Source organism: Mytilus trossulus, chromosome 3 (genome assembly GCF_036588685.1).
Source record: "Mytilus trossulus isolate FHL-02 chromosome 3, PNRI_Mtr1.1.1.hap1, whole genome shotgun sequence".
In the NCBI taxonomy this organism is placed as follows: domain Eukaryota; kingdom Metazoa; phylum Mollusca; class Bivalvia; order Mytilida; family Mytilidae; genus Mytilus; species Mytilus trossulus.
Window position 1 is genome coordinate 93,441,675 of NC_086375.1, and position 115,087 is coordinate 93,556,761.

Here is a 115,087-nt window from a genome sequence, read left to right on the forward strand (position 1 = left end):
ATTCATAGGATCTTGATCAGACTTTTGATAAATTTTAATCGGGAATGGTCCTGTCGAGGACGGTAGTAAAAATCGTGAATGTGTGACCCCAGCTTTAGGAAAAATACAATGTCGTCTTGTGTATTATCTTATCGCTATTATTTATTTTCTTCAGAGGAAATGGGTGGTTTCTTTTTCATTTCATTAATTAAAAGAGAAAAAAATATAGATCGATGTGCGGAATAATTATTAAACTGTAATTCTAATATGACGTGCTTCTTTCGCTTTGTAAACAACACTGTGATAAAATTCTCGATATATCTATACTTAGCGCAGACTCCGTGGTGTACATAATAATGGCTGTTACAATATACTTCCAACGTAAATCCACATGTATTGAAACCTATTTGCAAACCCTTTGTCGATTTAATTGTTTTAAAAATTGCAATTCAGAAAAGACAAAATCATTTTTATTCTTATTCGGATGCATAATAAAAAGAAGTCATGCATAAGAGCTCGGAGAAACCAACAAAATAAAAATAAAATAAAATTCCGCGAAAGTCTATTAATGTTTTTGGCGCATTTAAGTCATTTCAAAACATGACGTCATACAAATGAAAACTCTAGAGTTTAACGTTTTCTGTTACGTTAACTATTGACATGTCGTTTACTATTGTATAAAAATTGATTATCAAGGTAGGTTATGTTTGATTTTCTATTCTATTGCATTATTCGCATATGTACTGATTTCAGCAAGTCAACATGGCGGCTCATTGGTTACGAAATGTCAACTTTGGATTTGACGATAGCTCACGGGAAAAACATATAAATCAACATGACAATTGTTGGTTTTGAGAATGAAACATATTTTTTTTTCAGCGGTTGTTCACGAAATAATCCGTGCAAGCTATGGATCTATTAAAATGATGAGCTTTATCTAACAGGGAGTAAAAAAGAACAGCCATACACACAGATTTACCCACCCTCGCTTCAGTTTTTTTAATGATGGTATTTGTCCTATTAGAATCGAAATAATTCATGGAAGCCATAGATTATTGGAAATTTACACATGGCCTGGGCCGTGATATTCGTTGATTTTATCCCTCGCTAACGCTCAGGATAAAATTCGAATATCACGGCCCAGGCCATGTGTAAATTTCCAATAATCTATGGCTTCCATGAATTATTTCTTAAATATAAATCCTTTTTGGAACATGTATTTCACTGTTATATTTCTTTTATAATCATTATTCTCGAGTGAAATAGATGAATGTAAAACGGACTCTTTTGTGACTTTGGATACGTCAAACTATCTAACACAATATTTTACTTTATAATATTTCATCAGGTTAGCTGGTACATTGATATTGTTGTATTGTACCATTGTTCTATAGTTTTGTACATCCATCGTCGAGTCTATTGAGATCATTCTCTCTGGTTACGTCTTCGTGGTCACGTGGAGGAGGTGAACAACAATAAAGAGGATCATTAACAAATGTTGGAGAGAACGGAATATATCGGGTCCATCGCCATGACCTTATTTTTGACATACCAAATGGAAGGTCGTACGTTCTTAAAGAGTAGCTGTCCTTGTCCTCTAGATGTTCGGATGTTAATTCCCGCCATAACACTATTCCACGTTCTTCAACAGTACCTAGTTTTCAAATAATAAAAATAAAAATGTATATCATAATTTATTCCGTCAGGAGTATTTCTATTCAAATCTGTCAAAAGCACTTTGAAATTTGCACCTTTTCTCCACAAAGATACAACTATAAAAAATAAAAGCTTTAATTGGATATTAAAACTCATAAATTAAGGTGTCCTTTTTTATATAACGGTACGTTGTAGTGCAATGTTGTTTAGATTTTTTGTTTGTTTGCAGTCATGTCTTGGACGATTCAAGAAAAGTATTGGTCATGTGTGATGATAAGAAAGAAAAAAGAAAAAAAAAGTTGAATGCAAGCTCTCATTTCTGTGTTTTTGCGTAAATGAAAGATAGTATATCCTTTGCATTGTTTCATATACATTTTCAATATATATAAACCAAGTTTGTTTTTATCTCTAATAATTGATTAACTGCTTGGTTTTTTTTTATCCGAAATAAAAAGTTACATACCTGGCATAACATTGTCCAATATTAATGCTGTGAAACAAGCCATAAACATATTGTTTCCTAGAAGAGCTAACAATACCTGCATCGCATTTTCGTTGCCTGAAACAAATCAACTTCAATATCAAAGGACAGTTTTTAATAATTATGTCATACAACAGTTGTGGTAACTATAACTAATCAAAACAGCAAACAATAATAGAAGCAAAATAACGATAGCGAATGTGTCTAAAATTGGGCATAGGACGTTTGTGCTTTTTTACCTATAACACGATAGGACATTTGCGCTTCAAATACTAGGGACATTTGCGCTTTTAATTTTGATTCACCTGTAATTAGTTGACCGGACATTTGCGCTTTTTCCTTATATTCGTCTACCTTCAAATGAATTTAACTTTAAACATGTATTTATCAATTCATCATAGTAAGACAAATGGTCTAGAATCCTTCCATGTCCTCAATAATGAACAGTTCTACTCAACTCATCCAATTTATTTTTTTAACATATATTTGAAGAGTATCATTTAACAGTCGGTGTATTACATTAAGATTCGTTCTTATGATGAACAGGCATCCCAGTAAAGAATTGAGAGAGAGAAACTTTATTATTTATTTGAAATGTAGGCTCAATACCAGTCAAAACAGGGGCTAAATTTGTTCTCTCTTAGGATATCGGATATCAAACGAAAACTGACCTGTGATGACTAAACGTGATGTAATGTCTTTAAAATATTTACTTTTAGCTCTATATAATCTTTAAATATATGTCAAAGTGCTATGACATCAATTTGCTATGAAATATGCTATGAAGTGATTTTGATGCTTATAACTATAAAGGAAAATATGACGTCGTTTGTTTTCTCTTATTTTTTATTGTAAATTCACATTGCGATAAGACGTGTCACGGTACTTGTCTATCCAAAATTCATGTATTTGGTTTTGATGTTATATTTGTTATTCTCGTGGGATTTTGTCTGATGCACGGTCCATTTATGTGTGTGTTACATTTTAGTGTTATGTCGTTGTTCTCCTCTTATATTTAATGCGTTTCTCTCGGTTTTAGTTTGTTAACCCGATTTCGTTTTTTGTCGAGTTTTGAACAGCGGTATACTACTATTGCCTTTATTTAACTCTGCCCGGTTCCCAAGTCCGATAAAAGAGGATGAATAGTCATAAAAACCAAATGTTGCAAAAGCGCAAATGTCTTATGTAAAAAGCGCATATGTTTTATGATTTGAAGCGGAAGTATCCAAATAAAAAAGCGCAAATGTCCTATGAAAAAGCGCAAACGTCCCGTGCCGATAAAATTACAATATTCTGAATATTTCTTCTGTTATTTAATATTTCATAACCTTGACAAAATTATGTTTAATTCTTACCTTCTGCAAAGATTTGTTCATTCTGCTGGGTCCATGGAGGCAATGTTAATCCCATGAACAAAGACAGGCCGAACACAATCATGTTTCTTGGTGAATTCAGGTCTACATACTGAAGATTTGATGCCCCTACAGCAGCTAATACTCCTGATTGATACACGAAATTAAATGGTTATAGAAAAGAAAATACAAGAGGTATGGTTGCTTTTGGGATAACTTTCACCAAAGACATACACGTTTGATGATGTTAATAACTTTAGAAGGGCAGTGTACTGCTCACAGAAATTAGCATAATTTTCGCATTTAACAATGAGTGTAATGTTCAACTTCAACAATGAACATAATGGGTGCTTTCAATTACCCCCTTCAGTAATTAGTATTGTTTTCGTCCTCAATAAAGATTTGTTCATTCTGCTGGGTCCATGGAGGCAATGTTAATCCCATGAACAAAGACAGGCCGAACACAATCATGTTTCTTGGTGAATTCAGGTCTACATACTGAAGATTTGATGCCCTTACAGCTGCTAACACTCCTGATTGATACACGAAATCAAATGGTTATAGAAAAGAAAATACAAGAGGTATGGTTGCCTTTGGGATAACTTTCACCAAAGACATACACGTTTGATGATGTTAATAACTTTAGAAGGGCAGTGTACTGCTCACAGAAATTAGCATTATTTTCGCATTTAACAATGAGTGTAATGTTCAACTTCAACAATGAACATAATGGGTGCTTTCAATTACCCCCTTCAGTAATTAGTATTGTTTTCGTCCTCAATAATGATTAAAATATCTATATTGAATTTCAAATGCTTAAACGAAAAGTGAAACAAAAAGAACAATGGAATAATTGTCTATACTCAAATGTTCTTTAAAGACATTGTATACTTTTTTTAAAGTTAGGTTATATGTAGCTGCGGTATCGTAGCTCTTTAGGTCCTTTTGAAATTTTTTGACTATTTGCGGACCATAGAGCTACGGATTTTTCCTATTTCAAAACGTTCGGAATTGCGACCCAGGTTCAGGTCGCACTTATTTCCCTAAAATTTATTCTTTATAATCCATGCAAAGCTTGTCAATATATCTAGTTCGTTTCGTTAGATATTTTTCTAGGATATGACGTACCTATTTATGTTTGAATATTCATTTCCTTAACACTATTATCTAATTATTGCCATTTGTATACATTCTCCGCCTATTTTGTTCGGCCATATTGAATCTCGTGGTGACGTCACGAAAATCAAGAAAAGATAACTCAAATATCCTCGATCTCCTATGTTGGAGGTGAGGAACGCCTTCGAAAAACAAGAACAGATAACTCTTATAGAAAAACACGTGTTGGTTTGTTTACTTTTTACTAAGCGAGAATCGAGTGTTTAAAAGACTTTAAAACATTTATTCATACTTAATATTTTAATTCAATGAAAGAATTATTATTTCCGTTAGTATCTAACCTTAATTAAACATACTTTCATTCAAAAAGTCATGAAAATAAAATAAAAGACAACGTAAACAAACTAACACGTGCTTTCCTATAAGAGTTATCTTTTCTTGATTTTCGTGACGTCACCACGAGATTCAATATGGCCGAACAAAATAGGCGGAGAATGTATACAAATGGCAATAATTAGATAATAGTGTTAAGGAAATGAATATTCAAACATAAATAGGTACGTCATATCCTAGAAAAATATCTAACGAAACGAACTAGATATATTGACAAGCTTTGCATGGATTATAAAGAATAAATTTTAGGGAAATAAGTGCGACCTGAACCTGGGTCGCAATTCCGAACGTTTTGAAATAGGAAAAATCCGTAGCTCTATGGTCCGCAAATAGTCAAAAAATTTCAAAAGGACCTAAAGAGCTACGATACCGCAGCTAGGTTATATGTAAATAGTTGAAGTACGATTTGAATAAGTGGTGGAAAGAAATACGATTGTTGAATTTATGGTTCAAATAGTAGTACATAAAACAGAAATTACATACATAGGGTCATTAGAATAGCCCTATCTAACACGTGTTAGCCCGTTGAAATTCCTTTTAACATGCACAATATTGAAGCTCAATATAATATAAGATGTGATAAATATGCATTATAATTAATAGAAATTAATAAGAATTAAAAATGTTTCGTTTTTCGTGTTTTGCATTATATATGCTTTCAATATATATAGATGCGCGAACTCAATAGCAATCTTCTTTTTTTTCGGACTTAAACATTTTTTTATATATGATTTCATGAAACTGACTACTTACCAAAAAGTACAATAAATGAGGCACCGATGATTGGATCAGGAACAGTAACAACAAACGCACTAAACTTGTTAAAACAACCAAATATTATCATCAGTATACCCGCTACAAGTACCACACGTCTGCTGCCAACCTGTGCATAAAGTAATTTACCTCAACTGCAATTAAATATTGTATATCATTTCATCGACAGTATGAATACAAAACATTCCTATTATAACATTAATGGTACCAATTTTCCTGCACCAAATGCGCATTTCGACAATACATGTCTCTTCGGTGATGCTCGTGGTCAAAATATTTGAAATCTAAAGCTTCTATAAAGGGTGAAGAGCTTTAATTCAAAAAGTCCAAAAACTATAGCCAAATCCGCGAAAGGAATCAGGGCTTTGCTTGAGTCAGATACATTCCTTAATTCATAATAATTTCTAACATTTTGTAACAGCAAATTTTATTAACACACAAAACACATATTTTCATGCAAGTGCCGAAGAACTTGCTACTGGACTGGTGATACCTTCGGGTACTAACAGTCAACCAGCAGAGGCATCGACCAAGTGGTAGTTGTGGCATTACCGGTACCAATTTTCCTGTACCAGATGCGCATTTCGACAATACATGTCTCTTCACTGATGCTCGTGGCCAAAATATTTGAAATCCAAAGCTTATATAAAAGGTGAAGAGCTATAATCCGAAAGGTCCAAAAAGTAAAATCACAAAAATACTGAACTTAGGGGAGAATAAATTCGGAAAGTCCATAATCACATGGCAAAATCAAATAACAAAACACATCAAAAACGAATGGACAAGCAAACCCGTGAAAATACTTTTTTTGAAAAACTTTCAATTTAAGATTGTTCATAGGATTCTACCATGTAATTCATTTTTATTGAAATGTAAATTAAAAGAAACTGAACTTTGTACTTTTTGTTTTTTCTCAAGTATTATATATATATACAAATGTAGATGTAAAAGCATATCCCCCACAAAATATGGTGGGGTAGAATATTTAGAGTATTTGATTAATATAGAAAAATACTCTTTACGTTTCTTAACCCCTGTATAAAAAAGTAAGAACGGATCAGAAATGGCATTTGTTAGAAGCAGCTTTTATTTAATTTATTTGATTAATTATCAAAAGCATTTGTAATATTTATATTTATATCTTATTATATCCGTATGACAGAGGGAAAAAGAAAGAAAGGGAGACAGAAAGAAACATGAAGACGTACAATAGAGAGCGAACTAAGAGCCATGGAATGACATGGGGAGAAGCCAAAAGAAAGGCAAAAGACAGGCAACAGTGGAGGGTGTTGGTAGTGGCCTCGTGTGCAAGTACGCACGAAATGGATTAAGTAAGTAAGTATGACTTAATTGATCGATCAAGTATTACTTTATTTTTTATAATGTGTATCAATTCTGTAGTATGTTATTTCACATCTTTCATCATCAAAAATAAAATAATTACAAATAAAAACGTGAAAGGAATCAGAGCTTTGCATGAGGGAGATATATTCCTTAATTTATAATAAATTCTAACATTTTGTAACAGCAAAATTTAATAACCAAAAAAAAAACGTGTTTTCATGCCAGCTATAAAATGGTTTACCTGTAAAACGGGAGTTATAAGGTGATATTTATAGAACAATAAAGTCCTTCTTTCTCGTATATTTACCTCAACTCTACTACACTAGAGCACACTTTTTGGTGTTGCTTATTTTTCAGTTTCTCTATATTTTTGAAGACTTTTAATTGTTTTACAGAGGTTTTTTGCCTCTTTTTTATGTTTTACTGTTTCTCAATATAAACCAGTAATGATCGGTAAATCTCGGAGCAAAGACGACAATATCAATATTTAGAAGTTGTCGTCTAAGAATACAGACTCTAAGATATGCTTACTGTTTGGTGTAATAATGGGATGTACGTCACATTAAACCTTCAAAAAGGGAACACAATTAGTAATCATATCTCACTGTTAGTTTTATTTAAAAGAAATATTCTCTAACTTATTTTTATTAAGACAAATAACAACCTGATTGTTTTAGCGTTTTTCACAATGTCGTTTGTTTAATGCAGAATTTCACTCATTACTAAAAGGAATGAAAATATCTATTCTATAGTGTTTAACATTATAAAATAATGTTGACTATTGTAACCCTATTGTTGACGTTTAAACAAATAATGTCTGTTTGTTTTGTTCAAATATCGTTGTCAATATAATTTAATAAGTTTGATACGACTGCCATACAAGTGTGAGGTTTAACTAGCTATAAAATCAGGTTTAATCCACCGTTTAAAACATGTACCAAGTTAGTAATATGACAGGTGTTATCCATTCGTTTGATATGTTTGAGCTTTTTATATTGCCATTATATTAGGAACTTTTCTTTTTGAATTTTCCTCGGTGTTCAGTTTTTTTGTGATTTTACTTTTTACTGACTAAGCATAAAAAAATATATACACGGTTCAGATATTTTGCAATAACAATCTGCTCATATTTACAATGACGAAAAACAGCAGGGTTTACTTCAGCATAAATATACAGAATTCCTCTATGTTGCCTAATGTAAATAGCTGTTTGACAACAAAAACAAAACCACATCGTATGGGGGAATGATATATCTCACCCAAGGTAATTTTATACTCGTATATATTATTACACTTCAAATGATCTATTATACCTTTGTCAAACTGATGACACCAATATTCTGACTACATGATGTTACACCAAATCCTAGACCAACAGCTGCTGATAAAATACCATCTATTCCTTCTACTAGTATTCCTGGAAAAGACATAGAATGTGTCAGACGTCAAATTTATTGAAGTATTCGATGCTGTTTAATGTTATGTCACTATATGTATTATTGACTGTTCAGTTAGCAATACACTCATTAAATTTCCTCTCCTTCGATATTAGACATTGCAAACCTCCAGTCTTTTTATTGGATACATATGTTCAAAATATTATAAGGCAAGGTGTGTAGCGGAGTTGAGTTTTAAAATCTTTCAGGAGATACGACACTCCAGAGCCTGCATTTCCTATTGTGATTTATTGATAGAGGATTGCTGCTTACAAGGAAGCTATTAAAAAGAAGAATCACAAAAATACTGAACTAAGGGGAAAATCAATTCGGAAAGTCCATAATCAAATGGCAAAATCAAACAACAAAACGCATCAAAAACGAATGGAAATATTAAACAAATTAAACAATTAAACAAATTGTTCTAATGTTAAATTTATTTCCTTGAAAAAAAATTTAAGGACACCTTAACGAGTTGATTGATCGTTACACAACATATGTTTCACAGATAATGATGGGTTTGTTTCCAGGAGAGATGAAAAATAGCAAAGCGTCATTATTACTCATTAGTCGAAAATAAACTGAAAGAGACAAAGACAAACAAATAACAATACACAAAACTCAACACAACACAATACAACACGTAAAACTAAAGACTAAGCAACACGAATCGTTCGAATAATTAAGGGTTACGGAGTTTTTCCCGAAGGAAAATCACCCCAATTGTGGATATTTACAACGATATTGAAAGATACTTGAGAGATACGACTTCAAAATAGCCATGATAATCATGATAACCTAAACTTTCCAATAGTCAACTTCCAATTTCAATAGTAACATAGCCTTTGTCTAATTGTATGACGTTTTCATATCTCAACAGATACGTTGCACTCGTGTATGTTCATGCTATACAGTTGTAATTGCAAATAAACTCACAAAACTTTACATCTGTGCGTGGCAAATTAAATGGGGGAGTAGGAGAAGCATTTTGGTAAATAAACCTACATAATGTTATCACTGTTTAAAGCAGGTGGTGATGGAACTATGATCGGTATTCTGGCAAATAATGCTACTGACTTTAAACTCTATCTATGGCACATGGAGGTTTTGTACCAGTTCAGCTTTAACTACAAATAAAACTACCTACTCTTACCTCTATTTATGGCAGAGGGAGGCGGTGGAACAGCTCCAGCTATTCTGGCACACGTGTAATAATCACCAATAGACTCGATTACAGAAGTTATTACACCTGCTATAAATGCTACAAACAAACCAGAGTTAAATGTTGGCTTGCCATATCGACCTGAAAAATAAATTACATCTAATTGAATTATGAAATCAGATTAAAAGAGAGTCGAAAGATACCAAACGTATATTAAAACTTCTTAGTCAAAAGAAACTAATATTACTGGCATGTGAAATCTACCTGAAAAAGAAATCTGATATAACTGAATTCCGACCTCTAAATAAATACCTAAAACTTTATCATAATTTACTAAATTCTGATATCAAGTTAAATGCTCGCATTTCAATTCAGCTTACACAAGAAAAAAACAAACGCCGTCTTTAAGATAATGATAATATTGATGTATAGTTAAAAATTCGTGTACTGATTATCGTATAAATCAAATTTTGGAGACTAGTTAAGAATGGACTCGTTGGTTTCCAGGTACCATGCTCGCCGAGTTCATCAAGCACGCAGTATTAAGGTGTAAGCACAGATTTTGGTCGGCTTGAAATTAAAATAGGGTGTCTGTAATATGCCTTTCATTGAACTATTACCTCTTCAGCTAGCATGTAAGAAATAGGGCCCTGTTTTTCAGTCTAGCTCATCATAGAAGGGTAATTTCATTCTCATCAAAATGTCATTGCACCTAAAAATCGTACAGTCGATTATTTAATAGACAGATGCTCTTTAATTTTATACATCCAAAGACATAACCATATACAAATTTATGGGTTCTCAAGTCTATTCAACTTTATTTTGTTTGTCTTTCTGTAAATGTTTGATCTGAGCGTCACTGATAAAACGCGCGTTCCAAACTATGAGCCTGATGGTTTTGAAAACAAAATGCATGTTAATTTGATCATAATCTTACCAGGATAGGGAAATGAGAACCAGGAAGCTGCTTTCAATTCTTCATCCCGAAGATCAGTCCGAGCTTGGTACCCATAACTCTTCTTGTCGCTTGGGAATGCTCCAGTTGTTGTTAAAATGTAACATAGCAGCCACATTAAACATACGGAAATAATCACCTTATATTATAAAGAAAACATATAATCACTTGTTGTGGCGTTGATACATTGGTGTGACGAAGGTAAAGACTTCTATTTTACTGGTGTACTGTCCTAAATTATTTTACGTATACGTTTTTATTCTGTGGTTAACATGTCGATATGTAATATTATATAACTTATTTATGTATTTCTTTGTTTTTAATATTCTTGCTTTTTATTTGTACTGTATTCCTGTCATGTAATGTTCTCATTTTAGTGGTCTATTTAACATTTCCATCAGGAACGATATTTGGCTAGCACCAAAATAAGGTGCAACCCACAATTCTTTCTTTAAATGTCCAGTACCAAGCCAAGAATAATTTTTTTATAGCAGTCGTTATTTAATAGTTTGTTTGTATGTATGTTGCATTGTCCTTTAGTGTTTCTGTTGTTTCGTTTTTTGAACAGCTGTATACTTCTGTCTTTATTTATGTAACACTAAAACAATAAAAATTAACCCCGACAAAAAATCACTTTCTACAACGGAAACCGCGTTACAGTTGGAGCTGCTTGACTTTTCAAAACATCCAACTTCTCCTCAAGTTTATATTTCATATTCATATTTTGAGTTTTTTCAAAGTTTATTTGTTTACAAATGAAACGGTGTTTGTAATTGTGTCCACAACTTTCGTTTTTGTAGCTTTTTTCAACTGTTTCATAAACTTTTAATATCATAGTATTTTCTGTGACAGTGAGGTTTTCATACACCACATCTTTGGTCCATATGTAAAACTTGTATACATCAAGAAAGAATTAAAAAAACACTTTGTTATGAAACAGTTCAATTACATAGTGCTTTCAATACAAAACTAAGGGTAAGATTTTCATTGACACAACAAAGTTCTATTGAAATGTAAAATACTATATAAAAGTAGTATATTTACTCACAGAAAACATTTTATGGAACACTATTTGGGTTTTCCGTTTATCGTGTCTTACAACCCCTTTTTCCTGTCCGGTTAATTTTCCAGTGCAGGGGACATCGATTTCTAATGTAGGTATACATTCTGACAACAATATAATAAGACCAATGGTACTACAAATAGGAAGTGTTAAAATATATTTAATGCATGTAAAGATTCATAAATATTATGCTACACATATGTGACCAGCCACGACATATCCAGGCTTATGGAGGTAAAACGTCATTGTGAGAAAATCGCCGTTAACTATATGTGACTAGCCATTTCCAGGCTTAGTTGGGTAAATTGTGTAAAATTTGATTTTTGTATATTTATCTAAAATTTTCCGAAACAAAACTCTCTGTCATGTTATTATGACATATTTGTTGTAATAGCAATGAAACGAGTCATTTCGAATACCGGTATGAAAATGAGACTGTTCTATGGCGACTTTTATTTATTGAAGCCACTAATTTATAAAACACAAAATTATTGTATTTATCGGCTTTTAGTGATGTTGAATAGCGTATTTGAATAAAATTTCAAAGACTTAAATTTACTGCAATGCAAACAATTCTTAGCTCTATTTTAGAACATGTAATTTAAACTTGTTGAAATGAAGTTAGTTTGAAATTTGTCAAAGTAAGCTTTAAGAATTCCTTTTTTTTTTAATTTTAGATTTATTATGCATGTCTCTATACATAGTGAGCGACGCGTAACAGTTTATAAGTAGGTGTTCTCATATATTAATTTGATACGGTGCATTTATTATGGATATATTTCAGACTTCATTTATGAAAGAAACACTTTAGAGCAGAGCAGTATTTGTTTGTTTGTAGCTCTATTTTCACTGGTATTAAAGAGATAATAGTAACTGCAATTACGATTATCCCAATATGGCGACGGCAGATATAGGTAAAATCTTTACAGTCAATTTACTTAAATGTAGCATGTTTTTGTTAATAGTTACTCAGCTGCAAGGTTTTTCTATACCATTACATCATATTTGAATCGTAGCCGTGCACTGGAATCGTCTAAGCGCTTTGAAAATTGCCGTTGAAAAATTCGGGATGATAATCGTAACTCTATTGTATTTTACTTGTTACTTGTCCAAGCCACTTTTTAAAAAAAAATGTTTTTGATATTTACAAGTAATTTTTGTGCAGTCAGTACATGGAATTAGATTTAACATTTTTTAAGCAAAGAAACATACTTTTTTTAGAGGGACTAATAAGCTATGGATTCCTGGCATTTCCCTAGACGCCCTATTCAACATTCATGCTCAGTGTTTGCAAGAGATATAAACATAAGGGTCTTACAAAAGAAATGATGTTTTAATAACGGCATTTTAATTGTTGACAAAAAAGAGCACATCAAATGGACCAGAGTGATATCGTATTTTTGTTAACGTCCACGTCGAAACGGTTCAAATCTCCTTCAGTATCTGGTTTTAAAATTATGAAAAAAAATCAGTGTACAGCTTAATACGTGTTTTGATGAATATAATCATTCTTGTTACTATTGCAATATGGAGATTGTGGGGAAAAACATGAAAATATGTCCACTACAAAACGGTCACCTACGAACAAGTAGGTGGAGATTTTTATTTTTTTCAATTCTATTCGTGCAAAACAAAGAGCAAGGGTAAGTTTCATGTAATTTTCAGTATGTTATCAACATAGTATAGGGTTGATGTCAACTACGAAACTGTTTGTCCACTACGATCCAAACGGGTTTGTCCACTCGACACTCATGAAAATGTCTACTGCGTAACATAAGTTGTATGTTCATATGTGAAGTACTGTCTAATATTTATCGATAAAAAATGATTCTCACATTCAGAAAAAAATGAGATCTTTCTAGTTAAAGTAAAACAACATAGAATGTCTATAGGAGACATTAAAATGCAATAAGATGTGCGTTTAAAAGCAGTTTCGTAGTGGACAAATGTCCCCTGCATGCGAAACAGTACATACATTATGAAAATGATATAATTTTAACGAGTATTTAAGATTGCACTTTTTTTTTTACAAACAGGTCTACAATAGAGGTATTCAAAATAACTCTAGAAATAAAAAATTTCGACAAGTTGATTTTTTCATTTTTTAAGTCTGAAATTCACACTTTTATTGAAAAATGCCCTTATAACAGACAACAATATGCATTACCTTTTAATGTATACATGTTGAAGGCCGTACATTGACCTATAATGGTTAACTTTTTTTGAAATTGTTATTTGGATGGAGAGTTGTCTCATTGACACTCGCACCGCATCTTCCTATATCTATGTACCTGTTCAATATATTGACAATGAAGCAGCTGTCGGGTCAGGTATTGTGGTAAGTAGATATTCTAAGTGTTTTCAAAGTTTCAATGTTATGTGCGCGTTTAAGGTGATTTTTGGGGGAGAAAATGGAGGGGGATTAGCAATATCCAATAAATGTATCCCAAAAGTGCAAAACTGTTGTTCTTAATTTCTCGTCAAACTGTCTCTGGCGAATACTAAACGTCTTTCCTACTTCATTATGGCATAACGGGTATGGACTAGAGTTGAACCAGCAGTCGCTTCCCAGGGGAAGAAATATCACACATAGCCACCTGCATTAAATGATTTAAAACAATAATTACTATGTTTTTATTCAGGATAAATCAATGTTCTTTAACAGTCTTAGGGCCAGCTGAAGGACGCCTTCGGTTGCGGGAATTTCTCGCGACATTGAAGACCTGTTGGTGACCTTCTGTGGTTGTTTTTTCTATGGTCGGGTTGTTGTCTCTGTGATATATTCCCCATTTCCATTCTCAATTTTATTAATCACAAATCTGATGTAGGGTGACACATGCGTTTCCCCTGACAAGTATTGCCATATATCATAACTTCCTTTAAAATTGCCTCTTAGCTCATTCCCATATTTTGTGACATTCCTAGTTCTTGGAAGTTTTGTGTATTTTAACATAGTTCGTGTTTTTCCCATATCCAAATTTCTTGAGGCTTGTTCACCCTCCAAATTTATGTAGCTGTTTTCATTAGAACCATTAATAATATATGCACAAAAAGATTTGTCATAAGAAGTTGAAACGTGATTAATTCATCACCATAATTTCATCATGTGCTATCAGATATACGTTTTTAGTGTCAATATCAATAAAACACTATCCAGTTACGATTATCTTCTCATTTTTTAATACCATAATTACGATTATCTTTTGTTCCGAGTTACGATTATCATCCCGAATTTTTCAACGGCAATTTTCAAAGCGCTGAGACAATTCCAGTGCACCGTTACGATTCTAATATGATGTAATGGTATAGAAAAACCTTGCAGCTGAGTAACTAGTGACAAAAACATGCTTTATTTGAGTAAAATGACTGTTAAGATTTTACCTATATCTGCCGTCGCCATATTGGGATAATCGTAATTGCAGTTACTATTATCTCTTTAATACCAGTGATTTTAGAACATTTAATTTAAACTTGTTGAAATGAAGTTAGTTTAATATTTATCAAAGTAAGCTTTAAGAATTCCTTTTTTTAATTTAGATTTATTATGCATGTCTCTATACATAGTAAGCGACGCGTAACAGTTTATAAGTAGGTGTTCTCTTATATGCATTTGATACGGTGCATTTATTATGGATATATTTCAGACTTCATTTATGAAAGGAAATCTATAAAGCAGAAATTTGATTTTTTTTGTATCAATTTAAAATGTAGATTCAAATATTTTTCACTTCACACGATAAAGTAAAACTTCTTCAAAACTTATATATGATGTATAGTTCGGCGTCCGCAAAAAAGAAGCCAACGAAAGTGTTTATCTTTTCTTCACACATACGTATTTCATTGAATCTCGATATTTATCATGTTTATAATTTTTCTAACAATGACGTTCTACCTCCATAAGCCTGCAAATGTCATGGCGGGTCACATATTATGCAAAAAGTATTTAATAATCTATATAGTGTTTTCAAATAAAGCACAACAACCTTTCTTCATAGTTTATAGCGGCTACATTAAAATGGATAAATTACAAGTATGAAACCAAGAAATGACTCTATTCAATTATTATCTTTCTCGTTCGTTGTGAACGAGTTAGACATTTTACATACATATAACGCAATGTTTTGTAACACAATTGTTGTCAAAGTTTGTCATTCTACATTAGAAAATGCCTGTACCAAGTCAGAAATATGACAGTTGTTATCCATTCGTTTGATGTGTTTGGACTTTTGATTTTGCCTTTTGGTTTTTGATTTTCCTTTTTGAATTTTCCTCGGAGTTCAGTATTTTTGTGTTTTTACTTTTTTTTTAGAGGCGATTCCAACCTATACTGATATTCAATGTTTTTGCTTTACAGCAAAATATAACCAGCAGCATTATTTCTAGGTTTTTTTTATGTCAAGCGTGACTCTAAATGTATGTAAATGTCACGAATAATAATGGTTACATTCGATTTATTGAAGTATATTACTTAAGACTTAAGAATTCTTAATTAATCAAAGCAAACAATCATTAAGGGAAAAGGTTTTACTGTTTGAACTTGAAATTAGGAAATCAGGATCTTTACTGAGTTTGCATCAAACTGCGATTCTTAACAATATTGGAACAAGACTCCTATTTAGGAAGCGCAATTGCTGCCGAAAGAAATATTTATGATTTCAATATATATTCGGATGCCATTATCACATACTATTTTTGATATTCGAATTTGATTTCAAGTCTTAAGTTATATTCAAATAACCACATACCACACACATATACACATGTACTATATGCATTGTTTACTTACCCAAAAGCGATTCCCCAATGAGTACCAGCAAGTTCATATCCAGTCTTTACAACACCGAGTCCCATCATCATTATAGTTGGTGCAACTGTAAGAGGTCCAATGAATCTCAACAACAAAGTCAATATACCAGTGGCTCCCAAAAATATCTCAAATACACTGGCTACCATTATCGATCCCGTTATCTTCATTTAAAAAAAATTGTAATTGGTAAAAAGTAACCTTCAGTGAAGAAAGTAAAAAATACTTGAACAATATTCAGTAAATTGGTTTGATTTAAAAAAAAAAAAAAAAAAAAAAAAAAAAAAAAAGCAAAGACGCCTGAAAATGCAAAGTTATTTGATTGTTCTGGTTCATGATCACCACTGATTGTTCTGGTTCATGATCACCACTGATTGTTCTGGTTCATGATCACCACTGATTGTTTTGGTTCATGATCACCACTGATATGATCACCACTGATTGTTCTGGTTCATGATCACCACTGATTGTTTTGGTTCATGATCACCACTGATTGTTCTGGTTCATGATCACCACTGATTGTTCTGGTTCATGATCACCACTGATTGTTTTGGTTCATGATCACCACTGATTGTTTTGGTTCATGATCACCACTGATTGTTCTGGTTCATGATCACCACTGATTGTTCTGGTTCATGATCACCACTGATTGTTCTGGTTCATGATCACCACTGATTGTTTTGGTTCATGATCACCACTGAATAGATAAATACCTTTAAGTAGACTCTGTATTTCTTTACGCGGTCGAGATTGTATACAAACATTCTTTATCATGCAATTGTTAATTTGATATTCTGTTCTTGCTGAACTCTACCCAATAAGTTTTCTAATGTTGAACCGACTTTGCTCTTTTGATTGAAAGCATTTAGAATCAACATAATTTTCTGAGAAATCATTTAATTGGCGATATTTCAAAAGAGCTATATTAGCCAATTCTTCGATATGCTTCTCTGTTAGAAAGGAAATGGTGCTACTTGTTTTCTGTTAACATGAAGGTAACTTAAATTTCAGCTGCACTTGTTTATTTCATTGTTTCTAAGCATTTTCTAGATTACGATACAGGATCATGTAAGGTGATTTATTTGTATGTAAACACTTCTTATATTGACAAAGAAAGATATTAATTGTTGATACAAACCATGTTTAAACGTGTTTTCCAATAGGGTTCTTCACCATCGTGGTCTGTTATATTACCTGTCAATAAATGATAGCTATCAATTTGCCGTTCTCTTTTAAAAAAAATAGTATTGCGTACAAATGTTTATTTGATGGATATATTATTAATCTTTACCTTTTGAATCTAGTTTTAAGAGCATGTGAGTGTCGAGGTGATTTTTATTCGAAAAGTATCAAATCCGAACTGATATGTGTTTTGAATCACCAAGCTTGCATGTTTAACCCCGAAGCATTTTTGCGCCTGTCCCAAGTCAGGAGCCTCTGGTCTTTGTTAGTCTTGTGTTATTCTAATTTTAGTTTCTTGTGTACAATTTGGAAATTAGTATGGCGTTCATTATCACTGAACTAGTATATATTTGTTTAGGGGCCAGCTGATTACCTAATGTTGTATTCATCGTCGGATTTATCATTGTGGTGTTAAATTCTGGACATTTCCACTTCTCAAAGTCTGTCAGGGCCAACATAGGAACTATGTAAGCAAACGCTGGACATTGGACTATTGGTAGTCTGAAATACACATGCCTTATTAATTGTTATCACTATATACTATATACTAATCCAATGTTATACAGCATACAACATTTGCAAAAGGAAACAAGGGCAAGTGCCGTTTATGTGTATATCATGCAATAGACAGGGAACAATATCCTTATTCAAGTGATAACAGTTATATAACCAAAGTGACTAAATTTTATATTTTACAAAACACAAAGCAAACCTGATATTAAGAGGATTCAAAAGACAGGGAACAATACCATTAGTCAATTGTTAGCAGTTGTTTTCCCCAATCTCTTAAGTTATCCGAGTTGAATAGCATCCTAACTGTATTCAACAACATAAAGACGTTAATTTTCATTGGCTTGGAAAGAGATAAATTTCTGACTAGGATTATTTTTACAAGTCCATATAGTGTATTAAGTCTTTAGATCTTTTCAAAATGATATAATCTGATGAGTAAGCCCCATTCCCGGTCACATGACTATTGTCTGGTAGATTTCCTGCTTGCTGTTAGTTTCATTACTGTAACTTATGAAAGAAGTTACTTTTCAAGAAGTAACTTATGAAAGAAGTTACCAGGGTATCACCAGCCCAGTAGTCAGCACTTTTGTGCTAACATGAATTATCATTGATATGGTTATATTTATCAATTAACTGTTTACAAAATTTAGAATTTTTAAAATACTACGGCTTTTTACCTCAGGCAATGATTACCTTAGCTGGATTTGGCAATACTTTTACGAAATTTGGTCCTCAATGCTCTTCAACTTTGTACTTTATTTGGCATTTTTAACTTTTTGGGATTTGAGCGTCACTGATGAGTCTTGTGTAGACGAAACGCGCGTCGTCTGACGTATATACAAAAGTTAGTCCCGGTATCTATGATGAGTTTATTTTCAACTACGGTGAAAATAATGATTAAGGCATTTTGTTATTGTGTGATGCATATAGATATAATTGTTTACCTTACTCCTATAAACGTCTGTATAACGGTGCATATCCCACAGGCAAACAACATATTACCTAGCATCATTGATGTGACCTCTACGTCACCTTTGGCACATATTATAGTTGCCACAAGAACAGGGGTTGCAAGGTTGGAACTCAATAACATCAGGTAATGCTGAAATCAGATTAAAATTGAACAAATGAAATCAAAGTATCTGGTTCATGAATTAACGCCGCACCAATGGGCAATTTCTGTAATGAATAACATCGAAATTAGGAAAACAATCCGTATATAAATACCATATCATTTTGTAACTTGAGGAAAAAGGTTAATTGCATCTTATTTTATTCATTTGTTTAAGATTCTTTTCATTTCAATCAAGAAGATATATGAATTAATGACACAGAATGCTAGAACAATTGTAGTAAGTCCACGTTAGATAATCACTAATACATGTAAAGCTTGTGGTACTATTGTCCACAATACATATAAAGGTTTGGGTACTTTAGTCCACAATTCCTGTAATAGTTTGGGTACTATAATCCACAATATCTGTAATATAGTTTGGGAACTACATATATAAAAAAAAGAAGAGGTCCACATCACCGATACAACTCAAAGTACTGTAGTGATCCGCGGTGAGGACTTTATATTATCTGTAAAGCTATAAGTACTTAACATGCTTAAGTTATCCGCGGTGGGGAGTCCAATTTACATGTAAAACCAGAAGTACTGTAGTAATCCACGGAGGCGAGTCCATTTTATACGTAATGCTGGAAGTACTGTAGTGATTCACAGTGGAGAGTGTACAGTGTACATTTCCTGAAGAGCTAGTAGTATGGTAGTTATCCACGGTGGGAAGAACACACAACATGAAGAGCTAGTAGTATGTGGGAGTCATCATTACCTGAAAAGCTAGTAGTATTTTAGTTATCCACGGTAAACAAGTAGTCAGCATTACCTGTACAGCTACTAGTATAGTAGTTGTCCACGGACAGGTGTCAACACTACCTGTACAGTTGGTAGTATTTAGATATACTAGTACACGGTAAGGAGTCAACATTACCTGTACAACTAGTAGTATAGTAGTTGTCCACGAAAAGGAGTCAAAATTACCTGTACAGCTAGCAGTATAGTAGTTATCCACGGTGGGTTATCATCCACCTTATATTGTAAACCACGCAATACTCCAGATGTTTTCATCTAAAAAAAAACAAATCATGAAAAGCAAAAACAATATGTTAAAATGTAAATGTAGTATCCAACTTAAATTCTATTTCCGAAATTATAACATGAGCCTTTGGCAACAGACGATTCAAATTAACTTTATTGTTTCATTTGAATCTTTAATTTTCATTGGATAACCACAATACGAGGCACTCCAATATCATATAAATTTCTGTGTGTGATATAACAGCGTTGAATGCTTTTGCTGTTCATGACCTTGTTTGAAGAATGTAAAAAAACAACCTTGAAGATTGTCATAATTTTTGATTTTTTTAAATACTAACGCTTTTCTACCTCAGACATAGATAACCTTGGCTGTATTTGGCAAAACTTTTTGGAATTTTGGTCCTCAATGCCCTTCAACTTTGTACTTTATTTGGTCTTTTAAACTTTTTTGGATTCGAGCGTCACTGATGAGTCTTTTGTAGACGAAACGCGCGTCTGGCGTATATACTAAATTTAGTCATGGTATCTATGATGAGTTTATATACAAATGTTATTATAAGAGTTGAATGTTTATTTCATAATTGCACACGGTTTTAAAATTATAAATCGAAGCATCCAATTCTTAAATGCGATAATATCTATTCTATAATTCTTATTTTTCTACTAATATTTAAAATGAAATTCGGATACTTGTCGAAATATATTAACTGAATTAACACCAAGTAAAGAGCAAATTGAAACTACATAGTTAATTAGTTTTTAGTCTATTTATTTCATACTTTTCCATTTATATACTGTTTTAAAAATTGAGAGCCGAGTGTTGAATCTCAAATCCTTTATTTTGTCCTAATCACTCGACCAATGTTATGTGACTGTCTCTTTAATGATGTGTTGTTCCATTTGCCTTTGGCTTAGCAATGTTTTATTCTATTTTATTCAATAATACTACTTTTTCTGTTTAGTCTGTTTTTCATGATATACATTTGACGTGAAACTGTACTTATGTATCCCGTCATACTTTGAACCACACCATTATTTTATTTATTATTATTACTTTTACTGTTAAGTCTGGTTTTTGGTATATCTACTTTACGTGAGTCTGTATTTATGTATGCCGACATACGACAAAATTATTTTTTATGTCTACCTGTGCGAATTTCAAACGCGCTATTTTACACCAGTAATGATAACCTTCTATCATTTATGGGTAGACTTTACATAGATAAATTCAGCCGTATTTGACGTGAAACTGTTCTTATGTATCCCGTCATACTTTGAACCACACCATTATTTTATTTATTATTATTACTTTTACTGTTAAGTCTGTTTTTGTTATATCAACTTTACGTAAGTCTTCATTTATGTATGCCGTCATACGACAAAATTATTTTTATGTCTACCTGTGCGAATTTCAAACGCGCATTTTTAAACCAGTAATGAAACCTTCTATCATTATGGGTAGACTTTACATAGATAAATTCAGCCGTATAAGAAAAGCAAAATGAGAATGTTAAATTAATGTATGCCTTTTTGTGCTTCTTTGTTACATTTGTTGTTTATGTAGAGATATTAAGATGATAACACAATATTGACTGTTGTACCCCTATTTTTGACATTTTTACTCTTTGAGTATGTTTGTTTTGTTCATGCATCGTTGACAATTTAATGGAATTTGATGCGACTGTCATATAAGTGAGAGGTTTAGCTAGCTATAAAACCAGGTTCAATCCACTATTTTCTACATTAGAAAATGCCTGTACCAAGTCAGGAATATGACAGTTGTTACCCATTCGTTTGATGTGTTTGGACTTTTGATTTTGCCTTTTGATTTTTGATTTTCCTTTTTGAATTTTCCTCGGAGTTCGGTATTTTTGTGTTTTTACTTTTTACTATATCGTTTTTTTTCAAACTTGTGACGAAAGATATAATTTTACTACATAAAAAAAATTAGTAAGAATTTTATAGGGCAAAACGAAATTTTATCAAATTTATCAAATACTACACTTAGAAAATAACATTGTCTAAAAAATGGTTAATAACAAAAATGAATTTTAATTATGCAATTTACAAGGCAAAACACCATTATGGGCAGTTGAAAGTAAAATTATCAGATATGTTACATTTACCGTTGTATTATCAAAAATCTAAACATTTCATGGATGATAAAACACGGACATTTTTGTCCGACAAAATGTGTATTTGATCAAAACAAATGCATTTGAGCATTTTATACAGACCTCAATTGATGCAATAGTATCTTATAGTCAATAGTTGCTCTGTAACTATACATCCCGTCATTGTGTTATTGTACTATGGCAAATTTATGCCATTTTGTGCTTCCTTGTAAAATAATATTATTTTTTTTAGAGATCAAAAATACAAAACAATGTTCACTGCTGTATATTTAACATTTCTACCTATTATGTCTGTTTGTTTTGTCCACGCATTGTTGTCAATATAATTGAATTTGATGCGACTGGCATACAAGTGTGAGGTTAAGCTATCTATAAAACCAATTTCAATCCACAATTTACTACAGAAAAAAATGTCTGTACCAAGTCAGTAATATGAGTTGTTATCATTTCGTTTAATGGGTTTGAGATTTCGATTTTGTCATTTGATAAAGGACTTTCGTTTTCCTCGGAGTTCGGAGTTTTTTACAGAGCATATTACACCAGTTTACCATTTAAAACAATCCATTTTTTGAATTATTTCTTTTGTATATTTTATCATAACAATATATTTCTTGTTCATTTACATTTGTCTTTTATCCTGCTATGTGTTTTTTTATTGAAATCAGGTTGAAGATTTTTACCTTAAATTGAAAAGAGTGACAACGAACTGTTATAAACAAACATACGATATTAACCAAAAACAGCTATCATATTATCACAACCGTTCTCAAAGCAACATTTTGGAGAACTTATTTAAAATTATAAAATGCTAACTTCCAGTGGAGGCTTATGGTTATGTCCTTCTCAAACACAGCACAATTCATAGTTTAATGTTACGCTTATACCGTGGATTTAAATTTGATTTAATGTAATTTAGTATCCTCGGGGGATGTATCTTATGACAATTAAGATAAAGCTCATTTCACTTAACTAAGCCATGTATACATATATAAAGCTGACATTGATATCTATTTTTCTAACGCACAAACTTTAAAGTGAAATTATTCTATTTTAAATTTGTATAAGGAAAACTCTTACAACGATTTGTAAATATCTTTTGAAATATTTAAAGAAGCAACAACATACGTCCTATTGTTACAACATGCATATACATGAGTCAAAAGACAACTTTATTGTCAAATCAAACGGTAAATCAAACGGTAAAAACATGATTTTTTAAGAAATTTATATCATGATATTGTTTAATGAAAGTTAGTGGTAAGACTTTAAAGTACAAACTATATAGTCAACAGATACGACAAGTGGGCAATGAAAGAGAAGAAAGAAAATTTTGTTCAGAAAGTTATTTATATATATGTATTGTTTTTCTGTTAGAATTTTCAATGATTTACTCAATTAAATAAAGACGGGGAAGAAGTATTTCTTCGATAGTTTTTTTAGAAATAAAAAAAAGATAATAACCTTAACGTAACATATAATGCCATTAAGCATCTTTTTGAATCTTACACAAATGTTTACATTCGTGTTGAAGTTTAAGATATCACGTTTGAAAGGTAAATGTACTTAAAAACAAAAGTCATGTTTATCATTTCGATCATGGAATAAAATAAAATCTTACATCAAAACTAATATTTTAACATTATTCACGTTTCCTTCCAACGTCCTTTATTTTAACAAGTAAAATTAAATAAAAGTTACCTTGTTATCTTGTTTTGTCCGACAGCGGTTCAAATAAAGTTGAATACACTATACGAACAACGTGTGTCGTTACAAACTCGGTAAAAAGATCTAACTGTATTCGTTAATGTAGACGATCGCTGTTTCTATTATTAGAAAATAAGCAGCTATCAAGTACATGCATGTGTCCATTGGAGCATTAAAAACTGAAAATAAGTAAGAAAAAAATAAGTAGCAATTTTTATTTTTATTTTCAAGCTTGATAAAAAAATGCAAGAAGATGAATTAAAAAAAAATCGTGCGAAAACAGATAGATAAACAAACGAGAATATATACATGTCATTGATATTCCTTAAATAAAGGCAACCGTAGTAAACCGTTCTTCGAAAATCATGAATCGATTGAGAAAAATAAAATCCGGGTTGCAAACTAAAACTGGGTGAAACACATCAAATATAAGAGGGAAACAACGAAACAACAGAAATAATAAAGTGCAAGCTAAAACAAACGATTTTGCAACTCACACAGAAACGAACTATAAGATAACAATTGACAAACGCACCAGCCACATACAATTCCAAATATCATATTAAAGCTAACAACTGATTACATATATTCAATAGTTACTTGTTGAAAGTGACAAGAACAAAGTCGGCTTTAATAACCGACAAATAAATATATATACACAATCACATACAAAGTACTGCTATTACAGTATGATTGAAGGGCATAAAACATTTATTTCTGCACAGAGTGAACATACTAGTAGTTCAAAAGTCATAAAATCGATTGAGAGAAAACAGATCAGGGTTGCAAACCAAAACCAAGGGAAACAAATCAATTATAAGAAGAAACCCAAGGATCATCAGAAACGTACTATTTGATAACAACAGTCATATTCCTGACTTAGTACAGGACATTTTGAGAAAACATTGGTAGGTTAAACCTTCCGCTTTATGCTAATGTGAAAAATATTGTTAAAATGACAGCACTAGCCCATAGAAATACACACAAAAACATTCATCCCAGAGAAATGTACAAACAAATAATATAAAAGTCGACATAACATGCAAACCCCAGAACAAGAACAAACAGTATCCATCAACGACAAATACCACAGAATATCAAAAAGAGTGATGCGCTAACGTAACTAACATGCAATCTCGAATAGTATACAATTACTTTAACAAAAACTTGTCCATACTGTTTTCATGACAATGATATTATTTTAGAAAGGCAATTTTATAATTATTTGGACTGACGATTACAAACGATTAGACATAAAATATTATCGAACAGAAACCAAAAAATAAATAAATGAATGTTGTATGTACAAAATACCGAGACACAACGTATAGTAATGCAAATTCAAGCTCGGTATAACAGTATTATTCTGGAATATGACAACGATGGTATTGAAGAGCAATTTCAAATTTATATGAACAACAAACGATAAGACATAACACGTGATTATTCAACCAAAACAACATCAGAAACATCAAAAATAAATACATGAATGTTGGATGTACAAAATGCCGATTATGTTAAAGTTAAGCCAAAATAAAATAAAAAGGAGGAATGTTTGAGGCATTTAAATATGCATTTAAATATTTCATACACAAACAGAATACCCAACAGAAGTTTAATTTTTAATAATTCGTCGGTAACATCAGACATCCATGTAGAAAATAATGCTCCTTTAAACTGTGAATGGTCGAAGTTTAGATATGATCCCTATGGCCAGAGTATTACAGTAAACCTGAATATCGTCTAGAACAGAGATGTCAAACAATTTTTGAAAGAAAGGACCAAAATATCGTACTCCATTTAAGATAGATTGGAGGCAGTGTCGTCAGGTCACCAAAATGTGCTCTTTAAACGTTTTGAAAAAAATAATGTTACACTACATTAATTGGATATTGGATGTGTACTAATTGATAATTTAGTCAAGATGCATGAATTTTTTTATTTATTTCTGTACTTAGTGTCTTTTTGTTGTTTGGGTGTACAAGTACCCGGTCACGACTAATTGTATTTGTAGTATCTTAATTTTTATCCATCTGATCTTCTTTTTATCGTTTGCCTTTACACAAGAATACCAGTCTTCTCAGCAAATCTGGTAGTTTTCTGTAGGGCATCCACTGAACCATATAGCTTCTATTTAAGTGGTGTTTCTAAGTGCCATATCTGATCTCTCAATGCCTGATGGATCTTGCATGACTGTAAGAGGTGTGCCGACCTTACCCTGCTCTGCTTCTCCACAAGGACACATTGGGACAACTTTCATGACTTTGTGAAGATATTGGTTGGGTATGTTGTGTCCTGCCCCCAGTGTAAAGATGGTGGTGTATGATATTCAGATCTGTTGGCTGGTGGTAACTATCTTGTTTCTGTGGAGTGTTGAACAGAGATTTGATGATGTCTTCATCTTTGTGTAGCAGACTGGATTTTCTTCCTGTTGTTGTTCAGCACTAACATTTATATATATTATATATAATAATGCTGTACCCATATTTTGACTATTATATTTATTATGTCTGTTTAGTTCACGCATCAATGTAAATAGAACGGCATTTGATGAGACTGTTATCAAAGTGAGCGGGTTATCGCTATAAACCCAGGTTTAATCCACCATTTTCTACATTTTAAAATGCCTGTAACAATAGTTATCAAAGGTACCAGGATTATAATTTACTGAGTACTCCAGACGCGCGTTTTGTCTACATAAGACACATCAGTGACGCTCATGTCAAAATTTTCATAAAGCCAAACAAGTACAAAGTTGAAGAGCATTGAGGATCCAAAATTCCATAAAGTTGTGCCAAATACGGCTAAGATAATCTTTACCTGGGATAAGAAAATCCTTATTTTTTTCGAAAAATTCAAAGTTTTGTTAACTTGTTGAAATTTATAAAAATTGCCACATTATTGATATTCATGTCAACACCGAAGTGTTGACTACTGGGCTGGTGATACCCTCGGAGATGAAACGTCCACCAGCAGTGGTATCGACCCGTAGCAAGTCAGGAATATGATCGTTCTTGTCCATTCGTTTTTGATGTGTTTTGTTATTTGATTTTGCCATGTGATTATGGACTTTCCGATTAGATTTTCCTGAGTATTTTTTTCAGCATTTTTGTGATTTTACTTTTTGCTAATTTATCGGCATGTTCATTACATCCATCTGATGAGTTAGGCAATTTTCAACTGATTTTTTATTTTTCGTTCTTATGTTGTACTGTTACACCACTGTCCCTGGTTAGAGTGGTTGGGATCCCGCTAACATGTTTGACACGCCATATTCTGTATGTATGTGACTGTCCCAAGTCAGTAGCTTGTAATTCAGTGGTTGTCGTTCGTTTATGTGTTACATATTTGCTTTGCGTTCATTTTTTATACATAGATAAGGCTGTTAGTTTTCTCGTTTGAATTGTTTAACATTGCCATTTCGGGACCTTTTATAGCTAACTATGCGGTATGGGTTTTTTTCATTGATTTATGTGTGTAAATCACATTAATTTCACTGTCAAATAAAGGTATTATATATTGAAATTAGCTTGTAACTCAATATATAAACCAACAACATCAAAGAGGAAGTCTTGATTAATCCTCAGTCAGTTATGTTTTGCTTTTGAATTTGAACTTTAAATGAAAAAGTGGATATTCCTTAAATTTATTAGATACCTATAACCGTCACAAATGATATTGGATATGTTCCTTACGTCGCAACTACAATCCCCTTCCCTTTTATGAATGTGACCTACCGAATTAGACTATAAACCGGATTTGTTATAACATAAGCAACACAGTGGGTGCCACATTTGAAGCAGGATCTGCTTACCTTTCAGAGCACCTGAGATCACCCTTAGTTTTTGATGGGGTTGGTGTTGATTATTTTTCAGTATTCTATGTTGTCATGTGTTCTATGGTTTGTCTTCTTTCATTTTTAGCCAGGCGTTGTCAGTTTATTTTCAATTTACAAGTTTGACTCCCTTTGGTAGCTTTCGTCTCTCTTCTATATTTAATTGGTTATCAAAGGTACCAGGATTATATATTTAAAAGTGTCATTACAAACAACGTTATACTGTTGGGTGTTACGAGTGCTAAACAAATACTTTGATTCAATGAAAAAGTTATCTAAAAATGACATCTTCTAGACTCTTGATACCTTAATTGATATTTGTTAAGCTTGGAAATGTGTTTTTCAAAAGCAATCGGCATTCCCATGGTAACCAAATATGCTCCTTTTCAAGAAGCTAGCATAATCCTTGAACTTCATGTTTTGCTATCATTTCACCACTATTTCGCACAAATTTCAGTCTATCTCTATAGTTACTTTGACCTTGACCACTGAAATGCTGACCTCAATAACAAAATGGATCTTCCTCCCATGTGATTCTATATATATGTCAAGTTGTAATTGATGCAAGGTATTTGATCATTTCAACATGAGGAACAGACATATTGTAGTGACCTATAGTTGTTAATGTCTGTGTCATTTTGGTCTCGTGTAGACAGTTGTCTCATTGGCAATCAAACCACATCTTCTTTTCTATACTATCGAATCACCTGGTTTTGGTGGGGTTTGTTTTGCTCAGTCTTCTGTTTTCCACTGGCTAATGGTCAGTATGTTAATTTTCATTGGAATGGTTGGAGTGAATGGTAAGAAAGACTACAACAAGACATAAATGGTCAGTACGTTTATTATCATCAGAAATGGTGTGAAAGACACTGTAATAATCTAATGTAACAATTGAAGAAATTTATCTTCCTTAATGTAACAACTTAGTTTGTGCATACATTAAATGGTTACAAATAGTGTTCTGATAGGTTGTCCAATTAACCATCAGTAATACTTTAACAATTCATGCCCTCATAGACATATAAGTTGACTTAAACGTCAATTGTACATAATGTGTACAGGTTATTTATAATAACCAAACATTTCATTTAACAATATATGTTAAAACATAACAAGTGCATTAAATGCATTTACATGCTACAAAAAGATTAAACAAATATTCTGACTAAAATATGTCAATCTTTGGAAAGAGGTTATAACCTCTTTATCTAGGTTTTGATTAATCAACAACCAATTCAACTAATGGTTTCACTAGTTTATCATTGCACATTATTGTATAAAATGTTTCATAAAACTGTAACAATTAGTAAATGTTTTACGACATAATTACACACAGGATAAAGGTTTACAAAACTGTTATCCAAAAATATTTATTGTTCACAACAAAAAACCTTTGCTTGTTTTATGAATTCAAAAATACTTATAATGACTCCATGCTTTAACTATTTTAGGTAGCATAGGATTCAAAAGTAGACAGAAACACAAATATTTGCATAAAACACAATTCTTCAAAAATCATTTAAGTTTATTCAGTTTGGTTTAGCAATAGCACCTCTTATAATCTCTATATCCATTTTTCTGTGGATCAAAATTTATATCTGTCTACTAGTCTTACTAAATAGTAATCATAAATCCTTTTAATCACAAACAAATGTGTATTATGCTCAATCCTACAAACAAACAACATAAAATGAGGTAGGAATTACTGTAGTGGTGCTCCATAAATAGGAGTAAATATAACCACATACAATATAATCACTGTTGAGAACAAATTACTCATCAGATTAATTATAATATTGGCTTAAGACTTTTGTCTAAAATCAAAACCAATTATTGACTTCAACATCAGAAGTACAATTATCTGAGACTATAAAACTCAGATCTAATAAATGACCATTCTCTATGTTGACAATGGCACATCTACATGTAATACATATGTTACAATGTACACATATTATCAACATGTAATACATACTTAGTATGTTTCATTTATTACAATGTACAGACACACTTTAGATAGGGAATGACGACCAAAAATCATTGGAAGTTACAACATGAATAAGTTTTTACAAAATGGTTAAGTTATTTCACAAAAATTGAAGTCAAGTTAAGGAGACAAGTTTTGCTTTTTAAACAACTTTGTCAGATTATTCAATAAAAGTCATTTATTGCCAAATCATCACTGAAGACCATTTAAATAGGAGTAGTGCCATCTTATCCTGTCTAAAGCGAACATCATTCAATATTACCCTGCCTATAGCAAACACCAATCAATCAAGGTTATCTAACAGACAACTATTTCTGAAACACCTGATTCAGTATTATGAAAATGTTAAAGCAAACAACAACCCTTTATAATTAGCTATTAACATTATCTACATTAAATCACTGCAATAAACAAAGACAGATAGGTGTTACAAATACTTAAGTAAGCGATCAAAAACCATGATGTAGAGACTGACAACAAAGATCTAAGGGAAGTAAGCCATGTAAAACCATGATCTTTAGGCCAGCATGAATTAAAGGGAAGTAAGCCATGTAAAATCATGATGTACAAGCTGACAACAAACACTAAGTAAACCTTGACAAGTTACCATTAAACTATCTAACATGTAGGCTTTACAAAAATCATTGAAGAGGATATTCAATGGCTAATTTTGGTATCTAATTGAAGCTCTAGGACATTAAAAAGAACTTTGCTTCCATGAAATAAGTACTCATATCATATGCAGACAATATTTCCCAATCTGTGGAATATATACTGTTTTCTTATTAACAACAAAAGATTTCACTTGTATTGTAGTATTGTAGCTATGTTTATCTTCGTATTTTCGAAATAAAAAGTAAAATACTGCTCATACTTGCTTTCCTAATAAATTCTGACAAACATAGAATTTGGCATATTTGGTCTGAATAAATATTCTTACATTTGTCTGAAAAGCTTAGAAAGTTTTCTATTTTGCTATCTAATCCATTATACCCTTTAAAAAACTGTTACCATCACTACCAAACAAAAACAATTAATAAGGAAAAATCATCAAATCAAATTATCTTAACTGCACAAAATATGGATTATGCTCAAGCAAAACCTATATGCTATTGTCTGCTCAAAAAAAAGAAGGTATGATTGACATTCAGATTGGCCATACTATTTAAATCATTTGCTAAACTTATATATACTTCAACAAAACATGACAGTTTTGGTTTCCTTTTCACAAGTTATAAAACATCATTACCACAGTAACTAAACTGTATACGTACCTTAGGATGTGTTAATTATCTTATAAAGCATAAACAAATAAAATGATTATTTGAAACAAAAGCTTTTCAGTGAAAACCAAGCATACATATATTTATAAATATTTTCATTTATCTGAAATATATACTACCAAAACCATAATATTTCACTTTTAAGAAAATTGTAGGTTACTTAACATGTTTATAACTTGGATGTATTGGTGTAACCCACCATCCGTATTTTTCTTAATAATATACTCTTAATAATGCAATATGACTTTAAAATGGTTGTTAAATAAAAGTGAATACAATTTCCTATATATGCCATTGGGATAAATATCTACATTATAAGTGATAAAACATTATAGTATGTACATAATTAAAAGGGATAACATATGTTTTCATTTACATATTATCATTGTTTTCTAACAAACAGAAACTGCATGTCAAAAATAAATCATCAAATATCATCAAAAACATGAAAATTTATCAAATGTTAGATTTTTGAGACAAAATTCTTACACAAACATTCTTCTATGTATTACAAAGGTTTTCCTTCTCAAAATCCAAAATTAAATGTACCAATAAATACAAATTTTGTGTTGCCATGAATTATTGTGAAGTCAAAAACAAAATATTACGCCTCAATTTGAAGGCATCTCCTTGACTGTGTTTTATGATTGTGTTGTTTTATGGTGGTATTATGTCCATGACTGTTGTTCTATAATGTTATATCTGGATTGTTGGTGGTATTAGCTACTGAGAGCTTGATGTAATGTTTGTTGCTGTTCTGCTGACAGAAGAGGGATACAGGCCTGGAATACTGCAGGATTTTGCTGCAAAAATAATATTGTACTATTAATGAAAGAACAATTATTTTACTGTTAACACAAATATTTGTCATGCCTTTTGTAATTTTGTATATGCAAATATATCAACAAACCACAACTGAAGGTAAATGGATAAACAATCTCCATGGAAATGAGATGTGCTAATGCTAAGTAATACATTTGCATTCCAAATACCATTGACTTCCTCAAAACTTAAACATAAACTTGTATACTGTGTAAAAATTTTAAAGACGATGAAGGTAAGTGGAAGGGAGCGATCCTGATCCCGAAATCCTTGGCTTAAAAACAAGAAATCCTGAGGTCCAAAATTTAAAGAATTTTTGAAAGAATTCAAAAAAAGAATTCACGGATCCAAAAAGGTTTAATCCTGAAATCCCAAGCTTAAAAAAGTCCTGCCACCCTCAATGAACCCTGATCAACGGATGAGGCTATATAATCTCCATGGAAATGAGACTTCCAAATTCCAATAACAAATGTCAATAAAACATACCCAGTACAAAGGGCAGCACCCCAAAATGACCATGGCAATTATAGAATTTCTCTTACTTTTTTACACTACAAATATGTATTTGACCCTCACGTATATTTGAGATTAAAGTGCCTTCTCTGGATTAAGTGTATGAAGTCCTTACCAATATTTGAACTTGTGATAATTCAGTTTTTGAAATATTGTTAATTCAATTTATTGCGAGGTTTTTATTTAAGCGAAGACAGGTTGAGTATCGCAATGATTAGAACTAGCATTGTGATATCTTATGTATTTATATGTATACAGCCTTTATTTAAATCACAATAATTTATCTTTTATTTTCGTTCATTCTTCATCATTGGCAATAATAAATGCACACATTAAATTCTGAATTAGCAGCATATTTTTTTTTTGCTATTTTGTTATTATCTGTTAACAAAACTCACCTCGACTTGTCTGACTATATTAAGCATTCTTGTGTAAACATTGGACTCTGATGACACTGCCTCCTTTGTAAATGCTTCAGCCACAATACATACAATCTGTGGCAGGTTTACGTGGTTCTCTCCCAGTATCAATGGATGATTACTAAAATTATCATTTAACAGTCATATGGGAAGTTTTTTATACACAAATCTCAGCTGTTCACTGAAGTTTTTAAATTGACTATTTTACAAGATTTTTTTATAACTATGGACTCCCTCATTAGAAAACTTCCTGACTACCTGTGCTGAATGGAGCATTAGAATATTTATCAGATTATAGAGTTTATCAAAACCACTTAAAGAAGTATATATTAGTCTGACCTATCATTACATAGCACCCTATATTCTTAATCTGTATTATAAATCTAATAATAATAATAATAATAATAAATTCTTTATTTAAAGAGGGTAAACACAGTTAGTTACAATCACTAATCTTCCCTGAGGCCCTCATATACATGTATGTAATACAAGTAAAAACAAAATGATAATAATAAGAGAAAAAAGCAAACATACAACATATAAAGACATAATAGTTCAATGTACATGTACCATGATTAAATATTCTTAATATTCTTAATCTGTATTATAAATCTAATATTTCTATTCTATATTATAAATCTAATATTTCTATTTTGTATTATAAATCTAATATTTCTATTTTGTATTATAAATCTAATATTTCTATTCTGTATTATAAATCTAATATTTCTATTTTGTATTATAAATCTAATATTTCTATTTTGTATTATAAATCTAATATTTCTATTCTGTATTATAAATCTAATATTTCTATTTTGTATTATAAATCTAATATTTCTATTCTGTATTATAAATCTAATATTTCTATTTTGTATTATAAATCTAATATTTCTATTCTGTATTATAAATCTAATATTTCTATTCAATATCATATATCTTATTTTTGAACATTTCTATTCTATACTTTACAACTATTCAAACTTACATTTCAATAAGGTCACATAGATAGTTGTATACTGGTTCTGCCTCATCTTCATCCTCCCAGACAGGTAACCAGGAGAGCCACATGGGTAAGACATCATTTACATTAATCTGACTATTGTTATGTTGACAAATCTTAGCGATGGCCGAGATGGCATTTTCTGTTGGGTTGGCATTCTCAGGGGACCGTGATTCAGGGTCCTGGATCATCTTTACTAACAGTGGCAAGGCCTCTACAAATAAAATATGAAAATAAAAATAACAAGAAAGTGTCTACTGTACACTTGCAATATCATTTTCTATGTTTACTGGACCGTGAAATTGGAATAAATTCTCTAATTTGGCATTAAAATTAGAATGATTTTATCAAAGCGAACATGTATACCAAGTTTCAAGTTGATTGGACTTCAACTTCATCAAAAACAACCTTGACCAAAAACTTTAACCTGAAGTGTAACAGACGGACGAACGAACAGACATAAAAATATATGCCTGGTTAAGGTTACATCATTGAAACAGATTAAGTAGGTATGTTGGTTTTTCTATTTAATTTAAATAATCATTTTATTTTTTGCAACATGATTTGAGTTGTCCATTGGCAAAGTTTACTTGCATTTATAATTATTTCAATATTGGTTGGCAAAAAATTCTAGTAAAGTGATTGTTTCACCACACAAGTTACAAGTTTCTTAAAACAAATGTCATATTCAAGATGAACATTTAGAAGTATAAGTTGATTTATTTTAATGGCAACTCTCAACTTCACTTTTGACATGTGTTCAGTTAATTTTTCACTTTAAATTTGCTTTAAACCAGCAACCTTTCACTTTTCAATAGATTAAGCATTTTTCCTTTTGAAAGAGATGAATTCAAATCACAGCCTGTAAAAACAGTGTTTACCAATTGGTATTGTAGAGGGTAAAACCTTCTCATCAGGTATATTCAAATAAAAATTGCCAAATAAAGATTTAGACATAATGGATATATGTATTTTACCTGCACATGTTGCAGCATACACTTCTCCTCCAAACTTGGCCATTACACCAATACCATACGCTGAGGCCTGTCTCAGTTCTGGCTGTTTGTCACAGAGAAAACTCATCATCTGGGCAAGGAAGTACTGGGTATACTTTACAGAGTGCTGTCAAAATATAATAAAATACTACAATAATGTTTTACTAGATTTAAAGACGAGTAAAATTGAAAAAGTAAAGATATCAAGAAATGGTTAGAATATAATGAAAAATTTCTTCTTGTACTGTAAATTCAGAAATTATTATGTGCATTTATTATTGCGATTTTGTCAATTTCAACTTAAATGCGATTTTAAATTTTACGATTTTGGGAAAAGTCATGCTTTATTCAGTTAAAATATTACAAAATGAGAGTTTTAATTATTGCGTTTACAATTCTGTCACATTATTCGCAATAATAAAAACCTCACAATAATTTCTGAATATACAGTAATTGTATTTATAGTAAGTATATCAAACCACTGGAACTTTAGGAACCTGATGAGCAGTGGTTCATCTGTAGATGTGGTTCAAAAGATTTATTCATTTTTTATGTAGTTTAGACTGTTGGTTTTTCTGTCACTCGTCATTTTAGGCCCTTTATAGATTGCTGATTTCTGAGCCAAGGCGGTTTACTTTCATCTATAATGGGTTTTTTTACAAATTGTAAATTGGTTGTCTCTCTGGCACTCATACCACATCTTATATCTACTTACTAGCACTCATACCATCTATATAGGATGCTGATTAATGATGGCAGTTTAATGTCTACTGGTGAATAAAATGCATACTCAGCACAAAACATGTTGATACCATATTAATTTCACTCTAATTTGTAATAATCTGACTTGACAATCATACCACATCTTCAATTTTTATAGACTGCCTCCATAAAGGAAAGCAAGCTACAAAGAGACCTCAAGATGTTGCATCAAGGCACACAAAAAAAATTCAACCATAAAATTGGTCTGTATTTTCAGTATTTAATTGGACTATATGCTTTTTCATGGAATGAAAAAAGAAGCCTGCATTACTTAATATAGAAATTTTAAAAGCGGCATCTTTTACTTATATAAAATTTTCAATTGGTCCTAAAACTAATATAACTTACTGGTCCACAATGTTCTATCACATCATCCCATATACATAGTCCCCATTGTTTATCTGACCACACTTGATCTGGACCCTGAAATAATAATAAATATCTCATCATTTAATTTACACAGACTTTATTGTTTATCTTACAAAAGCTGATCTGTTCAAGACACTGAAATAATAATAATTATCTTTATTAAGAGTAATTTCTGGCAATGTGATATTGATTCACTCATTGAGTCTTTGCATCAGAAATAAAAACATTATAAAACCCATAACAGAAGGGAATGTGCTTGATTTGCATTTGACATAGACATAATCTTTTATTCAGTTTAATTGAGGTCTTGAGCTTGCAGATCAGTAACTGCCAGTAGTTCTTTGTTAATCTATATATTATTGCATTTTGTTTAGTTTCCTGTGTTTCCTACTCTGACTTCTTTTAAACTGAGTTTCTGTGTGTTTTTTGCTGTGTATTTATTTTTCTACATAAGTTAGAGGTATAGGAGAGGGCTGAGTATATAGTTATCAAATGTACCAGAATTATAATTTAGTACACCAGACATAAGTTTCGTCTACATAAGACTCATCACGGACGCTGAAGATTAAAAAAGTTGAGATCTCACAAAACATGTATAACTCTGCCACATTTTTAAACCTGTCTTAAATCAGGAGCTTTTGGCCTTTGTTAATTTTGTATGAGTTTGTATTTTAGTTCATTTTATGTTTTGGAGTTTAGCATGGACTCTATTATCACTGAAATAGTACACATTTTTGTTAAGAGGCAAGCCAAAGCACGCCTTCAGATTTTTTCACTGTTAAAGACCCGGTGGCCTTCAGTTTTTTTTTGCTCTGTGGTTGGGTTGTTTGTTTTTTTACGCATTCCCCATTTTCATTCTCTATTTTATCATGTCATATATGCAGATATCAGTAATGAATTGAAATCTAACATTTCTAATATATACTTACAATTAACTTTACAAAGAATGGTAGGAGTTGTTCAAACAGAGGCAGGAATTCCTCATGATGAGTACCAAATATAGAATGTAATATGTCTGATACTTTACTCAGTATGTACGTGTCGGCATCATCCTGGAAAAAAATAAAGTACAGATAAATAATTCTACATTTAAAGAATTCAATGGTTAACATATCTCTGCATCAAAAGTAAAATACAACTAAGTGCTAGTACAAAATATTTTTTTTTCAGACATACATGTACAATATATTAATAACAACGGAGAACCCATTAAGCTTAATAAAACAAGAGGAAATTTTACTAATTTTTATAAGACTAAATATCTTACATTATTATAATTTGCGACCTTGTAGTCTTTTATCATAATTAAATATACTGTAGTATACACACATTGGTATCCACATTAAGTCAACTTTTATAAAGAAAGTCACAGGCATCCTTTATGAATACAAATTGTATTAAAACATGAATTTGTAAAATTATGGAAAAATAAAACATCATTCATTCATTCTTTTTAATGATCGAGTATGGACTAAAAATGTCATTTGTGAACTATATACAAATTAAGGACACATCTACAAAATAATCACTTTAATCAGTTTCTTAAATCAAAAAACGTGAAAAAAAATGTCAAAATAAGTACAATTTGGGTACCCATACATCATGCAAAACTCACAAACTTTATTAATAAAACTGCATGCTGAGGCCTACATTAAAATATTGAGTATTTGATCTCCTTGACTGAACCATGAAAAATTGTCTACACTCATAACATTTCGTACACATTTAAAATGAGATATTTGAATTTTGAAGTAAATGAGCATGCAAGAACTGTCTTGTACAAAATAAACATTGTCCAAAAATTAAAGATTGTCCAAATTAAAATCGACAACATTTGACACATTCAGGTGGAAATGCATAGAATCAATTTCAATGAGTATGAATACATTTACAGTCGAATTCAATGAGTATGAAGCTAAAGGTAATATCTTTGGTTAGCTTGCTTGCTAGCTGAACCATGAAGTCATTGTTAGGTAAGGTATACAACCCTCCTTTCAAAGTAGCCTAGTCCTACAGACAGATAGATCGGTTATCTGCTGGACTAGTCTACTTTTAAAGGAAGGTAGTTTACCTAACATAACCATGACTTCACAGTTCAGCTAGCAAGCAAGCTAACCAAAGATATTACCTTTAGCTTCATACTCATTGAATTCGGCTGTAAATGTATACAGATTATTGTCATATTTATTTGCTGTGTTTACATACAAAAATACAAATACTTCTGATTGTGAAATTAGACTTGACACCTCACAGTGATCAGGGATAGAACACTGATCCTTACTCTAAACACTCAGTTGATGATAATTACCTCCTCTAATAAGTCTTCCTCTAAATCCTCATCGTAATCCTCGTCTTTCCTCTTTTCTGAAAACATAAATCACTCGATTAAAGATGGATGATTATCATAAACACTCTTTCTATTGACATTTATAATTGTAGAATTTATTTACTAAGCAATTTTTCTGAATGATTCTTAACCAATTGCTGAAACAAACTATTGATCAACATCAACTACGCCTATTTCAAACTCTCACCCAGCACTGGTTTTAAAGATAAATATAACAATACTCACCATGTCTTTCTTCCTGCTTTTTGAAATGGGTCTGCAGTTGTTTTTCAAGCAAAGACATAACCAAGTTCATATTCTCTTGGGATAAACACCCTTTTCCCAACTTTTCTATGCACTGAAAAAAAGAAAAATTTACAATTAGTAAACATCCAATCTTTGGGTATAAATGAAACCACATGTGTTTTCTACACTAGCTATGTGTACAAGAAATGAAAATACTTTATTTGACTTGAAACTGAAATTCACTATTTGTTAAAGTAAAAAAAAAAGAAGAATGCCTGAGAAATTGTTTTCAAGATTAAGAAAGAAACAAAACTTAATTCTTTTAGATTATTGTTGGTCATCTCAATGAGATTGATTTTCTTGCATGAGCCAGTATGGCGAAAGTGAGAAAAAGCAGAGTTGAAATGACCAATGATAATCTGTTTATCGCTATTCTACCTATGACAATGTTGTTAACTTCATTGACAATGGCACAAGCTTCCTTAGTTTCTAGCTATAACTTTTCATATCTCTCAACTGAACTGAGAAGTACCGATTATCAGGTTATTTGCATGTAGATATCGTAAAATATCAGCTGCGAGACATAATATGAAGATTTTTGTCGAGTGAGCGTAGCGAACGAGATCAAAAAGCCTTCATATAATGCCAAGCAGCTGATATTTTACAATATCAATATGCAGATAATCTGATAATCGATTTAATGGGCTATATTTGCGTGTTTCGGAAGTGTTTTCTTTGTTCCGACAGCACACAAAAGATGACTTGATAAGTTCGGGTCAAAGTTATTAACGTCGGTTCAAACATTATGACGTCGCTGATATGTCCGGGTCAAAGTTATTAAGGCCGGGTCAACGTATTTGACGTCACAAAGACATGATACGGAATAATATTAAGAGCTGAACAGAGTGATATAGATGGAGGGACGACCGATAAGTACTGATTATCAGGTTGTCTGCATATTGATATTGTAAAATATCAGCTGCAAGTCACAATATGAAGGTTTTTATTGAGTGAGCGCAGCGTATGAGATCAAAACGCCTTCATATTGTGTTGAGCAGCTGATATTTACAATCTCAATATGCAGAAAACACAATGATCTATTTATAAGGTTGTATTTGCATCTTTTGGAAGTGTTTTCACCAGCAAACCTGAAGATGACTTGATAAATTCGGGTCAAACTTATCAAGGTCAATTTCAAACATTATGACATTGATGATAAGTCTGGGTCAACATGTTTGACGTCACATAGCCGTGATATGCAATTTTATAATAAGCTGAGCAGAGTGATATAGACAGTGGTACGACTAAAATGAAATTATCAGTCAGGAAGATCAAAGAAAATTTTGTACAAATTGTGATACAATCTCTTATCTGGCAAATTCTCACCTTGGATAAAGCATACAAGTGTTCCGGTAGAACTGATTGTTCAGGTTCAATCTCTATTGCCTTTAACAGACATGGACAGATATAGTTCCACATCTCTGCTACATACTGTTCTCCACGAATCTTAGCACAGTCTATTAAGAACGGTAGACTTTCTGAGGCTGCTATTCTAATGTCTTTTTCAAGGTTAAAGAAAATGTAAAGGTCACATTACAGCTAAAACACTGATATATATATATATATATATACATAATAGACACATAATATTAACTTCAAAACAAATAAGTAAAAAAAAAAGAATGTTTTAAACTATTGATGCTAGGCTTAAGAATTGAAAAGACTGAAATTTTTTAACATGTCAGTGTTGGGATATCTTGTGTATGATTTCTGACCATGATACTAGCCCTACAACATCGGTCAACACTGTATGGAATAATACTGGCCCAACGACATTGGTCAATCACAATGGCCATGTTAAAACCATGCCAACCTTGAATATTAGAGAAATGGTCAGATACTATCTAGCAACATAAATGATTTCATCATTAATCAAAATGTTAGGTATACATCACTCCATTTTCTTCATTCACTATGTCAAGACAATCTCTTATCTATTTCTTACATTTACTTACAACTGATAATACTGATCAAACAACATTGGTCAACACTTGAAGATGTATCATGTATCATTTCTAAAAATGGTTAACACTGTTAAGGATATGCCAGTATTTCTATTAGACCTATCTTATATTATTTCTGACAATGATTATTGCCCACAAACATAAGTCAACACTGTATAAAGGATACCATCTTCAAAGTAAAACTTTAACAAAGGAACCATTGTCCTGACCACTTCCTCAGCGTACTCAGCAAATCCTTCCTTTAATTCTCTTGCGTAACACACTAACATCTGACATGCTGTAGTCTTCTCTTCTAAACCAGCTGTTCTAATACCAAAACTTTGCTGTAAAACAATGGACAATATTTAAGATCCTGACAATTGTCAAACACACTTACGATTATAAAAATCAGAAGATTTGGATTGATTGCCAATGAGACAGCTCCCAACCAGAGACCAAATAACATAGCTCAGATTAGCTTTTTTAATTCTGTTCATTTGATTTTATTTCTAGCAATTTTATTTATTTCATGATAACTGATTATTGTGCATAGGAAATTTTCAAAAATGTACTCCTAATGAATTATTTTTATCCAGCAAGAAAAAGAGAGTAAAATTTCTTTACCCTTCCTGAATCTTTCTTATTTAATTTATACACAATGTTTATATCAGTATGTTGCAGATGAAATATAAACCATACCTGTTCTCCCACATTGACAAACTCCCAGTCTGTATCACCTTGCATGTCTTTTATTTCATCACCTGAAAAACAAGTCATAATTCTTCATCAGAACACTGTGTCTGCTGCTGTAAGTGTACACATTTAATGAAAACTGTCAATAAGTTCATTTCTCAAAATTTCATGTAATTTTTAAAAAGATTTATATTGATGCTTGAAAAACTAAGACTGTATCTTAATTTTAACAACGGGAAAAAATACTGCTAAAAAATTTAAATCAGTCCCTTTATCAGAAAAATACAAGAGCAGAAAAAAAGAGGAAGCTGATGCATTCACTTGCATTTAACTTAATAAAGGGACATAACTCAAGAATGGTAAAAGTGACACAACTCTAATACGAACTTGATCTGTGTAGTGTGGTATTTAACATTATGTATTAGTTTCATAAAATTTGAACCCTCAAGGGTGACTGGGGAATAGAAATATGGTCACTTGGTCTTCTCCCGACCGGCAGTAAAACACTTGCCCAAGTGGGGCGTCCGTTTGGCTTTGTGGGATGTATCAAGTTCGCAGTCAAGTCCTGTCAAAATGGAGACGTTATATCTGATGCCTCGTGTAAAGAGAGTGCCACAGTCTTTGCACTATAAGAACCCTTGCAACAACTCTTTGAGGGGTCTGTAGGTAGCCTGTAGCAAGGCAAAATTTCTGTCCCTATCCAATATACCCTCATTTTCCAGTGGCAATCCAAATTTTCCTGACCATCATTCCAGATGGACTCTCTTGTGACTAGACCTACCTATTGTATTTATTGTTCTGGTCCTGAATATGCATGAAATATTTGCCACTGGAAGTTAAGCAACAAACAATCAAAGACAAAGACAAGATAAGTGATATAACTTCGTTATTGAGAGAATTTTTGTTACACAAAGATAATAAAGGGCTGCGCTTTAGAGCATGATACGTCCGTTGCTCTTTTACCTCGTCTTTAATGAATTAATATGATCAACTAGAAATAGTGTGAGCCCTGTCAAATACACCCCCCCCCCCCAAATAATAAAAATGCACCAAAAAATTGGCACTATTAAGGCTACCTCAAATCTAACTAAGTTAATCCCCCCTTTTTTAAGCATAAAAATTCATAACATGGAAATGTAAAATCTGAAATTTATAAAAATTGAAAGGGAGCTTACATCAATAGATATAAACAATTCACCAAAGTTTCATGGACATTGGTGAAAGCCTTTTTGAGTTATTGTCCGAAGTGTGAAAAATCCCCCTATTTTTATGAATAAAGCCCCATAAATCCAAAACTTAAAATCTGAAATTTATAAAATATGAAAGGGAGCTTACATCAATAGATATAAACAATTCACCAAAGTTTCATGGACATTGGTGAAGCCTGTTTGAGTTATTGTCCGAAGTGTTGAAAATCCCCCCTTTTTTATGAATAAAGCTCCATAAATCCAAAACTTAATCTGAAATTAAAAAACTAGAGGCTCTTAAGAGCCTGTGTCGCTCACCTTGGTTTATGTGAATATTAAACAAAGGAAGCAGATGGATTCATGACAAAATTGTGTTTTGGTGATGGTGATGTGTTTGTAAATCTTACTGTAATAAACTGTCTTGCTGCTTACAATTATCTCTATCTATAATGAACTTGGCCCAGTAGTTTCAGTGGAAAATGTTAATAAAAATTTACCAATTTTATGAAAAGTGTTAAAAATTGACTATAAAGGACAATTACTCCTTAGGGGGTCAATTGACCATTTTGGTTATGTTGACTTATTTGTCAATCCTACTTTGCTGAACATTATTGATGTTTACAGTTTATCTCTATCTATAATAATATTCCAGATAATAACAAAACAGCAAAATTTCCTTACAATTACCAATTCAGGGGCAGCAACCCAACAAAGGGTTGTCCGATTCGTCTGAAAATATCAGGGCAGATAGATCTTGACCTGATAAACAATTAAACCCCTGTCAGATTTGCTCTAAATGTTTTGGTTTTTGAGTTATAAGCCAAAAACTGCATTTTACCCCTATGTTCTATTTTTAGCCATGGCGGCCATCTTGGTTGGTTGACCGATTCACGCCACACATTTTTTAAACTAGATACCCCAATAATGATTGTGGCCAAGTTTGGATTAATTTGGCCCAAAAGTTTCAGAGAAGATTTTTGTAAAAGATAACTTAGATTTATGAAAAATGGTAAAAAATTGACTATAAAGGGCAATAACTCCTAAAGGGGTCAACTGACCATTTCGGTCATGTTGACTTATTTGTTAATCTTACTTTGATGAACATTATTGCTGTTTACAGTTTATCTCTATCTATAATAATATTCAAGATAATAACCAAAAACAGCAAAATTTCCTTAAAATTACCAATTCAGGGGCAGCAACCCAACAAAGGGTTGTCTGATTCGTCTGAAAATTTCAGGGCAGATAGATCTTGACCTGATAAACAATTAAACCCCCATGTCAGATTTGCTCTAAATGCTTTGGTTTTTGAGTTATAAGCCAAAAACTGCATTTTACCCCTATGTTCTATTTTTAGCCGTGGCGGCCATCTTGGTTTGTTGACCGGGTCACGCCACACATTTTTTAAACTAGATACTCCAAGTATGATTGTGGCCAAGTTTGGTTTAATTTGGCCCAGTAGTTTCAGAGTAGAAGATTTTTCTAAAAGCTAACGACGACGGACTACGATGACGACGGACGACGACGCCAAACGCCAAGTGATGGGAAAAGCTCACTTGGCCCTTTGGGCCAGGTGAGCTAAAAAGGAAAGGGAGCTTACGTCAATAGATATAAACAATTCACTTTAGTTTCATGGAAATTGGTGAAAGTGTTTTCGAGTTATTGTTCGAAATGTGGACGACGGACGGACGGACAGATGGACGGACAACAGTATACCATAATACATCCCGTCTAAAAGATGGGCGTAAAAAAAGACGGGCTTATAAAAATACTAAGTCTGTGACTACCTAGTTATCTTTACTTACTGTCAAGCAGTGCAACCTCTGGCTTGAGGGAGGCTGCTTTTAAAACAGGTGGCATTACTAATGGCAAGTACTGCTGGAATTCTTTACCTAGAATCTTACACATTCTAGCCCAGGCTGATATCATGTAGGAAATCTGAAATGAGAGTGATTCTTAACTAGTTAGTCATTTAACTTAATCTTTTGACCATAAACTCAATTTACTTCCATTGGAAGTCTACTTCTATTACCAGTCAACAAATAAAGGTATAATGGTGAAGATAAAGGTCAGATACTATCTAGCAAAGGTCATTTTCATCAGATATCAAAGTTTGCAGTTATCCATCATTCCAATGTCTTCACCTTACCAATACCTGCCATTCATGCAGACAAAGTATATCAACTTCACCAAGAGTACAATGCATTGTAAAACATATGTACCTGTTGAGTTAATCAGATATTATATTGCTCCAAAGCTTAGGACTTGCTGGGGATTTGGGTGATCAGTACTCAGACTATATAGATAGCAAGGAAATTAACGGCTGGTATCTGTCTCAAAATTGTTAAAAGATCCATTTTCAAATAGAAAAATCATACATCATTTGATTCTTTGTTTATTAACTCCAAGAATGTGTAACTCTTTTTCAAAGTGACCCTTAAATCAATAGGCACATTCTGCTCCTTATAAGTGACCAAAGTCAACTAAGATGGCAGTCTGATATAAACTGATCCATGGATCAGTGGTCATCTGGAAACCAAGGTGACTGATGGGTCAGTGGTCATCTGATAACCAAGGTAACTAATGGGTCAATGGTCATCTGATAACCAAGGTAACTGATGGGTCAGTGGTCATCTGGAAATCAAAGTAACTAATGGGTCAGTGGTCATCTGGAAACCAAGGTAACTAATGGGTCAGTCGTCATCTGGAAACCAAGGTAACTAATGGGTCAGTGGGCATCTGGAAATCAAGGTGACTAATGGGTCAGTCGTCATCTGGAAACCAAGGTAACTAATGGGTCAGTGGTCATCTGGAAACCAAGGTAACTAATGGGTCAATGGTCATCTGGAAACCAAGGTAACTAATGGGTCAGTGGTCATCTGGAAACCAAGGTAACTAATGGGTCAATGGTCATCTGGAAACCAAGGTAACTAATGGGTCAGTGGTCATCTGGAAACCAAGGTAACTAATGGGTCAGTGGTCATCTGATAACCAAGGTAACTAATGGGTCAGTGGTCATCTGAAAACTAAGGTAACTAATGGGTCAGTGGTCATCTGGAAACCAAGGTAACTAATGGGTCAATGGTCATCTGGAAACCAAGGTAACTAATGGGTCAGTGGTCATCTGGAAACCAAGGTAACTAATGGGTCAGTGGGCATCTGGAAATCAAGGTGACTAATGGGTCAGTGGTCATCTGGAAACCAAGGTAACTAATGGGTCAGTGGTCATCTGGAAACCAAGGTAACTAATGGGTCAGTGGTCATCTGATAACCAAGGTAACTAATGGGTCAATGGTCATCTGGAAACCAAGGTAACTAATGGGTCAGTGGTCATCTGGAAATCAAAGTAACTAATGGGTCAGTGGTCATCTGATAACCAAGGTAACTAATGGAATCTGGAAACCAAGGTAACTAATGGGTCAGTGGTCATCTGGAAATCAAAGTAACTAATGGGTCAGTGGTCATCTGGAAACCAAGGTAACTAATGGGTCAGTGGTCATCTGGAAACCAAGGAAACTAATGGGTCAGTGGTCATCTGATAACCAAGGTAACTGATGGGTCAGTGGTCATCTGGAAACCAAGGTAACTAATGGGTCAGTGGTCATCTGGAAACCAAGGAAACTAATGGGTCAATGGTCATCTGGAAACCAAGGTAACTAATGGGTCAGTGGTCATCTGGAAATCAAAGTAACTAATGGGTCAGTGGTCATCTGATAACCAAGGTAACTAATGGAATCTGGAAACCAAGGTAACTAATGGGTCAGTGGTCATCTGGAAATCAAAGTAACTAATGGGTCAGTGGTCATCTGGAAACCAAGGAAACTAATGGGTCAGTGGTCATCTGATAACCAAGGTAACTAATTGGTCAGTGGTCATCTGGAAATCAAGGTAACTAATGGGTCAGTGGTCATCTGATAACCAAGGTAACTAATTGGTCAGTGGTCATCTGGAAATCAAGGTAACTAATGGGTCAGTGGTCATCTGAAAACCAAGGTAACTAATGGAATCTGGAAACCAAGGTAACTAATGGAATCTGGAAACCAAGGTAACTAATGGGTCAGTAGTTATCTGGAAACCAAGGTGACTAATGGGTCAGTGGTCATCTGGAAATCAAAGTAACTAATGGGTCAGTGGTCATCTGGAAACCAAGGTAACTAATGGGTCAGTGGTCATCTGATAACCAAGGTAACTAATTGGTCAGTGGTCATCTGGAAATCAAGGTAACTAATGGGTCAGTGGTCATCTGATAACCAAGGTAACTAATTGGTCAGTGGTCATCTGGAAATCAAGGTAACTAATGGGTCAGTGGTCATCTGATAACCAAGGTAACTAATTGGTCAGTGGTCATCTGGAAATCAAAGTAACTAATGGGTCAGTGGTCATCTGGAAATCAAGGTAACTAATGGGTCAGTGGTCATCTGAAAACTAAGGTAACTAATTGGTCAGTGGTCATCTGGAAATCAAGGTAACTAATGGGTCAGTGGTCATCTGATAACCAAGGTAATTAATTGGTCAGTGGTCATCTGGAAATCAAGGTAACTAATGGTTCAGTGGTCATCTGATAACCAAGGTAACTAATTGGTCAGTGGTCATCTGGAAATCAAAGTAACTAATGGGTCAGTGGTCATCTGGAAATCAAGGTAACTAATGGGTCAGTGGTCATCTGAAAACTAAGGTAACTAATGGGTCAGTGGTCATCTGATAACCAAGGTAACTAATGGGTCAGTGGTCATCTGGAAATTAAGGTGACTAATGGGTCAGTGGTCATCTGGAAACCAAGGTAACTAATGGGTCAGTGGTCATCTGATAACCAAGGTAACTAATGGGTCAGTGGTCATCTGGAAATTAAGGTGACTAATGGGTCAGTAGTCATCTGATAACCAAGGTAACTAATGGGTCAGTGGTCATCTGGAAATTAAGGTGACTAATGGGTCAGTGGGCATCTGGAAACCAAGGTAACTAATGGGTCAGTGGTCATCTGGAAATCAAGGTGACTAATGGGTCAGTGGTCATCTGATAACCAAGGTAACTAATGGGTCAGTGGTCATCTGGAAATTAAGGTGACTAATGGGTCAGTGGTCATCTGGAAACCAAGGTAACTAATGGGTCAATGGTCATCTGGAAACCAAGGTAACTAATGGGTCAGTGGTCATCTGAAAACCAAGGTAACTAATGGGTCAGTGGTCATCTGATAACCAAGGTAACTAATGGGTCAGTGGTCATCTGATAACCAAGGTAACTAATGGGTCAGTGGTCATCTGGAAATTAAGGTGACTAATGGGTCAGTGGTCATCTGATAACCAAGGTAACTAATGGGTCAGTGGTCATCTGGAAATTAAGGTGACTAATGGGTCAGTGGTCATCTGATAACCAAGGTAACTAATGGGTCAGTGGTCATCTGGAAATTAAGGTGACTAATTAGTCAGTGGTTTCTGATTATTCAGATGTGACATGTGAAGGCAACAAACCCCAATGGCCAAATGTTATAACCATAGAAACCTTAAATAATCAGAGAAATGGTCAGATACTATCTAGCAACATAAATGATTTCATTAGTAATCAAAATGATTGGTATACATCACTCCATTCCCTGCCATTAACTATATCCAGACAATCACTTTATCTATTTCCTAAATGTAAATTAACATGTAACTGACAAAAAGTTAAATTTACTGCTGTACTCATATTTTTTACATTTTAACCTACTATGATGTGTTTGTTTTGTTATCACACTGTTGTCAATATAATGGAATTTTATATGACTGTCATACAAGTGTGAGGTTAAGCTAGTTTTAAGACTTCTCAAGGAAATGTTTGTACCAAGTCTGGATATGACCATCGTTTTTCATGTGATTGAAGTGTATGAGCTTTTGATTTTGCTACTTGATAAGGAACTTTTCAATTTCCCTCTGAGCTGGGTATTTTGCTATGTGATAAGGGACTTTCAAATTTCCCCTGAGTAGGGTATTTTGCTATTTGATAAGGAACTTTCCAATTTCCCTCTGAGTTGGGTATTTTGCTATTTGATAAGGGACTTTCCAATTTCCCTACGAGTACGGTATTTTGCTATGTGATAAGGGACTTTGCAATTTCCCTCTGAGTTGGGTATTTTTATTATCTAACTTTTTGAATACCTGTGGATCATCGTCCTCCATTTCACTCAAATCTGTTTGTGTCTTCAATAACATCTGCATCACGTCACTACAGTCCTGTAAAAACTGGAAAAAAGAAATATAAATGTAAACATAATTACATGCTATAATTACATCACTAGTCCTGTAAAATATAGAAAATAAATGTAAACATGATTAAGTCCTTTACTAAGTCCAGTCAAAAGCAGAAATAATGATATAATGGTGCAGACAGAGGTCAGATACTATCTAGCAAAGGTCATTTTCATCGGATATCAAAGTTTGCAGTTATCCATCATTCCAATGTCTTCACCTTGTCATCATTCATAACTTGCCAGCCAAAGGGGATGCCTTGTATATATGAGACAAGTAAAACAGACCAAAACACAAAATCTTGACCTTACCCCTGAACCATGAAATAAGGTAAAGGTTAGCTATATATATAGATACAACACCTGTTAGTTCAACAAATATACACCTTACAATCACATCAATGCAGCCATACACCAAATAAAGTATACATATTGCCTACAGTAACTGAGATATGGACTTGACCATGGAAATATAACCTTGTTCACTGATCAATGAAATGAGGTCGAGGTCAAGTAAAAAATGTTGGATGGGAATGAGGAGCTTTCAAGACAAGTACATAATAAAACTATAAAACATGATTAAGTCCAATAATTGAATCACTGTAGTCCAGTCAAAAATAATGATATAATGGTGCAGACAAAGATCAGATACTATCTAGCAAAGGTCATTTTCATCAGATATCAAGGTTTGCAGTTATACATCATTCCAACGTCTTCACCTTGTCATCATTCATAACTTGCCAGACAGGGATAGAACTTAAGACTTTGGCAACATTTGGTAAACAGCTTAAATTTTGTAGCCCATATATATAGTCCTATACAAGAAAACCAATAATTTGAGTAGCCCACACCAAATTTAAGGGGCCATTGGCCTGTGGGCCCCTGCTAATTTCATACCCTGCCAGGGGATGCCTTGTATGAGACAAGTAAAACAGACCAAAACACAAAATCTTGTCCTTACCCTTGAACCATCAAATAAGGTCACGGTTAGATTACACCTGCTAGTTCGACATATACACCATACAATCATGCCATACACCAAATATAGTATACATATTGCTTACAATAACTGAGATATGGACTTGACCATGGAAATATATCCTTGTTCAATGAGGTCAGGGTCAAATGAAAGCTGTCTGACAGGCATGAGGAGCTAGATAAGCACATAATAAAACATAGTTGTCCCATTACTCATAATAATAGAGAAATTAAGATTTCTCAATCTTCTACATTCTGAAACATTTAAGATTTTAATACGTTTGTTATTGCTGTCTGATCACTACCCCTTTGTCAACCTTTCTGCGACAGAAGTCACAGGATTGAAATTTTTTTTTATTATATACTATATTAACAGCACTGTAGGCCATTTAAAACAGAGAAATAATGATATAATGGTGAAGATAAAGGTCAGATACTATCTAGCAAAGGTCATTTTCAACAGATATCAAAGTTTGCAGTTATACATCATTCCAATGTCTTCACCTAAACATCTTTTATAACTTGTCAGGGAATGCCTTGTACATGACAAACTTTCTTGTAGAAAAATCATGCAAAGTTACTTGTCTTAACTCCAAAAGATTATAAATTATTTGTGACTAACCCACAAAAGTAGATAACTATAGACCATATGCAGATATATTAGCTGGTCCCTAAATGTATGTTCTATGCTCTTTTCTGAAGGTTTTTCTGGGTTTCTTCCTGACAGACCTACCATGTCATGTAACATGTAACTGCATGTACAATGTTGAACATACCTTTTCTTTGCCTACAGCTAATCCTATGAGACTAATACATTCTATGGTTTTCCCTCGTAAAAGTCTCATTTCTTTAGTTACAGCATTCTGCATGATATATTTGAGACATGGCATGAATCTGTCGTAATACTGTGTAAATTTCTCCTCGACCGTATCAGCTACAGATGCTAGGGCTGTTACCACTTGTTCTAACACTAACTTGACACCTCTCTCTAATAACTATGAAAGAAACATTACAAATATTACCACTTGTTCTAACACTAACTTGACACCTCTCTCTAATAACTATGAAAGAAACATTACAAATATTACCACTTGTTCTAACACTAACTTGACACCTCTCTCTAATAACTATGAAAGAAACATTAACAAACATAATGATGAACAAATGTCAATCTACTCAACAGATAACAAAATGGATGAAATCAATGTGTTCTTTTGTGGTGTTCAGGTTCTTCTTTTGTTCAAATATCCACAGCAAAAAGCTTTAAGGTTAAAAATTTAGCAGCTGGTTTTTGCCTGCAGTCTGATATTGTTCTTTGTTTATTATAATCAATTATTTTCTTATCCTGATGTAGGGATTCAGGTGATGGCACTAGCAAATCACAACATTCAGTGGATGCTTGAAATAACTGCTCAAAGTATACAAAACATTTATAGTGATCAACAAAGTTCTTTATCAATAAATAATGTCTTCATCATTAAAGCTCAAAAATTTCCACAAGTCTGGATGATTTGTGAATACTGGAAAATAAGGCCTAAAATAAAATATTTTTTGTTTCCCCAATCCCTACCGACCCTGCAAAAATGGTCCTACTCAAAAAATTCTATTGTCAAAACTAAGTCAAATATTGTTTTATTCATTTCCGATTTTCAGGCTTGCCGGATAATCCAATAATATTCAGGCTTTTTGGAAAAATAAAATTATTTACCTACCCACACCTGCTTGACAGGGTCGGGATTGGGAAAACAAACAATATATTAATCTAGGCCTAACAAGTAAAGACAATGGTCAGATACTATCTACCTAAGGTCATTTTCATTATATATCAAAGGACAATTGTTACATACATCATTCCAATGTCTTTACTGTTATGTAGAATTGTGCATATTTACAAATTGTATTAGGCAAGCACATGTGTCTTGAATGCTAGGGTGGTATATTGAATTTTTCTGCTGTATATAAATGAAATGTAAGTAAGTCATAACGTTTACCAGTTCAATTTGAAATTAGTTTACACATAAACAAGAACATGTGTACAAAGGACACACTGCCCCACTCACACAATCATATTACAATGGTCATTGCATATATAAATCAGCTAGTTATGACACATTAAACATGTGAACCAAAATTTGATGGGAAATTACTGTAACTTCTAAGTTAACCAAGGAATGCACTGGTTTCACACTTAGTCACATTTCAATGACCAGTTAACTGAAAAATCAGGGTTTGAATTGTTAGCCACATGTGGAGCAGGATCTGCTTACCCTTCTAGAGCACAATAGTTTTTGGTGAGGTTTGTGCTGCTTATTCTTTAGTTTTCTATGTTATGTCATGTGTACTGTTGTTTGTCTGTTTGTCTTTTTCATATTTAGCCATGGTGTAGCCAGTTTATTATTGATTTGTGAGTTTAACTGTCCCTCTGATATCTTTTGTCCCTCTTTTTTCAGGCATATAATTTCAAGAGTTCACATGATAATGAACATGTGTACTTAGTGGCAAGTTGATGTAACCACACCTTAATATGGTAAACTGTCTTAATCAAAACCTTAAGCCTGATATGGGACAGACAGAATTAGACAACAGAAAACATATAATGACCCTCAACTGATTTAACAATGGGAACAAAATATCTCTTTTAAATTAAAGATCAGACATCAAATAGCAATAGTGCAGACAAAGATCAGATACTATCTAGCAAAGGTCATTTTCATCAGATATCAAAGTTTGCAGTTATACATCATTCCAATGTCTTGACTTCTATGTTGACTAAGTCTCATTTACAATTCCAAGACTTGTGGAATAGATCTGGAAAATCTTATGTTCTCCCCCTCCTCCCCCCCCCCTTTCCCCCAAGTCCAACAGTGATTTTCACTACAAATCAGATAAGTATGGTACAATAATACTTTTACAATTTCCTATGTTAAGACAACTTTTCACTAAAAGCATGTACAATGATACTTTTTACAATTTCCAATGTTGTGACAATTTTTCATTCTGTTTAATTTGACCCTGAGGCCTTGTCATTCTTACCTCTTTAAATTTACTGCTAAGAACTTGTTCCATTTTATCTAAAATGACATCTAAATATTGAGAGAGTACTATTTTTGGACATTCCTCAGCAAAGTTGACCAGTGCTGCCGCTCCATGTGACTGTACTCTGGGATTAGCATTGTCATCCATAATCTGTAATAATTCTGGAACAACCTGAAATATAGGAAAACTTGGTTAAATTCTAGTTCAACTCATCTAAGGTGAAGTCCACTACTTGTAATAATTCTGGAACAACCTGAAATATAGGAAAACTTAGCTAAATTATAGTCAAACTCATTTAGAGTGAAGTCAACTTCTTGTAATAATTCTGGAAAACCTCATTTAAAGAGAAATTAATTACTTGTAATAATTCAAGTCCTAAAATACATGTTCGATTTGTGAAAATTCATCTATAATTTGGAATGCACATGTTTAAAATAATTCTGATACATTGAAAAGGATCTGTACACGAATTGTTACAATACTGATATATCTTGAAATACTTACTGTGGATTCATATATTTTAATGGGTGCCAATTTTCATGGAATTTTCAAATAATGGTGAAGGTTAAGTACAATTAAAACGTTTCAACTTGCTGCAATTGTTTGTACCTAAGTCAGGAATCTGATGTTCAGTAGTCGTCATTTGTTGATGTCGTTTATTAATGTTTCTCGTTTCTCCTTTTTTATATAGATTAGATCGTTGGTTTTCCCATTTGAATTGTTTTCCACAAGTAACTTTTGGGGCCCTTTATAGCTTGCTATTCGGTGTGAGCCAAGACTCCTACAAGACCGTACTTTGACCTATAAGTTTACTTTTATAAATTGTGACTTGAGGATGGAGAGTTGTCTCATTAGCACCAATACAACATCTTATATCTATTAGAAATAATTTGTAAGTGTCTCCCTACAAGGTTGAAACAAATATAATTGTAGAGTTTTGAATGAATATCTTACCCTGTTATGATATTTCTTTTGAAATAAAGGACCAAAATCTCTACACAGCTGACCAATAGCATTACATCCAGCATATCTCACTCGTGGGTGCTGCAAGAAAAAAAGTAACTTTTTCAATTTGCCAGAACTAAATATCATTGTAGCTTTAGTGTACTTCTCCACTTTTTCCTATATTTAATTGTCCTAAGACTCCACCATAAGTGCAGACCAGAATCAAGCATTTTCATGCAGTAATCCTGGATGTTGTCTTTTAATAGTTAAAAAATTACTCTTGTTCAAAATTTCAGTTATTACCTTTTTTACAGAGATAAAAAAAAACAATTGCTTTTAAAAACCGAATCATTTTTTTTGACATGTACAAATGCTTAAGAAATGTATAAGACACATATAACTTACTGGGTCTTTAAGGAATGGTAAAATTGCATCCAGTATATTATTAAGCATTCCTTCCATCTGCTGATGACAACCTTCAGCACAGGCAGAAATAGCCATCAACGCAGCATGTCTATATCTCCAGTCACCTGTTAAAGTAAAGTAAATCTATCAGTCTCAAATCACATGTCAAAATTAACAAATCAAAGAGCTGAAAGCTCTGAAGAAAAATGACGCCACTGTCTCTAATATTGGGATAGTTTTTATGCAAGTCTTGATTTTCACATACCGTAATTAGTTTAACAATGCAACATGTATCGTAAGCATATAATTGATATTCGTATATGTGTGTGTGTGTGAAGTGAAGGTGACAACTGGCTAGTTTTTTAAGACAAATGAATAGGTCAAGACTAGCTGAATTGTACAAATAAATACCGTAGAAAGGCTTGTATATTTCTCACTGGTACATAGTCTGAATCTGAGTCCGTTCGCTTCCATTCACGTTTGCGCCCACTCATTTTCACCCCTTTCACTTTCACACCCTACATGTTCGCATCCAATCTTAATTGGTTTTGTGTTTAATAACTATGTAAGCAAGTGTTTTCTTATAAGTATAATTGTTGTCATTGTCTCAAAATAAAATGAGACAGCAATTTTTTTTTTGGTGTTGAATAAATCTTAATTATGTTTTGGATAAGGTATTGCTAAAAATAATAATAATCCTTTCTAAATAAAGTGGTATTTTGTCAACGTTTTATTTTGTGTTGAATAACTCTTAATCATGTTTTGGTTAGTGTATTGCTATAACTTGTTTCATTGACTTGTTTCAAAATGAAGTGAGATTCTGACTATGTTTGTTTCTGCGTGTTGAATAAATTTTATCATGTTTTGGTTATATTAGTGGATTGCTATATTTTGGTTTCTATGTTTTATTGTTTCGTTGTTTCAGATCAATGGGACCAAGCTGTTAAAAGCAATCATCTTTTGTGTTTTTTCCTTTAAAATCTTCAATGTTTTACTCATACCAAGCTATAAATACAGTCAGTATTTACACCAAAGCAATTTAAAACAACAACCATAATTTTCCAATTATTCAACTTGAATTTGAATTAAAATTGGGCGTGAATGAGTAGAGTGTGAATGTGCCAACGTGTAGGGTGCGAAAATGTATTGGGCACAAACAGACCTGATGCCACACAGTCTGAACCCCCTTCTCCCACAAAATATTAAGTAAATAATCTTTTTGTTACTGCTATCAAAGGTCTAATGAAACTCAGATAGTTTCAAACATTTGTCAAAGAATTCTAGTCAAACTGGCACCTAGTTAAATTGGCACCTGAACGTCGTAGGAAGGCGTCCCAGAAAAATAATAAAATAGCCTTGCCAGACATTATAATTATTTGGACTAAAACATGAGATATTGTGTATTTTTCTGCATTATTTTAACCAGTTGAGCATTTTACAGGATTGTTGGTTTAATGCTGTTTAAACTTTACTGAAAAACAAACACCTTAAATTTGCTAATTATTTGGCATGAAAGTTTGATTTATTGAAAGGGACTCATAGTTTTCCATTTTATTTTAATAATTGACTTGTTTTTACAATTACACAAATTGTTTAATTGTTAAAACAACAGCTTTGGTAAGGGCTTCGTTGTTTACCTTTATACACTACATATTCACTTTCGTTTCGTGGTTTACCAAAATACACAACAACATATTCACTATGTACTTGGTAACAGTAATTAATTAATTGAATAGAAAATATTATATCAAATATTATTGGATGCCGAATTGACGTCGAATAGGTGCCGATTTGACTAGATGCCAATTTAACCAGGTGCCGACTTGACTTGTACGTTTCAATTCCTCTGCGATCGTTTGCGGTATTTTCTTGAGAAAACCTATTTTCCATCATCAAAGAGAAGAAGAAACTGCTTTAAAATGATTCTGGAACGCTTCATGATTGTTAAAATAAGTTTAATTCACTCAAAAACAATTTTAAAACTTGCGATTAAACAGGAAGTTTCCAAAGCACGTGTAAAAGAAGAAATTAACCGGTGAGAGTGGAAATCCGTATATGACAGATATCCCTATAGTACGACTTTGAAAGTAAAACAGTTCAATCCTTTTGTAAAACAATCTTTAATATACCTATCACATTAATGTTTGAATGGTCTTAAGCTTATTCAAACCATATAAGTTGGTATGAAACACCAAAACAGAATGAACAATAACCGATTACGTTTTGTAGTTTACAAATTCTAAAACTGGTTCCCGTCAAACTACAACACTTTGTTCGAGTGTAGTGGAATACAAGCAAAAACCAGTGCAAACTGGGTCCTGGCTGGTTTAATACTACACAATGATGCATAATGATAACACAAGCAGATTCCAGTTTGTTTGGAAAATAGGAAATACGAAACCAAGCGCGGTAGGCAGAGCAATGTAATGAAGTTCAGGTCGGCAGTTATGGAACAATGACTGCGTCATTTTCCAAAAACAATGTGTTTCTAGTCACATGTCAAAATAAAGTTAATAAACATATGTGGTATGTTTGCCAGGATATGTGGTAATAACTATTCTGTTACATATGTGGTGTGTTTTCCAAAATATGTGGTTGCCTAGTTTTCCTATTGTGAACTTACCATTCTGTAAAATCTGTGGTATGTTTGCTAGGATATGTGGCAGCCTAGTTATCCTATTGTGAACTTACCATTTTGTAACATCTGTGGTATGTTTGCTAGGATATGTGGAAGCATAGTTTTCCCACCTAAGGCACAAGCCAGTCTATCTAGGGCACTTTCAGCTGCTATACTATTGCTACAAACAAAAAACATTTTACTAAGAGGATGGAGACCAACAATTACCACAAAGTAGTAGTACAAATTTATCTATTCAAACTTAAACCTTAAAAATAAGAACAAATACCATTTTAACAACATCTTGACCAACTCAGTATGCAATCCACTTCCCCATAGTCACACAATATTTCAAACTGAACAAAAAAGTTCATATTTTTTAAATAAGTGGCTATATTTTACAATGAAACAAGTTTATTAATCTTTAAAAAAAATCATTCCTGTTATTCAAGTCTTCAAAAATGTACTGCTAATGAATTCACCTACAGCAGTTTCATAAACTGTTACCTTAGCCATGACATCTTCCATTAGAAACTCTATATTTACATATATATTGCATATTCATTGCCCTCTAAACATTTGAGTCCGACCATTCTGAAATACAACTCTATAGTTACAAATATATTACCCTCTTACCTTTCAGTATCTTCTTCTTCTGGTTCATCTTGAATGGACCAGTCTTCTTCTTCCTCTAGATCTACCATCAGTGCTAGAACTTGTGGTACTGTAATAAAATACTGTGGTAAGTTTTGGGGTTCATCAATAGTTTATTCTAAATTGCTTATATTTTACACAATACTTGAGTGAATAGAACAAGACTCTCAAATAGATGATAAAACAGAGGTTATACTCTACAAAATAACTTTTTAAATTGTTTCTCAAAAAATATTCTAAGATGACTGGTATATGTACTTTTTATATGTCCCCTTTACCTCAAGAACTCCACTGGCAGGAGAAAAATGTACTTTCCAGACATCCTTATTTCCATCAGTGTAAAGCTTTAAAGTTCTCAAATGTAAATAAAGTCCTTTACTGCATACATAAAGGTATACAGACAATAAAGTAAGCAACAACACTTGAAAAAATTCTTCACAAAAACTCAATGTTTGTCAAGTGTTGTGGGCCAAATTATTTGGCTTTACTTTATACCTGTCAGTGTCATACTTGTTGAATCTAGACATATATATATATTTACAACTGCCAGATTCGGTTTCATGTGATTTTCTGATTTTTTATATTTAAAGAAAAATTAAAGTGCTTTTTTGTTTGTTTGTAAGGATGAATTAAAGAATAATCACAATCTAGAAATTCATTTCTTTTTTTCTAATGTCCTGATCGAGGACCATCATTTACCTAGAAGAGGCATGTACTTCCCAAACTTTCTAACCATGGCAGGAGCTGTTTCAGATAAAGTTACAATAGCCTCCATTCCTAACTGTCTCATACTGTCAGACAAATTGGCATCAGAAATAACCTGGTGAAATATCAATATACTTGTTAAAAATAATAATTTCTTGATACAACTCAATGAAACAGTCCCAGGTTAGTGGTATGGCTATGCACCAACTATCATGTTTAACCCAGCCATATTCTATCTCGAGACTGTTGCTTAGTGACAGTGGTTATAGCTTTTTGCACACAGTATTTCATATTTGTTTTTAGTTAATTGCTTTGAACATAAATTAGGCCATTAGTGTTTTTGTTTGAAGTAAGTTACATTTGCAGTTTGATGCCTTTATAGCTTGCTGTTGGTTTAGAGTTTTACTCATTTTTTAAAGTTGCACAGTTGCTTACATCTTCGTCATTTAGTCTCTTGACAATGAATCCTACCAAAATCTGTTTATTTCTATATAGATATTAATTTGAACATGCTAGTTGGATTTTTTACTGCTTTCAGTCTAGTACATGCATCTCCTATTATTCAGATACAGCAACATGCAGGACTAAATGTCTTAAAGTAACAATAACATCTAGAAATGATTTTATATCAGCTGGTTAAGAACTTTTGTACATCGTATTTTAATGGTTTTTTTCATTTGGTGTCGATTGTAGAGAGTTTCTAATACATCTATAAATAATACTTCTTACTTGTTCTATTCTACCTTGTTTTTGTTCTTTACCATGTGGGCTATAGAGTACAGAGGTTTTCAGTTTTGGATTTGTGTCACATGTTGCTGTCTTATTCATGTAATTAGCATATATCATATTGATAGTGCTGCATCTTTATGTTGATTTGCAGTCTTCAAAACAACAGTGTAGGTCATTGTTTGTATTTTAGTGATTCATGAAAATTAAAGGTCACTATTAAGATATATTTAATTACCTTCAGACAAAATGGTATTATATTATCCATTTGAGGTCTGAGGAATTTTGGAACATTCTCTGCCAATTCTATCAAACATTTCATCAAACTGTCATCATCAGCTGCCAAACTTTCATTCATACCCTGAAATTATCATAAATTCATGGAAATGATGATTCTTGTACAAACACCACAATTGTCTCAAATCAGTTGTGAAGGGGTTCATTGCAGGGCACTTTGATTTTGTTCTTGTTCAGAAATATCTGATCCACAACTTCAGATGAAAGTCTGTTTCTAGGTTTTGTTACAACAAGTCCTGCACATCACAAAAATTATTTTCTACCACAACACATAGCAGTCTCAGGATTAACTTATTAATTTCGTGAATAGATATCAATTAGAATATCGAAGGGGGTATGTCTAATGGAATTATTGGAGCTAAAATGTGAGGAGAAATATTTTCAGATTTTTATAAAAGGGTAGCAAATATTTCAGTACTCAAATTGTACTCAGCCTTCCAGGCAAGTACTCGAGTACTCCTTGCAATCCCTACTTTTAAAGTGATGAAATAAGTGATTATTTATATCATTAGCTACAAGGAAGTCCATGGTTATCAACTGACCTGTATCATTGGAGGCAGTAGATCTTTAAAGTGATGTAATAGATGATTATTTTTATCGTTAGCTACAAGGAAGGCTGTTGAGGCTTTGATGGCTTCAAACCAAACTTGTGGGTTATCCCTGTCGGCTAAACATCGAGTTAACATCTGTTTAATAACATCCATATAGTGGCTCTGCTGTTTACCGAATATTCCAGGAACATTTCTGTGATATATATATTACATTTAATGGAAATAAACATCTTCTATATAAATGTTCTCTACATAACTAAAAGCTTGCTACATTACAATTTGTCATTTAAACATTTAACAAGAAAGGTAAATGTATGAAAATGAATTGCAACATGCTTGTTTGAAAATAGTGACCGGCTTTTTTTTCAACATTTGTTATATCAGTAGATCATATTGTAAAATGGATTATAAATGATTTTATACACGTTATTACTTTTGCGATATTACAAAAAACTTCATACAAGAAGCACAAGAAGAAAACTTTTCTCAAGTTTCAAGGCCAAAATAGGGGCGTATTTAAGACAGATTTTTATGTTGTTTTTAACTTACTTGAAAATATGAAGAGCACTTTCCCGTAAACCTGAATCTGGAGAACTTGCACTTTCAAACATAAACTTCAGGACTTCTGGCCAGTTCATGTTTTCTTCTTCATCTGTAAGAGAGATAAAATGATTAAATAACTAATGACTCAAAACCAATCTGTATTGCTCCCCTTCCTCTCATGCAACGGGTGAAGCCTGACTGATGATAGGACAATGTTTGAATAGCAGCTGGTCAATCAGATTATATTTTTTTTTAAAGAATGAGATTTAATAATCAAAATACCTTCTTTTTTTAGTTGTAGTGACAGACATAATTTAGACATTTTTACATATTTTTTTTACTCTTAAACATAATAATCACTTAACAAAAGCTGTCCCTTACTTATTATTCAGACCAGTTGCACTAAAATTAGACCATGATTGAAAGAGGACATCAGTTAATAAATGCATCATTAAATAATATCTAAAGGAAATGGTTCCTGCAATTCTTGACCACAATAGCCGATTTCTATTGAGCCAACCTGATCACAAATTTTAGAGCCAAGTAGGATTTGACGTATCAAAATCAAAGCCGTCTCTGTGTTTCTTTGTTACAGCTTGACCTTGACAGCTTCAAGAAAACCTTTCCAGTAGAAACTTACCAATCATATTTCTAGCCAACTCGGCTGTTGCATCACACACCTTTCGTCTGACAGGGGGAGTTAACTCTTCTGTTATAGCAGACATTAATTTTTCTTTCACAGCTGCCTGGAGCTCTGGTGACAATTTTGGCCATACTTCTTCAAATTCATTTGTAAATAATCTTCTTAATAAAACAGATGACAGTGTTCTTATCTGTAAAAGAATTGATAATTATATATACACAAAAAGGGCAAAGTCAAACCAGGTTTTATTTATCTCGCATGCTTGTTAATTATGCACGTCAGTCTGTCTGTTGAGGAAAACTTGTAAATGTGTCTCATATATTAAGGAGACCTTGTGTTAACATGTCAATGTGTCTCCTGAACTAACATTGGTAATTTGGAACAACAACTAGATATGTTACTACAGACTGGACTAACATTGGTAACATTAATAGGGTTTAGTATCTTGTCTTATGTACTAACCTCTATAGATATGTTACTATTGGACATAGACTGGACTAACATTGGTAATTTTGTAGGGCCCGGTATCTTGTCATATAATCCCTGCAAAACAATAAAACAAATTTAAATTTATACAATGTCTCGAATAATAATCAATCTACACTGTTAGTCAATGAGGTGCTATTTGTGTTGTTCAGATTTTTTTCTTCTAGCAACTTGTATAGAAGTTTCTACAAATGAAATTAACTATCCTAATGGACCTGTTATATCAGACCGCTTATTATTATTATTATTACACTTAGGTCATCATCTTAGGTTCTACCCATGTTCCTTTCAAATCTGTGTCACCATAGCCATTTATTACAGTACATTTATATACTAGTACTACACTATATGTTGTGTGTACTATCTATTTACTACGTTCATTCATACATTCTTACATTCATTCATTCATTGACAGACAGACTTTATTCTATACTACTCTGCATATTATGCTTACAACCCCGCCACTTTTTCTAGCACTAATGCGAGTTTCACACACTTTAGCACACACGCTACATAGGGACATCTTACTTTATTCCCTATTTTCAGGTAAGCACATTTTCTTTTAGGCCTTATCATGCATGTACTTATATCCAATTAATAGTTCAATTTATAAGGAAACTTCAAGTTAACATTTGAAATAAATCTATAATACTAAAATTACGAGGTCCAATTTGTCAGCCGTCATCACGTGAAAACGACGAATCAAAGAATTCAACTTTATATACAACTTATATAGTACAAAGGTGTAGATTAAAAATTACACCACTCCAGGCCCTTTTGTTTTCCACGTAATTAAAATTGCCAATAATTAAGAAGTTCCGGGTCGAGTCCGATACCGATACCAATAGTATAATCACCTGTTACTTATTACCTTATCTGTACGTTCCGCATCTGACAGGGGCACAACCAAACAGTGTATGCAGGATTAATATGCTATATACACGGGTCATAATCACAGGGTTGACACTACTAAATTGTCAAATTGTTACCTATTGCAGTATTTTAATCAGTAAGATTTTCTAAGGTAAGGCTTAAATTAAAATATTGATTGTTTGCCCTTTACCGACCGACCCTATGAATTTGTTGCGCCTGAAAATCTTTTATTTGTATTTACCAGCAAGATTTTATTTTATTTTATTTGTTCGTTCCTACCAAAAATCTTATATTTGTATTTCCCGCTCAAAACTATTATTTATACCTGACATGAATCAAAAGTGACAAAACCCTGTAAAGTGGAGAATATCTGGCAGTAAAATCGCCAAGTTGTCCATACAGATCATTTATAAATGCGATGTAAAATACGTGACAATTGTCAGAGTTTTAAGTCTTTGAAAACAAAATAGTACTGTGCATATGAATTAGCTTCACATTCTACGTGATATTTTTTTTTAAAACTATAAATAGTCCCAGAAAACTTATTTTTTAAAAACAAAACGGACACAAATGGCATTATGCAGAGTTTGTATCTATAAAATTAAATATTATACCTACCTGCCTACCCATGACAAATAATATACCGAGCCAAGTTATTTTTTTGGGGAAAAAAATAAAATATTTTACCTACCTACCTACCCTGTTTCAAAACATAGGGTCGGAAAAGGGCAAACAAACAATATTTTAATTTAGGCCTAACAATACGAATACTAAAAATCTGGACTAAAAATAAGGCCTATAGGTACAGTTTTCAATTTGTTAGCGGGCATGAGTGACATAAAACAGCGAATCAAATAATTCACCTTAATTTATAACTATTTATAGGACAATGTTGTTGATAATAAAAAATACTCCATTCCAGGACCTTTTGTTCTCCAAATAATTAGTATTTATCATAGACTAATAATTGATAAGTTTCAGTTCGACGGGTTCAAACAGAAAGATTTGAAAGCAGAGAAAACTGTGTATCTTATAATCGGCATGATTTTATCAGATGACAATACTAATACTAAAGTAAGGCTTGCGCATAGTTATATACTTTAATTCAGCGATGTCACGGGTGTGTTCTAGTGTTTATTATAATTATCTACTTTCAGTGTGAATAAATGGTTTTGCTACATCGTTATTCGTCACAATATTCAACGCCCTAATGATTAGACCAAGTGGCCATATTACCCTGTGACATCTGTAATACATCGTTTCAACACATAACATTACAAAACATTTAAATAAAGAATCATAAATGATAACTAAGTTGAAGTCCTCTAGACTCTAACCTTTACGAAAACTCATACAACCTATATAGCTATTTCAAGCCAATAAAAGGGGAATGACAACTAAGACTCTAGTCCATAAATGCATACCTGCCAACTTTTGAAAATGCCCATGGGGGTTTTAGCGCGCGACAACAATTTCAAAGGTTAAAATTCTTTGCGACGACTATTTTGTGCGTGCTGTTTTGTAGTCTAAAAAAAGTGTCATATTTGCATGATTTGTAAGATGAGCTTACATCCCTTTTTCTTAAGTTTATTTGCATGATTCTAGTTATTATATCAGCAGAAAATATGAACATGTAGCTGTAAGACCAGGAATTATTTTCATGTGTAAGGATACTTAATAGTTGTTGACTATTCCAATTTAAAATTATACACAAGGAAGGAACTTTATCAGGTTGGGAACAACACATAGGGATCCCCCCTAAATGTTAGGACAGTAAAAAACACTTTTTTTTAAGTACAATTGAGCACACATTCATATTATTTGAAGAAACTTTTCCCAAAGAACTATACATCTTATGATCTCTCTGGTATTATATGGTCAACACATGTCCAAGAATTTTGTTATGTTCTTGGCTTTATATCTTCTTTATTATTCAAAATAATAGGACTCTTCATTTAGAAAAGCTGTCATACCTGCCAACTTTCACGATTTAGGCGTGTACTACACGATTTTGACCCTTTGTCACGATTGCACGATCGTGTTCCTGAAAAACCCTCTAAAACACGATTTGGTGAAAATCTACCCGAAAAATATTGTTGTTCCCGATTTTGAACTGTGTACAATGGAGGAAAATCGTGTTCAGCCAATCAAATTGTGTGTTTCTCATGATCAAATTAATCAGCCAATCAAAAACGTTTTCTCTCAAGATTGTTTTAACACGCTAGATATTGAACTTGTGTTGTATTTCCTCTGTTGCTCAGAATTGTAAAAACGTGAACATGGCAAATGATTTTTCAATTGCAAGGAGGTTCTTACTTAGAATAAGAATAAAAGCATGGCTGATTGACAAAGACAATGATGCAGTACTACCACGAATATAATAAATAGTAGTTTATTTACTAATTTAATGACATAACATGAACACTTGGTGTAACATAATTTTATTTATGTATAAGTATTCAATCATTTAAAGTATAATGTACTATTCATTATTTTTCACTTGGACCCCCAACCCCACCCACATCACCATGAGGAATCCCTTAAATGAGGGACTACCCTTAGTCAAGGGGCCACTCTTGTAAAAATAAAATAGAAAAATGTAAATTTATTAACTTGAAAATGGGAAATTCTGACATTATATTTGGAACAGCTTTTCTAAATGAAATGAATGAGAGGGAACAACAATATTTTTCGTGTAGATTTTCACCAAATTGTGTTTTAAAGGGTTTTTCAGGAACACGATCGTGCAATCGTGACAAAGGGTCAAAATCGTGTAGTACACGCCTAAATCGTGAAAGTTGGCAGGTATGAAAATGTTGCAGGATAGTCAACCAGTTGACGGTGGCCGCTTACTGGTAGAAGATGAAGGATGCATTATTTATGCATTTTTTATAGAGATCAATATAGCCCATATGACATTCCTATCCTCATATATAATTTGAATATACGTTACTTCTCATTATTTTACTTGTATTATGGAAATTATTGATGCTGCAATGTTTATGCACTTTACTCTTTAGTTTAGGGCCCATAATTGGAAATAAAAAAATATTTTCTTCGTGTAACACTTATCGTAAATATACCAAATGATGAGATAAGGTAACCATGACGTTTATGACTTGTCTTCGCATCATTTTATCTTATAAGTTATACTTTAAAATAATTTAGCGCCAAATGTTAATCATAAGTTAAATCTGTGTACCACGTGTGGATGTGGGCATATCGTATCTAAACGATTAATGGGGTATAATAAATAAGACATCAAGAATAAGGCAGTAACAAAGCACTTTAAAATATCTGATCTACCTCATTCTGTGTTCTTGAATCGTTATCATCACTCATTAAACCCTGCAAAAGGGCTTCGAAACGTGCTTGTTCGTCAGCCATGTTTGGTGTCAGACAGTAAATTTCACCTTTAACCTTCGCATCCCGCCATAATTATCTCCCTTGGCAAAAGGAGCCGTTATTTTATGATTCTTTTATCAAATGGCCTTATTATATTAATTCTAACTATCTGCAATTTTTGGCCAATTCCAACGAAATGAATTGTTAAAGGTGACAAAAAAAAGATTAGCCCTTTGTTCCTTTTTTTTTTTTTGACAACACCAAATGTCACATCAATTTCCTGCTTGGGGTCTTCATGACGAATAACGTTTGAATATTCTTGGCAAATCTTGCCAAATGGTGTTAACGGTAATTTTTGTTGAAAATAACTTAACAACATGAGTTTTTAGATTTTAATGAAACATCTCAAGAAGAACCTCGTTTGATTGTTTGATTGTTGACTTTTAATCATCACTGACATTTTAACTTTCAACTGTAAAGTATTTTTTGTTTTAAGTCTCATATTGCCGAAACGACTTTTATAGATAGATGATCATAGATACTTTATTCAAAAGAAAAAAATTAAATACAAGTTTACAGAGAAATAAACAATATAAATAAATACAGATATGCAATAGTTAAGGTAAAGAAATACAGTACATTCTAACATGACGTCCTTCAAACGCTTTGAGTACACACCCGTGGTAAAATATGAATATATTTCATGGGCTGTTCCCATTGTACCCCCACGTCATATGTTTTTTAATGAATGAGCGACTCGACGTCATAGAACAATGACGTCAGAATATAAGCAATTTACGGGAAAATACACGCTTGTGAAACGGAAAATCATCACAACAAGGAAACGTTAACAAATGATGCTAAAATGAGTTATATTAGCCGTTTTTGTATACATATGAGACATATAAGTACAATAATAATTAGATTAATCTAAAATTATCTAAATATGTTATTATAAATAGTTAAAGCATCATCATTTATTCAGTTTGCTCCGTTATTTTACGTCAATTTAATAGTGCGTTTATATATTGGAACGGCAAATAATGCCATCACCTAGAGCGCTTCGATCCAAAATAATTGCCGTATTTGTCCTATTAGAATCGAAATAATTCATGGGGGCTTGAATATATCTAGATTTTACCACGGGTTGTCCCTTTATGCCGATATTTTACCCCTCGCTATCGCTCAGGGTAAAATATTTGTCATAAAGGGCCAACCCGTGGTAAAATCACGATATATTCAAGCCCCCATGAATTATTTCTTAAATAATCTAAAATGAAGTACAAAATTATGATGGTTTAGTATGGTGTTCAATATCACTGAACTATATATGGGCCAGCTGAAGGACGCCTCCGGTTGCGGGAATTTCTCGCTACATTGAAGACCTGTTGGTGACCCTCTGCTGTTGTTTTTTTTTATATGGTCGGGTTGTTGTCTCTTTGGCACATTCCCAATTTCCAGTCTCAATTTTATTAGTAAGATCTAGCAAGGATTTGTATAGTAAGAAGGATTTTACTATACAAACCCTTGGATCTAGTAACATGTATAATGAAATTTAAGGTTAAACTCATTAGAAGGGGACAAAAAAACAGTACCGATGCTTATGCGATTACATTTACATGAGGGGGGGGAGCTTACTTTTTTATTTATACATATAATGATTGGGTTTTTTTTAATATTAAACGTTAAACAGTGATCAAATTGACACTATATTTAAACTTTGTGAAAATTTAGTTTGTAGAAACAATTTTCGTTTGTTCTTCAAATGCGAACAGCAAAACAATGAATGAAATTCTTCGCCTATATCACCAGAACTATATAAGCAACGAACATGTGCTTTCGTGTCTGGCAATGTTTTATAATCTCCCCTTGTCTATACGTAACACATGGTAGCCTGCTCTCAATTTCCATCTCCCCTTGTCTATACGTAACGCATGGTAGCCTGCTCTGAATTTCAATCTCCCCTTGTCTATACGTATAACGCATGGTAGCCTGCTCTGAATTTCAATCTCCCCTTGTCTATACGTAACGCATGGTAGCCTGCTCTGACAATCTCCCCTTGTCTATACGTAACGCATGGTAGCCTGCTCTGAATTTCAATCTCCCCTTGTCTATACGTAACGCATGGTAGCCTGCTCTGAATTTCAATCTCCCCTTGTCTATACGTAACGCATGGTAGCCTGCTCTCAATTTCAATCTCCCGTTGTCTATACGTAACGCATGGTAGCCTGCTTTGAATTTCCATCTCCCGTTGTCTATACGTAACGCATGGTAGCCTGCTCTGAATTTCCATAAGGTAAACACATTTTTGTTATCAAGAATATTCAGGTAGTTCTCAATGTCCAATGTTTCCATAAGGTAAACACAATTTTGTTATCAAGAATATGCAGGTAGTTCTCAATGTCCAATGTTTCCATAAGGTAAACACATTTTTGTTATCAAGAATATTCAGGTAGTTCTCAATGTCCAATTTTTCCATAAGGTAAACACATTTTTGTTATCAAGAATATTCAGGTAGTTCTCAATTTCCAATGTTTTTTTTTTTTTTACCAGTCTATAGTTTATATATGCATTTTAGTGAGTTTTGTATTATATAGACGAGTACCATGTCTGTCTGTATTGATCAATTAGCCTCATGTTGAACTCTGATTAAGCCACTTTGGGAAATGTTCATTGTGTAGGTGACAAATATTGCAATTATAAAACAAGTACAATGCAATTAAATGTCATATATACATTTTTTTCAAAATCAATAAGCAATTATACGAGGGGTCAGAATAATAGTTGATCCACACAGTCGCATGCATGAATTTAAGTGATAAAAGTATGAAGAAGAAAACATAGTGGTATAAATATATATATAATATAACTGGATGATGATGTATAGGAGTTGAAACAGCACAGCACACCACCAGAAAGTGTCCCAGTATGTCACGACAGAATTGAAATAGTAACCGATAACAACAGCACAACACTCCACCAGAAAGTGTCCCATTATGTACAGAATTGAGATAGTAACCGATAACAACAAAACTGGATGATGATGTATATAGGAATTGAAACAGCACAGCACTCTATCAGAAAAATCCCCATTATGTACAGAATTGAGAGATTGTTTCGTAGCAGATAACAACAAAACTGGATGATGATGTTAATAAAATGCACATATCACTTCTTCAGAGAGTGTCACATACTATGATAGGCACACGCAGAATGCTGTCCGGATAAGTCTGTTTGTGAGTGTTTATCCCATTAAAACTTTAACAATTGGTGTAATAGTACAACAAGAATAAACTATTTTGGGTCCTTTTATTGCCGACTATACGATATGGATTTTACAATTGCTTAAACGGGCACTGTCTACGAGATATATAAAACTTTTTTAGTTCAATCATTTATGAAAGAGAAATTGTGAAATAATAATTCGCTTTTATCGATCAGTATGGTTCAATATCGTCAAATTTAGCTAATAACCATCGATACTGAATTATTCACTTGCAATGAATAATTTAGCCTTTTAAATCCACATTCATGTGATATCCCATTTAACGAAATTAGAAAAAAAAATAGTTTTGATTATTCACTATACTCAGCGTTAAACCAGACATGAGCATGGCGCTATTTATCAACTAGCTGATGTGTTTTTTTCTGTATCTAAAGAAGAAAAATAGAAGAAAAGAACTCCTTAGCTATAGATGGCTACACATGGATTATGCGTGATCATTTATTAAGAGGAAAATAATGTCAACTGATTGAAAGCAAAACCATGGTGAATCATTTACATGATTGAATGATTCTATCCACAAAATATCATTCTTATACAAGTAAAAATAGTGATTTTAAACCTAAAATATGAAATTAATCAGACCTACCAAAATCCAATTGCACGAGTTCGCGATCTATTAATATCTCACGGTATTTATGTATGTATCGCAGTATCGATATCAATAATTAATCAGATGGCGACTAGACTAAAATACATTGTGTTCAGGTATCGTTGTACTCGTAACGTTCTAGCGAAGATAGATCGAAAAAAAATTGTCCTTGTTTAAATATAGACGATTATCTGTACGTGACACAAACTAATCAGTATAAACAGGATGCACTGTTACAGCACATTTCAGTCAGTATGTAGCTAATGGTAATATCTTTGGTTAGCTTGCTTGTTAGCTGAACCGTGAAGTCATTGTTAGGTAAGGTAAACTTCCTTCCTTTAAAGTAGCTTAGTCCTACACAGAGAAAGATTTTTTTATCTGTTGGACTAGTCTACTATTAAAGGAGGGAAGTTTACCTTACCTAACAATGACTTCACGGTTCAGCTAACAAGCAAGCTAACCAAAGATATTACCATTAGCTACATACTGACTGAAATGTGCTGTAAAATATTTATAGTATCAATAACAGTCATACATTTTGATATACCTCATTGTTTACCATTCATACTCTTAACAATGCTGAAGAATACAATAAATCATTTTTGATAAGTGAGAATGATTTTAAGAGATTTTAAAGCGATTTAACAACTTAAAACATTAAACTTTCGCGTAACTCTCTTAAAGAACATAATTGCATTAAGGGCATGCGATACAGTTTCGTTTCCACGATTCTTTATTTAACGAAAATTTGCATATAAGCAATGGGCACTGTGATTAGTGAATAAAATTATTTGTATTTGTTTAAATATGATTTCATTGCAGCCAAATACATACATATTAGTATTCGTGTCTCTGTAGCAACAAATGGATGCTTAATATTATTTTGTTTCTTGTCATAAATTTTAATTTCCACTTTGAGTTTATGACTAATAAATGTTTAAACGTTTTTTAAATGGGTTCTCAACTTTTAATAATAATATGCTTTATTTTAAAAACACTCAGTCACATTGACATGTGAAACAAGAGGTAAATTACAAAATACAATCACATACAATTAAAGAAAGAAATAAAACAACTTAGAAATGAAATACATGTATATAGAAAATTGCTTTACTTTATATAATAATATTTTAGTATCATAATATTTTAGTTAACTTTGAAATGAATAGAGATACGTTTTTAAGTACGTTAATATTGGTCAATGACAGTAGTCCTTTCATTTTTGCTTCACTCGGATATTTCACATAGTACTCTGGAATATGCTGATTTCTGATATTTTTTACTAATAAAGAATTACATTCAAATAAATAATGGTATTCATTGCCAATTGCAGTTAAACACAAATTACATGTCCTCTCTTCTTTTGGAATTTTAAACCATCTTCCCAACTCTGCTGGAATTTTTAAACTGCAGCATCTTAATTTTGAAATATATTTACGTTCGAATGGTGTTAATTTTAAAAGATAGTTTTCTAGTCCAAGGGTTGTTTTAAAAAGTCCATAAAATTCTCCTCTGGATGAGTTGTCAATTTGACTATGCCACTGTTGAATGAATGAATCTTTTAGTTTTTCTTTCAGTACGCTTTTTAGTTTATTTATATCTAATGGTGATTGCTGAGTCCAAACATAGCTTAGTCCGGCATCGTCTAGGATCGATTTAATATAATCCTTCCATTTGAAAGTGTGATCATCTTTTAAGTTGAAGATAATTTGATAAAGTATACTGCTCAGTTTATTTTCATTGGTGAGAAGTTTGTTCCAAAAACACACCATTCTACATTTTATTACGGTATCTATTGGTGTACGACCAAGTTCTCCATATGTCATAAAATTTGGTGTCGACGATCTAATTTTCAACACATTTTCAACAACTAAAATTTGTAATTCTCATATGCTTAAAGAGAATTTTTTGACAATTTTTGAATTAAGAAGGAAAATTATATTGTATTCTAGATACTAAATTTTTCAATGTACAGAGAAAATGTTACGGCCATGTTCAATATTCGGAATATTTCTACTAAATTGCATTTGTTTAAGTATCAACATATGCTCACTTTACCTAAAGTCATACTGATTCATTTCTTTCTATGAATAGTAGATGCTAGATAATGGATTTTATTGGGTCTTAAAGATTATGGATGCTCTCTCGATTATATTAATTAACAATTATAGATGTGAAATTGTTTTCTATAAAAAGTCCTTCTTATTTCTGTACATAGCATATTTCAAAAAAGTGTCTGCGAATAATGAAGAAAAAGATTAAAATTGCATCTCCACCTTTGATAGATGCTGTTGTAATTCTTTTAATTTCATATTTTATACTTCAACGTTTGGATTCTGGCTTCCAATTATTTATAGATTCTAGCATCCCAACATATCCGAAAACTGACATCCCAACATATCTGGATGCTGGCATCCCAAAATATCCGGATGCTGGCATCCCAATATATCCGGATGCAGACATCCCAAAATATCCGGATGCTGGCATCCCAATATATCCGCATGCTGGCATCCCAACTATATTTGGATGCTGGCAACCCAAAATATCTGGAAGCTAGCATCCCAATATAACGGGATGCCAGCATCTCAATATAACGGGATGCCAGCATCCCAATAAACGGGATGTCATCATCTCAATAAAACGGGATGCCAGCATTTTGATATATATAGGAAATCCAGCACCCCAAAAAAATAAAAAAAAAAATATTTAAAAAAAATATATGCAAAACTAGCATTATTATTTTAACAACAGCATCTACATCAAATTGTAATGCTGGAAGCATATAAAATCAAACAGACAGCATATATACTATATAAAGATACTACCTTATACAAAATATGAAAGCGATTAAAAATTGAGAAATACTTTGACAAATTATTCAAAATTTAGCATATTTTCATTGACATATGCTATTTCCTAGTTATTTCACGGAATGTATGAAAAATACTATACATGAGAATTTGAAATTTTAGTTGAATACGCATTTATATATCTCAACTACTGTTAGCTGTTTTCTTATTCAAATTCTAGTATATCAGTAATTCATGATTTGATTCGTTTATGTTGTCAGTGCAAATTTTCATAGAACGTTGCAAAAGGTAAATATTAAATTTATCTTTTGACAAAGAACGGTAAAATAACATGTTATTTTTTTTTGTCGTTTTTCTGCCGGTAAAATAACCATGTCTACAGAAATGAACTATTTTGCCTGCTTGAATTGAGATATCGGCAAAATAGCCGATGCCAAAAATAAATGATTGCTCCCTTATAAAAATGAAACGGACTATAACGAAGATCGGCATTAAGGGGTAGACAACTCTAATGTTTTAATTGGAAACAGAAGAGGTAATAGTGATATGAGTGGTGTTTGTGGTTTATGATTAATTACACTAATTTTAGATGGAAAATACAGATGAAAATCACTGGAAATACTGTCCTCATTTAACTGTATCTTTGACACAGTAGACCTTTATTGTTTAAAAATGGATTATAGTTAGGATCTGAAATTACTTTCAACTTTTAGAGTAAGAGACAAATTCTTAAATTATGGCGTCTGCAAAAGTTGCCAAAGTGAAACGTTCTACTGCACCGAAAGAGCCACAAGAGCAGAAATGCAAGGATTACGATGTGTTGACAACCTTAGGTAAGATTTAATTATGTTTCCTTGTTTTACACCGGTAATGCCGGTAGATATAGTTTAGCTTGAACCTGAATAATGTACTATTAATCATGATACTATAGTCATGATAGTACAGGTCGTTTCATTGATATTTAATTAAGATTAAATTAAATTAAATGCTTGTTATTTTCAGGAGGCTAGGGTATAGTATTGGTAGTCTTGTTATTTTTAGGAGGTTAGGGTATACAATCTATGGTTCTTGTTATTATCAGTCCTAGGCAGAGGCGGATTTCGGGGGGGGGGGGGGGGGCCCCGGGTCCCCCCTTTTTGGGAAAAAAATTGGTTGCTTATATAGGGAATCACTGGAGCGGGCCCCCTCTTACATTTTTTGTCTTAGGTCAGTAAGTGGGCCCCCACTTATGAAAATTCCTGGATCCGCCACTGCTAGGTAAGGATATAGTATCTGTGTTGCTTGTTATTAACAGTCCTAGGTAAGGATATACATGTAGTATCTATGGTGCTTGTTATCATTAGGAGGTTAGGATATAGTATCTTTGGTGCTTATTATTATTAGGAGGTTGGATATAGTATCTTTGGCGCTTGTTATCATTAAGAGGTTAGGATATAGTATCGGTGGTGCTTGTTATTATCAGGAGGTAAAGATGTATAGTATCTGTGGTGCTTGTTAATATAAAAAGGTTCGAATATAGATTTGGTGGTGCTTGTTATTATCAGGAGGTAAGGATATATGAATAATGTAGTATCGGTGGTGCTAGTTATTATTAGGTGGTCAGGATATAGTATCAGTCTTGCTTGTTATTATCAGGAGGTTAGGATATAGTATCTGTGGTGCTTGTTATTATTAGGAGGTTGGATATAGTATCTTTGGTGCTTGTTATCATTAAGAGGTTAGGATATAGTATCAGTGGTGCTTGTTATTATAAGGTGGTCAGGATATAGTATTGGTGCCAGGTGCTTGTTATTACCAGGAGGTTAGGATATAGTATCAGTGGTGCTTGTTATTATTAGGTGGTCAGGATATAGTATTGGTGGTGCTTGTTATTATAAGGTGGTCAGGATATAGTATTGGTGGTGCTTGTTATTATCAGGAGGTTAGGATATAGTATTGGTGGAGCTTGTTATTATCAGGAGGTTAGGATATAGTATTGGTGGAGCTTGTTATTATTAGGAGGTTAGGATATAGTATCGGTGGTGCTTGTTATTATCAGGAGGTTAGGATATAGTATTGGTGGAGCTTGTTATTATCAGGAGGTCTATGGTGCTTGTTATTATCAGGAGGTTAGGATATAGTATTGGTGGAGCTTGTTATTATCAGGAGGTTAGGATATAGTATTGGTGGAGCTTGTTATTATCAGGAGGTTAGGATATAGTATTGGTGGAGCTTGTTATTATCAGGAGGTTAGGATATAGTATTGGTGGAGCTTGTTATTATCAGGAGGTTAGGATATAGTATAGGTGGTGCTTGTTATTATCAGGAGGTTAGGATATAGTATTGGTGGAGCTTGTTATTATCAGGAGGTTAGGATATAGTATTGGTGGAGCTTGTTATTATCAGGAGGTCTATGGTGCTTGTTATTATCAGGAGGTTAGGATATAGTATTGGTGGAGCTTGTTATTATCAGGAGGTTAGGATATAGTATTGGTGGAGCTTGTTATTATCAGGAGGTTAGGATATAGTATAGGTGGAGCTTGTTATTATCAGGAGGTTAGGATATAGTATTGGTGGAGCTTGTTATTATCAGGAGGTTAGGATATAGTATTGGTGGTGCTTGTTATTATCAGGAGGTTAGGATATAGTATCAGAGGTGCTTGTTATTATTAGGAGGTCAGGATATAGTATCAGTCTTGCTTGTTATTATCAGGAGGTTAGGATATAGTATTGGTGGAGCTTGTTATTATCAGGAGGTTAGGATATAGTATCGGTGGTGCTTGTTATTATCAGGAGGTTAGGATATAGTATTGGTGGTTCTTGTTATTATCAGGAGGTTAGGATATAGTATTGGTGGAGCTTGTTATTATCAGGAGGTTAGGATATAGTATTGGTGGAGCTTGTTATTATCAGGAGGTTAGGATATAGTATTGGTGGAGCTTGTTATTATCAGGAGGTTAGGATATAGTATTGGTGGAGCTTGTTATTATCAGGAGGTTAGGATATAGTATTGGTGGTGCTTGTTATTATCAGGAGGTTAGGATATAGTATCAGAGGTGCTTGTTATTATTAGGAGGTCAGGATATAGTATCAGTCTTGCTTGTTATTATCAGGAGGTTAGGATATAGTATTGGTGGAGCTTGTTATTATCAGGAGGTTAGGATATAGTATCGGTGGTGCTTGTTATTATCAGGAGGTTAGGATATAGTATTGGTGGTTCTTGTTATTATCAGGAGGTTAGGATATAGTATTGGTGGAGCTTGTTATTATCAGGAGGTTAGGATATAGTATTGGTGGAGCTTGTTATTATCAGGAGGTTAGGATATAGTATTGGTGGAGCTTGTTATTATCAGGAGGTTAGGATATAGTATTGGTGGAGCTTGTTATTATCAGGAGGTTAGGATATAGTATTGGTGGAGCTTGTTATTATCAGGAGGTTAGGATATAGTATTGGTGGAGCTTGTTATTATCAGGAGGTTAGGATATAGTATTGGTGGAGCTTGTTATTATCAGGAGGTTAGGATATAGTATAGGTGGTGCTTGTTATTATCAGGAGGTTAGGATATAGTACTGGTGGTGCTGATTATTATCATGAGGTTGGGATATAGTATTGGTGGAGCTTGTTATTATTAGGAGGTTAGGATATAGTATTGGTGGAGCTTGTTATCATTAGGAGGTTAGGATATAGTATTGACGGTGCTGATTATTATCATGAGGTTGGGATATAGTATTGGTGGTGCTTGTTATTATCAGGAGGTTAGGATATAGTATCGGTGGAGCTTGTTATTATTAGGAGGTTAGGATATAGTACTGGTGGTGCTGATTATTATCATGAGGTTGGGATATAGTATTGGTGGAGCTTGTTATTATTAGGAGGTTAGGATATAGTATTGGTGGAGCTTGTTATTACCAGGTGGTTAGGATATAGTATTGGTGGAGCTTGTTATTATCAGGAGGTTAGGATATAGTATTGGTGGAGCTTGTTATTATTAGGAGGTTAGGATATAGTATTGGTGGAGCTTGTTATTACCAGGAGGTTAGGATATAGTATTGGTGGAGCTTGTTATTATCAGGAGGTTAGGATATAGTATTGGTGGTGCTGATTATAATATTATCATGAGGTTGGGATATAGTATCGGTGGTGCTTGTTATTATCAGGAGGTTAGGATATAGTATTGGTGGAGCTTGTTATTATCAGGAGGTTAGGATATAGTATTGGTGGAGCTTGTTATTATCAGGAGGTCTATGGTGCTTGTTATTATCAGGAGGTTAGGATATAGTATCGGTGGTGCTTGTTATTATCAGGAGGTTAGGATATAGTATCGGTGGTGCTTGTTATTATCAGGAGGTTAGGATATAGTATTGGTGGTGCTTGTTATTATCAGGAGGTTAGGATATAGTATCGGTGGTGCTTGTTATTATCAGGAGGTTAGGATATAGTATCGGTGGTGCTTGTTATTATCAGGAGGTTAGGATATAGTATCGGTGGTGGTTGTTATTATTAGGAGGTTAGGATATAGTATTGGTGGCGCTTGTTATTATTAGGATATGAGGTTGTAGAGTATCAGTGGTGCTTGTTATTTTCAGGAGGTAAGGTTATAGTATGGGTGGTGCTTGTTATTATGAGGAAGTGGGGATAAAGTATTATTAGGGGGCAGATTTGTGAAAGTAGACTGAGTTGTTGGAAATTTGGAAGGATTTTTATTTTAAACAGAAAATCAAAAAAACAAATGACTGTGAAATTTGTTGTATTGATACTATGGTAACCTTTTTAGTAATAAGAAAAAAACAATCATGAAAATGCCACAAAATGTAGCATTAGTATATACATGTAAATTAATGCTACTTGTATAGACAGACACAATTTTATATACATGTACATTAATGCTACTTGTATAGACAGACACAATTTTATATACATGTACATTAATGCTACTTGTATAGACAGACACAATTTTATATACATGTACATTAATGCTATTTGTATAGACAGACACAATTTTATATATGCCTATAATATAAGGAACAACTTTAAGTTTTACTTTTATATCTCTTTAATAGCTATGTCAATATATTATAATAATGTTTGCTATTTAAAGTGTTTCAAGTATTGTCATGATTCAGTGCTTGTATTGTTTTATTGTTATTTTTGTTTTATGTTAGTTTAACAGTTCATTAGAGCTGATACTAATTATGTAATTTGTATATATATATTTTAATTTTTCTTACTGTAAAATTAAGTATGAAATTTGTTGACTGACTTGACCTCAACTACATTTAGCATGTTTACAATATAGATAATTTTGTACAAGGTTGATTTGTACATGCATGTACTTTGAAATTAAGTTCATGTATTTGCAAACAATTATTCTTAGTGAGACATTGTCAGTGATTGTATCCTTCTAAAGTTCACTTACATGTACATGTAACTAAAATGACATACTAAGATGCTTTCTTTTTCAAAACCAATGATCATATAAGTTAAGTATATACATAATATTAAATAATAATTGTACTTTCATGTTTTAAAACCCAAACATTTATGGTTTTATAAAAGTAAGCACCTGTTTACCTTGTACATGTAGCATTAGTTTATTTACAACAGACTTCAATTAACTCAACTAGTAAATTTCTCTGTGGGAATTTCTCGCTGCATTGTAGACCTGTTGGTGACCTTCTGCTGTTGTCTGTTCTATGTCTGTTCTATGGTTGGGTTGTTGTCTCTTTGACACATTCCCAATTTCCATTCTCAATTTCATTATGATGAAATTATTACCCCTATTATACATGTTATATGCATGACCAATTGCAATACATATAAAACCAGATAATTTATCTTTAAAACAGATTCGTTAATTTGGTTAACCATTTTTTTTTTTAATTTTCACTATATACATGATATATGTACAATGCACATAAGTATTCATTGTAATATTTCTATATATATTTCTGATAATACAACACATTCAATATACATGTATAAGGAAATCAATTACATCAATAGGGACTGATTTATTTCATCTCAAAACATATTAAAAGGTGAAAAGTAAACTCAACTTGAAAGTTGATCATTCATTTAATATGAAATAGAAAGAGTTTTATTGATATTTGACAAGGACGTATTTACTAATGTTAGAACTAGTTGCTTTGAACTAATTGTCTGAGGGGCTTGTAAAGGATTTGTAAAGAGAAGGAAATAGTACAAATACATACAAAGAATTTAAAGTTTGACTTTTTAAGTACAGGAGATTTTAGCATGGTTATGGTACGGTACTCATTTACAATAAAATATTATTCTAATTCTGTTGAGTAATTGGCATGTGGTCAAGACACAGTACAATATTCATAGCCAGACTGTCCCTGTATGTGGTCAAGACACAGTACAATATTCATAGCCAGACTGTCCCTGTATGTGGTCAAGACACAGTACAATATTCACAGCCAGACTGTCCCTGTATGTGGTCAAGACACAGTACAATATTCATAGCCAGACTGTCCCTGTATGTGGTCAAGACACAGTACAATATTCATAGCCAGACTGTCCCTGTATGTGTTCAAGACACAGTACAATATTCATAGCCAGACTGTCCCTGCATGTGGTCAAGACACAGTACAATATTCATAGCCAGACTGTCCCTGCATGTGGTCAAGACACAGTACAATATTCATAGCCAGACTGTCCCTGCATGTGGTCAAGACAGTACAATATTCATAGCCAGACTGTCCCTGCATGTGGTCAAGACACAGTACAATATTCATAGCCAGACTGTCCCTGTATGTGTTCAAGACACAGTACAATATTCATAGCCAGACTGTCCCTGCATGTGGTCAAGACACAGTACAATATTCATAGCCAGACTGTCCCTGCATGTGGTCAAGACACAGTACAATATTCATAGCCAGACTGTCCCTGCATGTGGTCAAGACACAGTACAATATTCATAGCCAGATTGTCCCTGCATGTGGTCAAGAAACAGTACAATATTCATAGCCAGACTGTCCCTGCATGTGGTCAAGACACAGTACAATATTCACAGCCAGACTGTCCCTGCATGTGGTCATGACACAGTACAATATTCATAGCCAAACTGTCCCTGCATGTGTCCAAGACACAGTACAATATTCATAGCCAGACTGTCCCTGTATGTGGTCAAGACACAGTACAATATTCATAGCCAGACTGTCCCTGCATGTGGTCAAGACACAGTACAATATTCATAGCCAGACTGTCCCTGCATGTGGTCAAGACACAGTACAATATTCATAGCCAGACTGTCCCTGTATGTGGTCAAGACACAGTACAATATTCATAGCCAGACTGTCCCTGTATGTGGTCAAGACACAGTACAATATTCACAGCCAGACTGTCCCTGTATGTGGTCAAGACACAGTACAATATTCATAGCCAGACTGTCCCTGCATGTGGTCAAGACACAGTACAATATTCACAGCCAGATTGTCCCTGTATGTGGTCAAGACAGTACAATATTCATAGCCAGACTGTCCCTGCATGTGGTCAAGACACAGTACAATATTCATAGCCAGACTGTCCCTGCATGTGGTCAAGACACAGTACAATATTCATAGCCAGACTGTCCCTGCATGTGGTCAAGACACAGTACAATATTCACAGCCAGACTGTCCCTGCATGTGGTCAAGACACAGTACAATATTCATAGCCAAACTGTCCCTGCATGTGGTCAAGACACAGTACAATATTCATAACCAGACTGTCCCTGTATGTGGTCAAGACACAGTACAATATTCATAGCCAGACTGTCCCTGCATGTGGTCAAGACACAGTACAATATTCATAGCCAGATTGTCCCTGCATGTGGTCAAGACACAGTACAATATTCATAGCCAGACTGTCCCTGCATGTGGTCAAGACAGTACAATATTCACAGCCAGATTGTCCCTGTATGTGGTCAAGACACAGTACAATATTCACAGCCAGACTGTCCCTGCATGTGGTCAAGACACAGTACAATATTCATAGCCAGATTGTCCCTGCATGTGGTCAAGACACAGTACAATATTCATAGCCAGACTGTCCCTGCATGTGGTCAAGACACAGTACAATATTCATAGTCAGACTGTCCCTGCATGTGGTCAAGACACAGTACAATATTCATAGCCAGACTGTCCCTGCATGTGGTCAAGACACAGTACAATATTCATAGCCAGACTGTCCCTGCATGTGGTCAAGACACAGTACAATATTCACAGCCAGATTGTCCCTGCATGTGGTCAAGACACAGTACAATATTCATAGCCAGACTGTCCCTGTATGTGGTCAAGACACAGTACAATATTCATAGCCAGACTGTCCCTGTATGTGGTCAAGACACAGTACAATATTCATAGCCAGACTGTCCCTGTATGTGGTCAAGACACAGTACAATATTCACAGCCAGACTGTCCCTGTATGTGGTCAAGACACAGTACAATATTCATAACCAGACTGCCCCTACATGTGGTCAAGACACAGTACAATATTCATAGCCAAACTGTCCCTGCATGTGGTCAAGACACAGTACAATATTCATAGCCAGACTGTCCCTGCATGTGGTCAAGACACAGTACAATATTCATAGCCAGATTGTCCCTGCATGTGGTCAAGACACAGTACAATATTCATAGCCAGACTGTCCCTGCATGTGGTCAAGACACAGTACAATATTCATAGCCAGACTGTCCCTGCATGTGGTCAAGACACAGTACAATATTCATAGCCAGACTGTCCCTGCATGTGGTCAAGACACAGTACAATATTCATAGCCAGACTGTCCCTGCATGTGGTCAAGACACAGTACAATATTCATAGCCAGATTGTCCCTGCATGTGGTCAAGACACAGTACAATATTCATAGCCAGACTGTCCCTGCATGTGGTCAAGACACAGTACAATATTCATAGCCAGACTGTCCCTGCATGTGGTCAAGACACAGTACAATATTCATAGCCAGACTGTCCCTGCATGTGGTCAAGACACAGTACAATATTCATAGCCAGACTGTCCCTGCATGTGGTCAAGACACAGTACAATATTCATAGCCAGACTGTCCCTGCATGTGGTCAAGACACAGTACAATATTCATAGCCAGACTGTCCCTGCATGTGGTCAAGACACAGTACAATATTCATAGCCAGACTGTCCCTGCATGTGGTCAAGACACAGTACAATATTCATAGCCAGACTGTCCCTGCATGTGGTCAAGACACAGTACAATATTCATAGCCAGACTGTCCCTGCATGTGGTCAAGACACAGTACAATATTCATAGCCAGACTGTCCCTGCATGTGTTCAAGACACAGTACAATATTCATAGCCAGACTGTCCCTGCATGTGGTCAAGACACAGTACAATATTCATAGCCAGACTGTCCCTGCATGTGGTCAAGACACAGTACAATATTCATAGCCAAACTGTCCCTGCATGTGGTCAAGACACAGTACAATATTCATAGCCAGACTGTCCCTGCATGTGGTCAAGACACAGTACAATATTCATAGCCAGACTGTCCCTGCATGTGGTCAAGACACAGTACAATATTCATAGCCAGACTGTCCCTGTATGTGGTCAAGACACAGTACAATATTCATAACCAGACTGTCCCTGTATGTGGTCAAGACACAGTACAATATTCATAGCCAGACTGTCCCTGTATGTGGTCAAGACACAGTACAATATTCACAGCCAGACTGTCCCTGTATGTGGTCAAGACACAGTACAATATTCATAGCCAGACTGTCCCTGCATGTGGTCAAGACACAGTACAATATTCATAGCCAGACTGTCCCTGCATGTGGTCAAGACACAGTACAATATTCATAGCCAGACTGTCCCTGCATGTGGTCAAGACACAGTACAATATTCATAGCCAGACTGTCCCTGCATGTGGTCAAGACACAGTACAATATTCATAGCCAGACTGTCCCTGCATGTGGTCAAGACACAGTACAATATTCATAACCAGACTGTCCCTGTATGTGGTCAAGACACAGTACAATATTCATAGCCAGACTGTCCCTGCATGTGGTCAAGACACAGTACAATATTCATAGCCAGACTGTCCCTGCATGTGGTCAAGACACAGTACAATATTCATAGCCAAACTGTCCCTGCATGTGGTCAAGACACAGTACAATATTCATAGCCAGACTGTCCCTGCATGTGGTCAAGACAGTACAATATTCATAGCCAGACTGTCCCTGCATGTGGTCAAGACACAGTACAATATTCATAGCCAGACTGTCCCTGCATGTGGTCAAGACACAGTACAATATTCATAGCCAGACTGTCCCTGCATGTGGTCAAGACACAGTACAATATTCATAGCCAGACTGTCCCTGCATGTGGTCAAGACACAGTACAATATTCATAGCCAGACTGTCCCTGCATGTGGTCAAGACACAGTACAATATTCATAGCCAGACTGTCCCTGCATGTGGTCAAGACACAGTACAATATTCATAGCCAGACTGTCCCTGCATGTGGTCAAGACACAGTACAATATTCATAACCAGACTGTCCCTGTATGTGGTCAAGACACAGTACAATATTCATAGCCAGACTGTCCCTGCATGTGGTCAAGACACAGTACAATATTCATAGCCAGACTGTCCCTGCATGTGGTCAAGACACAGTACAATATTCATAGCCAGACTGTCCCTGCATGTGGTCAAGACAGTACAATATTCATAGCCAGACTGTCCCTGCATGTGGTCAAGACACAGTACAATATTCATAGCCAGACTGTCCCTGCATGTGGTCAAGACACAGTACAATATTCATAGCCAGACTGTCCCTGCATGTGGTCAAGACACAGTACAATATTCATAGCCAGACTGTCCCTGCATGTGGTCAAGACACAGTACAATATTCATAGCCAGACTGTCCCTGCATGTGGTCAAGACACAGTACAATATTCATAGCCAGACTGTCCCTGCATGTGGTCAAGACACAGTACAATATTCATAGCCAGACTGTCCCTGCATGTGGTCAAGACACAGTACAATATTCATAGCCAGACTGTCCCTGCATGTGGTCAAGACACAGTACAATATTCATAGCCAGACTGTCCCTGCATGTGGTCAAGACACAGTACAATATTCATAGCCAGACTGTCCCTGCATGTGGTCAAGACACAGTACAATATTCATAGCCAGACTGTCCCTGCATGTGGTCAAGACACAGTACAATATTCATAGCCAGACTGTCCCTGCATGTGGTCAAGACACATTATAATACTTAAATCCAAACAGTCACTACCTACATATATGTATTCCCTAAAAGACAGTCACTGCATGTGGCCAAGACACAGTACAACTTGATATTAACAGTCAAACTCTCCCTGCATGTGGTCAAGACACATTATAATACTTAAAACCAAACAGTCACTACCTACATATATGTATTCCCTAAAAGACAGTCACTGCATGTGGTCAAGGCACAGTACAATACATATTCATAAACAAACTGTCACTTCATGTACATTTTATTATAGAATAGAATAGAATAGAATATTTTTATTTACCAAATTAGGGCCCCAGGAGGGCATATGATACAGACAATATTATTATAAACAATAACATATGCAATACACACACAGTAAAAGATATGTAACAAGTGTTATAAAAATAATAAAATAAAATAATATACCACAGAAAATACACTCAGCAAAATAGTAGCAATGTATTATTATTCAATGAAAACTATGTTGAAAATGACTCAAGTGCACCCGGTAAGTGTATCTTCACTTTGAAAAGACAAACATGAGGCATTAGTAGTTTGTGCGGAGAAATGTCAATGTAAAAAATTATATAAAAAAAAAAAATAATAATAAAAAAAAAAAGAACCCAATAAAAAACAAAGCAATTAAGCACTCCCACATTTGACTATGAGGTATACTGCAAATAACAAAGTATATTTAATAAAGGATATTTAATATGACTTATCTGCAGAAAGCACCAAGAGTCGGTGCTTAAAGGGGAGTCCCTAATTGTACTTAATGCAGATGAGTCAAGCTCCTTAATTATTGAAAATATATTTTAGAAACATATTTTTAAGATTATAGATTCTGTGTCCAGCCAGCAAAGATCATCAAGGGACGGTGCCAAAGAATTTGAAATTCTTCTTATGATCTGTGCAGGCTTAACAGGGTATCCAAATTCATATTAAAGAGTTATAATGAATTAGTTATTGCAGATTAAGTTGTACTTTAATTCTTAGTATCTTCTATATATTTGTAAAATGCAAATAGTACATTGGGATCCTCATTATTCATTATCCAAATTAATTTGTTATCAATATTTAAATTTTGAAAGTTTGGACATGATTTTAATATATTTTGCATCAATTCCTCTCTTTTTAATAAATGAGTGTCACATTTAAATAAAAAATGAACTTCATCCTCAACTTTACCTGAGGTGCACCTGAGACATTATATGATTTTAGACACAACACAATATTGACAATTCAACAGTCACAACATATTGTCAAGACACAGTACAAATTACAATCTTTATTTATGTTGGAGTCATTGGCAGATCCACGGGGGCCTGAGGGCCCGACCCTGCATTTTTGTTGGAAAATGTGGTTGATTATATAACGAATCACTGAAGCATGACTGGAGTGGCCGCCCCCTTAGGTCAGTCAGTGGGCCCCCACCTTATGAAAAGTTTAGCCACTTGGGAGTTGTAATTTCCTGCAATGTGAGTGGTTCAAACTGACAACCTCATGTTTAAAGGCTACTGATACAGTACATAAAACTATTTTAACCACTTAGCCATTGCCAGAGTCATCTAAACACATTCCGTATAGAAAGCTACACCTGAAACATATTCCATATAGAAAGCTATAAAAGACCCCAGAATGACAATGTATGACAAAACAGAAATATTTACGGGTGTCATACATGTTTGTACTATGTACCTTTTGTATACCTTTTCTACATGTATACTCTTTATATTTACATGAAATAAAATGATTTTGTTTTGTATAAACTAAAGAATAATGGCTAAAAGTAAAGGGTTTGATTATTATTGGATTATTAAGTTTAACTACCATTTCATTGTCAGTTATTACATGTATTACAGGAATCTTTTGTCATACATGTTTATTTCTTAAGAAAAACATTCAAAAAGCTGAATTCATTTCAAGAAATTGATTTATTGAATATATTAAAAGAAAGGTTTATTTACAATAAATGTTATACCCAAAATAAACATAAAGAAAGGAAAGTCAGTCATAATACAGTTGACTTATGACAGTATTATTAGATGTGGCAGTATTATTAGATGTGGCAGTATTATTAGCTATAGTCTTAAAGTAGACCTGAATGACAAAGACAGTTACTAACCATGAATTCTTTCCTATTATTTTCTATTATTTAAATGTCTTTTATATAATTACAGTGTTACAAAAGACTTTAAATCTGATTACATTGTATGTCCTAGTCATATTTAAATTACATTGTATGTTCTACAGTCACCCTGACACAGTTTAAATTCTCAGGAACTCATGATTGTGAAGGTTCAGGTTTTGTGTGTGGATTTGACTATGATGTACATGCTTCGAGTACATGCAAGACTAGAGTAACATCTAGGATCTGCCACTGGACTAGAGTAATATCTAGGATCAAGAGTTTTGTATGATCTGGACACACATTAAAACAGAAACAAAATAGATCTGTTATAAGTTATCCCCATACAAATAAACTACATTTTTTTGCGCTAAATTTTGCCAATGATCATGATGATGATTGAAAATACATAATTGAATTGGCACAAAAAATGTATAATAAACATTGATTCTGTATGAATAAGAAGATGATTAAGAACTTATTTTAGGTTGCTTCTTATTTCTTCTTAGATTCTAGCTATGAGTATATATAATTTGATCAATCACTTCATGTTTTCTGTTCTTTTCTTACATAGTTCTGTGAAAACATTATATTCCTTCAACTTGACTTGCAATGCAACTAGTATGATGGTGTTACATATATGAGGGGTAATATGACCCTTATTGGGACTCAGGGATCAGGTGACGGCAGTGTTTTTAAGCTTGGGACCTCAGGATTCCATTTTTCTTAAGCCTGAGATTTTAGGATCACGACCCCTTCTACCCCCTCACACACACACACACACACACACACATATAGGTTATAGGACAAGTCCAAATTTGCCTTGGGAAAAGATAGATAGATAGATTGAAAGTCACATTTTAATATGAAAATCAGCTTTTGTTTCTGAAGGTGTTACCTTAGTTAAAGGAGAAGAGAAGACAGCTGTGCAATGCTAGGCAGGGTTGCTTTAAATTTAAATTTGGACCTCGGGATTTCCAGATCAGGACCCCTCCTTTTCTTTCTGAAGGTGTTACCTTAGTTAAAGGAGAAGAGAAGGCATCTGTGCAAATATGCTAGGCAGGGTTGCCATTAGAAGTAAAAATCAAATGAGTACAAAACGTGACAAAATCTTCTCAGGTCTCTAGATCCTTAATAATTAAACCAGTTATATAAATAATGTTTACTTTTTGATTTGTATGGATATGTTATCAGAATTGAGTAAGTGGTTTAACAGCTTGCTAGTTTCTATCTAGATCATTGCCCTGAAGTGATGCATATAAGATACTTCTAATAATAAAGTTGTCTGTTGTTAATTGGGAGAAAATGACCCTGTAGTAGGTCTGTTGGAAAGATCACTGAATTATAAATAGATTTAAACACAAATGACCGCCAATGAGTCATACACTTCTGTGGAGGTTCTGTAGAGGTAGAGAGTTGTATGTAGGTAGGAATAAAAGGAGATCTGGGATAAACCAGGGCTGGATCCAGCCATTTTAAAAAGGGGGGGTTCCCAACCCAGGACAAAGGGGGTTCCAACTATACGTCCCCATTCAAATGCATTGATCTTCCAAAGAAATAGGGGGGGGGTCCAACACCGGAAACCCCCCCCTGGATCAGCCAATGTTAACTTAAATAATTAGAGTCAACTCAACAACACGAAAACACTAGAAAGTCAATATGTGTAAAGACCATTAAAATAATGATATTAATGATTGTCTCAGTTTGTCCTCAGTTAGGATCTTTTACAGTGGGTACCTTATAGTCAAATTGTTCTTTATGTAATTTCTTTACTTATTGCATTGGCAGACCTTTTATAGTATGGATACAGTTTAAAATTATTCTCAGCTCTGTTCTAGTTAGAGCATGACATTGCATTGGGAGCTAATTAGTGATTGACATATATTCAATACACACTGTCTATTTTGACAAATGGTATGTCTGTCTTGATATCTTTCTTAGTTAGGTTGCTGTCCAATTGACTTTTAACCCACATATTATTTTATTCATACCTATCTACACATGTGCAGCCCAATTTTCCTTTACATCTATCATGCATACATGAGAAGACATTTCTAGGTACATCAACATTTAATTAATAATAATTTATCTAGTATTAAATATTATTTTCAGTAACTACACATGTAATCTCCAACAGTTGCATTACTGTAATCTGTACTTTATTCTACTTCACTACTGTAGTTCATATTTTCATTGTTTTATCCTTTATACTAATTGTAATCAATTTGCCCAAATCTGTGCCCTCTATGAAAATAGCTATGTTTTATCTTTGAGTGGCCATCTATAATTAATATTAATCAGAGGTGGCATGGAGGGGGAGTGTAGTTAGATCAAAGTTTGATGAATTATATATAGACCATCATCTGTGATTAATTGATGATAGCCAGAGGCTACAGTGAGGGGAACTTGTTTTGAGTAACCTTCAATGAACGACTATCTAAATGGGAAGGGGTATGCATGACTGTGTCATTTTGGTCTCTTGTGGACATTTGTCTCATTGGCAATCATACCACATCTTCTTTTTTATATGTTTATAGAGTACAATTTAAATTTCAACTCTTACCTTTACTTTTCAGGGACTGGTACTTTTGGACGAGTAGTGCTGACTAGACATAAAGAAAACAAGGATTACTTTGCTCTAAAAATGATGCGAATCACAGAAGTCATACGATTAAAACAGATTGAACATGTCAAAAACGAAAAAGAAATTCTTGCTCAAATAGCTCATCCATTTATTGTTAATATGTAAGTACTAACTCTATCTGACACAAAGTTGATAGACTTAAAATATAAATTAAATTAGGTTTTATAGTTTACATATTAGTAAGCCGAAATATGTATAGATTTACATGATTTATGTTGAGCCACTATCAATTTTCCTATTTGAAAGATGGCAAACTTTTTGTATGAATTTACCCCTTTTCAACCCTCTCTTGACCTGTGAAGACATTTGTCTTTTGTATAGGAACGTTAACTGCTTTCAATGGCTAGTATTGTTGGGTTAATTGCACCACATCTTAAATCATGTCATTTCTATCTATATCTAAAGGATTGATAGAGTAATTAGTAATAGCTTTCATTAATGACTAAGAACTATATCTTGTAGAATCTTCATACTAAGTTAACATGATTTGGTATAGGAAGTCACTGCATGGACTCCAGTATTAACAATGTTTTTATATCCAAAATCTGTAGAAAATATCACTTTGTTTATGAAGGAAGATTTTATTGCCAAGTATAATATCATTTCAAGGTCACTTCTGTTTGACAGATTTATTTTTAGTAGATATTGCCTATATATATTTGTTCATCTCAGGCCCTGGATTATTGGGTATTAGGTATTTTATTTGATTTTTTAAACCAATTTTGACATTGTATTGGATCTGTGTCTCCCAAAGAGAAATTGAGTCCGAAGTTTATACACATTATTTTAAATTTAAAAGAATTTCAGTCTACTTTTCTGTTATTTGTTTTGGAATTTAAATATTGAGATTTCCCCTTTTCTTTCCATAGTTGATGGGAGTAATACACAAGTCAGACATTCATCTATTGTTCCCATAGAAGTAAACTTCTTCAACAGCTCTCTAACATGATCTATAGCAAATGTATAGAAAACGTTGTAGACCTGTCTTTGACTCTTTTGTCTATGTAGAATTCAATAGTCGCACATTTACACATTACAAAACAGATATAAACCTGTATCAAGACAAACAAGACAAACATTTTTCAGTATTTCCAGTTTAGACTTTAGTTATTTTAGTAATCATTGTTATGCTCAAATACAAATCTAAGAATATGTTATGATGTAGGAGTCTAAAATCTACAAACATGTTATAATGTAGGATTCTATACAGGATAACCTTTTTAACCAAAAATGGAAAATTGCTTTGGGTTAAATTTGGATAATGGACTGTAAGTTTGGATCGATATTCATCATTCTCAAACAAGTCATCTTATAAATCCTACACTCCCAATTATCTCAACAGCTTCATGCATATAATCTATCTTTATGAACTTCTTTATAATATACTTAAGATGGATAGTATTTTAATGAACCTTTTCATATGGTCTTGTATTTGTCTGGTGTTTTATAAACTTTTGCATAACACGAAGCAAAAGAAGTTATTGTCTTGGAGTTTCAGAATATTCGACATCAATAAATGTTTACATTTTAAGAATGGTATTTGTACAGACAGATTGTACCCTCTATCTACATGCATGGCACTGGTAAAGTTTGATCCTAGGTTTATTCAGATATCAGGACCATGATGCGTTAAATGATTTACACTAAGGGATTCCAATATATGTGTTAGGGACAAAATAAAGTTAAAAAAAATAAACAAGGATAATTTTTGATTGGGACATTTCTATTTTTTTTTCTATCCTTGGCATAAAAGTTTATGTTTTAAGGCCTTAGTTCAATATTTTGATTGAAGCTACCACTATTTTACAAGCACATACATTTTTGTAGCTGATGGTATATATAAAAGATTTGGGGGTGTTTGAAACATCCAAAACTGGATTGATTTTGAGATTTGTTTTAAAATATTTTGGTTTTAATTGGTTTACATTTTTCTGTGTATAATGGAAGTGCAGTTTCTAATTTCAAATTTCTAACAATTCTTTAATTACATGCATGTACAGGTTTCTTTATTAATTTAAGGTATATAGGGAACAAAGTGCTGAGAAAAGTGCCTGTGCTCTAAGAATGTAAAATAGTAATATTTATATACTAAAACAAGAACATTAAGAAGATATTCCCTTCACCATCACCTGTGTTTTGTAAACATTGATCAGGTGTTGGTGTTTGTTTGATCTTACTCAGTTATCACCTGTTACTATAAATAGATCCGTAGAAACAGATGTTGACCCTTTGAAGGAATCAGTACCATGTTACAAATTTCCTTGGTTACATAACATCTGATAATATTTTATTACAGACAGATTTAAGATTGTAATTTTACTAAACATCTGTTCAATAGCAAAATATACCCTTTGGTTGGCAATAGTTAGGAGAAATAAATTGTCTGCTTAAACAACTGGGTCATTTTATTGCTTAAACATCTGGGTCAATCTATTTGTAAGTCTGCTACTTTTACATTTTTTCTCCTTTTTTCACAAATTTAGTTTGAATACTGGTATACATTAAACAACTAACTAGTACTCAAGTAGTACATAGTTATAAGGGACTAGTGTCCAATAAAGTATAGAAAAAAAATGCTTATCCTTTTCATTATCAAGTCTTCTACAGTGCTTCCTCATGATGACAGCACAACACAGAAACTAGGGACTAATCTGTAGAGGTTCTTAAGACAGACACCTAACAATACAACAGAAACTAGGGACTAATCTGTAGAGGTTCTTAAGACAGACACCTAACAATACAACAGAAACTAGGGACTAATCTGTAGAGGTTCTTAAGACAGACACCTAACAATACAACAGAAACTAGGGACTAATCTGTAGAGGTTCTTAAGACAGACACCTAACAATACAACAGAAACTAGGGACTAATCTGTAGAGGTTCTTAAGACAGACACCTAACAATACAACAGAAACTAGGGACTAATCTGTAGAGGTTCTTAAGACAGACACCTAACAATACAACAGAAACTAGGGACTAATCTGTAGAGGTTCTTAAGACAGACACCTAACAATACAACAGAAACTAGGGACTAATCTGTAGAGGTTCTTAAGACAGACACCTAACAATACAACAGAAACTAGGGACTAATCTGTAGAGGTTCTTAAGACAGACACCTAACAATACAACAGAAACTAGGGACTAATCTGTAGAGGTTCTTAAGACAGACACCTAACAATACAACAGAAACTAGGGACTAATCTGTAGAGGTTCTTAAGACAGACACCTAACAATACAACAGAAACTAGGGACTAATCTGTAGAGGTTCTTAAGACAGACACCTAACAATACAACAGAAACTAGGGACTAATCTGTAGAGGTTCTTAAGACAGACACCTAACAATACAACAGAAACTAGGGACTAATCTGTAGAGGTTCTTAAGACAGACACCTAACAATACAACAGAAACTAGGGACTAATCTGTAGAGGTTCTTAAGACAGACACCTAACAATACAACAGAAACTAGGGACTAATCTGTAGAGGTTCTTAAGACAGACACCTAACAATACAACAGAAACTAGGGACTAATCTGTAGAGGTTCTTAAGACAGACACCTAACAATACAACAGAAACTAGGGACTAATCTGTAGAGGTTCTTAAGATAGACACCTAACAATACAACAGAAACTAGGGACTAATCTGTAGAGGTTCTTAAGACAGACACCTAACAATACAACAGAAACTAGGGACTAATCTGTAGAGGTTCTTAAGATAGACACCTAACAATACAACATCAATAAAATCTAAAAAACTTTGTCTTGATACCAAATAGTATGGTCTTCTAAACCAATGTTCAGACAACCAGAGGTAAAAGTTTTGTTTGGAAACTTGTAAATTGTTATTTTTCCTGTTCTGTATTTATATATATTTGTGATTTACTCTTTAGGCTGTGGGCATACCATGATAACACATATCTATACATGCTCTTGGAGTTTGTGCCAGGAGGAGAGTTATTCTCATATCTCAGGAACTATGGACGTTTTAATAATTCATGGTCGAACTTTTATGCCTGTGAAATTGTGTCAGCTTTAGACTATTTACATACCAAGAACATTGTGTATCGGGATTTGAAACCAGAAAATTTATTACTGGATAGAGAAGGACATTTAAAGATTACAGATTTTGGTTTTGCAAAGAAACTAGAAGATAGGTGAGTTGTATAAGAATTAGAGAAGGGGGCAACACAACATGAGGTATCCTTTCAAAAATTTAACACTTCCCTTGATACAAGCGGACAATAAACAGTTTAATAGATACCCTAAAAAAATCTAAGTTCCATTTGTATGAGATGAGAAGTTAGAATGTCTTCCCAAAATCTTACTTCATACAAGAAAAAAACAAAAGATTAGATGCTCTCATAAAATCAGCTCTAGGGCGTCTTAGACCAAATCAGAGCAATGACTAAAATATATTTTATGATTAGTTTACTTAAAGGATATCTAGCTAGGACATCTATTGACTTCTGATGGTAGTTTATGAGGAATTTGAACTTTTTAGGATAATAATAAGCTCAAGGTACAAGGAGTTACACATGGCATATAAAGTAGTCCAGGACAAGTTACCCTATAAAGATTGTACACCTGGTTAAATACTTCAGTATGTTACTACTTAGTTAACCTAATATAACATAGTCAATTGACCAGTTGGATTAGCTCCAGAATTTTAAACTTCTTGTCCTAATCAGATTTTCTTATACAATAGTCTTTCACATGAATGTTTTAATTGTTAAGTATTTTAGATGCTAATTAGAACTAGTATATGTAGATTAATATATACAAAACATAAAAGAGGAATGTTGTATCCCTGTTATTCCCTGCTCCAAAGGAGGGCATACTGGTTTGAATTTGTCTGTCTGTCTGTAATACAGTTCTGTCACATTTTACAGCTATAAGCATGATAAGTCTTAGATTTTGTTTGTGAAAAACTTAGTTATACCTTAAATTGAAATGCACATATATTTTTCATCTCATTTTTCTGAGCAACTTAAAGTCATATCTTCTGGGCATATTTAATAATGTTTCAGGCCTACTAGTTTATTCTAGTCCTCAAACATCTTGTATATGGTGCATTGTAAGAGTGATATAAATGTGTTTTTTTTATGTGAGAATAATTTCAATGAAAGAAAACAAATACAAGGAAATTAGATGTAAATATAAATGGTTTATTTTACTGATTTGGTCTGCTGATCACAGGAAGGATATATATATATGTTGCCGACACCTGTCAACGTATATTTGTTCCACCTAAACAGAATTTCCAGTGGAAACTTCTACTGTAATATATATTCCTGTGGAAATAATATTCCAGAATAGTTTTTCCATTTGGAACTTATATTATGAAGAAACTTCTATTCTGTGACACCACACTTAAACACACACTTTCACAAAGGTCTCTTACCACACAAACAAAAAACACACACACACAAACACACAAGAAATTACAGAAAGCAATTATAGCATGTGATTGTCAACAAATTAATTTAAAAAGTATTTTATAAAATGTTTGGAATTTTATTTTAATAATTTGAGCATTATCACTAATTTTTTTATAAACAATACTGTTAACATGTTTGTTTAATACTATTCTAGACCATATATACTGTAAACATGTATAGGTAATACTACTCTAGACAACTGAAAAAGATCCAAAAAGTATATGGTTGTTATTTAAGAATGAAATTATTTATAATCCTTCAAATTCTGAAATGGCCAATTAAATTATAAAATGCACATAACTTAAAGCCAATGTTAATGTACCCAACTTTCAGTTATGTCATTGGTTAAATAGGATTTATTGGGCACTCTAAAATTGTCAGATTTAGGGCTTATTGTTTTCTGGATTGAAATTCCTGTTCACTCATCCTTGTTCTATTTATACTTTCCCAAACAACTTTATTATTATTATGATTGCTAATGTAATTCAATTCTTTATTTATTGAAATTCAATTTTGGCAAGCATGTCAAGGGTGAAGTGACCTTTTTTCATTATTTGGTATACACAGTACTTATACTTATATAATAAGTCATTGTCTGTTTTAAACATCTTTTGTATGTTAACTTTTACAAAAATTCTTTGCTGAAACTACTGGCATTATTTTACTTAATTTTGCCGCAATCTTAAAATCTTCATTGGGGTACGTATTTAGTTGAAAACAGTGGCTAATAATCTTCCCAGTTTACAAACATGGCTGAAATGGCTAAAAATAGAATATTATGTGTGAAATTCTATAGATAGAAAAAAAATTGTGACAGGGACAAAAAGGTTCAGAGTGTCAAGATCATATGTATAAAGACACAACTGATTAAGACAGCAGGAGAAAAACAAAATATTTATCATATTTGTATTGTTTCTTGGTAAATAAATTATCATTATTCAGTTTAACAAGTAAACCAAACAAACAAAAATAAACATCAGCAACAATATACATATCCAGTGTTGTGCTTTCAATTGATTGAAATTAAAACATAGTATAACCTATTATAATAACTATGACCAATAATTTATCAGACGGGGGAATGTTTTCAAATTTGTGTTCTCCATCATCAGAATCCAAATATACATGTGTAGTATCTGTATATATCCCTTGATTATATGATGTTACACCTGATGTCATCACAAATGATTTCTACAGTCCCAATAATGATTAAATGTTAGAATGATAATACCAGGATATCAGCCAAACCTACACACATCTATGTATAACATTCATTTTATAGTTATGTTTCACATCCCACAGTTCAAATGTTTAGAACTGATTTGTTATGTGGAGAACAGCAGTTTGGTTTGGAATATATACCATCTTGAGAATCAGTTATATAACCCAAAGGTTACATGTACTTGTAAGACTTGTCTATTGTCTAGTAAGGCTACTTAAGATTTCCCTTTTTCATTCAGTTTTAGGGGAACCACTCATGATATATATAAATGATATTTGATATAATAGTGCTTTAAGTATTTGCATGTAAATTGTTACCACAGAAATGAATTTAGCCCTACACCTTTAGTCGTGGATCATTAAATCTCAATGTTATTTTATAGCTTACATGGGGCGCATTTCATTTGCGCCAATTTTTTAAAAATCAAACCTTTCATTTGCGCCACAAGGTTATATATCATTTGCGCCAAAAAAAAACTTCATTTGCGCCATTTTACAGGTATGACAGGTAATATAACGGAAAAGTTAAATATTATTTACGATTTATTTTGTTTTTTGTTTGTACATAACTCCCCCTGGAAAAATGTGTGAGTTCATACTCATTTTCTAATACTAGTATTTGAAATAGTGTTTGTGGATGGTACCTTTAAATGCTGTCCAAGATACTTTTTTCAAATGTACACACTACATGGATGTAAAGATGGTAACTATGTGCCGCTAGTATATGCATTGCTTCCTGGAAAAAGTGAAGAATGCTACACAAACATGTGGAACTTTATATTTCAACTTTGTAAACAGAGAAATCTTGTACTAATACCACAGTCTATTCATATAGACTTTGAACAAGCCATGCATAATGTTATTTTGCGAATGTTGCCAGGATCGAAAATCGATTGCTGTAGATTTTCACCTTGGCCAAAATTGGTGGCGGAAAATTCAAGATCTTGGATTAAGTACCGAGTATAAGAAAAGACCTGCGAAATTGGTAAATGGTTATCATCAATTTTTGGGTTACCATACCTACCGCCTGATCAAATTGAAGACTTCTTCGTAGAGGACATTATGACTGAATTTCCAACTGATAGCAGATGCATAAAATTTGCTGACTATGTTTTGGAAACTTATATAAGCTCGGAATCTAGATATATACCGTCATTTTGGGCTGCTATACCCACTGCTAATTTCAAACGAACCAACAATGGACCAGAGTCATTCCATACACATTTTAATGAACAATTTTATTCAAAACATCCAAACATGTTTATTTATGTTGACGTTGTAAAGAAGATTCAGGCTACAACATACATCAAAATGAGATATATGGACACACCGGCTGCAGTTCGACGATGGGATAAAGGGAAAACTGACTATCCTATGGAGAAACATGGCATGCACCTAAGAGGGGAAATTTCAAGGCATGACTACATCAAGACCGTTGCTTATAAATTTTGTGACAGAACAGACTTGTAACTTTACTATAGTGCTAACAAATGTCTCAATAATGTACTCCAGTGCATAGTGCTTTCTTTTCTGTTTTTATCAAGGTTTTAACTTTACTTTCATGATTTTACCAAGGTTTTATTCAGGTTTTAACATTACTTGTATGATTTTAGCATTACTTGTATGATTTTATCGAGGTTTTAGCGTAACTTGTATGATTTTATGATAACTGATTTCTGAGGAATATGACTTTTTGAATTTTTTTATGTTTTATACTATTATTACCTGTATTTCTGAGAAATATGTTTCTTCATTATTAAAAGACTTTTTGAAAATTTTTATATTTTATACTATTTTACCTGTATTTACCTGTGATATTGGCGCAAATGAAATATTTAGTTTTTGGCGCAAATGAAATATGGTTTGTGGCGCAAATGAAAGATTTTTTTGGCGCAAATGAAATGCCAATTGGCGCAAATGAAAAGCACCGGCTTACATGCTAACATATTGGCATTTACTTTTTATTACCAGTAACCATATTTTTGTTACAAAAATGTTGGTTATTGAATTGGGGATGTACAGCAAAGGGCCGTCAGGCAGCCAAATGTTGTCGGTGCATTTACTAATGAATCATTCAACCAAAACTTAAAAATTTTAATATGTTTTTACTTACAACAAAATGGAATTCAAGTTCAATTATGCAGATTTTGACTTTTACTGTTCAGGAGTTATGGTTCTTGAAAGATTGAAAAAGGGTGTTTCCAGTCATGTCCATACATTTACTCATGAACTGTTCACCCAAAGCTTTAAAAATTTCAATATGTTGTAACTGATGACAAAATGGAGGTCAAGTTCATTACTGAGGATTTTGATTTTTACGGTTCAGGAGTTATTGACAAAATTGAGGTCAAACTTGATAGTGACGATTTTCACTTTCACCATTCAGAAGTTATGGTTCTTGTGATATTGAAATATGATAGGACACAAATAAATGTTAATTAATCCGGTTTGCTGACAGCTTCTTGTTATAAAAATGATATACTCAAGAGACATATCTCTGTGTCCACATTTTATGTTATTATTGAATGTACTAAATTGATAGAATGAGTTGGATCAATTAAGTACAAACCAACGAATTTAACATTTCTTACTAATCAACTCAGTAAGCATCAGCTTACTTTAAATTTAGGATTACTTCGACCTTAAAAAAAGAAATGGATTAACATGACAAAATATTGTTATATATATTTTTCTTTTGACCTGAAAATCCTTTTAAATTGTGTTTAAATGTATACCCGATGTATACACTTGAATTATTGAATACAAACTGCTCCTTATAATAACTATAAAAGATTTAAATGATTTGGAAATGATCGGCTTGTGATGTTTCCATGATAGAGACCATATTAAACACCTTTGTCATTGAGGAATTTTGCTGATAAACTAATGTTTATAAAGAACACAAGACACTGTATTGGTTATAATCTTTAAACAGTTTACAATTAAACAAGGAAGATTTCCAAAGGGTTGGACTTATTGATTTAAATTTTATGCTGAATATACATGTATAGTATTAGTCTGGGTATTGTTCCTTTCCCATACACACACACACATACATGCACACGTCTCATTACACAAATTATAGAATAAAATTCTTTAAGATAGACAATAATACATTGAAACTTCCATTTCCATAAGTCTAATGAAATGTGACAATCTTCCATTTTCATAATCCTAATTATTAAATGTGACAAGTCAGGCTAACCAGTAGACATAAGAGTTTATAGAGAACAGATAAGTTAATTGGGGATACAGTACTTGTTGACCTGACAACACATTAATGAAGATTGTACTCATGCCAACATTTCTGATGTATTTAACAGTAGATATTACCAGATATTACTCACAATCTGACTTCATGTACTCAATAACAACTCTATTGTTCATAGACATAGAGTTACCATGCTGTCAAGTCACCTATCTCACGATTTAACTGAGTGGTCCTAATAATAATTTTTCCCATAGATTGATTGAAGACTCAATTCATAAAATAGTAATATTTTAATGAAAACCAACCCTCAATAATCCAAAAATCACAAAGGAAGTAGGCTAAACATATGTACAACCATGTCCAATAAGTCCATCCATACACTTTTCATTCTCTTCAAATATTTCAACAGAAAACCTTTTAAAACAAATCCACAAATTGTTTTACTGCAAGCAAACTTAGAGCAATTTCTCTGATAATTTGTAGTTAACTTGAAGCTACTTCCCTGATATTGTGATAGCTTATTTGTAGCACACTTTGATTTGAGCAACTTCCCTGTTAATGAGACAGCGCATAGCTCATTTGTAGCAAACATTGAGCAGCTTCCTTGTTAATGAGATAGCTCATTTGTAGCAAACTTGAAGCAACTGCCCCAATATAAAAATTGATAGACTTGAAGCCACTTCCCTGATAAAATTGATAGCTCATTTGTAGCAAACTGTGGAGCCACTTCCGTATTAAAATAATAGCTCATTTGTAGCAAACTGTGGAGCCACTTCCGTATTAAAATAATAGCTCATTTGTAGCAAACTTGGAGCAAATTCCCTGATGATGTGATAGCTCTTTGTAGCAAACTTGGAGCAAATTCCCTGATGATGTGATAGCTCATTTGTAGCAAACTTGGAGCAAATTCCCTGATGATGTGATAGCTCTTTGTAGCAAACTTGGAGCAAATTCCCTGATGATGCGATAGCTCATTTGTAGCAAACTTGGAGCAAATTCCCTGATTAATTGATAGCTTATTTGTAGCAAACTTATTGTTAGAGATTTTGGTGTGTAAATTACTTCAGAAAATGAACAGATAACCTGAAATATATGAAAATTTCTTCAGAAGTTATTGATTTTCATAGAACTTCAAATATTTCCCGATCCAACTGACCCCTAAAAGGCACAGTCCTTGTCTTTTCTTAGATCAAGTTGACAGTAATCCTGATCATCAGGGTTATACTTTACGAAACATTGATGATTCAGTATATAACCATAAGGATAGGATAAAGGTCTGCAGAAAACCTTGTTAGATTTCAAAGATGATCCTGTCTCAGACTATTTGTAATGCAGAGGATTGTTCACATTTGCCCTATCAGACTAGTGACATACTACTCTCAGACTATTTACATACTACTGGTATCTCAGACTATTTACATACTACTGGTATCTCAGACTATTTACATACTACTGGTATCTCAGACTATTTACATACTACTGGTATCTCAGACTATTTGCATTCTCCGGATGAAAGAAGAATGTCATTGTTGTGTCATCTCTGCCTTGATTAATGTTTAAGTAATGTCTGTTTACTATCTTTAGCTTTTGTACCTGTAAGTAAGAAATAACTTATTGACTTTGCCAACTACTAATTACTCCCAGCAGGTAAATAGTGTATCTGATTGACTAAATAAAAACACTATACATGTTACAATCTGCTGAGTTAGGTGTTATTATGATGGATGGTTGTTTATGTAACGAAGAGGGGAAATTATTGTATGCATATTGACGACAATGATAGTTGTTTATGTAACGCGAAGGGGAAAATATTGTATGCATATTGTGAATTCATTTATTTTTGTGGGTATCAATTTTTGTGGGTTGTAAAAACTTGCCTATTCGTGGATATTTAATTTCATGGTGTTGCCAATCACTATATACAAAGCCTATTTAAATTGATATTCATTGAACATTTGAATTCGTGGTTCACCTGTACCCATGAAACCCACAAAAATTGGTATCGAACGAATAGTAATGAATCCATAGTATTTGACGACAATGATTAAGTGATGTTCTTTCTTCACAAAATATTTTATCCTATGACATCCCCCATATTTAGGGGATAATAGGAAATTTTAAACCAACCAATTGAATGTGAGTTTGTTAGATATGAGTGCATTTTCACAGAACAGTTTATGACCAGGTTTAATGAAGACAAAAGACTTTTAGTGCTATTACAAACATTCTATATTTAATCTACCGATTTATTCTAAATTTCATACATTAAAACAAATTTTAAAAATAGATATTATTTTACAGGAAGATCAAACATATTTCAACACATTTTTTAACATTATCAATAAAATGTAAGGACATTTAAGCTCTTTAAAAATTCATAGATTAAAAACCCAATCAATAAACTTTTTTTTGTCCCCAAACATCAATCTTTTAGTACTTTAAGATCAAACAAAAAATGTCATAATTTGCATCTACAGATAATCAGAGATATATACTAATCATGGTTTATATCCATGACATTTATTTTTTTTAGAAGAAAACGTTTGTCTTATGGCAAGATTTCATGGTTTTGTTTTTGTACTATTGAAAGTAAATTGACCAATGTTTAAATAAATTTACATTTATTAGATAACAATAAACATTTACTTCTCTTATTTTCTAGAACGTGGACATTGTGTGGTACACCTGAATACCTTGCTCCAGAAATCATACAGTCAAGGGGACATAACAAGGCTGTCGACTGGTGGTCTTTAGGAATATTAATATATGAAATGCTTGTAGGGTTGGTATATTTATGTCTATAGTAATTATATTTCAGTGTAGGTTATAAACCTCCTTGATTTATCCTTAATATGTAAGAGAGTTTTTATTTAAAGGAACTTAAGTTGCCTAATTCATGCCAACAGAATGGACTAATGCTCTGACATTTGCTTATCACCATATTTGAATGTTTAGAAAATAAGAAAGTTCGGAAACAATACACAGAATTGTTATAAAGTATCAATATTTCATTCTTGTTTGTGACTGTATACAATCTTATAAACCAATAGCCTGGTCAATTTCAGAGATTGCTAATGTACATTTGACTTTGATAAAGGAATATAAAAAGTTAATTTATATTGTCAAAAATTGCAGCAGAAAATGGTCTTCAACTTTCTTGCTTCTGGGGAAGAGTTGATAAAGGGTTTGACATAGATGTTACTTTTCCAGCAACAACTATGGCCATGGCAGTTGTTTGATATGTACTACTGGTGATAGTTCAATGTTCTTTTTTACAAAGTTGCATTACTATTAGCATGATAAGTACATATCAGTTTGACAAATATTTCTGGGCCCCTACACCTTAAGTACACATATCAGTTTGACAACTATTTCTAGGCCCCTCCCCCTTAAGGTCATGATCAGTTTTATAGCTATTTTTAGGCCCCTCTCCCTTAAGGTCATGATCCAGTAACTGCAAATTAATAAGTATTTACACTTAAAACAAACAAGGCTGTACAATAGAAACAATTATTAATTGATCTATGGTGTCAAAAAGAGGTTATAAAAAAGAACTTCTCTGGTTACCAAATTAAATGAAAATGTGTGACTTGTTTGCATAATTGTATAACCATAGCAAACCTCATATATATGAGATCAAAGCATTATAATGGCTTGTTTTCTCTGATCTCTTTTATACCTTATAGAATTTGGCCTATTTGTAAATGGCCAACTAGGTTTATTTGTTCGTAGATTTTTGCAAGATAAAAACTATAGATTGATTTTGAAGGTTACTTTTCTCTGTTTATTGCCAAAGGAGGATTTGAATTAAGCTGTCATGAGGATCTGTTTATAAACTTTTGTTATCTGTGGTCAACTAAGTTCCTATTGTAGAACATCGAAAAATGTATTTTCAAACGATTATAAAGGATATATAAATAATCATATTTTTTTGCTTTCATTGTAGTTATCCACCATTCTTTGATGAAAATACTTTCAAGATTTATGAGAAGATTTTGGAGGGAAAAATAGAATGGCCCAGACATTTAGACCCTGTAGCTAAGTAAGCCATAGCAAGTTTTATTTAATTCATAATGCATTGCAACTGATAAAAATACAAAAATTATTACCGTTATAAATTTAATTTTTTCCAATGTTTTTGTTTCTTTTGTAACAAAAGATAAATAGGAAGGACATAGCAACCATAGAGTAGTAATATTAGTTTCCTTAAATTTGTATTCAGTTAAAGTTTTTTGAGAAATGTTTTGTCAAACATTCACAGAATTTTACTAAACTTGGACAGAAGCTTTTTTGAAGTAGAAAGAAAGTATCTGAAGCATTCCCCCCCCCCCCCCCCCCCCCACTTACACTAGGGATGAAATTCAACCATAACAGATCAGGCCAACTAGTCTATGAACTTTTTCTTAAATATTTAGAATGACTAGCAAACCTCATGTTAAGATTTCTTTGTCTTCAATCCTGCATCACCATGAGAAACCAATATTAGTCCCGAGGGCGGATACAGGGTAGATGATACAGACCGGAGAAAAAAACCTCTTTAGATATACAAAACTTCTGTATAAGTACTAATTATATGATATATTAATCTATTGACAGAGATCTTATAAAGAAGCTATTAGTCCAGGACAGAACAAAGCGACTGGGTAACATGAAGGTAGGTGTATATATGTTAGCGGCAATAAGCGAAATTAGGCATTAAGCTTAAATCCTAGGCAATAAGCTAACGCCTAGGCATTAAGTCTAATGCCTAAATGAAGTTAGGCATTAGTCTTAAATCCTAGGATTTAAGCTTAAATCCTGAAAAATGTGTCCAGGCATTAAGCTTAATGCCTAAAGTATAAATGCGAGTAAATAAAAGACATTTATTCAATTAAAAATAAAAATTATACATTTGTTACATAATAAAATTACGAGAACTGAAGTTTAAAATGTCATCTCCTGGAAATAAAATCACAGATAAGATATGTTTTTATATTAAAACTCGTCAAATATTACTTATAAAACATGAAAACTTGATACAAATTTGTGTTAAAATCATTTGTTATCACAAGTTGTAGAACTATGGCACCGACTATTGCACTTTCTCCCGTTTTTCTTGCATTTGCACCGGTTACTTAAACATTTAGTTTTACAAGAACATTTGAAAAATCCTTGACCTCCGGATAATGACTGATGGGTTGCTGCCTCACGTACACTTAAAGTTGTTTCACAATTAATTTCCTCTTCCAGAATTAAATTTTGTTTACATATTCCCATCTCATTTGTTCCAAATGTTCCTTGAAGTTGTCCAAATCTTGTAGCCACAACAGCATTGCCCTTATCATTGACCTGAAAAAATAAACAGATAAAATTCTTTTGCAGGCAGTTTGATTTTTTTCATTAAAATATCGATAAAGAATTATTTCTGAGAGTAGAATTAATTAGGTATTTGCATTTTGCGAATTATGAAATGAATTAGTGTTGCATATGGTGATTTTCAACTGTCTTTGTGGCATTAATACGCATCTGATTTTCGTCAGGTGCAGATCCTGGATTTTTCAAAATGTGGGGGAGGGGCCTGGTCCCATAACCCACTTCCTACATTAATATAAACATAATTACTTTTCTTGTTTTCTTTCTGTTTAGTATTTAATAAACATGATATTTTAATGATGCAGTCAACTTTTGATTAAATATCTTACCTCAATGACTCGGCCGAGTAAATTTCTACTGTCACCCTTCCCTCTGTCAAACATAGGTATTGGTACGGCAACTGTTTGCCCAACTTCTGCCGTCCCTAGTTCCTTTTTGCTCCTGGCTATCATAGTGTTTGCCTGCTTCAGTTGACTGTCCATGGCTCCAGAACGATGTCGAACTCTGTTGGTATCAATTTTACAATTTGGACATACCACCTTTGAACCGTATCCCTCTTCACTAACAGTAGTACCACATATAACATGAATGTGTTTATCACATTTACTACACATATGAGCTCCAGATGTATCCTTTTCACATACATAGCACTTTAAGACATCCTGAAAAATAGTTTCCATAAATAATAAGGGAAAAACAATCATTTGGTGTGGTCATACATCAGTTTTTAAAATTTAATTACAGTTTTGTGGTAATGAAGTTTTGTTCAAAATGATCGTTTGACTTAACACTCAATTTAAAAATTCGAAGATGTGGTATGCTTATCAATTGGACAACTGTCCGCCAGAGACAGGATAGTATATAAGATAAGACCTATAGGTAACCATACGGCCTTCAACAAAAACTTATAGTCTCTTTTTTTCTTAAGCTCCGAATATCATTCCTGTGGTTTATCTGTTATATATTACATGGAAGTACTTAAGTTCAAGCTCCCGCCAGGATTAAAGAGTCGTTTTTTTGTTGTTGTTTTTTTAATATTTCTGAGTACTTTTTTCAACTTACTGTTTCATCAGTGATTGGAGTAGAAGGTTCCACATTTGGTTCTGCAATAGATTCTGGTATATCAGAGGCATGGACAATGTTTTCTGTTTTATTTTCAGTTACAGGTTGATCATTTACAGACTCTGTCTGGAGCTTAAGTAAGTCCTCTTCCTTTTCTAAGGTCATCAATATTTCTTTCGGAATTTTGGTTTCTGATGTTAATCCAACTGTTGCACATTTACCAAATAAAGCTTCATAGGGGGACCGTCCAATGCCTTTGTTTAGAGCTGAATTCTTTTGAATCTGGACGAACTTGATACCAATTGACCACTTTGTTGATTCATTGTCCCTCAGCCATGCAGTTAGCATGTCATGGATATCTCCATTTGATCGCTCAATGCTACCCTGTGATTGGGGATGTCTCGGTTTCCCATGAACGATAACAAGTTCTGGCCACATTAATTTTAACTCGGATATGACCAAAGCTGTGAATTCCCGACCATTGTCACTTTGCAGTATATGGGGCGCACCAAAAATTGTGAAAATATCAATTAGATTAAAAGCCACCTCTGATGCACATTTTGAGGTAAGGGCTTTAATGTTACAAAATTTTGTAAGGTGGTCTTGAAATACCATAATAAATTTATAGTTTCCATCTGGGTTTGATTGAAAATCCATCAAATCAACTTGTCCTCTACTGTTAAAGTCTTTAGATAAAATGGGTTTCACTACTACGCCTTTCCCTATATGTTTTTTTTTCATATTGCAATTTTCACAAAGTGACAGAAATAATTCAATTGCATCACGTGAAATGTTAGCATATCCATTATTTAGTTGTTTTATCATGCGATCTCTGCCGCCATGACCAGTTTCTTTATGTGCCTTTTCCAAAATACCATAGAGTTCCTCTAGGAAGACATAAATTTTGAAATTTCCCTCGTCATTCTCGCTGACTTTAGTTATCAACCTTTCAAAACCACCAATATTAAAAATGTCATACCTTCTTAAATTGTAGTAATCTTTTGTCAATTTCTTTTCTGATGATTCCAAAAGTTTAATCTTTGCCAAAAGATCATGGTACTTTACTCTAGGGTATATGCTCCTTGTTTTCCCTGATTCGAATTTAGACCTCAAAGATTCAAGAAATTTTTCCTCAATAGACATGGTGTCACTTAATGCGAATAATCCAGATAAAGAAGTGAAAAAGACAAGATGGCCTGAGGGCATTTAACAAATATTTTAACAAAGAAAATTTACTTATCCAATAAAATGGTATGAGCAAAAAATCATATCTTAATTTTGTCTACTTTTGACCAGTTCAAACCAGCTTGACCAGTGAAGTGTAAACATTTTCAAATAATTATTATAAGGATTATATAGAATCTCCCCTTTTTTTATGGGATACAATCACTTTTTTAAATCCTTTTTATTTTTTGTACTTCCACAAAAAAGTATGAGTTAATTCTGTTTTAAATAAGAAAAGTACTAAAATTTGAAGATTTGTCCGATAAACGTATATTAATATTAGGAATATAATTAAGAAAATACTTTATTTCAAGAAAAATCACTAAAAACACCTAAATTCTAAAATTTCACTTATTGCCTAAAATCATGTTCGGCAATAGGATGAATAATCATCACCAAATTTCAGGCAATAAGCTTAATGCCTGGAAATTTCAGGCAATAACTTAATGCCTAGGCGTTAGCTTATTGCCTAGGATTTAAGCTTAATGCCTAATTTCTCTTATTGCCGCTAACATATACAAGTACAATATCATAACGTAGGGAATAAATATCTTTGGCATATCTGGTGCAGTAAAGTAAAAATTAAATGTATTATAATTGTCTAGTTATACTTGTCTAGTTAAAGGCTTGTAGGTTATGTTCTTAATTATCTTCCTACAGTTTACCTTAAAAGGTAAAAAATCCAGATTGTCAGGATTTTATTTTGCACGACTGATTCACAAAATGATGGGAAGTTTGATATAAAAAAAGAAGATCCGGTATGATTGCCAATGAGACAACTCTTCACAAGAGCCCAAATGACACAGAAAGTACCAACTATAGGTCACTATACTGCCTTCAACAATGAACAAATCCCAAGTTGCATAACAAAGTGACAAATGAAAAATGATTCAAAAGAGAGTTAATTAAATTTCTTTTCAAATGAAGAAGTGCCAATGAGACATCTTTCCAACCAGATGAAGTGGATGTTAGTCATAAAAGGCAATAAAAACAGATTTCTGACTGACTGTTGTCTTATGATTTACCTCTGGTCCACAGATTTAACTCCTTAAAAAAAACCAAAAAACTTGAAATTGTTGTTTGAGTCTTTGACATGTTACAGACAGGATATTTATAAGACAAAACACAACATACTCATTTAAATACAATATACAAAACGTCATAATTTAACAAGCATGATAATGTATTTTTCTTCAATAGAATGGGACAGAAGATTGTAAAAGACATAAATGGTTTAAGAATATTGTTTGGGAAGAAGTGGTGGCCAGGAAATTAACGGTGAGTACGATCACATTGTTTTAAAGACAGGAAATTAACTGTGAGTACAATCACATTGTTAAGACAGGAAATTAAAGATGAGTACAATCACATTTTTCGCAGGAAATTAACAGTGAGTACTCTAACATTGTTAAGACAGGACATTAAGGTGAGTACAATCACATTGTTAGCCGGAAATTAACTGTGAGTACAATCACATTGTTGGCAGAAAATTAACTGTGAGTACACTCACATTGTTAAGACAGGACATTAAGGTGAGTACAATCACATTGTTAGCCGGAAATTAACTGTGAGTACAATCACATTGTTGGCAGAAAATTAACTGTGAGTACACTCACATTGTTAAGACAGGAAATTAATGGTGAGTACAATCATATTGATAAGACAGGACATTAATGGTGAGTACAATCTCATTGTTAAGACAGGACATTAACAGTGAGTACAATCTCATTGTTAGCAGGACATTAACAGTGAGTACAATCTCATTGTTAAGACAGGACATTAACAGTGAGTACAATCTCATTGTTAAGACAGGACATTAACTGTGAGTACAATCACATTGTTTTAAAGACAGGAAATTAACTGTAAGTACAATCACATTGTTAAGACAGGAAATTAAAGATGAGTACAATCACATTTTTGGCAGGAAATTAACAGTGAGTACAATCACAATGTTGAGACAGGAAATTAACTGTGAGTACAGTCACATTGTTTATAAAAAATCTGATGGATGGAGAAAAATGTACTGTTAACAAACTCATTTACAGTGATAATTTGTTTTTTGCTGTGTCCAGCTAATTTTGCTGTGATTTAATTTCTGATTGTCTATTTTTCTTGGTATTTATTTATATTAGGAAAGCCTTAAGTCTGACTTAATAGTGGTAATGAATTATACTCACATTATTTTCATTATATATATTGAAAGAGTAAACAGATAACTAGGAAAAATGAGTGAATTTACACAGATGAATAATAGTTGAGCATCTTTAATGATATGTTACTACTTATACAGGGAAACCATATGAAGGCTGTTGGAAGTTGTCATATTGTATGAATACAAACTGATTGCCATATATATATATATATAAAAAGTCCACATATAGTCAAATAACAAGTCCATCTTTTTATTTCAGCCCCCTGTTGTTCCAAAGTTATCTCATGCTGGTGACACTAAGAACTTTGATGAATATCCAGAAACTGACATTAACTCCGTACCAGCAGCTACAGAAGCTGAAATAGAACCGTTCCAAGAATTCTGATCTCGCCTGGTACTCGTAGAATAATATGGACAGTGGCAGCAATTTATTATGTCCATTATAAGTGGTCATACATCTGTGTCCATTGTTAGTGGTCATACATCTATGTCCATTGTTAGTGGCATTTGTGTCCATTGTTAGTGGTCATACATCTAGGCAATTCAAATGGAATTATAATTTTCTGTGACATCAATTTTTTGAAGGATTTCTTTGGTATTCCAATGTGCATGCTATTCATTGATATTCTCAATATAGAGTTTATAATGTGACCCTTATTTAGACAATCAGGATTATGGAATAGAAACAGAATATCAATGACCTATTCCAGTTGTCTTTGGAAAAAATATGCTTTCAGCTACTCTTCAAATTTTTAGAATGCAAAAATTTGAAAGAAGAAATGATGGTATAGGAATTAAAGCATATTTTTCTGGATGTCAGCAGTTTTCAAATTCAAAACAACCAGTGATTATAATGCAAACACTTCATTTATTTTAATTAGCTGTGTAGAGTCCCCTTGTAAGTTGTCAAGAAGGTTAAGATATTTTATGTCTTTATATCTTTAATATCAGACAAAAAGAAATGTTATAATATTGTTACCTGGCAACCTGATTTTACTCTTTACCATGTTTATAGGATATTTTTAATGATTTTTTAATATTTTCGTCTGTTTTAAGACCTTTCTAAGTTGGATCCATTTTTGTATGAATTTTGCAATTTTTTCTCATAAAATATCTGGACTTTTGTCTTATGCTTACAAGATTAATTTAAAAACATGAACTTGACCGACAAAAAAAATGGGCTCATCCCTTTAGGTTATGCTTACAATATTAATTTAGAAACATGTGCACTTAAATTTATGTTGGACATTGATTTTTCTTATTTATATAAAAACAATAAAAGTCTGTGAATTTTCTAATTCGTAATTAGAAACACAAATATTATTACTGCATCAATCTAAGTTCCATTAATACCTTTATGTTCGAATTAGAGCTTATATCTTATAAGGATGCTAAATTTTTGTAAAATGTTAATTGGTTTCCGAAAATAAATCAAATGATTGCCATTTATATGTTAGAGTGAATATGGCCATCAAATCTGTGATTCTTAAATTTTTTATATTTTATAAAAGATGTAGTCTGTAGACACTGGAATGAATCTAATAATAACATGAATTCCATTAATTTGAGTTTGTTATATTATCATTATATATATCATATGTGTTTTGAATGTGAAAGAGCTTTAAAGACAATGTATGATCCAGCCTAGTTATAGTTTTTTTGTGAAAAAGATTATTTAAAAGTTTTGTTTTGTCAGTGTGAATGATTTCATTGATGAATAATCTCTGTGAAGATCCTATTTTAGATAACTTTTACTAATTTTATATTTAATATTGGTTCATCCATATTTTGAATATAATATATAGCTTATTTATTTGTTTTTATATCCCTTCATAGTGCTACTTTAAGTATTAAAAACATGTGAAGTCTGTCATCAATTTAGTGGCAGATGTGAAGTCTATCATCAATTTAGTGGCAGATGTGAAGTCTGTCATCAATTTAGTGGTATATGGTCTAGGCACTTGTCAATTGTTTGTATTTTATTGCTGGGTTGCTGTCTCCTCTTATTTTCACATGTATTGTGCGTACACATAGTTACTTACCAATGAAGATTAAGATGTGTTCTTCACTATTCTTTCTTTCTTGTAAACTTCAGGAATCATTTTCAATAACTCTACAAATCCTCTGTTTTTACCGTTTATATAAATGTACATAGACTGATATATTTATAAAATCTTTATTATTTTGTGCCAATGATTGGTTGTATTGTTTTAAATCTCAATTTTTAAATATTATTTTAACCAAATATTGTTTTTTGATATTTTCTACTTAAAATAATATAAATATGTGATATTTTTTCTGAATTTTTTATATAAATAGACAAAGAGAGATTAAAAGTTGTGATCAAAAATCCTTAGAACAATAAGAATAGTTTGGCTTGTATTGTAACTTTGTGTTTATTTTCCTCGGTTACCCTTGATGGTGAATGAGGGACTGTTTTTTGATAGCATTATTTTATACTAAATACCTCTTTTAATATGAAGAACATTTGTGTTTGGTGAGAAGTAGACAGTCTTTTTACTCTCAGTAGTAAATTATGTTAAATTCTAGACAAGCTTTAGTTTTTTAAATTTACAGTTTATTTGAAGTACTGTCAGGATTTTGGAGGTTGTGTCGACATTAGAAAACTTAATATACAATGAGGAGATGACTCCATTTATACTAATGTTGTAAGAGAGATAACTCTTGTGATATTAATAAAACAGTGTTGCATATTTACTTAATTTAAAATTCCTTGTTTATTAAAGCTTTAAGCATAAATAGAAAATATACACTCAATCTTATCTCTGTTACATGATTCTCAAAACAGGTTGTGATAAGGAAAGCTACCCTCATGTTCTAATTTTGATGGATTATTGGAAATATATAAAGTACATAATTTCTTCCCACTATAAACCATTAGAAATTAGGCTAAACACGTACATGTATATTTCAGAAATAATAAAAAGATGTAAGTTAACATATTTATCTGTAAATCAAAATTTTATGTGCATTATCTTTTATTTTATTATATTTTATGATGAATCAATCAGTATAAACAAGATCTCTGTACATTAAAATGTACTGTTGTTTGTAGTAACTCTGTGATATATAGTTATGGACTGCTTTTTCAGGTAATGTCCAGAACTGATAACAAAATGAAGGTTGTTTCCACACCAGCTTACTGGTAGAAAACAACCAGACAATGGATGTCTACTTAAAATACAGTGTAGAACTACTATCAAGTTACTTACAAATATCCTTTTATAAATGTTTTGAAAATTTCAAGATCTATTAAATAGCCATTTATAATATACCTCAAGAAAACTCTTATTCATGTTCCATGACGAAATACATATAAGGAGTTTGATGAAGCCTTTGCAACTGTGACTGATATCAAAATCATCATGGATGGCTGATACAGGGCAATTGCAATTGACTATATTAGACTTAGAATTTACTGTATTTACTACTGAGTGTACAATAGGTATAAAAATTAAGTTATTACTGGTTTATTATGCTTCAAAACTTAAGCTTGCAAAGACACATAATAGACTACTTTCTCTGAACACATGCTGTTTGTGGTCAAATGCATGTAGACATTTCTTGAAATAATAGAAATTGCAATATTGTGTTTTCATTTGACATTGAATAAGGACAATTATTATGTTTGTTTGTATAAAATGTGAATTATTTGTCAAGTAGATTGGTTTTCTAAGCTATTGAATACTGCTGTAATGTTGTCTTCCTTTCAATAATAGTATTTAACAGTAACACGAGTGATCTCTTATTTAGAGGGTCATTATAGAGCTTTTAACCGCTAAAAGTACTAATTCATACAAATATCTATTTTGTCAACAACATCTGTAATAGATGATCTCTGAAATTAAAGAAATGAAATAAATAAATGTGAAGAGTCAGAAAATTATTTTTTGAGTGACCACATGTAAAATGTTGATAAATTAAACAGTAACACTTAGCCAGTAAACTTGACCACAATATATTCAGTTCAATATATTTTATTTAACACAAACAATTTTGCATACTGGTTACCACCAATTTTGTTAGAAAATACATATTTTATAATTAACTAATGTGTTATTATTATACACTGGTATGGTATGGTAATGTTTTGAATATTTACTATCTATTTTAAAGGCAGTCGTAAACCAAATACCCAATGCAACAGTTTTTACAGTTCTTCTTTTAAAATTTGTGTTGGAATATGTTTGAGTATTGTGCATTCTACGAGCAATAATTTAGATGTAATTATTTTTTAGCACACACATGAGATTACATTCATGAAGTATTTCCCCTCTTGAAAATAATATGACAAATACTGACTTTAACTTACAAAACAAAGAGAAACATTAAAATTATAAAACTTAATTTATATTATCTGTGTATGAGAGATCAAATCCCCAGCAATTTGTTTATAATCATATATTTTTCATTTACTTTTATTAATTTGTCTGATGCACACATTGAAAAAAACAAATATTTTGATACAGATATTTGGTCTTTTTATATATTGATCATTTTTAAATATTTTTCTTTCTCTTCAGTTTATTAGAAGAAGAAAAAATATTATTATATTTTGATTAAATTGAAACCCCTGAATTGCAAAAAGGTTTGTTATTTTAAATATTTTATAAATGTTTTGAAAATTTCAAGATCTATTAAAAGCCAATGAATAGAAATTTAAACAGCGTAATTGACCACTTCTAAAAGTAAGGAGAAGGGAAAAAGAGTTTATTTCTTGAACGAGAAGGATGTGCACAATGATACCATCTAATGTATTATCATGATAAAATGGTACAATAACTTGTCCATTCATGTATTAGGTAATTGTACTAAATCAATGATTGAACACTAAAATTGCTAAAAATAAAATCATCTATTTTGCTTTCTCCACCTTTGACCAGAATATAGTATAAGCTGATTAGGTATTGTGTACCCTTAATATTAAGATTGATTGATGCAGTAAATCTTATGATGATAATTAACTTTTTATTTGAAATAATGTCAAATAATGTAGAATGGTAAAGAAATTAGCAAGAACATATTCGCCAACTGCTCTGAAATATGCTTTCATTTCGATTTTTTTTCAAGAAATGACTAATTTTACCAAAAAATTAAAGTAAATTATTGCAATATCACAATGAAAAATATTTAGTCACTAACACAAACAAGCAGTTATATATTTTTTGCTTTTGTCATTTTATGATCATCTAAAAATGAAACATTTTTCACTAATTTTTCCTTTGTATTTTATGTTTTACATATAAGTCCCCTGTTTATGTATTCATCTCTATGTTTTAAGTATTTTGAGCAGAGACACAAGCATATTATAATAAATCCTTACTATATTTGTATATTTTGAAATCCTTGTAGAAGTTTCTTAATCACAATATGTATATTATGATTTTTTATAAGAGAATTTTATAAATCATCCCTAGGAGTGAAGACAATCGCTTCATTGTGTATGAGATTTATATTGTTTTGTTTTCTATACATTATTTTGTATTGAAGTTTAAAAATAAAGTTTATTTCAACCATTATTAAAAGTTTGTGAATAAATATAATCTTTTCAGCAGCCTTTAAACACAATAGAATTTGCAAAAAAAGAAGTATTTAAAGAGAAGAACAAATGTGGACAATGTGAATCTGATGTACAGTAGTTGTCGTTTGTTTATGTAATATATACGTGTTTCTCGTTTCTCGTTTTGTTTATAAAGATTAGACCGTTGGTTTTCCTGTTTGAATGGTTTTACGCTAGTAATTTTGGGGCCCTTTATAGCTTGTTGTTCGGTGTGAGCCAAGGCTCCGTGTTGAAGGCCATACTTTAACCTATAATGGTTTACTTTTTAAATTGTTATTTGGATGGAGAGTTGTCTCATTGGCACTCACACCACATCTTCCTATATCTAAAGACTTGATATGTCTGAGGAGTAAATGCTGATATTGACTTGATATATCTGAGGAGTCAATGTTGATATTGACTTGCAGTGATATGTCTGAGGAGTCAATGTTGATATTGACTTGTAGGATTTGGATACCCCCCAAAAAAATAAATTATGGAAATCTGCAGTCGGTTTCACACAAAAAAATATGATTAAGATTGATCGTAAGTCATGAACAATTCAGTGATAAGAGCTTATGTTAAAAAGACTCAGGTGTTGTAAACTGTAGGAGTTGTTGATTAAAAAATAAAAATAAGGAGATATAGTATATCCATCAAATTTCTAATAAAGTGGGTTTAAAAGTTTTGAGATGAAGGACAGCAATAGAAGCCCTGTTTTGTAAGGTTACCAAAATATTTTCTTCAAGCTTATGAATAATCAACGGAGAAAAAGATCTTTCATTTGAAATTTGAGAACAGTACCTATGATAGCCCTGAATCAATAAGGATATGATGAGCTTATTATTTTTTGACGAACTGACAATAACTTTACACTCTAATAATGAAGAACCGAGTGGCGGTCGACTGTTATTTGAAGATATCTAAAAGTTGTAAATTAGAAAAGAGAAAGAAAAAAAACTGCGATAAAAGAGCTGGTCAAAAAAGTTTTTAGCACATCAAAGAATGTTAAATAAAGGCCACAGTAGTTTACCCCTGCTCAAAAGTCATAAATCGATTGAGAGAAAACAAATCCGGGTTACAAACTAAAACCGAGGGAAACACATCAACTTTAAGAGGAAAAACAACGAAACAACAGACACACTGAAGTGCAACAAAAACAAAAGACCATGCAACACACACAGAAACGAACTATAAGATAACAACTGTCATAGTTCTGACTTGGTACAGGACATTTTAAGAAAAAAATGGGGGTTGAACATGGTTGTGTGGCTAGCCAAACATCAGCTCTTTATGGTAGTGTTAAATATACAGCTTAAATGACAACATTATATGAAGGGAATATGGTACAAACAAATTCAAGTATATATAAATATGCAAATCATATAAGAATTATTAGAATGAAAAAGTGAGCTTTCAAAATATCTTCTCGGAATGAAAAGGACTACGACAAGATCCCGCGGCATCATATAATAATCTATCATTGATATTCATGTCGACGCCGAAGTACTAACTTCTGGGTGGTGATACCCTCGGGGACGAAACGTCCACCAACAGTGGCATCGACTCAGTGGTG

At 32.9% G+C, this 115,087-nt stretch overlaps 4 protein-coding genes across 5 annotated transcripts; 1 reads left to right on the forward strand and 3 right to left on the reverse strand.

Annotated features, from left to right (window-relative positions):
• Window positions 1-1,176: 1,176 nt before the first annotated feature.
• LOC134712882 (solute carrier family 23 member 1-like) lies at window positions 1,177-24,285 on the reverse strand. The gene is made up of 14 exons (XM_063574868.1): window positions 24,145-24,285; window positions 20,255-20,341; window positions 19,155-19,312; window positions 18,071-18,198; window positions 17,654-17,709; window positions 16,498-16,679; window positions 11,697-11,844; window positions 10,631-10,787; window positions 9,685-9,834; window positions 8,409-8,512; window positions 5,731-5,860; window positions 3,472-3,615; window positions 2,099-2,194; window positions 1,177-1,633 (listed from the first exon to the last, which is right to left on the reverse strand). The coding sequence occupies exons 2-14, from the start codon at window positions 20,339-20,341 to the stop codon at window positions 1,368-1,370; spliced, it is 1,806 nt and encodes a 601-aa protein (XP_063430938.1). The 5' UTR covers window positions 24,145-24,285; the 3' UTR covers window positions 1,177-1,367.
• A 4,523-nt stretch (window positions 24,286-28,808) lies between these two features.
• On the reverse strand, window positions 28,809-65,716 carry LOC134712883 (importin-5-like). The gene is made up of 26 exons (XM_063574869.1): window positions 65,579-65,716; window positions 61,376-61,456; window positions 60,911-61,103; window positions 60,277-60,379; window positions 59,719-59,920; window positions 59,118-59,240; window positions 58,148-58,268; window positions 57,431-57,518; window positions 56,869-56,975; window positions 54,178-54,302; window positions 53,782-53,871; window positions 52,825-52,998; window positions 50,568-50,786; window positions 48,725-48,808; window positions 44,396-44,528; window positions 41,410-41,471; window positions 40,898-41,054; window positions 40,094-40,266; window positions 38,708-38,819; window positions 38,444-38,499; window positions 37,065-37,187; window positions 36,115-36,189; window positions 34,987-35,131; window positions 33,995-34,223; window positions 32,989-33,130; window positions 28,809-32,058 (listed from the first exon to the last, which is right to left on the reverse strand). Exons 1-26 carry the CDS (start codon window positions 65,657-65,659, stop codon window positions 31,975-31,977), a joined length of 3,282 nt encoding a protein of 1,093 aa, XP_063430939.1. The 5' UTR covers window positions 65,660-65,716; the 3' UTR covers window positions 28,809-31,974.
• Window positions 65,717-72,805: 7,089 nt separating this feature from the next.
• LOC134712885 (cAMP-dependent protein kinase catalytic subunit PRKX-like) lies at window positions 72,806-110,729 on the forward strand. The gene is made up of 8 exons (XM_063574873.1): window positions 72,806-73,135; window positions 88,226-88,394; window positions 92,182-92,445; window positions 100,824-100,943; window positions 102,108-102,203; window positions 102,758-102,815; window positions 107,000-107,077; window positions 108,211-110,729. The coding sequence occupies exons 1-8, from the start codon at window positions 73,039-73,041 to the stop codon at window positions 108,334-108,336; spliced, it is 1,008 nt and encodes a 335-aa protein (XP_063430943.1). The 5' UTR covers window positions 72,806-73,038; the 3' UTR covers window positions 108,337-110,729.
• On the reverse strand, window positions 102,829-106,285 carry LOC134712884 (KRAB-A domain-containing protein 2-like). Of its 2 annotated transcripts, XM_063574871.1 has the most exons (3): window positions 104,576-106,278; window positions 103,843-104,175; window positions 102,829-103,489 (listed from the first exon to the last, which is right to left on the reverse strand). In XM_063574871.1, exons 1-3 carry the CDS (start codon window positions 105,779-105,781, stop codon window positions 103,196-103,198), a joined length of 1,833 nt encoding a protein of 610 aa, XP_063430941.1. In that variant the 5' UTR covers window positions 105,782-106,278; the 3' UTR covers window positions 102,829-103,195. The 2 variants fall into 2 exon arrangements, with proteins under 2 accessions (XP_063430941.1, XP_063430942.1); XM_063574872.1 differs by lacking the exon at window positions 103,843-104,175 and having other exon boundaries at window positions 104,576-106,285.
• Window positions 110,730-115,087: the final 4,358 nt, after the last annotated feature.

Coding starts and splice junctions, on each gene's coding strand:
- LOC134712882 (XM_063574868.1), bottom strand. CDS start 20,341: ATGAAAACATCTGGAGTATTGCGTGGTTTACAATATAAGGTGGATGAT. Junction 17,710..18,070: donor GACGATGAATACAACATTAG/GTAATCAGCTGG, acceptor ATTTATTGACAG/GTAATATAACAGACCACGAT. Junction 9,835..10,630: donor GTTCTCATTTCCCTATCCTG/GTAAGATTATGA, acceptor TTTATTTTTCAG/GTCGATATGGCAAGCCAACA.
- LOC134712883 (XM_063574869.1), bottom strand. CDS start 65,659: ATGGCTGACGAACAAGCACGTTTCGAAGCCCTTTTGCAGGGTTTAATG. Junction 56,976..57,430: donor GAAGAAGAAGATACTGAAAG/GTAAGAGGGTAA, acceptor TTTTGTTTGTAG/CAATAGTATAGCAGCTGAAA. Junction 36,190..37,064: donor CATTCTTTGTAAAGTTAATT/GTAAGTATATAT, acceptor TTATTATTTCAG/GGTCCAGATCAAGTGTGGTC.
- LOC134712885 (XM_063574873.1), top strand. CDS start 73,039: ATGGCGTCTGCAAAAGTTGCCAAAGTGAAACGTTCTACTGCACCGAAA. Junction 102,816..106,999: donor AGCGACTGGGTAACATGAAG/GTAGGTGTATAT, acceptor TTTCTTCAATAG/AATGGGACAGAAGATTGTAA. Junction 107,078..108,210: donor TGGTGGCCAGGAAATTAACG/GTGAGTACGATC, acceptor TTTTTATTTCAG/CCCCCTGTTGTTCCAAAGTT.
- LOC134712884 (XM_063574871.1), bottom strand. CDS start 105,781: ATGCCCTCAGGCCATCTTGTCTTTTTCACTTCTTTATCTGGATTATTC. Junction 104,176..104,575: donor CTCCAATCACTGATGAAACA/GTAAGTTGAAAA, acceptor ACTATTTTTCAG/GATGTCTTAAAGTGCTATGT. Junction 103,490..103,842: donor TACTCGGCCGAGTCATTGAG/GTAAGATATTTA, acceptor TTATTTTTTCAG/GTCAATGATAAGGGCAATGC.